The sequence below is a fragment of the Dromiciops gliroides genome, chromosome 5, assembly GCF_019393635.1.
Source record: "Dromiciops gliroides isolate mDroGli1 chromosome 5, mDroGli1.pri, whole genome shotgun sequence".
Lineage (NCBI taxonomy): Eukaryota > Metazoa > Chordata > Mammalia > Microbiotheria > Microbiotheriidae > Dromiciops > Dromiciops gliroides.
In genome coordinates this window covers 54,210,318-54,354,496 of record NC_057865.1, presented here as the reverse complement: position 1 = coordinate 54,354,496, position 144,179 = coordinate 54,210,318, and the positions used below count along the sequence as shown (strand labels likewise).

The window sequence follows — 144,179 nt, the reverse complement described above, 5'->3', positions numbered from 1 at the left end:
AGAATCACAGAAAGTGAATAATCGGGAATCATTGATTCATTGAGTTTGGTGGTGGGAGGGATCTTCAAGATCATCTTTGTTCAATCACCCCATTATACAGATGAGACTCAAAGAAGTTAAGACACTAGGCAAGACACAGTGACATAGACTGGGCTGGAATCCTAGTCTTCTGAGTAATCTCACCTTCAACACTTACTAGAAGACAGGGGATTTTAGGAACTAATTCCTTACCATTCATGTCTCTCAGTTTCCTTATATTCAAAATAGGATACTATTATATATACCTTGCATAACAGTGTGGATGTAGAGTTGTAAGAGACTTTAGAGGCACTCTGGTCCAAATCCTTTAAAGATGAGGGAAATGAGGCCAATTAAGAAAGGTTAAGTAAGATGCCCAAGGCCACACAGGTAACAAGCTTCAGAGGTGAGATCTCGACTCAGGTCCTCTCTAGCGTCAGCATTCTTCCCACTATGCCACACTGCCTCTCTCATATAGCTCATAGAGTTCATATATCAAATTAGACAATTTAGGATAGAATAAAACCCATAGTTCATATTTATTAATAATGATGACAACAGTGAGAGTGAGAGGAATGGCATAGTAGTTAGAGTACCATCTTCAGAGTCAGGACAACCTGGGTTTAAGTCCTACTTCTGACACAAACTGGCTATGGGATCCTCAGCAGTCCCAGCCTCAGTGCTCCTGGTAGCTATAAAGCCTAAAATTCTAGCTGTGATGTTTAAAAAATCTAATGTGTGATTGCCTCACCTGACCCCAGTGTGGGGGAGAAATTAGCTAAGATTTACTGATCAATTCAGCAAGAGTTTAGGCTTTTAAGTATTTATTAAAGTGTATTAGAAGTTAGTGAAGAGGGGCAGCTAGATGACACAGTGGATAGAGCACCGGCCCTGGAGTCAGGAGTACTTGAGTTCAAATCCAGCCTCAGACACTTAACACTTACTAGCTGTGTGACCCTGGGCAAGTCACTTAACCCTAATTGCCTCACCAAAAAAAAAAAAAAAAGAAGACGAAGTTAGTGAAGAGAGAGAAGACAGGGGCCAAGCCACATTCACCTAGCTATCTAAGAGTGAGAATATCTCCTGCCACCAAGCCAAAGTCCGGAACCAAAAAAGTGCACTTCTCAGTGGCTTCTCCTAGAAGCCCTCTGTCAACAGGAAGCAGAGCCGTCTACACACACAGCTCCAAGCTAATTGGCTGGTAGCTTTGATTGAAACAACCCACAGGCATTAGACACAACTTCCTGGAGGCCAATCTGACCTTCAAAACCCCAGAAAGGTCACTTCCGGACGCCAATTGACATGGTTTCTTTTCAGGCCTGATTCTCACCATGTCCCCCTCAGCAGGGGGTGGTGTTTCAATTCTCACATAGCTCTAAAACTAGAAGCTTAGTACATAGTAGGTGCTACCACATAGTAGGTACTTAATGGCATATAGTAGTGCTTAATAAATGCTTGTTGAATGTCTGTCTGATAACCTTCAGAAAAAGTGTCAACCTCTCATGGTGGAAGGAGTTTCCTTCCTGAACAGTTCCCTATAGCAGTGATTCAGTTCCTGTCCCTACTGGCCATACTAATAACTCACATTTATATAACACTTAAAAGCTTTCAAAGCACTTTCCTCACAACAAACACAAGAAATAGGTAGTTGAAGGACATTGATCCCCATTTGACAGATGAGGGAACTTTGATTCAGACCAAAGGTCAAGTAACCTGTCCAGGGTCACATAGCTTTAGAGTCAACATTGGAGAGCAGATTTTTTTGAATCCAGGCACCATGTTCTTTCTAATACATGATGCAGCTTCTACTGTTATGTAGTATGTGAAAATAAAGCATTTCTTCTTTCTAATTCTTTCATGAGTATAGGAAACAATACTAATCAGCGGCTTCTTTATAAAATCCCTCTTCATACATGGTACAGTAAAGCTTCTTTCTCTTTTTATTCTCTAAAGAACCCCAATTAATAAAGATGAAAATTTTTTTGTTTCTGTTTTTATTTTTTTATTTTTGGGGGATGGGGGGGCAATGAGGGTTAAGTGCCCAGGGTCACACAGCTAGTAAGTGTCAAGTGTCTGAGGCTGGATTTGAACTCAGGTCCTCCTGACTCCAGGGCCAGTGCTTTATCCACTGCACCACCTAGCTGCCCCCAAGATTAATGTTTAACTAATAAATAGATTAATAATGTTAATAAATGTTAAATAATAAATCCATTAATAATGAACTAGGTCATAAAACTTAGTTCCCAACACACCAAATTTTTTTTTAAATCACTTTCCTTTGCACTTTTTCCAAAAGTTTCTCCATATTTGTTTTCATGTATAATGATAAAACCAGATCACAATATCGTAGTAATGACTAGTTAGTGCTCTGAAGAGCAGAAAATCATGGAAAGAGTATTTCCCCAACTTTGCAAACTATATTTATTTTATAATAAATCCTAGTATTAGGTTTTTTTTTCTCAGTGACGAACCTCTTGGGTTCCCTCTCTGTCTCTTTTGATGGCTCCACTTCCTGCTTTTTCCTTCAAATCTTGGTATAACTGAAAGTCCTCTGGTTTTCTTACTTCACATGCTCTCACTGGGAGACCTCATTCACTCTTGTTCATTCACTTGTTTGATCAGTCTTTTAAAAATACTGTTACTACTTGTCAGACTCTGTGTTGGTATTGATGATATAAACATGAAACAGTCTCTGCCTTCAGTGACCTTATAATCTATTGGCAGATAGGAATCACCATGTATATAACATGGGGTAACAAATGACAAAAATATACAAAGATGTACTAATAATTTTTTTTTGTTTTTGTTTTTTTGTTTTTTTGTTTGTTTTGTGAGGCAATTGGGGTTAAGTGACTTGCCCAGAGTCACACAGCTAGTATTAAGTGTCTGAGGCTGGATTTGAACTCAGGTCCTCCTGACTCCAGGGCCGGTTCTCTATCCACCACACCACCTAGCTGCTCCACAATTTTGGGAATCATAATGGGTTTCCTATAGGAGGTGACACAATTTGAACTTCAAAGGAAGATGGGGACATTATGAGATGGAGGTGAGGAAGGAGAGCAATCTAGGTTTAACAGCTACAAGCACTACTAATGCCAAGGAGCTGAGGTACTATTTTGTCCTTCACTGGGGGACCATCTGTCTGGCACGTATGCCATTTGGCCTCTAGAAGAAATGTTAGCCTCTTTCTCACATACTTTTTGAAATATTACATCCCCACCTACCCTGATACCATAGGGGGAAAAACATATGTTTATCCTTCTTCCTCTCTTCTCTCTTTTTCTTTTCTTTTTGCTTTTGTTTTGTTTTCTCCCTCTCTCCCTCCCTCTCCCTTTTCAATATATGTATGTATAAACACATGTGTGCATAACACACACCCACATACATACACGCATGTGTATATATATATATACCTTTCTAATCCAAGACATGAACTAAACATAAACTATATATATAGTATATATAATATAGTATAGTGTATATATAGCACATATAAACAATATATATAGTTTACATATACTATATATAAACTATATACAAGCTTTATATAGTTATATGTATATAAATTATATATAGTTACATAAATAACTATACATATATAAACTATATATATATGTGTGTATATATATATTCTCTCTCTCTCTCTCTCTATATATATATATAGTTTATGTTTAGTTCATGTCTTAGATTAGAAAGGTATTCAAAGTACAATTTAAATCAGGCATAGGATGAGTATTTCCTACATGAACATTCTTAATATACTTGATACAAAAGACTCCCACAAGCATACATTAATGGAAAGACTTTAAACAGGATATGATGACTTAACAACTGCTCCTGTATTTTGCCCAGAGGTAGAGACGTTAGCATCAGGACATGAAAGTATTTGCTGCATTTCTGAATAGACGTTTTACAGTTGCCCTGACCCAGGATCTCCAGCCTTTCAAACTAACAAGGTTGCTTTAGAGATCAGAAAGCCTTCTCTGACTTTGCTAGGCTTCTGTGGTCACCCTTATACCTGAAATACCATAGAACTCAGTATCTTTAATGGTCAAATTTTGCTTTTCACATGCTACCCTGTACAATTGTGTATCTTTTTTACATGTACGCCCTAGCTGGTGTAGTGGGGCAGCTAGGTGGCACCACAGTGTATAGATCTCTAGACCTGGAGTCAGGAGGACTCATCTTGAGTTCACATTTGGCCTCAGACACTAGCTGTGTGACCCTAGACAAGTCACTTAACCTCCCTCTGCATCAGTTTCTTCAACTACAAAATGGGGATAATAGTAGTATCTACCTCCCAGGAATGTTATGGGGATCAAGTGAGATAAAAATCCGTAAAGTACCTGACACATAGTAGGTACTTAATGAATGCTTGCTTCTTCCCTACCCCACAGAGAAATTTTGAATGTCAAATTAGATAATGCATGTGCAAAAACACAAAATCCCAAAAGCTATTCAAATATAAGGGAGCAAGCGTTTATATAGTGCATGATGATGCCTTATATAGAAATATTCACTTCATGAACTTATATATAAGCATGATGCTAACATACAATATACACATATATGTGTATATCTATTGTGGTAAAATATGAAAGTTTTTAACAGTCGGTTAGGATACTGAAAGACGCCAGTTTTTCAAGGACCACCCTTTTGGGGAGGAGATGAACAGTCCGCCTGCTGCGCATGTCAGACTGCCTGCCGGGTTTTTAAAGAAAAGCAAAAGAAACAAAAGTAAAAAAAAACAAAGCAAAACCAAAAACCAAAAATAAAAGGCAAAAGATTCGCTAAGCACCCTTTTGTGCTCTTTTATATGAGAGCAATGAATCCATGAGTCTTTTTCACCAATTTTAATGGCAGTAGGAGTTGTCAATAATACCTGAAAAGGTCCTTCCCAGGCAGGTTGAGTTCCACTGGTTCTCTGAAAATTCTTTACAAATCGCCCCTCTGGACAAAGCTTTCCTCTCTTCCTTTTCTGTATTGTTGTTCGCATATTATTAGTCAGCAAAAGTTATTATATTCTTTTTACTGTTCCATCAAGGAAACATTCCATTTCTTGAGGAAGCAAAGGGGGGAAATGTGGTAAAATATGAAAGTTTTTAACAGTCGGTTAGGATACTGAAAGACGCCAGTTTTTCAAGGACCACCCTTTTGGGGAGGAGATGAACAGTCCGCCTGCTGCGCATGTCAGACTGCCTGCCGGGTTTTTTGACTTCCGGGGTGGAGAGAACGAGAGTAGGCCTTTTTTGCCTGCTTGGCGGGACTCCTGGCGGCGCGGCACAGACGGTCTCCCTCACTCCAAAGGTGGCCTTTTTGGTTTGGTGAGTTTTTATAAGGAATATAGACTAAGCCTAGATTTAAGACGATTTGTACTGTATTTCTATTTTCCTATCCTTCTAATCAACAACACCTTATATACAATAAAGGCTCTATCTAGAAAACCAGAAGCTTCTTCCATTTACTAGTCTGGGAGATAAATTAAGGGAAAAGTTAAGTAGGGGAGATTTATGATCTAATATCCAATTTTAAATCTCACACTATAAATATACACATACACATATACATCTATGCATACACACACACACACACACACACACACACACACACACACATTTGAGATCTTATACCTTCCTGGATCTCTGTGCCCAGCACAATGCCCTACACTTGCTCTATACTCAAGAAGTATTTGCAGTTATCGATGATGATGAATCATGTTCACCTTGCAGACAAATAGGATGCCCAGATCTTTTTCAATTATTCTATTGAAATTCTATTCTACTCTATCCACCCTTTCTCAATTCTGAGTTTCAGGTGCTGGGGTTTTTTATCCTTAAATGTACTCTCTTACATTCATCTTTATTGAATTTTAACCTGTTTTTGTTGGACAAGCTTTTCAAAGCTATCAAGGTTGTTTCAACGGCGATTCCTGTCTTCCTAAGTATTGGCAACCTTAGCTGAAAATGTTATAAATATCTTCCTTATGCCTTTGTTCCTGGTCATAAATAAATACATCATCAGAGATTGTTGAAAGACCTCAGTAACCCTTGAGGACCAGAGAGTAGTGGATAAGGAACAAATCTTAGAAACAAGACATTGTTCAGTCGTGTCTGACTGTAACCCCATTTGGGGTTTCCTTGGTAAAGATACTGGAGTGGTTTGCTATTTCCTTCTCCAGCTCATTTTACAGATGAGGAAATTGAGGCAAATGGGGTTAAGTGACTTGCTCAGGGCCATACAGCTTGTGTTTGAAGCCAGATTTGAACTCAAGTCCTCCTACTTCCAGGCTGAACAGGAAGAGCTAAGTTCAAATGCTGCCTCTGCTACTTACTAATGGTATGACCCTGGGCAAATCACTTAACCACTCTCTTCCTTAGTTTCCTGATCTGTCAAATGAAGAGATTATATTTGGTGGTGCTTAAGGTGTCGTTCAGGTCTTAATCTATGATCCTACGATGTACCCTGAAGGATTTGCTATTTGATTCCAGTGTGCATCTAATTTTGTACTTGATGTTTTCACCTTTCTCTTCTCCTTAGTGATATAGAAATAGACACAGAGAATTCATTCCAAATGAAAGGCCAAACCACTTACAATGGCATGTATTCGCCACTGCAGAATTCAGATCTTGGAACTGTGAGACCCCACTCAAAGGGCATGGCTGTGAAAGGTGATCAGGAAGGTGGCCAGATTTTATGTAGTAATATAGAAAAAATATGCATATATCTTAAAGAACATTGAGTTTCCAAAGTTGATTTGGGAACACAGGTGTAGCATATTCTGAAAGTCATTGCCAGAGAATATATCTTGATGTTGTGCACTAGCCTGAAGTGTTTGTGTGGTTCTTAGAATGCATCCTAGCAAATGGCAATAGATGGATCCTATTGAAAGTAAGATGGTGGTGGTGGTGGCCGAGGGGGTGGGGAGTTGTAGCTTTGCTTCTTTTTTCCCATTCATTTCAGTTTCGTTTGATTTAATAATTCAATTGTGATATAGTAAGCTTTTGCCTAAGTGCCTGCTAGGAGTCAGGTGTGTGCTAGTCCATGAGGAAAAAACAAAACAAAACAGCTCCTTCCCTCAAGGAGCTTATATTCTCTTGAGTGGGGTGGGGATTGGGGGGGGTGGTTAGGGAAGGAAATGCTTTTGTGGGAATCAACATGTAATCAGATGGAAATGCAATATATATATATTTAGGCAATGGGGGTTAAGTGACTTGCCCAGGGTCACACAGCTAGTACGTGTCAAGTGTCTGAGGCCGGATTTGAACTCAGGTACTCCTAAATCCAGGGCCGGTGCTTTAACCACTGGGCCACCTAGCTGCCCCAATGCAAAATATATTAAAAAAAAAAAAAAACAAATAATTTTGGAGAAGGCAAGGAACATACCATTGGTCAGTTTGGTTGGGACAAAGAGCTTGAAGGAAGGCTGGAGAAAGATTTATCGCAGAAATACTGTTTTAACCATAAACCAAAGGCTATTTACTCTAGGGAAATCTTTGTAAGTATCTTATAATCAAATGATGCTATTATTCTATTAAAGGTTTATTCCAAGAAAAATAAGAGGGAATCAATAATTTCTAAATAGAAAAGTTCCTTATCTTCTCACTTATTTTGTAGGAACAATAAGCACTATTAATACTCTTAAGACCAAGATATGAAACATGTCTAAAGCTCCTCAATAATGCCACAGAAATAAGTATGACATTTAGAAGGCTTAAATCTTTCCAGTAAATAGCATTTGTATTAGTAACTGCAGCGTTTCAACATCTAGTGTTTCATATCATTAGCCAGCCAAGAAATATTTGTTTTCTTGTTTTGTTAAGGGATAGGGAAAGATTAAGAAAGGGATGGGGGATTGGCGGCAGTGCCATATTTTCTTTATAGTTCAGTGTCTTACTGTAATGGTTCTCGAACGTTTTGGCCTCAGGACCTCTTTACCCTCTTAAAGTTATTGAGGACCCTAAAAACCTTTTATGAGGGTTGTGGAGGTTTATGGAGGTGGATAAAGTGCCCTTCTGAAATCAGGAGACCTGAGTTCAAGTGCAACCCCAGATACTTACTAGCTGCATGACCCTGGGCCAGTCACTTAACCTTTGTTTGCCTCAGTTTCCTCATTTGGGTAGGTGTCACCTATCATACTTGTTGTGAAGATGAGAGAAGATAAAAACTATAAACTGCTTAGGGTAGTAACTGGCAGAGAGTAAGCACTATATAAATGTGAACTATTATTGATATTTATTTTTATTAGAAATAAAAAAGAAAAAAATTTAATTTAATTTTTAAACAACAAAGATAATTCCATTGCATCTTAACAAATATCATATTTCTATGAAAATAACTCTGTTTTCTAAAATAAAAACAGTGTCAAGAATGGCATTGTTTTACATATTTTTACAAATCTCTTTCGTGTCTGGCTTGATAGAAGAAAGCTGCATTCTCATATCTGTTTCTGTATTCAATCTGTTGTGATACATTATTTTGGTTGAAATACATGAAGAAAGGAGGCAGATAGGTGGCACAGTGGATAAAGCACCAGCCCTGGATTCAGGAGGACCTGAGTTCAAATCTAGCCTCAGACATTTGACACTTACTAGCTGTGTGACCTTGGGCAAATCACTTAACCCTCATTGCCCTGCAAAATAAAAAAAAGAAAGAAAAGAAATAAATGAAGAAAAACTGTCCTCTCACAGATAGGTAGTTAGAAAAGAGAAGAGCTTTTCAGTAGGCAAAGAATATCTTAATATAATTATGAAAATATTTGCAACCTCACCCACCCACCAAAAAAAAGGGTCTTGGGGATTTCTAGGGGTCCTTGGATCACACTTTGAGAAACACTGAGTAAATGGAATGGTTAGCTCATCAGTATGAGCATTCCTTCCAACAATATAGGAGCATATTCACGCCTTCTCACATTTTTATTTTTCCCGTTGTCTCATAAATTCACCATAGTTTGTTTGCCTAACATCCTAGGAGCCTTCTAGCTTTTGTTCACATTACATGCATACCAGAACTGCTTTTGGGATATCCATCTTTCATCCCTCACTCACTGCATGACTGGCCCACTTCCCTTTTTTTAATCATATTTCCTAGGGGTTGACTTTTAGATCATTTCCTGTGTGCAAGTTATCACTGGTAACATGCCTATTTATGTCCACCATACATCTCTCTGTTGCTCTTAGGCTCACCCACCTTCTTTTAAAATTGCCTTCGAATCTGAAAAAAAATCAAAACCATTTTCATCTGTATCTGGAATCTGAGTGTTGTTTTAGCTTTAATATCATGACTCATCATCTCCAGGATTTGGAGCAGTGCTGAGAAAAACCCTAATATGGTCATACAACTTCTGATTTTCACAGAGGAAGGATTTATTTCCAGGTACAGTTTATTAACCACAAAACCAGGATCATTCATTTAAGATGTATTTGTTGAATGCCTATTATGGTATAGCACTGTTCTAGGCACTCAGGAGAAAATAACAAAACAAAATATCACACATGGTCCTCGCCTTCCAGAAGCTTGTAATCGGATTGGTGAGTATGCATGAAATACTTAAGTGGAAACACCAGTGAGTTATTAAATGTCAAACCAAGTGCCGCATTGGAGATCAGAGAGGAAGGCTTTGAGTGTGGGCTGGAACAGGTATAAACATTCCTGAGTGAGTTGGACCTTGAATTTGACCCTGCAAGATGGAAGGGAAAGGGAAGAGTATTCCAAGTGGGATAACAGCGTGTGGACAAAGATTTGGAGTACTTAAAGAGATGGGAAGAGTGTTGGACCTAGAGTTAAGAGAATGGAGTTTCAAATCTTGTCTCTGACACTTACTAGTAGTAGTATACACTCACTATGCCACTTTTTGTGGTTCAGTCTTTTCAGTCATGTCTGACTCTTTGTGACCCCATTTGTGGTTTTCCTGGCAAAGATCCTGGAGTGGCTTGCCATTTCCTTCTCTAGCTCATTTTACAGATGAGGAAATTGAGACCAACTGGGTTAAGTGACTTGCCCAGGGTCACACAGCTAGTAAGTGTCTGAAACGAGCTTTGAACTGAGGTCTTCCTGAATCTAGGCCCACTGATCTATCCCCTGCACCACCTGGCTGTCCCCTTACTATGCCACTATGGGTGAGTAATTGAATCTCTCTGATTTTAGGTTTTCTCATCTGTAATCTGGGGATAAGAGGGCCTGTATTAGTTACCTCAAAGGATTCTTGGGAGGATCCAATAAGGTAATAATAGAAATGCTTCATAAATTTTAAAACACTATAAAAATGCCAGCTATTGATACATAGCCTGTTCAGGAGGCAGTGAAGTTATAGGAGTGGATAGATTGGATAGGTTCTGTTGGGGGAATAGTGAGAAACAAATTTGAGTAGAAAAGATGATGCTAGATTAAAGAGAGCCTTGAATGCCAAGCTAAGGAGTTCAATTTTTATACTATAAGCTATCTTTCAAAATGTAAAGGACCCTCTTTTAACATAAAAAATTATGGACCTCCCTCCTCTTCTTATGAGATAGTGTATGTTAACCATCCAATGGAAGCTACATAGCAATAGGGCAGCATCCTGGCATCAGATCCTTTGATAAGGGGCATGTAAAACCATGGTTCCCATGTTCACCCCCATCACTATGTTGGAAAGGTGGTCAGATCTGTGTTGCAAGAGTTTGGACAATAAGCAGGAAAAGTCCACTCAGTAGAGTGGAGAGCCAATTTTCATTCTCATAATCTCCTTCCTCTCTTTTAAATATATAACCTGGAACGCTGATAGTCTTTTCCTTAGACTTCCTGTGACAAAGAGAAGAGTATCCTCCTCTTCCCCAAGCAGCTGTATCTGCTTCTTGGACATGGTAGCAAAGAATGTGCCCTCATCAGAGTGAGACTGAGCCTTCATCTTGCCACCCTTCCTGTCTCTCCCTCTTTGCATGTCATTCAGAAAGCATAAGTGACCAAGGAGAGATCCTGAGATGGATGGGTTCAGCCTTGATAGCAACCTCATAATTCAAGAGTTTGGAAGCCTGGACCTGAGTTCTAGCTGCTTATCAAGAGATGCCCCCTGAAATAACTTATTGGATGAGATGATAACTTCCATGAGACCATGCCCTGTCTTGCGAGAAGATATCGAACTTGAGGGAGTTGTTTGGACAATACAGAGTTAAGATGTTTCATGTTTTAAATATCAGTCTCCTGGGAGAATATAATGTGCGGTGGGTTACTACTGTATGGTGTTTTAAGTATTTGTCAATAAATATTTGAGGCTTTCTTGTTTTAAGAACTTCTTTTGTGATAGAGGAAATAATTAGCTGTCCTATACATATTCTACACTGTCCATTGAATATATTTTTAGAAGGGACCTATTAGAAAAACCCTAGAGAGGAGACAAACCTAAGCTTTGTTTAAGAGATTTTTCCCAGGGCTCCAGGGTGGGAATATAATGAACCAGAGAGTTTGAAGAGAGCCTGAGGCTTTAAGGTTAGGCTCCCTTAGTACTGCACAAAGTTTACTTGAGGCCAGAGGTTATCCCTCCCCAGCCATGGATTTTGTAACATCATTAAATCACTTTGTATCATTAATGTCAATTGATTAAGAAACTGCACAATGTCAAAAAGGTATTGTTTGTTTAGTAATATTTATAAATTTAAATGATTTTTATTTTATTAATCACTAGATCAATGGCCTCCTTACTGTTCCTCAATGTAGATATCCCCCCTCCTAACTGCAGGCATTTTCACTGGATGTCTTCCATGCCTGGAACTCTGTTCTTCCTCATCTCTGCCTCCTAATTTCCCTAATTTTTCCTAATTTCATTCAAATCTCAAATAAAATCCTGCCTTCTGCCAGAAGCCTTTTAATGTTAGCGCCTTCTTTCTGTTGATCATCCTCAATTTATCTCATATATATCCAGTTTGTACACAGCTGTTTGAATGTTGTCTACCCTATCAGACTGTAAGCTCCTTGAGAGCAGAGACTGTCTTTTGCCATTCTTTGTATCTGGATCACTTAGCACAGTGCCTGGCACATAGTAGGTGTTTAATAAATGCTTGTTAACTTGATGTACATACCTTTAAAAACTAGTAGTGTGGGTATATATGTAAGACATCAATCATTCATTCTACAGAAAGTGAAGTGAATTAAAAAAATATATATTTTTCTAAGTCATTTAGTGAGATAGCTTAGTCTACATATGAGCCTGTGGGCTTCTTGCAATGAATCTGTAGGTGCTCTAGGGAATGGTGGTCAACAGGTTGGGAACTCCTGCTGTATGTTGGCAATGGGAAAGTTTTAAAGGCTCATAAGAGCAGTTGCATAATGTGACCAAATTCATATTTTAGGAAGATTAATCTGGGCACAATGTGCTGGATGATTAGAGCCAGAGGGAACAAGTAGGAGACCATTGTACATCATGCAACCATGATGTGATGAGGATATAAATGATGATGATAGCAAGGGGAGTGAAGAGGAAGGAACCGATTAGAGACTTTTCAAAGTAAGGATTGGCAGTTCCATAACAAAGATTCAGAAGCTCTTTGCTACATGAGTCATGCTCATTAAAACTCATGGACATGGTAACCTGCGGTAGCAGAACATTCTTATTAGGATTTATCGAGAGCTGCGACTGAAATGCATGAGGTATAGCATGGCATCAACTGTGCTTTATTTCGCTGTGGCATTGTGGGAAACGCACTAGATTTGGAGTCAGAGGACCTGGGTTTGAACCTCAGTTACACTCCTTGCTACCTGTATGACATCAGACAAGTAGCTTCACCTCTCTAGACCTCAGTTTCCTCATTTGTAAAATGAGATGGGTGAACTAAATCATCTATAAGGTCCCTTGCAGATATAAATCTTATGTGCTCATTAAGTACTTGCTATAAGCAAGGCATTGCTTTTTTGGGGGGTGGGGTACGGCAGAGATTAGGCCATTTTTTCTGGGGGCTTTTTAATGCCAGTACATATCACAATACTTCCTTGCACTGAGTAGGTACTGACTTCATTAAAGTCAGAATCACGTTTATATAGGTATTCCTTCTAATGGTACAGAAAGCAACTTATCGAAACCCTCCCTTCCCACACCCCTTCCCCACGGCTCTTGTTCAGGTCCTCCTACAAATCCTCCATTGGGGTTCACCTACCATCTTCCTCTTGATGTATCATCATTAAGTGGATATTAGGGCAGCACACAGGCTGACTGTAGGTTGTCTCTTTTTCTTTCCATGTGACCAGCCCACCACCTTTTCCAAACCTTTGTCTCTTTCATGATATCTATTATAAGATCTTAGATTTAAAAGGGACCTTAGAGGTCATTGAGTCCCATCATTACGAGCCTCATTTAGACAAGTCATCATTCATATAGTTCAACTCATTTAGTCTCACCCTTTCATTCTACAGTCAAGGACACTGAAGCCCAGTAAGATGTAAGAGACTTTGCCAACATCACACAACAAATTAGGGATTGAATCAGGACTAGAACTATAAGGTTTGTGTTTCTGTTATACATGAGCATTGGATCCAAGCATTTACAGATGAGGAAAACTAAGACCAACAGGGTTGAGTGACTTGCCTAGGGTCACATAGCTAGTAAGTGTCTGAGGCCAGATTTAGACTAATGAAGATGAGTTTTCCTGATTCAAACCTCAGTGCTCTATCTACTGTGCCACCTAGCTTCCCCTTAAATGTATAAAGGACTACAAAAATAGAGACTGCATATCATAAAGCCACAAGGAGGCTAACTAGTATATTTTTCTTCTCTAGAGTATAACTACGTCCGTAAATTCTTTTGCTGCTCGTATCATTTTGAGTCAAAACAACTCCTAGACTTAAAAGCCACACTCTGCTTTGTTCTGACCAAGTGTTATTTTAATGTCAGGATTTGTTATGAGCAAGGTAAACCCAGTAATATCCTTTTTCTATGAATAGGACATCTATTCTTCAGAGAACAAAATGTATCTTTCACCTGTGTTCCTGTATACTTTATCTTTAATGCCTCAACACTCCACCCCCAACATATATACACTCTTTCATCATAACTATATTCTACTTATTCTAAGACCTGAAATCTATATTAAAATATGCTATCTTTGACAAAGAGGCCACTTAGTGTGTTATTGGTACCTCTTCATTTTTGAGAACTCTGTTTAGATTAAATTCTTCCCTACTCTGAATTAAAAAACACACACACACAAAGTTACACAAATGAATAATTAAAATAATTGCAATTTGTGAAACAAATTACATCACTAATGACTCTAAAATTAATAATCAGGGAACAAAGGGAAGAGTGTACTGAGAGGGTGACAGCAAAAAATGAATCTCTGGACCAACACTCCACTCTTGGGATTTTAATTTGGAGTGCCCCCCACTCCCAGCCATCTATTCTCATTGCACATCCATCAGGATCCTGATGAATATAGAAGACCTCAGTATATCACTCCACCAGATCCCTGGGTTGGGATAACAATGGGATGAGAGTTTTGTAGCGTTTGAGAAGGTAGAAGGAAATGGCATATGACAGTATGGAAAAGCTAGTTGTTCTTTTCATTCTTCTTGATTGTTTGCCTCTAATTATACTCACCAGTGTTGTAATCACCATTTCATACAAATATGAGTTCTTACTCATGTTCATATGACCATATATAAATTTAAATGCAGCACTTAATGTTGCATTAAGGTATCATGTAATGAAATACTAACAATTTTTTTTCTATCATTCAGGTCCTCTTCTATCAACTTGTAAGACCTGCATTTATTCTTACATTTTTATCTAGCTCCCTAATCCCATCCCCTTTTGTGCAATTGAAGAATATTTCCTCTTTCCTATTATGTACTGTTTATATCTTTGTAAGAATGGTTTGCTTTTATCTTTGCCTGATAGGAAAGTGTTACCACTTGAATGGTTTCTGGTCTTGAGTAAATAATACACCCATCACAGGGATGAAATTACCATTCATTGAAACCATTTCAAGTTCATTTGCATTGTAAGATACATAGTTCTGTATCTAGGTATAGATTTAAAGGGGGTTAACAAATTATTAAAATTGGTGCTGTATTATCTTTTCAAAAATTTCCAGAGGCTTCATGAGCTATCTCTTGAGTACTATCATAGCTTTATATTTTTTAGACTTTTATAGTCTATATCTTGAGATAACAAGGGGAATATACCTGACTGACTTGTTTTAGGGTAACATAAGGAATTACTTGCATTAAAATGAATCCAGTAATTATAAATAACCATTTAAATGGGGGGTAAGGGGTACAATTCAATGACTTTATGTTTTCAGCATGCATATTAGTGTTTGCAATACATGGGAGCTCATGAAGATATTAATCTTTTATATGTGTAGTTACTGGTATTTATGCACATCATTATCGAATATTATATGCAATCATTTTATGGCTTTGAAATTGCCCATTCAGATGTGTTTTGGTTAAGCTCCTATTTGTTTAAGATTGTGACTTTATATATGCAGCAATGCTTTTAAAAAAAATCTGTAATAATTCACAGGTCAAAACCCTATAGTCATGACTTGGATACAAATATTCCAAATAGTTAAAAAAAATTCTGGTCTGTAACTAGTCACATTCGACTGGTCTTTTCAGATTAAAAAACAAAAGGAACAAATATATGGAATTTATTTGTAAATACCTCTTGTTAAGCTTAATCATATCAGTGGTCATCCTTATTGCTATCTTTCCTGATTTTTATTTGAACATGAATTGTAACACTTCATGGTTTTCATCTTACTCTCTGCAGTTCAATCTAAAATCTGATTCATTTTGTTCTTGGAAGTGGGATTTACAGGCATTTGGTTCCCATGTCCTACTATTTTTTTCAAAGTGCATTTCAAGATGATCTGATGACTTGTAAGCTGTGTCCTGACCTTACTCCAATACTTCCAACTCCCACTTCTGCCCTTCCTCAAGGAGAAATAATTTCAACTCTGTTGGTCCTTATTTCTGCATCTGCAAAATAGGGTGAAGGTAAAGTAGGTAAATTACCAGTTTCAGGAATATTATGTGAAAAATGATGATGACATCAAAATCAAGATGAATTGATGATGGAAGATATATATTTTAATTTCAATCAGAAGTCCAAGGGAGCATGTTCCAGGGGTTTAAAGACAAAAACAAAACATTCTCCACCCTTAAGTAAATTGCATTCTATTGAACAAATATATTACATAAGTAAGTAAATACCAAGTATATTCCAAGTAATACAAAATTATTTTAAGAGGGAGAGGGTGTTAATAAATGGGGAATCAGGAAAGGTTTCCTGTTATAATTGGCACATGAGGTATGCTTCGAAGGAACCTAGGGATTCAATATGAAGAAGTTGAAGAAGGCATGTATTATAGATCGGGGGAGGGGAATATGGACCATACCCTTTTAAATAAGGGACTGCATATAGCTTGTCTGACCTTTAGTTAATAAAGTTTGATCATAGGTCCATTCTCATTGACCTCTTCCAAGCCTCAATTCTTCAATGTTTGCATCTTCGTCTTTCAATCAATTTCATAAAGAGATGATACAGAACTATTTTTTGTCCTGAGATTTTTTGCCAGAGTAGTTTTTACCAGTTTAAAGATATAGTTCAGTCCTTTAGAAGTTTCCAAATTTTACCATTTCTGCTCATCTTCTACTTCAGGTTTTCTTTCAGCTTAAAACTTATTCTGACTGCCTTGCTCTCGATTCTCCCAAGACTTTCAAATACTTAATAAAAATAAATGTATTTAATCACAGTCATGGAAAGGCAACAATACTGAATTAACAGACTATTGATTCCCATTTTTATTTCCCTATAACAAGGTAGTGGTATTTCAGTTGGGTTTTAAAAGATAAGCAGGGATTTGAGAGAGGACAAGAGGGAGGGTGAGCATTCCAAAGGTAGATAATAGCCTAGGCAAAGAAAGAGATGGAGATGTGAAAGCATAGTTCATATCTGGAGGACTTATCTAGTTTTTTTGAAGCATAGAATATATAGAGAAGACTTGTGATTGTTCATCCTTCATTTCTGAAGAGGACCAATGATATCACAAAGTGATGTCTTAACTTGCTCATGATATTGGATTAAAGTGAGGCAGAGTTACACAAATTTGTCAGCCTTATTCTCTCTTCCAGAGTCACTGAAGTTCACTGGCAAGACAAAAGTCAAGAGAACTGGCAATGGCCTGGAATACAATGAATGCCCTGGTGTCTTTGATGTCTGACCAATCTCTAAGAACTACTCAACATACTTTAAATGCTCACTGCCCTCTCTCTTCCTTCTTAAATTGTTCCCCATCTTTTGCAATACAACTAAAGTCCACCTTCTCCATGGAAACTTTTCTTCCCCTGGTTGGTAATGACCTATCCCTTCAAACATTAAATAACACTGTTTTGTACTCAGACAGCTAGGTGGTGCAGTGGATAGAGTGCCAAGCTTGGAGTCAGGAAAACCCATCTTCATGAGTTCAAATCCAGCCTCAGATACTATCTGTGTGATCCTGGGCAATTCAGTTAACCTTGCTTGTCTCAGTTTCCTCTTCTGTAAAATAATCTGGAGAAGGAAATGCCAAACCACTCCAGAAAATGCCAAATGGGGGTCGTAAAGAATTGGACACACAAAAAATGACTGAAAGTCAACAATGTACTTAATATCAACCCCTTAATAAGCATTTACTAAGTACCTCCTATTTGCCAGGCACTGTGCTAAGTACTGAGGAGACAAAAAGATGAAAAAGACAGTCTCTCCCCCACAAGGAATTTATAAGCTATTGGAACCATAAAATTGTGTTTATTTTAACTATCTACATTACTTTCATATTCCCCTACTGGACTAGTAGCTCCTTGAGGTCAGGGATTGTGTCTTGGCTTAAAGTGTATATTTCCTACAGTGCCTAGACCATAACCTAGCTCAAGTGCTTACTAAGTGTTTGTTGTGTTTTGTATGCCTCAGAGATTTCTTCTTTTCCCTTAAGATTCAGCTCAGGCACCATTTTCTACATGAAGTCTTTCCTAATCCCTGCTACTTTGATCACCCCCTAAACTACCTTGTATTTAACTACTTTATGAACATATTGATATTTATTCACTTTATACTGATGTTGCATATATTTCATATGTATTTGTTATTTATTCCAATAAAATACAATTATACTCATTGCAAGTAAGGATTGTTTCATTCTTTGTCCTTGTGTCCCTAATACCTAGTGCAGAACCTGGCACACATTAAGTGCTTAAAAGCTGATTGATTGATTGATATTATGTTTTAAGATTTTAGGGGCAGCTAGGTGGGGCAGTGGATAGAGCACCGGCTCTTGAGTCAGGAGTACCTGAGTTCAAATCTGGCCTCAGATACTTGACACTTACTAGCTATGTGACCCTGGGCAAGTCACTTAACCCCAATTGCCTCGCTAAAAAAAAAAAAAAAGATTTTAAAGTGTAGTTGAAGAACTGGCTTGAGAAAATTTTACTTTTTGGATGCATGTTATCATTTGCTTGATGACAATACGAAGTTGCATATTTCCAAAAGCACTGGGAAAGAAACTGGACTTCAGACAAATAAAATTCAGGCAAAACAAACAAACAAACCCTGTATTCAAGAAACTCACAGTCTAATGGGAGAGACTATATACAAACAAGATATACACAGAATTAATTGGAGACAGTCTTAGAGGGAAGACTATAGTATTGGGGGGGGGATTGGGAAAGGCTAATTGAAGAAAGTGGGATTTTTAGCTAGGTCCTGAAAGAAGCCAGGGAAGTCAGGAAGTAGAGATGAGGATGGAAGGAATTCCAGGCATGGGGAATAGTCAGTAAAATTCAGTCAGAAGATGGAGTATAGGTGTATTCAAGGAACTACAAGGAAGTCAGCATCACTGGATTATAGTGTTGGTCGGTTACTGTCTTTCATCCTCAAAGAGGACCAAAATGACTTCATTATGTCAGGACTAAGGTATGATGTGTGTGTGGCTGACCAGACCAATACAAGCTCAGAAGGCTCTACCACAGTTGGGGCACAAATAGTCCTCAGATCCTAGGGTATGTGTAGGGGACTAAGGGGTAAGAAGACTGTAAAGATAGGAAGGAGATAGGTTATAAAGGACATTAAAAGCCTAAACAGGATTTTATATTTGCTCCTGGAAGTACTAGGGAGCCACCGTGTATTTGTACTTCAAGTGATTTTGAATATACTTAACTAGTTTTCTGTATTGGGGAAGAGTCTATATGCTTATAGATACAGATGGCTATAATATGCACTTGGACCATTGGTGTTACTATTCAAATGATGTTGCTGACATAGTTATTATTCATGTGCATGAATGTGACTCCATAAACTTCAGAATGACCTGCACTGATTCCCCTCCCAATCCCATTCATAATATGCCCTTGGGTTGCCAGTTGCTCTTGTTTTTGGCAGGGCTTGCCTATTCATGATTCTGTGTCTTCACCTCCCAGACCACACAATACTTTTGACTTACAAGGAAAAAAACTCCAAACTCAACCTACCACAATTTTGATGGTTGCCTGCCAAGTTGATCTATTTGCTGCTGGGCTTCCCAACAGTGTCCTTATAAATGTTTCTCTGGCTTGGAATTTTCCCACAGTCAAATAGCAGCTGGTTTGGTACTCTGCCTTTATCTATCCATCTTCATATGGCTGACTTGTCAAGATCATGGGTTAATTCCTAGAGGACCTGTCTGTACTCTAGGACCTCTTTGCTGGTATCTTTTTCTCCTCTGTTTTCTTTTGGGTGTTTCCAGATATTAGATTTGGTGGTGATGGCAAATCCAGGTATCATGTTCACTTTGAAGGTTATGATACTGTTAATCTAAATACATTTAATTTTCATATAAGAATTTAATTTGAAACTGAATTTCTGCCATGATCTATCAGTTCAAGTCAGTAAGCAATTATAATGTGCCTACTATGTGCAAAATTGCCTTCTCCAGCTCATTTTACAGATGAGGAAACTGAGGTAAACAGGGTTAAGTGATTTGCCCAGGGTAACACAGCTACTAAATGTCCTTGGCCAGATCTGAACTCAGGAAGATTAATCTTCCTGACTCCAGGCCAGGTACTCTATCCACTGCACAACCTAGCTTCCCTTTTTGTCTATTTTATTTTGATAGTCTGGATGACTATCAAAGAACTCTTTGACTATTTGTGGCTCATTATACTTCTTTCTTTCTTTCTTTCTTTCTTCCTTCCTTCCTTCCTTCCTTCCTTCCTTCCTTCCTTCCTTCCTTCCTTCCTTCCTTCCTTCCTTCCTTCCTTCCTTCCTTCCTTCCTTCCTTCCTTCCTTCCTTTCTTTCTTTCTTTCTTTCTTTCTTTCTTTCTTTCTTTCTTTCTTTCTTTCTTTCTTTCTTTCTTTCTTTCTTTCTTTCGTGGGCTAATGAGGGTTAAGTGACTTGCCCAGGGTCACACAGCTAGTTAAGTGTTAAGTGCCTGAGGTCGGATTTGAACTCAGGTCCTCCTGAATCCAAGGCTGGTGCTTTATCCACTGCACCACCGAGCTGCCTCATCATTAGTTTTCTAAAATTAAGAAACTACCCAAGGGGTATTGCATATACCCAATCTGTTCACCACTAAGAGGATCCTCTACTCTGCCTGAGGGACTTCAATATTAGGAAAAATAGACTTTTTTTTATACCCTTTGGTTCATTGAACTCCCATCCCAGTGCCTCAGGGAAAAATAGTTTACAACTTGGATTTTAGATCTTGTTCAGGTGTTCCCAAAGGTGGAAGGGGCATAAAAAGTTACTTAGTATATGATGCAAATAAGGTATCGGACAGGTATTTATTTTCTAAGGAAAAAATGCTAAAGGATCCAAAAGATTCAGAGTGTGTCACTGACAGAAAAATTTAAAGTAGAATTCAGTAGCATGGTTTACAATTACAGTGACACTCTCCCTGAGGCTAATATTTAAATCTCAATAGAATATAAAGCATTTTTCAGAACTTCAGATTAATTAATCAATCAATAAACATTTACTAAGTGCTTATGATGTGCCAGGTACTGTGATAAGCCCTAGGTATAAAAAAAGAGGCAAAAGACAGTCTCTGTCCTCAAGGAGCTCATAGTCTAATGGAGAAAACAATGTTCAAAATATAGAGAGAGAAGGGGCAGCTAGGTGGCGCAGTGGATAGAGCACCGGCCCTGGAGTTAGGAGTACCTGGGTTCAAATCCGGCCTCAGACACTTAACACTTACTAGCTGTGTGACCCTGGGCAAGTCACTTAACCCCAATTGCCTCACTAAAAAACAAAACAAAACAAAAAAATATATATAGAGAGAGCAAGCTAGATGATGATGGTGGTGGTGGTGGTGGTGGTGATAACTAGCATTCATATAGCACTTACTATGTCCCAAGCATTGTGCTAAGCACTTTACAATTACTCTTTCATTTGATTCTTACAACAACCCTGGGAGGTAGGGTCTATTATTATCCTGATTTTACAATTGAGGGAACTGAATCAAACAGAGGTTAAGTGACTTTCCCAGGGTTTCTCATCTATTAAGTGTCTGAGGATGGATTTGAATTCAAATCTTGACCTCACTCCTTGACCAGCACTCTATTTACTTCACTGCCTAGAATAAGTAGGAAGTGATTAACAGAGGGAAGGCACTGACTTTAGTCAGGACTTAAAGGAAACCCAGAGGTTAGTAGCTGGAACAAAGGAAGGAGAGCACTCCAGGCATAGGGGACAGCCAGAAAGAATGCCCAGGGCTGAGAGCTAGAATGTCTTGTTCATGGAACAGCCAGGAGGCCAGGGTCACTGGATCAAGATTTTACATATCAACTTAGTTCTGCATTGTCTCCCTCAAAGTTCAGGTCTTCTGGCAAGTCAAACTAAGCTTGGGCCCATTATCTCATTGGCATCATGTTCCCTAAGGTTAAAGGAGACATTGCTGCAGGTTTCTCCCTGGGCTGACAGCCAGTTCTGACAAAAAAAGATTCAGGACCTCCAGACATCTTGGAGGTCACCTCTGAGACTGGACATAGTCATCTCAGGACAGTTTTTCATTCACCTAGGAACAAGAAAGAACTAACGCAAATGAGGTAGCCCTCAAACACAAGTTCAGTCTTGTTTAGGCAGGATGTATGCTTTAACTATCATGGACATGATAACAAGAATGGTGGTGTGGTTGGTGGGGGTGGGCCTAGCTAACTCTCAACCCCCCCCCTGCTCCCCCCCCCCACTGCTGTCTTTGAGGAAGCTGGAAATGGTCTTCGTACTATTATCATGCCAAATGGAAGAAAGCACTGATGGTGGGGTCACTTATTCCTTGATATCCATTAAGTCATCAACTCTTCCTGCTGTCTTGCCAAATAGGGCAATCTCTCGACATCTAAAATGACCAGCTCCTCTCAGCATCAAACCAGATACCTGTAGAAGCTGGCTGCAAAGCCCCTCCCTTTAGGTAGATAGACCCAGATATGTTTCATGGGATCAGTCAGTCAAGCATTTAAGTACCTACTATGTGCCAGGTGGGCAACTAGGTGGTGCATTAGTGAAAAGAGGGTGAGCCTGGAGTTACAAAGACTCATCTTCCTCAGTTCAAATATGGCCTCAGGCACTTACTAGATTTGTGACCCTGGGGAAGTCACTTAACTGTGTTTGTCTCAGTTTCCTCTTCTGTAAAATAAGCTGGAGAAAGGAAATAGAAAATACTCCAGCATCTTTGCCAAGAAACCCCAAATGGAATCATGAAGAGTAGGACACAACTCAAATGACTAAACCACAACATGTGCCAGATACTTTGTTAAGTGAAAAGGATACAGAAAGAGGCAAAAGATAGTACCTGCCCTCAAAGAGTTTACAATCTAATGGATGGTCTCTTCGATCAATTCAATCTTTATTATGTTTTCTCTGGAGACCTTTGGCTATGTCTCAGGGTTGCTGGAGAAGGCCGTTTTGTTATTCATTTTCTTCAATAAAATTGAACAAACATTTATAAAGCACCAACCAAGTTAAAGGTATTTTGTTAGGCTCTGGGGAGACAAAAACAAAAATGAGACATTTTGCATGTTGTTGTTCAGTCACTCAGTTGTGTCTGACTCTTCATGACCCTGTGGACCATAGCACACCAATACCATCCATGGGGTTTTCTTGGCAAAGATACTGCAGTGGTCTGCCTTTTTCTTCTCCTGTGAATTAAGACAAACAGAGGTTAAGTGACTTGCCCAGGTTCACATAGCTAAGTGAGTATCTGAGGCTAGATGTTGTATCATTTGAAATTATATGGGAGTGCTTGTCTGTATTCTTGGTTTTAGGGAACTTATGTGGCGCTTCTAATATATTGTTACTTAGAAATTAGAGACTATTGCACCATTTTGATCCAAGTTAATTAGCCAGTAATATTCAAGTCCATTGATTGACATGACTTGAAGGTGGTCGCCTAGGTGAGTTAACTTCCTTTAGGTAGTCAGGAAGGTCAATCTACATTTCCTTTGCAGCTCTCTTGACTCTGGGCAGGTTAAAAGAGGTTAGGCAAGGCTCCCTGGTGAGGCCCTCAAGTAGGGGGCCTCTGGGTCCCCCCAAAACACATTATTTTCTCACAATATGAACTCAAGTCTTCCTGACTCTAGGCCCACTTCTCTATCTACTGAGCCACCTAGCTATCTCTGACATTTTGCATACACAAATAAATGCAAGGTAACTTGAGAAAGGGGATAGCACTAATAATGGAGGGAAGGTGGATTAAGTTAAGAAAGGCCTGGGAAGGACATGGAACCAAAGGTGAACTTTGAAGGAAGAGGAGGATTCAAGGAAGAGGAGGTGAAGAGGAAGTGCCTTCCAGGTATAAGAAATGAAGATGAAATTATATAGATGCAAACCAAGGGTTTGGGGTTGTTATTGTGTTTTTTTTTTAATTAGCTTTGGGTCCTTGTTTCTGATTCATGGTCTAATCCCAGTTACTTCCATTATTTTCTTTCCTGATTTGATAAAAATGCTATTTCTGGTTAACTGCTGCAAGATGTGGCAATCACTCTCGTGACTAAATATTTATTTGCCTACCAAGAGCCTTGAGTAGTGCCATGTTGCCAGTGGGTGCTCAGTAAATATTAATTGATGGCAGCGCATGCCTGAGTGGGAGTTATGCACTTAGGATTGGCTGAACTTTCAGAAAGTGGCAGAGAACAAAAGAAGTGCAGAGGAAATGAGACAAGGTGGACGTTTGGCTTTGATTAGGCCAGACAACCACTACAAGGTTAAGTGATGGAAAATGCTAAAGAACCAAGCAAAAAAAGAAAAGAAGAAGAAGGCAGAGTGAAATAGCCTACTGGCTAAAGGCCAGACCCCCTTATAAAGCATGAATACCAATGCCCATTTCCCAGATTAACTCCAAGAAGGAGGGGGTGGGGAATGTACTCTGAGGAGGCCTGGAGCAAACCAAATATTGTTTTAATGGATATGTTTTCTATTATTATATGCATATAAAGAGGATGAGTAATATGTCATATCAGATGGGTTACTCAAACTGTCAGAATAAGAGCTAAAGCGTGAGTACTTTCTAAGTGAAACTTCTGGGGCCTCAGAGCCACCAAAAATGTTCCAGAGGGAACTAGGAATAAGCTTAACCCACAAGACTGCCCACGAAGTGCTTGGGGGATAACAAAGGGAGCTGATTCCAGGCTACTAGATGAGGATATTTCTGGATGGAAGCTTTGGGGTTGGGGGAGGAACCATCATTTAAATAGACAGTATATCAATGGAACCTATCATTCCTAAGACAAGTTTCATGTCTTATTTCTCCCAGTTGGTGTTTTTGTTGTTCAGGCCATTTCTCAGTTGCAGTCAACTCTTTGCAACTGGAGTGGTTTGCGAGTTCTTTTCCAGCTCATTTTACAGGTGAGGAGACTGAGGCAAATGGGGTTAAGTGACTTGCCTAAGGTCACACAGCTAGTAAGTGTCTGAAGCCAGGTTTGAATTCAGGAAGATGTGTCTTCCAGACTCCAAGCCCAGCACTCTGTCCACTGCGCCATCTAGCTGCCCACTTCTCCCAGTAGAGTCCATCTTTAGATACTGATGGCAATGGTAGGTTGAAAACAGTTTTGTTGAAAATTGCAATCGTGGTGATCTTCCCTTCCTACTGTCTTTCCCATCACCAGTTGACCCTTCACCCTGATGCCAGAATATGCCTATATTTGATCATGTCACTTCTCTACGCTTCTATCTCATCTAATGGACAAAGTTCTTTTGTCCAGCTCATTAAAGGCTGTCTACAATCTGGCTCCACTTTATGTTTCCAGCATTATGTTATTTTCCCTACAAATACTTAATATTCTGGCCAAACCAATGTACTCAGTGCCCCTGGAACATTACCTACATTCTCTCATTCTAATGTCCCCAATGCCTTAAAGGTCCTTCTCTCCCTCCCCTTCTTCCCCCCATCTTCCTTCATTACTTGTTGAATTCCTACCCATCCTTTGAGCTCAACTCAAAGGTTCTCTCTTCCATGAAGCCTTCTATGATCACCTGCACAGTAATAACCTTGAGTGAAAAAGGATTTAAGCAGCAAAAGGGCTCAGAGGCAAATCAGTGAGCTATGTTAGGAAATGGGGATACAAATACAAGATGATACAGTACCTTCCCTCAAGAAACATGTTCTAGTTAGGGAAATATGACATGTAGGGCAGTAGTGGCCAGGAGAAAGGGTATTGGTATGGAGTATCACTGCTGTAGTGAGTGGAACCATAGTGCAGTCAATTGGCACACCCTTTCATGGTAGTCTTGATTTGATTACCATTACCTGACCAATAGGTATTTCTATGTCTATGTCTATGTCTATGTCTGTGTCTATGTCTATGTCTGTGTCTATGTCTGTGTCTGTGTCTATGTCTGTGTCTGTGTCTATGTCTATGTCTGTGTCTATGTCTATGTCTGTGTCTGTGTCTATGTCTGTGTCTATGTCTGTGTCTGTGTCTGTGTCTGTGTCTGTGTCTGTGTCTGTGTCTGTGTCTGTGTCTGTGTCTGTGTCTGTGTCTATGTCTGTGTCTGTGTCTGTGTCTGTGTCTGTGTCTGTGTCTGTGTCTGTGTCTGTGTCTGTGTCTATGTCTATGTCTATGTCTATGTTTATGTCTTTGTCTATGTCTGTCTGTCTGTCTCTCTCTATATATATATGTACATGTATATGTATATACGTATGTATATGTATATGAATATGTGGGGAGGTCTTGGAGGAGTGGGAAAGGTGGTACCTTAACAGTAACAGGGCACATGGCCATTTGTCCCTGGGTGGATGGGATGTCAGGCATGATCTGGGGCCAGTTAGATATAGTGAGTCAGATGAGTTTGTAATTACTCACTCAGCCTTCCCCCCTTTATCTTGCCTCTCTCTGATACAGGTATTATTTATCTGTGATGGTGTCTTTATTAGACTGTAAGTTTTATGAGGGCAGGGACTTTTGTTTCATCTGAGTTTTGTATCTCTCCCTTCCCACTACCTCAAGGATGGTATAGGATGGTAGATGTACATTAATGCTTCCCGAATGAATGATACCTCAGAGTCCTTTGCATAATCTTAAGCCAGTTTTAAGATGTGACAATACTAAATTGGTAAACAAAAACTGAGATTGGTATCAAGGAAAGAGGGGAGACAGAAGAGTTAGCCACCCAGGTCAGTTTGGCTCATAGGGCAATGAAGCTTTAAAGTACTCCACTCTCCCTGGAGGAGCCTTGAATAATTTGAAGACCTTTTGTATGGATCTAGTTTTAAATATTCGGTTTCCATCTGCACCCCTTTTATCCTTTAGTACCCCTCCCCTCCTTTTTTTTTACCACCTGTATAGTCTTGGCAATGCTCAGGCTTTGTAGATTTATTTTCATTGATTTTTTTTAAAGGGCAAAGTACAGTCCTTGTTTTTGTTGTTGTTGTTGTTGTTGTTTTTTTTTTTGTGGGGCAGTGAGGGTTAAGTGATTTGCCCAAGGTCACACAACTAGTAAGTGTCAAGTGTCTGAAGCCAGATTTGAATTCAGGTCCTCCTGAATCCAGGGCCAGTGCTTTATCCACTGTTGCACCTAGCTGCCCTTGGTTGATGCTTTAAAGAATAGCCTCTTTGTGTACTCCCTCCCACTTCTTCTTCTTTTTTTTTTTTTAAAGAGGGGTATTCTCCAGGAAAGTATTCATGAGGAAATATATTGGGGCCAAGAGTAACATAAGTATCTTGTATCTGTTCAAAAGACCATGCACACAGAAATTATTTTTGCATGCATGCATGAATCCACAAAAGTAAAACCACCATTGGAAAAGAGACTAGAGTGTTAGGAGATAAGGAGGAATATTTCTAAGTTGTAAGAACAGTGGTTTTATCAGCAGCTAGGCAGGAAGATAAGGTGACCCACCCTACCCCAGTGCCTACTGGTCTTACTCTTTAGCTTTGATTCTCCCAGGAAAGAGGAAAAGGAGCTGCTGACATTTCTGCTTAAAAGAATCAATGAATCTTTGTTTCCCTGTCTGTTCATTTGACCTTATTGTGTTATGGAACGGGGAGGGGGGGGGGAGAAGCTCCCAAATAAAAGTGGTCAGGGTGAGGGAGGCAAGGTGCAAAGCAGAAGGAACAGGGTTTTTCGTGCTAGAAATCATAGGTAAGATCACATACTTCTAATCATTACCAGGATGTTATTATTTGGTGGTGGTTATTGTATTTGTTCCTGATTCTCATTTGGGATTCTTGTTCTGCTGTAATAAGTCACCATCTTCTCAGCCATCATTCCGGTATTGACAAGCAAATGTCATCCACATTTGATTGACGTCCATTGCTCCTGAATGCAGAAGTACAATTTAGGAATCAATGCTGCTTATTTATTTAAAGCTGCTCTAGTGTGTCTTGTGTATTCGTTGGTGGAATAACTTGCTTAATATCCACTCTAGGGACCTTTCCATTAATATTATACATTCAGACTATTCTTTGACCTCACACTTAAAGCTGCCCATTCTTCCCCATCCCTTTTCTCATTTCCCTTTCTCCTCCCCCACCCTAACACACATGGGAAATCTGCTATGGAAACTACATATCTGTATCCATATCAGAGCAGAGACCTTTCCTAGAGCTCTGTGATATACTGCTTTGTCTGAGACTTTTGAATGCAGTTTGCCAAATAGCCACTTTCTGAGGGATTGGAATTCTTTTAAGAAATGAAGTCTATGGACAAAAGAAACACTCAGTAGTCTGACTCGAATGCATGTACATGTATGTTACACTCTCTCTAGAAGCAATGGTAGGCTTGATTTGGTCACTGTTCCCAGAGCATGGGGAAAGACAAACACCCACGTGTGTAAAATATTTGGTCTTTATGGAACGTGTGACTTAACTCTCAACCAGGTGAGTTACTTCAACTGTCTTTAGTAAGTTTAATATGCTCACTTTCTTGCCAGAAGCAAAGTTCCTTCATTTTAAGAAGCCTGTCAGGGAAACAAGGTGGCTTTCAAAAGAACTTTCACTTGTGCCATTTAAAAATTCTAAAGGGTTGTGCATCTCTCTCTCTCTAATATGCATATGTAGGATGTATATGTGTGTGTGTGTGTGTGTGTATATATATATATATATATATATATATATATATATATATATATATATATATATATATATATATATATATGGCATTTCATATAACCCTTGAAGGGCTAATGGGCTTCAGGCCTTGGTGAAATACTGTTGGTCCAAGCCCTTCCACTTCCATTATTCAAGCCCTTCCACTTCCATTATTCAGATGCTGCTCATGGTAGAAGAAAAGGAGGGCAGAAACAAGGATGGTGCTTTAGTCCAGGTTCAGTGACTTGGAAAGCTGTTGTGAACCTCCCTCCCAGTGCCCCCCCCCCCGCCCGCCCCCCTCCAACCGGGTAAGCGAGATGTCATCACTCAAGTCCAGCAAGGGGACTGTTTGGGATTTCACTGTTCATCCTTTTGCAGAGAAAGGGGAAGAAAAAAAGGGAAAAAAAATCCCCACATTGTCAGAGTAATGCCAAACTCCCTATGAGTGGGATGAGTAGAGCAGATGCTGGAATGTGATGCCAAAGCGGCTCCCCTTCCTCTGAGCCTTGGGTGCCTATAAATTGCTCGGGCGCGTTTGTCAGCCCCCTCTTCTCCTGGCAGGTGGTATCGGAGCAGAATCCTGCTCTCAGTCTCTCCGTGTGCCCGGCCGAGAAGCGCTCCTCTCCTGGCTCGTGCTGGCTCTTTGCTTCCACGTCGCCGCTTTCTAGTGCCTCGAAGGGCAGTGGGAGCGGGAGGCAAGGGGTCGCCGCTTCTGCTCGCGGCTCCGGCGCTGCGGCTGCTGCGGCGGCGGCGGCTGCTGCTGCTCCTTCCGGGCAATTGGCTTTGCACGCTCCAGGAGTCGCACGGCTGAGCTCGCGCTCCCAACCCCGCGTGCGCCTGTCTCAGAGTTGTGCTTGGGGGAAGAAGCGGGAGGGGTGGCTTGGAAAGAAGGATCTCCGGGAGAAGACAACGCGACAGGCAAAGGGGGGGGGGGCAAAAGCAACTTCAGGCGGAAAGTTGATTCGAACTGGCATAGTATGCAAAAAAGGGGAGAAGTCGATGACTAGCAGCAGCATAAAAGTGTGAGAGGCTCCGGTGGTCCCCAGGAGGCGGGCGGTTCCTCTCTGCCCCGCGATCCCTCTCCCTCGGCTGCTGCGGCGGCTGCAGCGGCGGCACAGGCTTCACTAGCAGCGGCGGTAGCGGCGGCGGCAGCAGCGGCGGCGGAGCAGTAGCAGCAGCAGCAGCAGCCACAGGTGCGAAGGGGCGAAGGGGTGCAGAGGAGGCGAGAGGGCGCCCTCGTCACCCTTCCCCCTCCCCCAAGCTCTCCCACCCCTCCCCATACAGCTTGGGACTTCAACTCAAGTCACCTTTCTCCCGCCCTCTCGCCCTCCCTCCCCAGCGGTAGCCACAGCAGGGAGGAGGAAGAAGAGGAGGAGGAGAAGAGCCGCCGGACGCTCGGTGGCCCAAGGGAGTTGGGGGTTCGTAGGGGGTCGTTTTCGGCTCTGAGGAGGTCCCCGCCCAGCCTTCAAAATTTTGTCCAAAAGCAGACAAGAGGATCGCCCCGCGCTGAGCCGGTTGGTGGGCAGCAGGAGGCGCCTGATCGCCGCCGGGGCCCTGGGGGTGGTGATGGTCCTGCTGCTGGTCATCCTGATCCCGGTGCTGGTGAGCTCGGCGGGCACGTCGGCGCACTACGAGATGCTGGGCACCTGCCGCATGGTGTGCGACCCCTACGGGGGCACCAAAGCGCCCAGCACTGCAGCGACCCCCGACCGGGGCCTCATGCAATCGCTGCCCACCTTCATTCAGGGACCCAAAGGCGAAGCCGGCCGGCCGGGCAAAGCCGGCCCCCGCGGACCACCCGGAGAGCCCGGGCCGCCGGGCCCCGTGGGGCCTCCCGGAGAGAAGGGGGAGCCGGGCCGTCAGGGCCTGCCGGGGCCCCCCGGGGCTCCGGGGCTCAACGCGGCCGGGGCCATCAGCGCCGCCACCTACAGCACCGTGCCCAAGATCGCCTTCTACGCGGGCCTTAAGCGCCAACACGAAGGCTACGAGGTCCTCAAGTTCGACGACGTAGTCACCAATCTGGGCAACCACTACGACCCGACCACGGGCAAGTTTACCTGCTCCATCCCAGGCATCTACTTCTTCACCTACCACGTCCTGATGCGCGGAGGGGATGGCACCAGCATGTGGGCTGATCTCTGCAAAAACAACCAGGTGAGAAAAGAAAGCGTGGCGGGAGAGAGGGGGGACATTGAGGGAGAAGGGAGCAGGGTGAAGGTAGAGGAGATCTGGGGAAAACAATTGGGGGTGGGGTAACGGGAAAGGAAGTGGGGAAGGGGAGAAGTAACCAGGACTCAGGACTGAGACTCTGTCGCACTGAGGGCTCCCACGATTGGGGCAGGGGTGGAATTTTTCCGACGGCCGGTGGAACTGCGGGTCAGCTTAGAGAGGGCTATCCCAGACTTCTTCGAGATAGCTCAACTCCTCCGCTTCCAACCTCCAAACCCAGGAGAGGTCAGATCTAGGAGCAATCCGAGGGGCGGCAGTGCGCAGGGGGGAGTTGCCCAAGGCTGAAAAAGTTGGGACCTTTATCATCTGGAAGAGAGGGGACGAATGGGGTCAGAAACGCCAAGACAGCAAGCTCTCCCGAGAACCGGAGGCTATCAACGGTAGAGGAAAAAGCCAAGTCCCCAGAAGATGCTCAGAGCAGGGGCGCAAAGAAGCTTAACGGGTTTCTGACCCGGTGGCCAAAGGGACCCAAGCTGCTTCTTAGGACAAAAGATGGGAGCGTGAAAAATTAAACCCCTATTCCAGGGAGAGGGAGGAGAAAGACCGAGGCCGGGGATGTTTCTAGGAAGAGGAAAATTAGAAAGGCCAGAAAGTCGATGGGGGTCTCCTCTGGCCAACACCACACCGCACCTCGCGGGCCTGCGGGGACGCGCGCAGAGTAGCGCAGGTTGCGCTAAGCTACTCTGCCGGCCTGAAGCCCTTGTCATCCGAGGAGGAACTCCGTAGCCTCCCCGTCTCCGGCCCGGGGCCCAGGACTGAGGCCAGCTGAGCGCAGGGCTTCCTTCCTCCCACGCGCGGCTGCGTTAAGGGTGGGAGTAGAAGAGCCCAGGAAGACGTAGCGGCCTTACCCACGCACAGAGGCAGAAGAGCCTTGGGTGAATTGGGCTCACACTTGACTTGGACGAACTAATGGTGTTCCTAGCGCCTTTCGCTCTTTCTCCAGTCGAGAGCTGCTGCTGTAAATGGAGATCGTGCGCAGCGGCTGGAGACAGAAAACAATACTGTAATCCTCTTTTCAAAGACGCTCTGAGGAAAGCATCCACTACAGTTTTTAAAAAACGCGCCTACCTCCCTCCCAGTCAACTCATTCAGAGACCTTGCAACACCCCGCTAGGTGTCTTGGTCTTGAGAAGAGTCACGATGTTAATCGGGTGGCAATTAATGGGGACCCTCTGCTTCCCCTAGGTTAACTGCTCTGGCATCAGCTGGAACCTCCATTTACTCAACCAAGTAGGGCTTCAGGTCACCCTTACTCCTCTTTCCCCCAACCACTAGAGGCCTTTCTTTGATTAATTCACATTTCAGTTTTTTGAAAACAAAAGCCAGATGACAGATATCTGGGTCTCGATCCCTTCCAAAAGGGAAGGGGGCTTGGATGCTCAACAAAAAGGACAAAGGCCCCTTTCTTTAAAGGGCCTTCAGGGCCCAAGGAATAGAAAAAGAGGCAAACTGCCACCAGCAGGCACTGGCAGGGATGTGTATTATAATTATTATGAATGAAGATGATATTAAAATAAATAGAATTTTTCTCGCATTCTCTGGATAGTCATAGGTCGATTGCTGAAGGCAATATGACTCAATGTAAGAAAGTAGGTCCTTTGGAGCGTCATGATACTCTGAGAGGTATATTTACATTGGTAGACTATCAATCAGTATGCCTTTTAAAAAAGCACTTATCTCCTAAATGGAGATGTGATAGGTAGCATCAGTGGAGGCAACAGTGGGGAAAAAAGCACATCAAAACATTATTGCATTTGTAGTTTAATTTTTTTTCTTTTTTTTTTTCTTTTGCCTTTCAGAATCCACTTAATCCATAGAACTTAACACTGACAGGAATGCACAAGTTTCAGTTCTATGGACACAAATTAAGTTTTAAGAAAGTATATGTAATGAATTCTTCATTGATATCATAAGATTCAGCTTTTATTAAAAACAAAAACAACATTCACTTTTTAGACATCAGGCGATAGAACAGAAAGCAGAAGAATAATCCATTTAAAACAGTTGAAATTTGATCTTTAACCTAATGAGCTTGTGTATGTTATAGTGGCTCCATTAAAACCTTTATTTTATTTTTTCCTTCCAAAGGCTAATTACTTTGGTGTTTTTAATCCTTACATTGGTGGAGTTTCACACACACACAGGCCTCTTTTATACAGTCAGAAAGAGAAGGCAAAATAGATAGCCAAGCTTTATTTATGTCGATGTGTAGAAAATGTAATGCTTTAACTCATTTAGATAAGTTAATTCTGCAAGATGTATGCAACAGGTAATTCTTTTTTTTAAAAAATCCATATAGTAGTAAGATTACTGTAGGTTTAGAGATAAGACTATCCTGGTTGTGAAATAATGCATTCTGTTATACAGTCCAGGCTGCTGGCAGAAAATGTGATGGGAATTCCACAAAAGTACTGTTCCTTCTTCCCCCGCCCCAACTTCGAAATTATATAGCATTCTGATAATTTCTTAAAACCATTTTCCATCCTACCCCCTTTTCTTGTCTAACCTAATTTATGTCCATAGAACTCAAACCTGTGCACCCCTGTCAGTGTTATATTCTATAGATTAAGAGGATTTTGAGAGGAAAAATAAAATAAAATAAACAAAAAAATGCAATATGATCCAGGAAAGAGAGGAATGCTACTGTGCCAGAATCATGTTAGAACCATTTCATTTATGATCTGTGTTGAAGGCAGGATCACAGATGGAAACATCAAAGGCCAGTAAATTAATCTGATATGCCACTTAACCTTTTGTTTATGGTTCCTCAGAAGTACTATGAAAATGAAATTATGAGGACTTCAGTAGCAATTGATTAAATTAGCAAATGCCTGCCATAAATATTGTTCTCTAATGATAAACCTTTAATAATAAGATAATTATAAAACAACTCATTCTGTCTTACTTTGATAAACTTACCACTGAGAGGGATATAGCTAGGTTTTTGTTTGTTTTTGGTCTCACCAAATAAGCTTACATTTATCTTTATATTTTTGTCTCTTTTGTTGTTTAGAATAGGCTAAGAACAAAATTATTCAAGTTAGAAGTAAAAAAAAAAACAGAAAGAAATTCTTGTATACCTTCAATTAGGCAGGAAATCTTAAGAATAAAAGATTGTTTTTCCATTGAAAGTACTACTGCTGCTTTTTAAACCACAATAAACTAACCAATGAAAGCAGAAAAAGATCAGAAATGGCTAATTTAATCATACAGATGTTTTTCTTTCTTTAGAATTTAACTTCAGTTGCTGATCTTATCTTCAAGATGACTCTTTTAGTGGGTAGATAGTTACTGGTGTGATTGCTGTAGTATATTTATCTTTTTATGGACTTTGGGAAATACTGGAAGATAAAAGCAAATTTTTAGGTAACATGTAATACAGAAAAGATGGTGGATTACATAGTGATACACTCATGATAGTGGGATGAACATGCAGAAAGCATCACATTCCCAAGAAAACATCCCAATCAGTGTAAATTTAGGAATTCAAAATCATCTCCAGGGTGAATATATTACCCTTAATAGTCTGAGAGCTTAAAGAATTGCTGAAGCCACAGAGCTGACTCCTATGTGTTTGCAGTTTCCAGGTCCCATTATACCTTTGCAATATGATGAGGTGGGCAGGCATATTAAATGGTATCAAGTATACTAGAGAATGATAATTGTTTAATTTGGAAGGTCTTGTAGCAGAGTCTTTTACAGTCTTATGGGATTCTTCTCAGACATTAAAAAGAAATTACACTGGTTTTTCCAAACAAAGGAAGGGAAAACTGCAAGGGGTAAAATGCCGGAATGAGGGATCAAACTAATGCATTTACAGGATTTTGTGGGGATACACAACTGAATAGAAATTGGTTTATATATTAAGGACTATCACATATAAATCATATGATTTTAATAGACAGAATGATTCTTAGCCCTGACAGGCCTTCTGGAGGATGTACTTAATATTTAAACCATTAAACTGCAAAATATACTTAAGTCTATTATCCCAAATATAAAATGTTATGTAAATCCTATTAACAGCTATTAATTATATACTGGATTGCTAAACACATGAATGGATTTTTTTCTACCCAGTGGTACAAAGAATTATTATAGGATTTCTTTTTCACCACCCATTAAAACCTCATCATTTTTTTTGTTTGTTTTTAATGTCTGTTGCAAATAGTAACATCATATGGGTAGGGGGTTTTCTGGGGAATAACAACTAGATGGAGTCAATGACTCAAGGTGATTAACTCTTCCAAATGGTAATTAATTCCCAGGAAATTTTTTGTGGTTCAATTATTATTATTTAATAGTCAAAACAGATCATTTCACCCAACTGGTATATATATACATATATATATATATATATATATATATATATATATATATATATATATTTGTGTGAATATTCCTAAGTATAATCACGTGGTATATTGGCATCATCATACAAAATATAAGTACAAGTTTGTATAGTGTTAAACTGTTCTACTGTCTTTGAGCTCTTCTTACCCTTTGGTATGTGATACCTAAAAAGATTTCTACCCTCCACCCCCTTCCTTACTCAAATTACTTTTTGAGTTCAGCAATGTCAAAGAGGTTTCTCCTCTTTTAACATTTCAGCATTAATGTGATATTATTCTACATGAAAATTTAAATCTGAAAACCTATCATTTGAAATTCTAAGGGAAGGCAAGGAAATTCTTGACTTATGGGTCATTTTCTGCCCCTCCCTCTCCAATTTGTGAAATGATAAAATTCAGTATATTGTTCACTGTCATCTATTATTACTTAGTTGAGGCTTGCAAAGGCATTTTATCCTCAGCTCCTTTACTTGGGGAGGTGTGACTATTATAGTTTATACTAACTAGTCACAAAGAGGAAGAAGTTTTACTCAAATAAATCACCTACAAATATGCTTACTGAAATGCTTTACGAGGCAGAACCAAAACAGAACTAAATGAATCTGAAGCCTAATTTGAGTTGTAGATGTGACAGAATGTTCATATCCGTTGATATGATGGGCAATTTGACTGTTTGCAAATGCCTATCAACTCACTAATGAGATCACAGACCCGATTCATGAGCAGCTTACATACAGAAAACCAAAAGGAAACGACACGTTTACAGCCATCAAATGATAAAAGTACATTCAATTAGAGAATTCACATTCTAAGCAACGTAGAGCCCTTAAATAATGGGAATTTAGTTCTTTTTATATCTGTTAGGTTATGCTCAGGTTAGTTCATTGATTTAGGGGGACATGCTAGCATTGCCTGGCTAAACTATGGTGCTCAGAAAGATCAATATAGAGAAAAAGGAACTCCAAACAAACTTAGATCGCCTAACCAAAGATGTTAGATGAGGTCAGTTACTAAAGTGGCATGATATCAGGACTTCTCTTGTCTGGGTGGTACAATAGAATGCTGGTCTTGGAGTAAGGAAGACCCAAGGTCAAATCCTACCTCAGACACTTAATAGTTGTATGACCCTGACCAGGCCACAGAGTCTTATTTGAGTTATCCATAAAATAAGGATAATGATAGCACGTACCTAACAGGGTTGTTTGTAGGATCAAGTGATATAGTGATATACCATATGTCAAGTACTTTGACAAACTTAATATGCTCTCTCTCATATATATGTGTGTGTATGTGTGTGTGGGGGTGTGCTGGCCACCACCACCACCACCACCACCATCGCCTTCATCTCAGGTTTTTGTAAACTATAAGCCCATACTACAGATTTCTTTTCTTTTATATTTATAAGGTTCCTAGGATCCAACAGATCTGTTGATTTAAAAAGAATCTTCTCTAGAATCTGCTCAGTTCTTTCAGAATATATTTTTGCTATGAGGTTTGCTTATATATAGCATTTTAAAAAATTATTTTTAATTCCAAGAAGTAGTTCCTTGGGTCCTTTTCTACCATAAATCTTACAGAATTTTCCACTAAGGCCCTAAGGCAATAGGCATTTATTAAGTGCTTACAATCTACCAAGCACTGTGCTAAGTTCCAAAAGTGAAGACTAATGCAATGCAGTCACAAATTGTCTCATATTCTTCTGGTCTCTCATCAGACTGTTAATGGTGGTTTAAATTAAAATACAAGAAACTTAAGTGATTTTTTTTCTTACTTGAGGAAGAGACATTGGATGGGTGAGTGGAATTGGGACAGGAGAGAAATTTTTCAAAGAGGAGGAAAATTTTTTTTTTAATTATTTCAAGTCACAATGTCACAATGGTGATGATAGCTAGTAGTCAAAACTGATGAGGAAGCTGAATGGAGCCTCGACACTGTGCTGTCCTCAAGATTTGTGCAACAGGACTGTGAGGGAGTGGAAACCATGGTATGATGACATCATTCTTTTCCAGTAAGGGCTTTAGACTAAATATATAAATTTCTGTGCTGTATAGGGTCATATTAAAGGAAGTGTAGAAAAATCCACAACCCTCATTTAAGTGTAGGACTTTGAGTACTAGAAGGAAGTATTCTAACTTTTTAACAATCATTTTAACTGCATGTCTGTTTTACATAGGTCCGTGCTAGCGCAATTGCTCAGGACGCTGATCAGAATTACGACTATGCCAGTAACAGTGTGGTTCTCCATTTGGAGCCAGGAGATGAAGTCTACATAAAATTAGATGGAGGAAAAGCACATGGAGGGAATAACAACAAATACAGCACGTTTTCTGGATTTATTATTTATGCGGACTGATAATTCGGAAACTAAACTTATTTCTTCTGAATCTGAGCACTGGATCCATAACAGCTCACGCCTGTGAATCAAGAATCCCAGTGGATACCAACAGTGGGGCACCTCAATAGTGTGTGTGTGTGTGTGTTGGGGGGAGGGGGGAAATCAAATGCTACCTGACACATCTGTACAACTCAGAAAAAAAAAAACAAACACAAAACCTTATGTTAAAAAAAAAAATTAAAAGCAAGATACGCAGATGTGTGATCCACTACCGCCGCCAAAGCAAATACTCCTTAATGTTAGTGTCCATGTGAATGAAGTCCTATAGAGATCACAACTTTTTATAGAAAAATCTACTAGACTGAATTATTTCTTCAATATATATGATACTTTGGTGTATTATGATATTGCTGCTTTTATCCATATGTCAGCTTTGGTTCTTGTGAGTTTACCTGCTAATTATGATACCTGGAGGCCACTTAGAGTGTGGTGAGGGATGATTTTAATCTAAAAGGAAGGTTTGAAGGAAATCATATTGTTTCTTTCCAAAGAAATTGTTTGCCTTGTATTTTTGTTACTTTTACATGTAAACTTAGGAATGATTCAGCTTTAAGCCTTAACCTGGAATGTTCTAGATTTGGGGGGAAGTATTTCTCAAACCTTGTATTATTGCCACATCATTTAATTTTTGTTAATTTGGTTTCCCCCTCTCTCTAATGATGATTTTTAGAAACAGATCTAGAATGTGAGATTGAATTGTCTTGTAAATGTGCTAAGAAACCTGTGTAAGTATCTACAGTGTTTAGATAGCTTCATAATTGTTCATCTTGTCAATATAGATATTGAGTCCATATAAAAAATCTACACTTCCTTCAAAAGGCAAAAGCATTTCTTTTTCAGTCTAAATCCAGATTACAGTCCTCTTCCTCATTCCCACCTCTCATGCCCTGGGATGGAACAAAAGGTTATTGATGCACAAAGGCTTAATTTGAGCCTCTGCATGAATTACCAAGGGGACAGTTTGTGATGCCTTCAAACCCTTACTGAGGTTATTTCAAAATTAACAGATAGATGTATTATCAATATAACAAGATGTATATATTTTATACACAATATATATTATATATAATATGTACATTATATATAATGTATATATATATATTATATGTGGCTTAGGCACAGTGGATATAGAGTCTAGAGAACTACATTTTTAAAAAGTAAACTATATATGGTATTTGAATTATTTTGAATGTCAAAAACACATGGAGTACCAAAACAATAGTTCTTAGTGAAAATGGCTCCTGTTAACAATTTCAAAAGAGAATATTATTTTGCATAGGTTAAAGATGGTCTGGAGCACATTTTCCTTTCTATTGGACCACTCCTCTCTTATTCTGACCAAGAGTTTATCCCAGAGTCTGTGGTAGGCTATTAACATTAGGCTTGCAGTAACAAAGTGGCTTCTCCTTCAATGTTGATGTATTACATGTATTTGAGCTATCAATTTGTTCTTGTTTCAGAGGTGGACTGAAACTGACACTAATGTAGATTTTGAGAGCAGTTAGAGGCCAAAATCCAGCCTTTCTGGTTAATATGTACCGCCAAAAGCCATCTCTTTAATCTACCAAGTGAAAGATATAAAGTACGTGTTGTCATACTCTGACCTGTCAAACAACTTCCCCCATAATGATGAAAAATCTATTCCTTGCTATTTGCCTTTGAAGATCCCTTGACAAATATCTTCCAGGAACAGAAATTTTAAAAATATTTAACCCACTTGTTTCATTGCCGAGGGAATCATATATGTCCTTTCTGCTTTTTTCAGGAAACTAGTTTGTCCCTTTGGTTTGTCCCTCTTGGGACAGTTCCATCCCAAGTCTGTGGGTTATCCCCATGCTCAGCTATGCTTATTTTTCAGTAAACCTCTAAGGTAGCCTCACCAAGATCTCAAAAAAGCATTATTGTTGTTCATCAATATATTTATTTATAGTTCCTGTTTTCCCCAGTAACGTGTCTGTCTGGTCAAATACCACGATTTACCAGATGAAAAGCATGAAGATACTGACCAAGTGGAATGGTTAATACTCTTTGGTCTTTCTAATGTTGAGATATTTCATAAAAAAGATTAAAATGAACTTCCCTTCCACTTGAGGGACCTTGACAATTGTGGATGTGTATGTTTACTACAGAGGAAACTGGAAGCAAGGTGTGAGGAAACTGTGTATATCAATTATAAAAGTAAGCATTCAAGCAAAAGATTTATTTTAGGAGCAGAGTACACCAAGGAGTTAATAAAGGACTTCATTCCACAGGAAAACAAACAAACAAACAAACAAACAAACAAAAAACCCAACCAACAACCCAGAGCTGGATACCAAGCTCTAAAAATCAAGATTATCATTTCTAATAGATATGACCTTTTCTTCAGATAAATAAGCATTGCTTACCCCTGTTTAGGCTTGGAGAAAAAGACTCAAAAAGTATACAAAAGAAATGGGAAAACATATAAGGCAAACATTTCTTTTATTTATTTATTCATTTATTTAGCATCATATCTTACAAACCAATTAAATTGTGGCCTTTGTTATACATGTAATGATGATGATTCATTAAACTCTATTATGTAATAGATTTCAACTTTTATTATTGCATTTTTATAATTCAGAGCAAGTATCCATGTGGTTCATGCTTACACATTTCCAAAAGCATGAGAACAAAATTTAGAACAAAACAGACATGGAAGTCTGAATGCAGTGAGGAAAGGGGCCTGGTTTTATTGTTTGTGTATGTGTACGAGAGAGAAAATGCACATTGGATATGTCATTTAAAATATTCTTCAGCATTTGTGGATTGGTAGCTATGTGATAGTATCTCTTAAAGAGGAAACAGAATCTCAAGTTCAGTTGCTACAGAAGCTACTTTATAGTGCCATATTATTCATTAAGCATTAATTAAAGAACAGCAGGATAATTAGTAGGATCATCAATATTACAAGAAACCTCAAATTGCTCCAGAGGGGGGTAATTTAACTGGAAACAGTTTAAATTTTCTCAAGTAGTGCAGCTGATGAATCTTCAAAAGAGTCTAATGATTCTGCAGGTATAGGATTAAAATCACTATTTGGGAATAGATATTTCTCTATTTTTTTTTAAGGGAAACAGGTATTAGATGTAGCCAGATTCAGAGATATGGCAAACCTCTCATTATTCTAATAAAAAGAAAGCTGATTAGCCCTGGGGGGGGGGGCTCTCTGGACAACTTCCCATAGATTTACCCCAGTCCTCCCCAATTTTGGGGAGCTTAGTTTCAAATAGTTGGAATTTCTCTGTTAGTTTCATGTACAAAATGATATTACTATTTGAAAGTTAGCCATTGTTTAGGGTTCTCTACTAGTATCTTCTCAATTGCATCCTCAGATATGCCTCTAATTAACATCTTAGGAACTACATCAGTGAGGATATGTGAGTAGCCATGACCTCCATATTTCATTAACCGATGTTTAGTATGTATGTCATGAGCAACCAGAAGTTTGTCTTCATAGCCTTCATCCACCAGGAGCCGTACCCTGCAAAAATGTTAACATATTACTTGGCATCTGTCTAGCATTTTATATTTTCTAAATATAACTATTTTTAGTCATGAATCTTATTTTGCTTATGGTAAAGGATGGTGGCTACTTGCTGTCACTTGTGTAGTGAGAAACCCTTAATAAATATTTTGCAGTGAGGATGCTATTGCTGAATTCTGGTAAAGGCAACCTCTGGATTCAGGGCACATAAATCGATCACTCTTGCCTCAGCTATTTATGGCATAATGTCCCGAAACCTGCCTGAGGGGTTGCCTCTGATAGGTGTCGCTGTCTTGAGTGACCACTTTAGCATACCACCGGTGATATTGTGATCTGGCTTTACATTCAGGTCACCTCTCTCCAAGGTCTGCTCCTTCCCAAATTTCAGTGATCTCTCTGTTCCCTCGATCTTTCTTCTGCATTTAAAATCAGAGCATGTTAAGAGGGGTAGAGGACCAGACTGTTCATGTTTCACAGACAGAACAAGAGAAATGTTTATTAAAGTAAAAATTGGGTAGCACCATGAGAAAGCTTTAAAGTAAACAGGACAGGCAAGTTAGTAGCTTTAAAAATGAAGGGCAGATCTATCTTTCCCCAGTGTGCACAGGAAGCCTGAGTATTGAACACTCTTTGAAGTTGATGAGAATTCTGATTTAGTGGTAGTCTTTGGGGGTCGGGCTAAATTGGCCCAGAAAAATTTATGATATCTTCCCTCTGCCTCAACAAGATTTCTGAAATAATTAATAGGTTCTTTAATATTTTATAGATGGATGAATGAACAATAGCTTCCCAACTATATAGCTCTAAAAATGATCTGAGAGAGTCTTTCCACTCTGCTTATTAGGGTTGCCACTTTTTGAATGGGTTGACCTCAGACAACTGCTGAGTGACCGTGTGTCTGGAGGTTGGACAATTCCTGCCTTGACTGAAAGAGTATATTTGATGTAAAAAGACATCAATTTGGAGACAATGGATATTTGGTGGAATACCTTGTGATTGCCTACTTAGCAGAAGTGAACAATAGATGACTGCAACTTTATTTCAGGGTGATAACTTGACGGTCTTTAACTCTGGCTGGAAGATTAGTTGGTATTCTAGCACATTAATCATAATTAATAACTACTCTGGTGCAAAATAAGGTGTGGGGCACCATTACCAGCAATTCATAAAGATATGATCTGTGAACTTTGGGAATGTGATTTAAAAGATAAAATGGCACTTGTAGGTAAAATTCTTCACTTGCAGGCCAACCAAATGCTCAGGCAAATCCCAGATAGTCTAAGAAAACCTGGAAGGCATGCCTAGCAAGTGATTGACAATGAATATATGAAAAGAATTTATCATAGGACCATAGGTGTATAGCTGGATGGGACATTAGTGGTAATCTCATTCAACTCCCTCATTTGCATATTAGGAAACAGACCCACAAAAGTTAAGTGAATATTCTAAGGTCATAAAGGTAGTAAGTGGCAGACCCGAGATTTGAACCTAGAATCGATAGCTCCAAGTTCAGCTTCCTTTCCTTTGCAAGATGCAGTCAAATAATGCTTATTTCATATATGTCCTAGTTAACCCGTTGAAACCTTTTCCCAAGTACCTTGGTCTTCCAGAAGTTCTAGGGGTAATAACCTTTAAAGGGATTTCTGTCTGGATAATTTATAGGGCTTTATGAAAAAAAGTGAATTTGGTGTCCTCTCTCTCTTTGTCTCTCTCTCTCTCCTTTTTCTCTCTGCACAGATCTATATACACATATACACAATTCATATCAATGGAAGGCATTCCCATACCAAAATAGATTGGAGGTCTTTCCCTTATTGATATATTAACATATATAACTATAGCTCTATTTAATGGCCAGAGTCTCAGTATGACTAGCTCACTAAATAAATGAACAATTGTGATCATGAGGTCATATTCCTTTTTTGCCTCAGGCTTTTTTGGGTCTCTCATTCTTCTTTGCCATGTCTTTTTTGTTATCTGAGAAATGGGGGAAATAATATCCTTCTACTCTACAAGGCTGTTATAAGGCTAGTTAATGATGGCAAAGTGACTTGGGTCACTCCTTGAAAGTACAAAAAAGCTTTGGAAATAACAAAATTGTGAAGTAAAAGAGAATATGGAAATATCTCATGTAAGGTGAGGTATTTTTCTAAATAGATGCAGGGCTCAATTTGTACTCAGTCCGATTTATTAAGTCAAGATTCTAGAGGCTACTAATCTCAGAGGATACTTCCATGTGAAAGATAACAGTGTAGCTTTCCTAGAACAACCCTTTTCCTAACTGAAGGCAGCAGACTGGTCTTTTGTCACATAAGAAAGAACTTCCCACACCCTAGGCCATTTTGTGGAATGAACAGGACTGGCAGAGATGCCACCAGGAGGGAGGAACTACTACAAATGAGGCTAAAAAAATTACAGTAATTATAGAGAGACAAATTAGTTAGTAATTTGCAAACAAATATTAGAGAGAGACTCCAAGTGTGAAAAGCCAGCAATATAATAAGATTTGAGAAATGGAGCATAAGATTGAAAACAGGTGTTAGGCATAGCACATTTCTGGTGATGGAAGCCAAAGTCCAAGTCCACTGGTGCCCAGGCTTTAAAATTAATTTGGACCAGACCAATAACTGTGGGGTAGTGATGGAAATCAGGAACCCAAAGGACTGAAAATTCAGGGATAAAAGATAGTTATATAATGGACACAGGTTAACATGCCCAAAAGAAGTCATTCTAATGATTTAACCAAGAGCTTCAATTGGAGAGGGCAACCCAAAGCAGGGCTTCAATTTTAGTTAAATATAATGGGGAAAAGATGAATTCTTCAAAAGATGTGGTGGTGATTCTTGTCGCATCTCAGGTACATTTGAGTTACTTTCCTTAACTTCTTGGCATCAACAATTTTTTTTATCATGTTTAATGTCTTGAACCCATTGGCTTAGAAAAGCCCTCATGGGGGAACACTGGCTCATTTCCTACTACCTTCAAATACATTCCCTCTAGGAATCACCTCCTGTCCACACTGGAAGCTTTGAGAGTGCTTCCTTAAAGGTGCAAGTTAGAAGAGAATACACAGAGCTACAAATAAGTCTTGGGAAAAGAGAAGCTGGTTGACAAGAAATTAACTATCTTAAAAGTCAATGTTCAGGTCAACTTAGGCATCCCTTACAATACTGACAATCTTAGACTACTCACAACATAGACTAAAGTATTCAATGTGTGAGAACACAATTATTAGTAATGAATTTGTTGAGGGGACCCAGAAATGACTTTCAGTCCCCCCCACACACACACACACTCCAGAAAATGTTTTGTCTAGCTCGGTGAACTGATGGAATTAAGCCACATCTAGAAACTGGACTTCACCTTTGTCCTTCAGTGAGGGTATATTTGTATACTCTTCCCTTATGTCAACCTGTAGAGTTCATTTTAATTTGGACCACCCTCAAGTAATGTCAACCAGTGGAATTGAATGATGCTAACCAATTAGCTTTGTCTATGTACAATGACCCGCCTCTATCAAAAGAGGATAAAACCCATAGCCATGGAAGCTTCCTCTTCTTGGCTCCCTGGACTCATTCTCTTGGCTCAGAATGCTGTTCCTTGCTGTGTGCTCTTCCTCTTAGGACAGTGTAGGTATTGTAGGGCTTTTGAACTCTCCTTGAGACCACATGATGTCTCTCTGAGAGACAGCATGGGTCTTTTGGGGTTTTTCTCCTGCTTGTGCTAACTGCCACATGGTCAATTATTTCCTGGTATATATGATATTAATTAATTATAATAAATGCTTACTGCCAAAATGGGTGCAATAGCAATTCATATACAAATAGCCACAATAATTAAAAAACAGTTTAGCAAACAATTTTATAAAAACACAAAGGCTTTAGAATGTTTGAAGGGAAGACTTGTAGAAATAAAATGTTCATCTTTGCCTACAACACATTTGTGATAGATTTGACTGATTTGAAGAGTCATCAATTAAAACCCAACCAGCAGAAATAACCCAAGACAAACTCAGTAAAGTGAGACAATTAATTTGATATTTTATACTATCAATTTCACTAGACAAGGCAAACAAACTATTTTCTTTGGTGGATAAAACCTAATTCTTTTTTTTTTTTTTTTTTGGCGGGGCAATGGGGGTTAAGTGACTTGCCCAGGGTCACACAGCTAGTAAGTGTCAAGTGTCTGAGGCCGGATTTGAACTCAGGTCCTCCTGAATCCAGGGCCGGTGCTCTATCCACTGCAGCGCCACCTAGCGGCCCCAGAACCTAATTCTTGCTAAAACATTAGGAGAGGGTCTAGACTTGTTGGTTTATAACTACAAAATACAAACGGAATAGACTGTGAACAAATTAAGCTTAAATCAGTTTTTTGTCTGTTTGCAACAGAGACAAAACCCAGATTAAGAATTCTGCCCAGCTGTGGTCCCTCCATGTTCCAATGCAATGGAAGTTTCCTGCCCTACAGAAAGACTAATGCCTCCAGATCCAAGTAGTTCAGTTGGAACAAGGGCAACATTGAGTGGGCAGACTTGTGGAAGTGATGTCCACCCCCCCCACCTCAGAAAGCATTGTGGTACCCTGGAAAGACTAGGATTTGGAATCAGAGGACCTGTGTTCAAATCCCACCTGTCATTCACTATCTGGTAACTGTGGTCAAGTCACTTACCTCTCAGAACCTCAGTTTCCTCATTTGTAAAATGACATTTTGACTATATGTCCTCTAAATCTCTGATTTTATAAGATATTCCAATTGCCAACCAACACACACACTTTATAGCCTTATCTCCTTTTTTTGTCTCTGCATTTAAGGCAGAAATATAAAAAGACTTTGGTCCAAGACCCACCCACTCTCTTTTCCTTTTCATAGTGAGAATGTTAGCAAGAACTAGGTCTCTGTTCACCCCTGTGCGAGGCTTGAAAACATGTAAATCGTTTCTTTTCAGTTCATACTGGGGGATGTATGAGTTTGCAGTGTCATTCTTCTAGGCAACTAGGTATGACCCTCAGCTCTTTATTATCTCTCACCTCCCCATATCCAATATGTTGCCAAGTCCTCTCCATTCTACAATGGAAACATTTCTCTTATGGGCCTTCACTTTTTTGACACTGCTACCACTGAGATGCAGGCCCTTATCTGCCCCCTCCCCCCCAGGACCAGTGCAACAGTTTGCTGGTTGGTCTCCCTTTCTCAAGCCTCTTATTAATCTAGTCCATCTTCTACTCAGTTATCAAAGTGATCTTCTGAAAGCCCTGGCCTGAATATGTCACTTCTCCTATTCAGTAAACTTCAATGGCTCCCTGTTATCTCCAGCATCAGATATAAGATAAAAATGGATATTAAAGCCCTTCTTAACCTGGCCCATTCCTGCCCTTCAATTTTCCTACACCTTAAATATTCCTATACTCCACATATTCTTTGATCTATTGACACTCTCCTCTTTGCCGTTCCTCATAGGACTTTTTCTTGACTCCATACTTTTTTTTAAAATGGGGCAATGGGGGTTAAGTGATTTGCCCAGGGTCACACAACTAGTAAGTGTCGAGTGTTTGAGGCTGGATTTGAACTCAGGTCCTTCTGAATCCAGGGTTGGTGCTTTATCCACTGGGCCATCTAGCTGCCCCAACTCCATACATTTTTATTGGCTGTTATACATGCTCCCAATGCTCTCCCTCCTTATTTCCATGTCCCACCTTCCCTGACTTCTTTCAAGTCTCAATTAAAATTTCACATTCTTTTTTTTTTTTTTTTGGTGAGGCAATTGGGGTTAAGTGACTTGCCCAGGGTCACACAGCTAGTAAGTGTTAAGTGTCTGAGGTTGGATTTGAACTCAGGTCCTCCAGAATCCAGGGCCTGTGCTTTATCCACTGCGCCACTTAGCTGCCCCTTCCCCAAGCCTCTTAATGCTAATGCCTTCATTCTGAGATTATCTTCAATTTATCCTGTTCGTATCTTAATTGTCCATAATTCTAGAGTGTTGTTCCTCCTTCCCTTAGATTGTAAGCTCCTTCAGGGCAAGGACTATTTTTTGTATTTCTTTAAATCATTAACACTTTTTACAGTGTCTGGCACACAGTAGATGCTTTGTAAGTGCTTGTTGGCTTGTCTTGACCTGACTTGACTTATTTTTATTGCTTTTTGGAAAATGTTTGGAGGGAGGATTTTGAACCCTCATCTAAATTGTATCTCATCTTGGTGAATGCTCTTAGGGAATCACTAAAAGCTTGTCTCATGGTGAATTATGAGACTGAATTTATTCCAGAAAAAAAGATTAAAAATCTAGTTCAATCTCAGTGGTAAAGATTAGAAGTGCCATTTGGATGAACCAAGAGAAGAAGATCCATTTTGATCTCTTTCTCCACTGTGTTCATGGGAAGTTCTCTCCATCAATCAATTAACAAAATACCAACTATTAGTCAGGCACTGTGTGAGGTGCTAGGGATACAAGTACAAAAAATGAAATAAAATAATCTCAGCTTTCAAGAAGCATGCATTCTATCAGAGGAGATAATATGTCCATATTTAAGTATACACAGAATAAATGTAAGCTAAGTACAAAGCAGTTAAATAAAAGGTAGCTTGGAAGTTCACTAGCATTTGGGGGTATCAAGAAAGGTTTCCTGTAGAAGGTAGTGATTGAAACATGTATTATGAGAAGGGAGGAAGGAATTCATTTCAGGCCTAGGGGACAGGCATTGCAAAGACAAAGAGATGAAGTGTTGTGTATGGGAAAGAGAGAATAATAGTTTACCTGCCCTATAGAGAGTAGAATGGAGAGTTATATACAATAAGGATGGATAAGTTAGGGCCAGGTGACAGCTTTAAAAGCCAATCAGAGTAATTTATATTTTGTTCTAGAAGCATTAGGAAGCCACTGGATTTTATTGAGTAGAGGAGTCATATGGACAGATCAGCACTTAATGAAAAAACATTTGACTGCTGGATGAAGAATAGGTCTGGAGTAGGGAAAGACCTAAGACAAAGAAACTAATCAGGAGGCTACTGCAGTCATTTAGGTGAGAAGTGATAATGGCCTGAATGAAATAATGATTATATGAGTAAAAAGAAGGGGTCAGATGCAAGAGATGATAGTGGTAAAAACAGTAATATTTGGCAACTGACTGGACTGTGTGGTGAGTGATTGTAAGGACTCAAGGATAATACCAAGGTTATAAGGTGGAGATTAGAAAAATGGTGGTGGCTTTGACATAAATAGAAACATTTGGAAAAATGGATTTTCTGCTTTCAAGTAATTACCTACTTTCAATGATATAAAAGGAATTATTTTAAGAAACTGTTCATACAATGAGAAGTAATCTGTTGCTGTTGAGTCTTCTGATAGCCTTCTTACCTTGGGGATGCCACTTTTGTTGAATGCAAATGTTTAGCTTGGAGAGGATAAGTCTTTGATTGGTCCAGTACTTTGTATTACACATCACCTTCATCACTCTTACATTTTGTCTGTCTCTTCTCCTTATAGTAACATAGTATATTAAATGCCAATGTTTGCTGCAAGGGTATGTCCATGAAGTTTCATTGCATTTAGGTAAATGGAAGACAATGTTGGTGATGAGGTTATGAGATGCACAAGTCTTCAGTAATAAATGACTGTTGCTATTGCTGACTTAGAGAGAAAGTTGAGCCAACCCATGGATGGCAACAGTGGAGCAGAAAAGGAGTAGGCAGCTTTCAGATATTTGGTATACAGCACATCATTTGCTCATCTGGTCCTGAACACTCACAGATATCAGGATTAATCTGATGAAAATGATGGGAAAATTCAGAATCTACTAAATGAAAAATAGAACTTCACAGGGTTTACTGTCAGAATGGTTTTTCCATCTCTAAGAAGGCAGCATTTGACTCCATCAAAAGTAAAGTGCAAGCAGAGCTTACAGAGATGTAGGATTCTTGGCTCAATAAGAAGGCAAATGAAATTCAGTTTTGTGCTGATAGTAACAATTCAAAGTGCTTTTATGATTCCCTGAACGCTGTTTGTGGGCCAAAGACCTTTGGTGCATCTCAACTACTCAATGCTGATGAAGCCACACTGATCAGTGATAAGGACATGATCCTGAGAGATAGACTGAACATTTCCATAGAATTCTCAACAGACCATCATCGACCAATACTGAAGCCACTGACCATAGACCTCAGTTCGATGTCAATTCCTCTTCAGCTGAATTTCCAACTGAAGAACATATTTTTTAAAAAATTGACTTTTGAACTTAAATACAAAAAGACCAAAAAAGAATACATTTCCATTTCCATGTATATAGCACAGCATAAGAAGAGGATTCACTATGAAACCATAAATTTCCATTTCACCTTATTTCTTTTTGGGGGCAGGGCAATGAGGGTTAAGTGACTTGCCCAGGGTCACTCAGCTAGTGTCAAGTGTCTGAGGTCAGATTTGAACTCAGGTACTTCTGAATCCAGGGCCGGTGCTTTATCCACTGCACCACCTAGCTGCCCCCCACCTTATTTAGTGTCCCAATTTTTCCACATCCCCTCCAACATTTGGTGCTTTCCCCTTTAGCCAATCTGATAGGTATACAGTGATATCTCAAAGTTGTTTTAATTTGCATTTCTCTAATCAATAGTGATTTAGAGCAGTTTTTCATATAACTATAGTTTTGAGTTCTAAAAAAAATCTGCCTATTCATATCCTTTGACTATCAACTGGGCAATGACTTGTATTCTTATAAATTTTGTCAGATTCTTTATATATTTAAGATATGAAATTTTTATCTGATAAACGGTTTATAAATTTTATCCCAATTTTCTGTTTTCCTCATAATATTGGCCACATTGGTTTTATTTGCACATCTTTTTAATGTAATCAAAATTGTCCATTTTATACCTCACAATGTTCTATATCTTTTGTTTATTCAGAAATTGTTCTCCCATCCATGAGTCTGATAGATAATATGTTCCATGTTCTAATTTTCTTATGATATCTACCTTTATATTGAGGTCACATATCCATTTTGACCTTTTTTTAAAATAAATAGTGTAAGATATTGATCTATGTCCAATTTCTGTCAGATTGCTTTCCAGCTTTCATAACATTTAAAAAATCAAATAATGAACGTTTACCCTAAAAGCTTAAATCTTTAAATTTGTCAAACACAAGGTTACTATACTCATTTGCTACTGTGTATTGTATGTCTACTCTGTTCCACTGATCTATCTTTTTATTTCTTAGCCAATACTAGATAGTTTAAGCTCTGGTACTGCTAAACCTCCTTCTTTTACTTTTTTTTTCATTAATTCCTTTGATATTCTTGACCTTTTGTTCTTCCAAATGAATTTTTTAAATTATTTTTTCTAGCTCAGTAAAATATTTTTTTAAATTTAATTGAGATGGCACTGAATAGATAGATTAGTTAAAATAGATTAAGTAAAATTATTATTTTTATTATATTGGCTTTGCCTACCTGTGAACAATTATTCTTTTTCCAATTGTTTAAACCTGACTTTATATTTATGAAAGTGTTTTATAATATATTCATATAGTTTTGAGTTTGAGTTTGTTTTTGGTAGGTATACTCCCAGGTATTTTATATTGTCTGCAATTATTTTAAATGGGGTATCTTTTTACTGTCTTTTCTTATAGGGTTTTGTTGGTGACATATAGAAATACTGATGTTTTCTGAGTTTATTTTATATCCTGCTACCTTGCTAAAATTATTATTTTCACTAACTTTTTAGTTGACTATTTAGGATTGTCCAAGTATATCATAATATCATCTGCAAAAAGAGATAGTTTTACTATTTCATTACTCATTTTGATTCCTTCAAATTCTTTTTCTTCTCTTATTGCTATTGCTAGCATTTCTAATACAATATTGGATAATATTGATGATGATGGGTACCCTTGTTTCACTCCTGATGTTATTGGGAAGGCTTGTAGTTTATCTTCATTACAAATAATGTTAGCTTTTAGGTAGATGATTCTTATCATTTTATTTTGTTTTGTTTTGTTTTTTCAGGGCAATGAGGGTTAAGTGACTTGCCCAGGATCACACAGCTAGTTAAGTGTCAAGTGTCTGAGGCTGGATTTGAACTCAGGTCCTCCTGAATCCAAGGCCAGTGCTTTATCCACTGCGCCACCTAGCTATCCCCTGATTCTTATCGAAAAAAATCCCTTCATATCTATGTTTTCAAGTGCTTTTAAAAATAGGAATGAGTGCTGTGTTTTATTAGAAGGTTTTTCTGCATCTTTGATACAGTCATATGATTTTTGTTACTTTTGTTTTAATATAATCAATTATGTTAATAGTTTTCTTTATTTCAAACCATACCTGCATTCCTGGTATAAATCTCACTCGGTCACAACACATAATCTTTGTAATATATTGCCGTAGTCTCCTAGCAAGTATTTTATTTAGGATTCTTGCATTTTTTGTTCATTAAGAAAATTGGTCTATAATTTTCTTTCTCTGTTTTTGCTCTTCCTGCTTAAGGTATCAGTACCATATTTGTTTCATAAAAGAAATTTGGAAGGACTCCTTTGCCTATTACTAAAAATAATATATTTAATATCAGAATTAGCTGATTTATATGTTTGGTAGAATTTGCTTATAAATCCATCTGGTTCTGATGCTTTTTTCTTAGAAAGCCCATTTATGGCCTGTTCAATTTATTTTTCTAAAATAGATGTATTTAGATATTCTCTTTCCTCTTCCATTAATCTAGGCAGTTTATATTTTTGTAAGTATTCTTCTATTTCACTTAAATTATTAAATTTATTGGCATAAAATTGGGCAAAATAACTCCTAATAATTACTTTGATTTCATCTTCATTGGTGGTATATTCATTTTTAATAGTAGCGACTTGGTTTTCTTCTCTCTTTTAATCACACTAACCAATTGCTTGTCTGTTTTAATGTTTTCCCCATAAAACTCTTAGTTTTATTTATTAATTCAATGGTTTCATTACATTCAGTTTTATTAATCTCACCTTTAATTTTTAAGATTTCCAGTTTTGCCGTTCAATAGGGTTTTTAATTTGTTTTTCCTTAACTTTTAAAATTGTATACCCAGTTCATCGGTCTGCCCTTTCTCTATTTTATTGATATAAAACTTTTCTCTGATTACTGCTTTTGCTGTACCCCATAGGTTTTGATGTGTTGTCTCATTATTATTCTCTTTAATGAAATTATAGATTGTTTCTTTAATGTGCTCTTTAACCCACTCATTCTTTAAGATTAGGTTGTTTAGTTTCCAATTAGTTTTTAATTTTTTTTATCCCATGGTACCTTACTGAATACAATTTTTGTTGCATTATGATCTGAAAATTATGCATTTAATATTTCTGCTTTTCTGCATTTAACTATTTTTATGCCCTAACATATGGTCAATTTTTTGATAAGGATACCATGTACTACTGAGAAAAAGGTGTATTCTTTTTATTTTTTTTTTGGTGAGGCAACTGGGGTTAAGTGACTTGCCCAGGGTCACACAACTAGTAAGTGTTAAGTGTCTGAGGCTGGATTTGAACTCAGGTTCTCCTGAATCCAGGGCCGATGCTCTATTCACTGCACCACCTAGCTGCCCCTGTGTATTCCTTTTTAATCCCATTCAATTCTTTTCAGATATCTATACCTAGCTTATCTAAGATTCTATTTGCCCCCTTGACTTCTTTCTTTTCTTTTTGTTAGATTTATCTAACTCTGAGATTTATCTAAGTCACTACTACAGTATAACTGTCTATTTCCACCTGTAATTATGTAACTTTTCCTTTAAAAATTTAGATGGTATAGTTTTTGGTGCAAATGGATTTAGTATTAATATTGCTTCATTTCCTATGGTGCCTTTTATCATAACGTAGTTTTCCTGTTTATATCTTTTAATTAAATATATTTTAGCTTTAACTTTGAGATCATGACTGCTAGACCTGCTTTTTTTTACTTCAGCAGAAGCATAATAAATGCTACTCCAGCCCTTTATTTTAATGGTATATGTATCTCTCATTTTTAAATATGGTTCTAGTAAACAACATATTGTTAGGTTCTGATTTTTAATCCATTGCTCTACCTGTTTTCATTTTGTGGGTGTTCATCCCATTCACATTCAAAGTTATAATTACTAGTTGTGTATTTCCCTCCATCCTATTTTTATTTTCTATTATCCTTCTCATCCTTTTTTATCCTAACCCTCCTCAGTGTAATTTCCTTTTGACCACCACCTCCCTAATCTACATCCTTTTAAAGAATCCCTCCCTTATCCTCTCTTCTTAAATTTCTATTCCTTAATCTATTCACTCCTCTAATAAGCCCTCCCTTATTCTGTCTCCCATTCTCCTGCTTCTTGCTCTATACACCTTTCTAAAAGTCCCCTCTTACCCTTTCCCATCACTCTTATTTCTTTATAAATTGAGGAGACCTTTATACTTTTCTAGATTTATGTTGTTGTAAATCAGGTTACAATGAGAATAGTTCCAGCACTACAAGCCCTCTTCCTCCACATGCTTCCATTGTAACAGTTCTTCCATCCATGCTCTCTTTGTATGAGGTAATTGCCCCATTTTACCTCTTTCTACCCAATTTTACTTTTTAGAATCATCTCATTATACTTAACTCAACCCTAAGTTTTCTATGCTATGCTCTATGTATACTCTGTCATACTACCCAAGAAATGATAACATTCTTAAGAGTACAGATAACTCTTTCCCTTATAAGAGTAAACAGATTGACCTTATTGAGTCCCTTATAATTGGTCCTTAATGTTTACTTTATATTTGTCCTGGATCATATATGTCAAATTTTCCATTGAGTTATGATCTTTTTGTCACAAATACCAAAAAGTCTTTCAATTCATTAAGAATCTATTTCTTGGGGCAGCTAGGTAGCGCAGTGGATAGAGCACGGGCCCTGGAGTCAGGAGTATCTGAGTTCAAATCTGGCCTCAGACACTTAACACTTACTAGCTGTATGACCTTGGGCAAGTCACTTAACCCCAATTGCCTCACTTTAAAAAAAAAAAAGAACATTGATAAATAATAAAAATCCCTAGCTTTAAAAAAAAAAAGAATCTATTTCTTTTCATTCAGGAGTATACTCAACTTTGCTGGGTAAGTTATTCTTGATTGGAAACCCACTGCCTTTGCTCTTCAAAATAAAATGTTCCAAGACCTTCAGTATTTTAATGTAGAAGCTGCTAGATCTTACATTATACTGACTATAGTTCTACTGCATTTAAATTATTTTTGTTTTTGTTGTTCATAGTATTTTCTCCTTAACCTGAGAGCTTTGAAACCTGGCTAGATATTCCTGTGAATTTTCATCTTGGGATCTCTTTCAGGTGGTAATTAACAATTTTTTTCTATTTCTATTTTACCCTCTCATTCTAGAACTTCAAGGCAATTTTCTTTAATGACATCTTATAATATTATATTTAGACTCTTTTTTAAAAATCATAACTTTCAGGTAGTCCAACAATTCTTATATTTTTTTCTCCTACATCTATTCTCTAGAACAGTTGTTTTTCTACTGTGAGATTTCACATTCTCTTATTTTTCATTCTTCTGATTTTGTTTTATTATTTCTTGGTGTCTTATATCATTAGCCTTCCCTTGTCTGATTTTTTTTAATGCTTATTAATAGTTTAATATATGAAGGAAACATCCAGATTTCTGAATATGAAGGGACATGTGTCACATTAATTTAAGTCTACCTGATTTTGGTTTATAATGAGTTATTTTCTTCCTTAAATTTTTGGATCTCTTTTTTCCAATTGGTTGACTTTCTTTTCACAATTTTCCTGATTTTCTTGGATTGTTCTTATTTTTCTCCTTGTTTTGCCTCAATCTCTCTTCTTTGATTTTTAAAGTCCTTTTGAGCTCTTCAAAGAACTCTTTTTGGTTTTGTGACCATTTGACATTTTTCTTTGAAGTAGGAGTGGCTTTTTAAACTTCATTATCTTCTTCTGAGTATGAACCCAGATCTTTTCTATCCCCATAGTAGCTACCTATAGTTAGGTTCTTTCTCCTGTACTCATTTTGTTTTGTTTTGTTTTGTTTTGTTTTGTTTTTGCGGGGCAAAGGGGGTTAAGTGACTTGCCCAGGGTCACACAGCTAGTATTAAGTGTCTGAGGCCGGATTTGAACTCAGGTCCTCCTGAATCCAGGGCCGGTGCTTTATCCACTGTGCCACCTAGCTGCCCCTGCTTACTCATTTTTAATGGCTTATTATTACAACCAGGTTCTAGTCCCAAAGTGTGGGGAGTGATGCCTCAGGCTTCAAGTTTTTCATACTATTGTTTTCTAAGCATTGTCTTGGAACCCTACCTTGGGTTCCCCTCTGCCTCTGAGCCACAGGTAGGGCCCCCAGTCTTGCTGTCACCACAAATGCTTTTGCTTCTTGTGGTTCCTCTTAGGGCTGCAAACTTCAGCTTTCTCCTCTGCCCTGGAATCAAAACCAGGGAATCTGTTTTCCTGCAAGTGCTCACAGCAAGCAGAGTACCTGCCCTTCTGCTATGGTATTCATTGAGTGTGTGTTCACTCTTCCTCATGCACAGCTGCAGCTTGGAACTGTGTCTGGTCAGCATAACTGGGCCTGGCATCCTGAGACAGCAGAGGGTCCTTCAATTTTCCCCTACTTAGTTGTTGTACCTTTACACTGTGAAGTGACAGTTCCTGAAGCTGAAGCTGCCTCCAGGGTTTGTTGTTTGTTGATTCAGCAAAATCACCTGGAAATGTTTGCACTCTAGGAGCCAAAATTCTGTCCTTGAAGGTCAGGTCTTTTCTAAGGTCTTCTTAAGTTGTCTTAGTAGGACAACTGCTGTACCTTGACTTTTAGACTTTTAATTATTTTTGTTGCTCTAAGTTCACTTTGGGATGATGTTTTGTCTTGTTTGTGGGGGGAATATGGGGAGCTCAGTATTTTCTGTCCTACTCCACCATCTTCCCATAATCCTCTCTAAGAACAGGTTTGGGATGCCATTAGACTCCTGTCTTGTGGCAAAGTGCCAAGTGTTGATTCCATTCCAGCAGAGATCTATAAGGTAGGGGTTTCGCTGCTCATATAAAAGCTGATTGAAAACTTCTAGGTTATATGGCAAGAAAAGGTTATCCCCTAGGAGATCAAGGATGCCTCCATTGTCCATTTTTATGAAGGAAAAGGAAATAGGTTGTTTTATGACTATTAAAGCAAGAGGGGGGCCCTCCCTTAATCATTGCTGACAAGATTCTAGACAGTTCTTAATTGGCTGATCCTTCACCTGTAAGATGGTCATCTACCTGAGAGATTATTTGACTTTGGAAAGGTTTGAGGAACTGGTGACATGTTGTTTGTTGTCTGACAACTTCAGGAGAATGGTCAGGAGTGGAACAGAGGTCTGTATACAATGTTTATTGATTACATCTTTGATATTATCAGTTGTGAGGGTTTGGTGAAATCTGTTTGCCCAGACAAATTCAGCAGTATTATACTCCAGTTTTATGATGACATGCTTGTGTGGATTCTGGATAGCAGATAACACTTTATTGCTTTCCTAGTCACCAGTGGAGTAAAACAGGACTGGGTGCTTACTCCCATGATTTTTAGCATGATGTTTTCAGCAATGTTGTCAGACGCCTTCAATGAGGATGAAAACAGCATTAAGGTTGGCTCCTGCACTGATGGTAGATTATTTAACTTGAAAACACTACAAGCCAAGACTAATTTCAAGAAGTAATTTTGGGAGAAGGGAGTCCAAACTTGTGATATCATTGGTATGAGGAACTCTATGTGTTTCATCCCAAATAAGCAACTCTTCTATAATTTCCATGCTTAATGAGTTGGCTGGTGGCAAGGAGAAGTTAAGTAACTTGTCCTCAGTTACGTAGCTTGTATGTGTCAGAGATTTGAACCAAAGTATTTCTGACTCGAATTCACTATAACATAGTACCTCTTTTATAAAACACTAGAAAAATTGTTCTCTAAAAGTCAGTGGTTCAGTGTGCCTATGCTTTGATGAACCTGGATCCCATAATGAGATATAGCAAATGAGACAGTAGTAACTGATTATATTTTACCTTTTTATTCGTTTGTTGTCATCAGGCATGTCAATTTCTGGTTGAAACCGGTAGTGCAGCACAACGGTACCAAAGAGGTCATACTCTAAGTAACATCCAAGTTGGGCAAATTCCAATAGCTCTTTTTTATCCAATATAGTCCTAAAGGCAATGAGACAGAAATGTTATTATTATCAAGACTTTTTTTCATTCATAAGAAGTATTCAATAGGTAGTTGGAGATGTGAGTCTGGAAGTTAGGAGAGATTTTAGGGCTAAATAAGTAAATCTGAGAATCAACTGCATAGAGATGATGAGATCACAAAGTGAGATAGTATAGAGGGAGAAGGGAAGAGGGCCCAGGAACAAGCTTTGGGAGGCATCCACCAATGGCAGACATGACCGAGATGAGGGTAGCTGAGTATCCTCTAACTTGTGAATCAGAACTATAGAAGGCATGACCATAGAGAAAAAGACTCACTGGTAAACGTAATAACTCATACCCTGATATTACTCTATCAAAGTGGGAAATATAGGAAAGCATATGTTTATTATAATGTTAAAAAAATTTCAAAAGTCTTGTTTTGAGTTGGTTTCAGCCTGCTCATGCTTTTTAATATCATGGAAACTATTCATCTTATGATATCTTTCCTCTTTGCATAGTATGTCACCCATATCTAGAATGCATCTTCCCTCACCTATACCTTTTAGAATGCTTAGCTTCCTTTACTTTTCTTTTCTTTTTCTTTTTCTTTTTTTTTTTGCGGGGCAATGGGGGTTAAGTGACTTGCCCAGGGTCACACAGCCAGTAAGTGTTAAGTGTCTGAGGCCGGATTTGAACTCAGGTACTCCTGAATCCAGGGCCGTGCTCTATCCACTGCGCCATCTAGCTGCCCCAGCTTCCTTTACTTTTCAACCCCAATTCCACTTCTTACAGAAAGCATTACCTACAATGAAAAATGTTGACAACTTTTCTAATAAAATCATAGATGAACCTAGGACATACCTATCCCCACTACTATTTGACATGGTATAAGTAACACTAGTTCTATCAGTAGGAAAGAACAATAAAGAGAGTAAATGAGTTTTGATAGAGAGGAAACAGAATTATAGACATGTGCAGACAATATACTAAGAACCCTACCCCACAAAATCAATGAAAAATATAACTGATATGATTTAGAATAGCATCAAGATACAAATTTAATGCATAAAATCATCAAATTTTCTTGATATTGCCAACAAAGCCCAGGAGGAAGAAATAGAAAAATAATAGTTAAAATGCATGTGTCTTAGATATAGCCTGCCAACACACACACAAACACATACACACAGAGTAAGAAGATTTAGAGGTAGGCACCATGACATAATGGAAATAGCACTTCATTTGGAATCAGAGGATGCAACTTCAAATCCTGCCCCAGTCCCTTGGGCAAGCAAATTCACCTCTCTGAACCTGAGTGTCTTCTTAAAAATTTTTTTTCCTCATAAAGACCTACCTTTTCTCTCTCCCACTTTCCTTCCTCTTTGTAACCCCCTCATTGAGAAAGGGAAAAATGCAAACCCCCCCAATTCTTATTAAAAACATGTATAGTCGGGGCAGCTAGGTGACATAGTGGATAAAGCACCAGCCCTGGATTCAGGAGGACCTGAGTTCTAATCCGGGCCCAGACACTTGACACTTACTAGCTGTGTGTACCTGGGCAAGTCACTTAACCCTGATTGCCCCACAAATGAATGAACTAATGAATGAATGGATAGATAGGTAGATAAATAGATAAATAAAGTACAAAATATCTAGGGAGAAGAAATGAACACAGAAGCCTAATGTTCTCTAATCCAACCATCATATTTCTTCAAAAAAAGGATATTTTTGTTTCTTCTTTGCCTATTCTTATTCTCTCAATTTTTTTCTTATCTTATTGTTATGGCTTGTATTTCTAGCACTATGTTGAATAGGTGGGGTAATAAAAGACATCCTTGCTTTACTCCTAACCTTATTGGAAGGTCCTCTAATTTAGCCCCTTTAGAGATAATGCTGACTCTTGGTTTTTAGATAAGATTTCGATTCAACCATTTTTCAGTTATGTAAGACTTTTTGTAACCCCATTTGGGGTTTTGTTGGCAAGACATTGGAGTGATTTGTAATTTCCTTCTTCAGCTCATTTTACAGATGAAACTGAGACAAACAGGGTTAAATGACTTGCTCAGGTTCACCCAGATAGATAGTGTTTGTGACCAGATTTGAACTCTGGAAAATAAGTCTTACTTACTCCAGGCCCTACACTCTCTCTACTGTACTTCTTAACTGTCCCTTTTGATAAGATAAGATTATATCAAGGAAAGATCCATTCTTTCCTATGCTTTCTTGGATATATATTTTTAAACAAGAATGGATGTTATATCTTGTCAAATGTTTTTTTCTGCATCTAATTATAAAATGAGATTTTTGTTGTTTTATTAATATGATCAATAATGTTTATAGTTTTCCTAATATTAAACTAGCCCTGAAAATCCTAGTATAAATTAAGTCCCAAAATAGTGTCTAATCTTTGTGATATGTTGCTGTAGCCTCATTGTTAACATAATGAAAAATTTTTCAATAGTTTTCATTAGGGATATTAGTCTATAATTTCCTTTTTTTGTTTTTTATTTTTACTCTCCCACATTTAAGTACCAAGACTATATTTGGTATTTGGCAGAACCTTTTTTCCTAAAAGAATCATTATTATTATTATTATTTTTAAGCATTCTTTTGTTTTAAAATTTTGAGTTTTGGGGCAGCTAGGTGGCACAGTGGATAGAGCACCAGCCCTGGATTCATGAGGATCTGAGTTCAAATTGGACCTCAGACACTTTACACTTACTAGCTGTGTGACCTTGGGAAAGTCACTTAACTCTCATTGCCCTGAAAAAAAGAATAAAAAAATTTGAGTTTCAAATTTTATCCCTTCCTCTCAACCCTTCTTACACCCACTGAGAAGACAAGCAATATATCAATTACATATGTGAAATCATGCAAAACATTTCCATAATAGACATATTTCAAAATAAAAGTAATACAAAGAAAGTGGGAAAATCAATTATACTTCAATTTGCACTCAGAGTTCATCAGTTCTCTAGAGTTGGCCAGCATTTTTTTATCATAAGTCCTTTGGAATGGTCTTGAATCATTGTACTAATCAAAGTAGCCAAGACTTTCACAGGTGATCATCATTACAACATTGCTGTTACTGTGCACAATGATTTCCCAGTTCTTCTAACTTCACTTTTCATCAGTTCAGATAATTCTTGCCATGTTTTTCTGAAATCACTCCCCATCATTTCCCATAGCACATCTGTAAGCCATCACAATCATATACCACAACTTATTCAGCCATTTCCTAATTGATGAGCATTCCTTTTTTTCTATTTCTTTGTCACCACAAAAAAGAGCTGTCATAATTATTTTTGTATATATAGGATCTTTTCCTTTTTCTTTGATCTCCTTGGGATACAGACCCAGCAGTGGGATTGATGGGTCAGCATCCCATAAATTTTAGTATGTTGTCTCATTTTTGTCATTGTCTTTAATGAAATTGATTGTTTCTATCATTTGTTCTTTGACTTATTCATTCTTTAGAATTATATTTTTTTAGTTTCAAATTAATTTTTAATCTATGTTTCCATGGCCTTTCATTGAATGGAATTTTTATTGCACATCTGAAAAAGATGCATTTAATATTTCTGTTTTCCTGTATTTGGTTGTGAGGTTTTATGCCCACATACAAGGTCAATTTTTGTGTAGATGCCATGTATCTCTGAGTAAAAGGTATATTTCTTTCTATTCCTATTCCATTTTGTCCAGAGGTTTACCATATCTAACTTTTCTAAAATTTGATTCATCTCCTTAACTTCTTTCTTATTTCTTATTTGGTTGGATTTATCTTGTTCTGAGAGGGAAAAGTTGAGGTCCCTCGCTAGGATACTTTTATTGTCTATTTCCTCCTAGAACTCATTGAACTTTTGCCTTAAGAATTTGGATGCTATACCATTTGATGCACATATGTTTAGTATTCAAATTACTTCATTTTCTATGGCATCTTTTAATAAAATGTAGTTTTTCTGCTTATTTCTCTTAAAACTATTTTTGCTTTTTGATTTGTCTGAGATTGTGATTGCTACTGTAATGGCCAAATTTTAGTATTGGAAGAGTTAATTGGGCAGCTCACCGTAGTATCTGGGTAAGAAAAGAAACAGCTTCTTTAAAAAACAAAATAGGTTTATTAATGGGAACAAATTTAAAACAAAAGTGAGATAAATAGAGACAGGGACAATGAGAAATAATTTAAATCTCGGGTAAAAAGGCCCCAGGCACCCCGAACCTACCTCCAGCCCAGCTAGCTCCTTTGCCTCAAAAATACAAACTCACCACCACCCGAAATCTGTAGCTCTAATGAGAATTAGCTTGCAGTCTCTTCTGTTTTTGTCAAAAGGTCAAACACCAACAGATCCTCTAACTGTCCACCTTCCTTCCCTGTTTCTTTCAAAACACTCTCCTCAGAAAAACTTACCTTTCCCTCTTCCTCTAACTGCCTCCAACTGTCTCTCCCATGGGAAAGGGAGGCGGTTCTTCATCATACTGAGTTCCTATTGGTTCAGCACACCCACATGGGCTGTCCCCATTATAATCTGGCCAGGCCCATGTGGGCATGGGAGAGCCACTAGGGGAGGCCTAGTTACCTAGTTTCAATAAATGTTCCCTGTGGTCAGAGCTCCTTCCATTTGTTCAATTATCTCAATTATCTCCCAAAGTACATACCCATCCTCTCTTAGACCTTTCAAGCCTACGTTCTTTTTTAGTCTGACCATAATGAATCAAAGATAGGGCTATGAAAACCCCAAATCACAATCAACTCCTTACATTACCCCTGCTTTTTAAAAATTTTAGATGAAGCATAATAGATTCTCTTCCAACTCCTTACCTTTATTCTATCTCTGTGTCTACTTCAAGTGTATTCTTGTAAACAACATATTGTAGGATTTTGGTTTTAATCCACTCTGATATCTGCTTCCATATTATGGGTGAGTTCTTCCCATTCCCATTCACAGTTATGATTACTGTGTATTTCCCTCTATCCTATTTTTCCCCATTTAACCTTCTCTCTTTCTCTTTCACCCTGTCCCTCCTCAAAATTTTGTTTTGCTTTTGACCACCACCTCCCCCAATCTGCTTTCTTTCCCATTAGCCCCCACCCCCTTGCTTATCCCCTTCTCTTCCTACTTTCCTATAGGGTGAAATAGACTTCTATATCCAACTAAGTGTGTATTTTCTTCTTTGTTTGAGTCACTTTTGATGAGAGTAAGGTTAAAGTTTTGCTCCCCCCATCTTCCCTTCAACTGTAAAAGCTCTTTTGTACCTCTTTTATATGAGATAATTCACCCCATTTTATCTCTCCCTTCCTCCTTCTTGTGGTGCATCCCTTTATCATAGTCAACTCATACCTATGCCCTCTGTCTAAGTCTATTTTTTCTAACTACCCTAATAATGATATCATTATTACAAGTATCATCTTCCCACATAAAAATGTAAAGTTTTACCTTACTGAATCACTTATGACTTTTTTTTTCCTGTTTACATTTTTGTATTCTTCTCTTGGATTTTATACTTTAAAGTCAGATTTTCTATTAATCTCTGGTCTTCTTACCAGGAATGCCTGGAAGTCCTCTATTTCATTGAATATCCATTTCCCCCTGAATATTATACCCAGTTTTGCTGGGTAGGTTATTCTTATTTGTAATCATAGCTCTTTTTCCTCTATAGAATATCATATTCCAAGCCCTCTGCTATTTTAATGTAGAAGATGCTAAATCTTGTGTCATCCTGACTGGCTCCATGATCTTTGAATTATTTCTTCCTGGCAGTTTGTAATATGTTCTCCTTGTCCTGAAAGCTCTGGAATTTGTCTCTAATATTGCTTGGAGTTATAATTTTGGGATATCTTTCAGGAGGTGATTAGTGGAGTCTTTCAATTTTTATTTTGCCTTCTGGTTCTAGGATATCAGGGCAGTTTTTCTTGATGATTTCTTGAAATATGATGGCTAAGCTCTTTCTTTTTATCATGGGTTTCAGATATTTCAATAATTCTTAAATTACCTATCCTTAATCTATTTTTTCATTCTTTTGAATTGATTTTTACTATTTCTTCATGTGTCATGGAGTCATTAGCTTCCACTTGCCCATTTCTAATTTTTAAGGAATTATTTTCTCCAGTGACCTTTTGTACCTTGTTTTCTATTCGGCTTATTCTGCTTTTTAAGGATATCTCTTCCTCAGTAGTTTTTCTGCCTCTTTTACCATTTGACCGATTTTGATTTTTAAGGTGTTATTTTCTTCAGTATTTTTTATGCCTCCTTTACCAAGCTGTTGACTCTATTTTCATTATTTTCTTGTATCATTCTCATTTCTTTCCCCAAATTTTCCTATGCCTCTCTTATTTGATTTTTAAAATCCTTTTTGAGTTCTAGGACTTCTTTCTGTGCCTGAAACCAATCCATTTTTTCTGAGGCTTGGCATATAGCTGCTTTGACATTATTGCCTTCTGAGTTTGTGTTTTGATCTTCTCTGTCACCATAGCAACTTTCTATGGTCAGATTTATTTATTGTTGTTTGTTTGTTTTTCTAGACAATTTCTGACTTATAGTTGAGCTCTGCTTTCAGGGTGGAAGGACACTGTCCAAAGCTCCAGGTTTTTCCTGCTACTGTTTTCAGAGTTAGTTCTGTGGGTCTGTAACCATTCACATTTTCCAAGGTGGTATGATCTAAGGAAAGGTGTTGTTACTGCTCTCCTGGCCTGTTCTCTGGTCCATGATTGACCACAAGTACTCTTTTCCACCCTGGAACTATGACCAGGATCCCTGCTCCTGCTTGTGCTCCTCTTCACCTGGGAAATGCAAAAGGCCTCCTGTAATTTCCTTTTTTTTTTTTTTTTAAGTGAGGCAATTGGGGTTAAGTGACTTGCCCAGGGTCACACAGCTATTAAGTGTTAAGTGTCTGAGGCTGGATTTGAACTCAGGTACTCCTGACTCCAAGGCCAGTGCTCTATCCACTGCGCCACCTAGCTGCCCCCTGTAATTTCCTTTTGACCAACCTCTTTACTGTCTCTGGGTTGAGAGCTCTAGAAGCCATTATTATCAGCTTTCCAAGGCATGCCCTGTGCTGCACTGTACTTCACTCTCACCCCAGTGAGACAGACCCTTTATACCAATCTTCTAAGTTATCTTGGACTGAAAAATTGTTTCACACTGATCTTTTGTTCATTATATCACTCCAGAATTTGTTTTGAGGTATTATTTTAAACATGTTTTCAGGGAAATTTGGGAAAGCTCCAGGGGTCACTACTTTTACTCTGACATCTAGGAGCTCTTTTTCAGTTGGAATTAATTATTCTTTAAAAGTCTGATAGAACTTGATAGAATTCATTTGTCAATCCATCTGGTTGTTATTATTATTATTATACATTTTATTTATATTGCCCATTTTATTAACATATAATTGGGGAAAGTATTTCCTAATGCTTCCTTTTATCTCCTCTTTACAGTTGTGAATACACAGTTTCCATTTTTTGATGCTACTGCTAATTTGGTTTTCTTCCTTTTGAAATCAAGTTAGCATGGGGCAGCTAGGTGGCACAGTGGATAAAGCACTGGCCCTGGATTCAGGAGTACCTGAGTTCAAATCCAGCCTTGGACACTTGATGTTTGCTAGCTGTGTGACCCTGGGCAAGTCACTTAACCCCCATTGCCCCACCAAAACAAACAAACAAACAAATAAATAAATAAAATCAAGTTAGCTAAGAGTTTATCAATTTAATTGTTTTTATGAGCTCTTAATTTTATTTATTAATGCAATGTTTTTTTCTTTCAATTTTGTTAATCTCTTCTTTGATTTAATTGGGTTATAAAATTTGTTAGTTTTCAAGTGCTTTTAGTTGTATGTCCTATTCATTCATCTGCTTTTTCATCTATTGATAAAAATGCTTAAAAACCATAAAATTTCCCTTACATATTCCTTTGGCTGCATCCTTAAAAGGTATGTTGCCTCATTGCTGTTAATGAAATAATCATTTTTATGATTTGTTCTTAGATACACTCATTCCTTGGGATTGAGTTTGGTGTATGATTAATTTTAACAGTTTCATTAGGGGTCCTTTATTAACATAATCTTTACTATTGTGGAACGCAAAAATGTTTAGTATTTTTTTCTTTTCTGCATTTTTGGTGAGGTTTCTTAAACTCCTTTATTTGTAGTATGAGGGAGTTGATTCCCATGATCTGGACAAGAGTATAAATTATTGGAATGACAGGCCCTGGTCAGGAATGGAGTTAGCATGGGTTGTTAAGGATTATTTTCCCCCTTGAGTCTTTTAAATCTAACAAAAAAAGGTTTTAAACTGAAAAGGAACAGGGAAGGAGAAATCTGACTATGTAGATCTGTCAAATTATGTACCATATGGAGAAGTGATAATGTAGGAAGAACAGTAGTAGAGGCACTCAGATGTTCACATGAAACAAAATCCAAGAAACTAACCAGTAATTAAACCTATAGCAGCGTATTTGTATGCATCTATATATGCAGAAATGTAAAAAGTATGGGGAACAAGCAATATTCATTAGAGTCCAATGTAATGAAGCACATTTGACTTCAAGGTACCACCGAGGCTTGATGGAAAAGTATCCAAGACTGGAATGTGACTCTGGAAATATAAACTGTACTTTATTAAAAGGTACCCCCCAAATACACATATAGACATATATACATATACTATCTATATCTACATTTATATCTATCTATCTACACACACTAATGAGATGAAATTGGAGTAGCAGTGGATATTGAAAAGATATAGTTGAGGGGCAGCTAGGTGGTGCAGTGGATAAAGCACCGGCCCTGGATTCAGGAGGACCTGAGTTCAAATTCGGCCACAGACATGACACTTACTAGCTGTGTGACACTGGGCAAGTCACTTAACCCTCATTGCCTCACTAAAAAAAAAAAAGATATAGTTACAGTAGAAAATTCAGTAGCCAGGTGGGGAAGCATGGTGGAGAGAATATGAGCAAAGACGGGAGAATGATGAGACTCCAATGAGATAATGAATGTAAAGCACTTGGTAAAGCTTAAAGCACTTTATTAATGTCAGTTATTATCATCGTTGTCGTCATCATCATTATCATCTTCTTGTCACTAGATCCCTAGTCTTGTGATTACTTTATTCCTTGAGATTGTCTTCTCTGCATTCCTACTGAGCTAGAGCATACAAGGGTCTGCTGATAACTATTTAACAACCAGAACAAAAAGTATGCATACATCTTTTAAATTTCATTTTCATTGTTTATACTTTAAGTATAGACCAATGCTGTCAAATTTGGGCTAATAAACTATATGTAAGGATACTTGGCAGGTTGATTTAGAAAGTCACATAGTAAGCATGTTTTATTGTATTTTATTTATTTTGTTAAACATTTCTCAATTATATTTTAATATGAATGGGTTTCATTGGGAGTACTGGGTCCCATTGTGTTTGATAGACAATCAAGAAAACAATAAATCCAGCCTTGATTTTTAGTACTGCTGATTTCTAAGGCATAAATGCTCACAAAAAATTTAACCATTGATCTTGATCTGGTTAGTGACGCATCTAGCACACCCCTGCATAAAGGTTAATGGGAAAATAGTGTCACTGAGGTATAATTCATACCAAAAAGACAGAAAAAGGAATGAGATACAACTGAGAAACATCATAAGGAAGGCGCAGATTCACAAAACTGTAGTGATTGGGGTCTTCAGTTGTCCATGCTTTTGCTAGAATTCTCTCTCTGACAAAAGCAGAGCATCTAGTAATGTATTGTCTCTGATCATTTCATCCTGCAAAAAGGAGAGAAATCAACATAAGGCAATTCTCTCTGAAGCTGCTTTTCAACCGTAAGAAGGACTTTGTTTCTAAGACAGAACAATGTGAACCTTGAAGGAAAGACACCACTCCATCCTAGTATTTGTGATAAAGGAGAGGAAAGCCAGGCAGAGTCTTCAAAAAGCCCAGAATTTTTTTATTTTGATTAGTTCAGCAAAAGGATAGGTAGTTTTCTATGAACTAAAATCCCCAATAGAAGGGGAGTTAGCCTGGGAGGGATGGGAAGCTCTCGAGAATGAAATTCTAAGAAAAAAAGAAATAGAAATAATTCCATTGAGGAGAAAAAATGGAAGCTGGCTTAAAGAAACTGATGTGGCTACACAAAGAACTCACCAAAAAAGTTAGTTTTTAAAAAGACGTATAGAAAATGGAAGCAATAAGAGGTAATGGAGGAGAAATACAAAAGCATGAGTTGGTCCTGTGAGAATAATGTCAGATGCCACTTCTTAGAATGAGCTAAAGCTGGTAAGGCAAGTTAAAGAAAACTTTCCTTAACTAAATTGAGAAAAGAGGAAGATCAAAGAAGGGCTAAAATCATGGCTTGAAGGTCGAGGAGACAATGACAACTGGCAATAGAAGGAAGGCAGATCTGCTCAGTTCTTACTTTGTTTCTGTTCTCTCTGACAAGGGAAATGATCTTGGAATTTGAAAGGACAAAATGGTCAACAGGAAGTTGACAGTCAAAATAAGTCAGGAGATCATAAATGAGAATTCTGTGGAGTTTGATGAATTCAAGTTAGATGAACTGCATTCCTTGGAAGCAGAATGAAGAAATGGAAAGTATGTTTAACTTGTAATGCTAAATTTGGAGTCATGGGATGCCATTAGACAATTTGTATGTCAGAGCTGCTACCTATTACCTGTTTGTCCTTGTAAAAATCATCTGACCTTAATTGCCTCAAAATGAGGGATGCGGCTAGATGATCTCTAAGGCCCCTCCAGCTCTAATATCCATGGGCTTCTATGAACTGAGAGGTATGATTGAGGAGTTGATGTCAGTGATCTCTGGTCATGAAGACCTGACTAGTCACTTCAGGAAGAGAAGAACAAATACTGCCCTGTTTTCCCAAGAGGAACAGAATGCAGTCTATAAACTCATGGTTAGTGGGATTGAATTTAATTTTGGTCAAATTAAAGATGGTATCATCAGAGAGCTTGTTAGTAAACATCTATAAAAGGAAGTGCTAGCCACTAAGAACCACCATAGCTTTATTTGTTTGGTTTTTGTTTGTTTGTTTTGTTTTTCAGGCAATTGGGGTTAAGTGACTTGCCCAGGGTCACACAGCTAGTAAGTGTTAAGTGTCTGAGGCTGGATTTGAACTCAGGTCCTCCTAACTCCAAGGCTGGTGCTCTATCCACTGTGCCACCTAGCTGCCCCCATAGCTTTATTAAAAATGTATAATATCAGACTAACTGTATTTCCTTTATTGACAAGGCTTCTAGACTAGTAGATTCAGAGTTTCCATAAATAGATTACCTAGATTTTTGGCAAAACATTTACAGTCATGTTATACTTGTAACAATTATATATAAATGTGGACCAGATGATAGTACAATTGGGTGGAATTGAAATGAAAAGAGTAGTCTTTCATGGTTAATATCAACTTGGAAAGAAGGGGATGTCTAGTGGAAGGTCTCATGAGTCTGTGCTCAGGCCTCTGTTGAGATTTTATCAATGATTTGTGTGATGGAATGTTCTGGTAAATGAATTATGCAGATAATTGCTGCCTAGTTTCAGTCCTTGAAATATGGGTAGATACTCATTGTTTTCTTCTTGCTTCTAATCCAAGCACTTGGAAACTTTGGGGAACCAGTTTCAAGAATTGGCACTGTGTAATGGGAAAAAAAATCTTCTAATTGACTGTGGAGCCAGAAGAACTCACGAGTTTAGTGCTGAGATGGAACTAAGTTTCCATACACCCCAGGATCTTTATCTTTGGAGGTTTAGAGTAAGGATTACTTTGAGCTCATCCAGGCTGCCAAAGGGGGCAGTTGACAACATTCCCTCACTTGTTTGCCATATGTACATGAGCAAGTGGTGCCTCTGTTTTTTTCTTTGTGTGTTTATTTTTATTTTTTATCTTTTGGTGTGTGTGTGTGTGTGTGTTTTTTCCCTGATTTTAGGTGAACGTATATTCCAGGATGGCAGTGCTTAGGCAACCTGGTAAATTTGGGAGATGTAGAGGTCCCATATAAGTTCTTAACTTCTCTACAAAGAGGGAAAAGGACTCCTATGGCCAAGATTTGAGAGATATTGCTTTGATACATGTTGGAGACTAGTAGAAGGCTGTACAAAAGGGGAACTTTATGAGATTTCTATGAAGGGAGAAAAAAAGTGTTTCCAGGGCCAAGAGTCAAAAGTACTCCTTTGACACATAAATAGTCTAGAAATGTAACTTATTACCCTTGTATTTTATGTTTGAGCTCACCCTCCCCAGGTGCACTCACATATGCCAGGGGAAAGTATACCCCCTGTTTGGGGTGAAATATTTTGAATCAACCATTCTTGCTAGGTCTTATCAATAAATCTCTTTTCCACATGTCAACTGAGTCTGCATGACTGACTAATAATAATGGGGAAAAGAACAGTGGGGGTTTGTGTTAGAGATCAGACTCTTCAGGGTGATTCCTAAAACTATTAACAGCTATATTCTTTGAGGATGCCAAATCACAGGCATTAATGTAGCTTAGAGAAGTAGCCTCATAGAGGGAACTACAAATAGATAAAGCATGTAGGATATGTTTATCAAATTTGTATATTAAACAAAGTTAGGATTAAAAAAGACTTTGACAAACTAGAACTTTGGACCAAATTTTTATGTAAGATGAAATTTAATAAAAATATATTTAGGTTAGAAAAATCAACTTCAAAGTATGAGATAGTAGTGGAGGGAGAAGGTGGCTAGTTAGCATTTAATCTGAAAAAGATCCCGGGGTTTTAATGGATTGCAAATAGAATGTGAGTCAATAGTGTGATATTTCGGCTAAGAAATACAATGAATCTATGACCATATAACACCTAAGACTAGAAGGTGACAAACTATGGGAAGACAGCTACTCACCCTAGGCAGAACATCTATAGAGTACTAAGTTTAGTACTGGGTGCCTAGGAGTTTTCCTCAACCCTTGACAATGGCCACTATCCTAATTTAGGCTTTCATTGTTTATGGCCATAACCTCTTGAATGATATGATGAGCTTAATAATAAAATTGCTTGGAGAGAGACTTTTTATTAGAGAGGAGAGGAAAACTGAAAAGCGATTTGGTGGAAAATAGGTTTGGAGCAGCAATTTGCACCATATATCACAATAAATCCCGAACTTATAAATGATCTAAATATTAAAAAGTTATAATATAAAAAAATAGAGAAAAACCAAGGTAATAAGATTTACAAGTAAGGTCAGGGGAAGAATTCAAAATACAACACAGAACAGAGGAAGTTATAAAAGAAAACATATTCTCAATTTAAAAAAAATAAAGATTTTACAAAAATAAACTGGAATTAATAATAATAATATTGGTTTAAAATTTTGTTTGTTTTTTTTTTGTCTTGTTTTTTTTTTTTTGTTTGTCTTGTTTTGGTTTTTAGTGAGGCAATTGGGGTTAAGTGATTTGCCCAGGGTCACACAGCTAGTAAGTGTCAAGTGTCTGAGGCCTGATTTGAACTCAGGTACTCCTGACTCCAGGGCCGGTGCTCTATTCACTGCGCCACCTAGCTGCCCCTTGGTTTAAAATTTTGACCTATTATTTAATTGATATAGGAACTTCCTAAATGAAGAAACTGCTTCTATCAATGCAGTTCAGCAACTTCCCTATCATAAGAAGATAAGAATTGATGGAACTAGATTAGACAAAATAATAGTATTAAAAAATAAAGAAGAGTGGGTTGAGGGAAATTCAACACTTCAAAGTTTAAAGGCTTAGATATATAAAGAAAAATGATAATGAAAATTCTATCAAAACACCTGGGAAAAAATAGAAAGAGAAAAAAAATGTGCCCCATTTTACATTGTTCAGGGCAGGGTTAAGAGTAAGAAAGGAAATGATTGAGATCCAAACTTTGCCACTAGCAGTGCTGGAAATTGAACTCTATCCCTATTGTCTTCTGCTTTAACCACGGTAATATCTTATTACCAGGGTAGCTCCAGGATACAAGGATTAATGTAGTATTAGATTTCTACATAGCACAGTGGGGAATTACGCTTCCAAGAGGTCAGAAATATCTTCAAAAGAATATCCTAAAAACTATAGGACTATAATTATTCAATAATCCTTCTCACACAAAAGGGCTAAGGATTGGATGATTTCCTGGGATACTTTTTAGGGCCTGACGTTGCTTTTATCCTTATTAATCATTTCTGAAGAATGACTGAATCCTCCCCTTTCCCTATTCCCTAATCAAACATAGTTCATACTGTGGCTTAAAAAAAAAGTCTTTGAGCCTGGAAAAAAAAAAAAAAACTTTCCCTTGGCTATAAAATGTAGATTAGTCCTGGACCCATTTTTAATTAATGCCATTCTTTCTTGTGTTTCACACCATTAACATAGGATCAGAAATTTACAGCTGGAAGGGACCTTAAAGCTATTCTAGTCTAACCCTTTCATTTTATAGATGAGGAAACTGAGACCCAGGCAGGATAAGTGGCTTATCCAAGGTTATATAAGTAGTGAGTTGCAGATATGGGATGCAAATCCAGGTCATTCAATTCCAAATTCAACACTCTTTTCCCTTAATCAAAAGCATAAAATATATACAAGGTGTCCCAAAAGTCACAGTGCAGTTTTAAGGGGTAATAGCATTTTTAAAATTAAACTTTAGTGGCTTAAAGATGCCATGAGACTTTTGGAACACCTCATATTATCAAAGAAGTGTAGGAGCAGAAAAGAAGGTGGTTCCAACAGGAAACATGAACTATCTAAATGATGGTCAATCTGGGAACTCCACTGTCAGTCAATTAACCTCAGGAGATCTAGAGGAAGGCTCCCCAGTAGATTGGATGGATCCCTTCCACTTAAGAAAGAATATAAACAAGAGACAACTAGGATGAAGCCACTATGGATGTGCTTCCACAAAAAAAGTGATGCTATGAATATTTTGAGTCTGCTTCTGATTTCTTTGGAATATACACCCAGTGAGGGTCAAGGAAAGGCTTCATGTGATGTGAAGTGGGATATTGGGGACAAAAGAAGTGGGGAGGGTGGCTCTGTTATCCCACATCCCTAGGGACTCCTTGTGCCCAAGAAGATGATGGAAAAGAAATTTAGGGCCACAGGGGATATTGGGTAAATGTAGCATGCAGGGGTGTTGAGAATACAGAGTTGGGGTCCTGGGGTGGGACTTCAGAGATAGGCAGACCAGTAGGAGATGCTGAGACATGGAGGGGTCCCAGGAGATACTGGGGAGAGATGCAGGGATGAGGTGGTTAATGGGAAGATAACTCATTTTTGCTGTGTATTCACATAGATTTAACTACTGAGAAGGATGGGGAAGGAAGAGGAAAAGGGACTGGACTTGTGATTTATTGGTATAGGAAATTCCTGGATATGGAAATTTCCTTTACGAATGCACGTCAGAACTTCTTGCAGCTTAGAATTTAAGACAGTTGCCTAGAGTATTGAGAGTTTAAGTGATTTGCCCAGGGTCACATTGACAATAAGTATCAGACAGAATTTGAACCTGGGTCCTCCTGAGTGGTCAAGGCTTCACTATCCACTAAGCAATGACAGTAACTAAGTTATCAAATTGTCTAGGCTACAGATATTATCCTGAGAACTTGTTCAGGGAGGAAATTTCTCTCTAGGAAGAGAATTAACATGACTCAAGAGGATTTGGCTTCAGATACAAACACACAGGAGTTTATGGAGGAGGTAAGAGAGGCGATCCCATGGGGATGCTTATCTACAAAGAGGGATGTGTGTGGTCTCAGTGGGATTACTCCTTTGGTGGTAAACATTTATAAATGGAGCGAGGCATGCATAGCCACATGCATACTGAAGCAAAGGATTTTTGAGGTAAGGAAGCGATTAAGTTGAGGAAGAGGCAATGATCCTTACTCAGACCTGTAGTTGTAGAGATATGTTATGGATCATGAAGTCGATTTGATGTCAAAAGAAGACATTTCCTGGCCAGATGTTGCACGTTAACTACATATGATTGTTCACAAGAGTAGTTTACATGTCATCCAGTGTATTTCATTATTTGTTTCCCTGACAAATGAATTTTGATGGGACCATCTTGGGATAACTGAGTATTAGTGTGCAGGCAATTGAATGACTAATTCATGCAATTATTCTTATCAGAAGTGGTACAAAAATACGGCTCGGAAGTCCAAGGGGAGAAAATCTTAAAAGTCAGAGTTATTCATCAAAGAGAAGGCTTAGAAAGGAAGAGCTGTGTACTTGCTGGATAGATGCTGTGTGGTGAGAGTGCCTATTTACTATTTACAGTTCTAGCTTTTTTCCTCTTCTGGCATTTCCCAGGGCAATTCATCCTATGGAGAAAGAAGTTATATGACAGCAAGACATGTGAACATACTTGTGGCATGGAATTAGCACCTTGCACTGTAATACTGTCACACCTTCTCAGGTGAGAAGGACCAGGATGAGTCAACATTTAATTGGATGACTTCCCAGTAGAGCCAAGCTGTTGAAACAGTATTTATGTAAGTAACTTTCCTTTTAATGTGTAGCCAAGATTAACCCCCCACAAGAAGTTATGACATTAAAAGATCATCTACCACGGCTAGAGAATAATCAAATGAAATATGCAACAGATAACTTAACTGGTCAATGTCACCTATAATTTTAAGACATCCACCATTAATATTATCTCTTGTTTTAATTTTCCCTATTCTTTCATTTAGAGTATTTTTCACTTCTTGCTTTAAACTCTTTATAATATAGTTAAGAAGTGTGACAAGAGTTGCTCCATTTTACTCTGAAAAAAGATCCTTTCTTCAAGGCAAATATGATAATCTCTACGTCATTAAAATATCTTGTTTTTTTTTTTTTTTTTAGGATTGAAGATAGGATCTGGGAATCAGATATTTATCATTGTAACCTAGTTAACATTTTAACATTATTTTTTCCAGTTGTAGGATTTATATTTTTGTTCCACAGCTAATCAATACATTCTCTGTTTATAAGTCACTGGGGTAATTTTATGACAAAGCTCATTGCCATCAGCTGAAGGAAATGGCATCTCCGGCTATTAGTCTATCTTTGTAGGGAGGGTACAAAGTGATCACTCACCTGGTCTCTTGAGGCTTTTGCTATAACACTGGACAGCTGGCCCTGACTTCTGAACCCTTTTATAAGCTTGAGCTCATTTAATGCAGAGTTCTCTTTCCTGGGAAATGGACTTTTGGAAGTGAAGCAGGAAGAAATACAAGGGAAAATTGAGACAAAGCAGGAAACTGGACTATAAGGTAAGTATCTAGGTAGATAGTAGAAATGATATCTCAGCATCATGGCTGAAATAAAAATTAAAGGACATTTTGGCCAAAGCAAAATCTAAAAGGCATTTATGGATTATATATATTTATGGATATTTATATTATATATATTTATATATATTATATATATTTATGGATGCCATCCAAAAACTTAGGCACTTGACTTAAAACGAAAAAAAACAACAACATTTCAAAAACTCAATTAAACTTTAGGGCTGTGTTTATACACAGAAGCTAAATAGTCACTGTTGAATCCAAATAATTTCCAGCTGGCATAATAGATAAAAGTGTTGAACTTGAAGTCAGGAAGACCCAAGTTCAAATTTTACTTCAGATACTTACTAGCTATGTGACCCTGGTCAAGTCAACTTAACTTCTCTCAGCCCCAGTTTCCTCATCTCTAAAATGTGAATGATAATCACACTTTCCTCATTTAGTTATTGTGAAGAAAATTAGACACCCTCTATTTAGCATCATAGAAACCTTAAAGCACTACGTTAACTATTTTGACTACTATTGTTTTAGACATAAATGATTTTAAATTTCACTATAATAAGGAAGGATTTGGTCTGTAATGAAATAATATATGATGTTTATTTACTTTAAGATGAATCAAGGACTTGATATAGACTAGATAATTTGAGCCTCACAGTCAAATTCCTTTCCAGGGTCACACTATTAATATGTCAGAGGTGAGATTTGAATTCACATCATTGTGACTTGTCCAAGGCCAATCAATGTTCTATCCAAGATGCTATTGAAAAATCTACTCTTTTCTATTCATTCATTCATTCATTCATTCATTTATATTTATTTATTTATCCACTTATTTACTCATTTATTTATTCATTCATTCACTTATTTATTTACTTATTTATTCATCTATCTATCTTTATCTATCATCTATTTATCATCTATCTATCTATTTATTTTTGTGGGGCAATGAGGGTTAAGTGACTTGCCCAGGGTCACACAGCTAGTAAGTGTCAAGTATCTAAGGCCGGATTTGAACTCAGGTCCTCCTGAATCCAGGGCCAGTGCTTTATCCACTGTGACACCCAGCTGCCCCCAAAAAATCAACTCTTGATTAAATAGTTCTAAGATCTTTTCAAGGAATTGCCTAAATGCATTATTAAAATTGTCTTTTCCCTGTTGTTGTTCCCTTGTAGATGACTTTTGTGACCCTATTTGGGATCTTCTTGGGAAAGAGACTGGAGTGGTTTGCTATTTCCTTCTCCAGGTCATTTTACAGATGAGGAAACTGAAGTAAACAAAGATAAGTGACTTGCCCAAAGTCACATAGCTAGCAAGTGTCTGACATCAGATTTGAACTCTTGAAGATGGGTCTTCCTGACTCCTGGCCCAGCTCTCTACCCACTGTACCACCTAACTGCCCATTAAAATGACTCAGCTCTTTTCATTAAGTACCCTTAAAATGAGACAAAGCAGCAGTTTTACCCCAAGTCTCATCTATCTCAACTTCATTTTTCTCTTTTACAGAATGAGAGGAGGCCAACCCCTCTATATGATCTGCAAGATCTCTCCCAACTCAAGAATTCTATGACTCTGAGGTCAGTCTTTAAAATGCAATGTAAAAGTTGAAGAAAAATTAAATCTATTAAAATATAGTTCCATTTTGTCCATTAAATATTAATAATCACTAACATTTAAACAGCATTTTATTATTTAAAACAGAGATTCTTAACCTTTTTTTGTGTCATGGACCCCTTTAACAGTCTGTTGAAGTATATAGGTCCCCTACTCGGAATAATATTTTAAAATTCATAAAATGCATAGGATTTCAACAGAAATCAATTATATTTAAATACAGCTATCAAAATATTGAAAAAATTAATTCATGGAACCCAGGTAGAGAACACATTTCCCCTCAAAGCCACTGGGGATATTATTATTTATAATATGATATGATACGATATGACATGATTCAATCCAATGAATATAATATAATGTAATATAATATAAATATCCCTGAAGAAAGGCTCATTTTTTCTCTCTCACAGGATCTTGCCCATAGGCACTTAATAATTGTGTGTTGGGTTAGAATGAATCCCTATTCCACAGGTCAAGAAGTTGTGGCTCAGGGAGGTTAGCTAGAATCATGTGGGTAATAAGTATTAGAGCTAAAGTTCACACTTAGGTCTTCTGATGTTATATCATATATAGTTCCAATACCATTACAAAATTTTACACTCAATTCGAAAACCATAAGTTTATTTTCAATTGGTCAATTTCCATTTTTCCTTTAATTTTTTTTATTGTTGAAAACATAGTAACAATAATGTTAAAGAACATATAGTAATGATATAGGGTCAGATCCCTAAAAGTATTAGCTAAAATGATCTCTGGTCTGATAATTTTTTTAGTTCAAATAAGCCCTTAGTAGGGTCCTTTATTTCATGTATATACGGTACAAAATCAGCAGTTAAAGGAGTTCAAAGACGTGAGCACACCAAACCATTCAAATATTTCTCTACTGTTCATCACATTCAGTTCATTGCAAATCATTAATTTTGTGGATATGTACAACAAGATATAACCCTAGAAATAAAGAAAATAAACATATAAACAAATAAATAGTTAAACTTTGGAAAACAGAGAACTAGGAGTAATTCAGATTGTCCTGTACTTGTATTCCTATGCAATTTGTATTTGAAAGGGAGTCTTTGCTCCCACCCCATCTAGTCCACTGCTTAAGTCTGCAAGTCATTATCTCCTGTTTAATGACATCATAGTCTGTTACCATGGCAAGGGCTGATGTCACCCTTTCAATATTATGACTTAAGTGCAGGCTCAAGCACTAGGAACAGATGGGCTGCAAGGGAGAAAAACCCTTGTTTAAATACGATTGTTGCCAGAAGTAGGCTCAGAATTGCCAAGTGTAATTAAATTTTTATTTTAAAATACATTTCACAGTTTATACATGATAGGAAGTTTTTTTTTTTTAAACCATGTGAACTTTCCCACTGCCACACAGCACAAAAGAGGCTCTGCTTTTCCTGTAGGGCTATGTGTGCATAGTTCAAGGAAGTATGATATCTAGGAGAAAGATAAATCTCATGGACATGGCAACCCTATTTGTTAAAGTGTCACATTTCATGGGAGTGGTGTCACTGGCATGAAAAATTGCTTTTGAAAAAGAAAATTACTAGTGAAAGGTTTAGGTGGGTATAACGTACTAGCTAGAATGCATGAACCACCAATTTCTCTTGGGCAAAATGTCAGGTTAGTTCAAGTATCTGTATAAAGATAGCAGCAACTTTGGTGAATGGTTGATAAATACTCAACATCACCATTTGTCATCACCTCCCCATGGTCTACTGAAAAGATTCCTGTGCTTCTTGTGGTTCATGGATGTTACTCTAACATGCAGAAGGACAGTGGCCATTTTTATAAGGGAAGGCCTTCGAGTGATAAGAGAAGGTTAAAAGAGTTATGTTGCTTTCTTGCTTAGAGTGGCTACTGCCTATGCTGTTGAGTCGTTTTTCAGTCATGTCTAACACTTTTTGACCCCTTTTGAGGTTTTCTTGGCAAAGATATTACAGTGGTTTGCCTTTCCCTCTTCAGCTCATTTTATAGATGAGGAAACTGAGGCAAACAGGATTAAGTGACTTGCCCTGGAGTCAGAGAACTAGCAAGTGCCTGAGGAAGGATTTGAACTCAGGTTTTCCGAGCTCCAGGCCCAGGGCTCACTGTGCCACCTAGCTCTCCCTATAAAGAACACCATTTTATTGTTTTATTTCTTTTTATTTTTTTAATTAAAAAATTATATCATAAAAGTATTTTATTATTTTACAGTTACATGTAAAGATAGTTTTCAACATTTGTTTTCCCAAGATTTTTAGTTCCAATTTTAAGAACACCATTTTGACCTGGAATTTGTTACACACACACACACACACACATACAATCTGTGCCTAGTTTCCTAGTAATATACATTATAAATACAGGTATATACATATATACATCTATAAATGCATGCATACATATGTATATATCTATAGACATATGTGTGTATATCTATCCAATATCAGGTCAAAATGGTATGGGTATATATATATATATATATATATATATATATATATATATATATATATATATATATATATGCACACAATTGTATAAACACACAGATGTATTTTATATATTACTAGGCACAGACTGTACAGCAATGAGTCTATTTGCACACTTACCTAAGGGTCCATGCATGTCTATGCTGTTGTGTTTATAAAGAACAGGTGTTTCTGGTACTTTCTAAGGTCATACCAATGACACAAGTAAAGACAGCCAGCAATAGAAAGAGGAAAAAATCAAGCGTTCTGAGTATTTTCTCTTTTATGGATTACTTTCCTATTCATTTATTTTTCATCCCTAGGCTGATTTATTTTAATTCCTCATAGTGCAGAAGGCCTTGGTCCATTTTTTCACTTTTTTCTTGGTGATAATATTAATTCTAACCAGCCATTATACTAATGTAATACAGCATTCTAAATGCTTGAAACCATGTTAGTTAATAAAATTTACAGTATTTGTGCATTTAAATACTTTTAAACATATACTTTAATACTTAAAAATTAATTTTATTTAATTTAAAATAATTGAGATTATTTTAGATCTATTTAATACTAAAATTAATTTAATTTAAAATAATTTAAATTATCTAAAATCTATATTTTGATAGTTAAATTTTTACATTTGACTTAAAATAACCTGTTATCTTAAAGTATATACTTTAATACTTTAAAAATACCCTTTTGTGCTATAAAAATGTAACTGTACTACTTTCTTCTCTGGAGAGATTTTTTTGAGGGAGAGAATGGATTCTGAATATATGCTTGAAATTTGTTCGTGAATGGCATTAGTTTGATTCACAAGCATTGAAAATCTTGGGCTGACGGGAGTTGAAAGATTCCCGTTTTAAGCAAGTCTTTTAGAATGTTGGTCCTTGTGGGAGACTCACACAGGACCACTCAGTCAATCTGGCTTTCCAGAAGAAAACCTTCGGCAGTGGAACTTTTGAAGAGGAGTGGCTGATAATTCATCATCTTTCTTCTAATTAGGAAAGTGAGAGATTGTGTTAAAGCACCACTTTCCTCCGAAGAGCTGTGTGAATGTGGTTTGAATGACTATAAGCAAATGAGACTGAGATTGGCATTCTCAACCAATCCTCCGTCTCAGCTTGCCTGTTTCCTTTTCTGTCTACCTCAGCTTTCTTTAACTCCTTTTCAAACCCTGCCATTCCCAAGCAGGGATTTGTAAAAGGGGTGATGTTCTATTTTCCTGTACAGTTCATCTACCTTGCCAAAGTCTGGGCACTCTGCTGGAAAATCCTTTGGGGTTATTATGATAGATAACCAAGCAGTGAATAGATCAACACATAGCAGCTGTTTATTGCCCTCCAGGGTGAACGGAAAATTCCCTTCAACTTACTGATCAAGAGCTTCAGAAAAGTGAAATGACTGTAATTTGAACTCGGGTCCTTTGACTCTAAATGCAATGAACCATATTGTCTACCTGAGTCTAGATAACACCCTAAGGCTTTCCAGTTATTTTTGTTTTACACCCACTAATGAGAGAGTATAGGTGTACTGTAAAAGAACAGGCACATAGTTACCTTAAATAACATGTCAAACTGAGGTCTCGCCCCATGTTAGGAACTGGGTATATGACATCATCGTGGCATTATCTTCAAATACAAATAGTCTGTAGTAATTTGGGACAGGGGTAGACGGGTAGGGTGCAGAGCCACTTGGATGCATGGTAAATGAGGTTAAGTCACCATAATAATTACTTTGAAAAATTATAAAGACTTAAGATTCATTGTGAATTACACAAATTTACAGCAATTCCCTAAGCACTGCCATGACTTTGTAAATATGGCATTTGGGCATTTTCAATGGTCAAAGAGTAATGTTGTTTTCTAGGGTTAATTTCTAATGTTTAAGGAGTGCTTTCAACAAGCTCACATTTCTCCAACCATTTATTAAGGGAACAGATGGTAATAGAAGCACTGTTATCCACAGAAGCAGATTTATCTTGTCTGTCTGATATCTCTAGGTAAATGACCTTAAGCTGGTCACAAATAGTCACATGACAACAATGTGGTCCAGAGGTCTCCCAGGAAGCCAGTCATTTATTAACTCTTTTGTGCTCAGGGGACACAATGTCCCCTCTAGACAGTGAGATAACATCTTTGAAGTAAATCATGCTATGGAAGAATCCTATTAAATTGATATTTATGTGCCTTAAGAAAAACAATCCTAAGCTCTTGTATGCTTTTGGATATATTAGAATATTTTATTTTAGTACCTCTAATTATCATAATTTTTTAAAAAGTTTTTTTTAAGGAAAAGAAAAAAAAAGATGATTTCTCCTAAAGACTGTGAAGGCTGGATTTTTACTCTGCTGCACAACCCTCGCTATCCTAAAAAGGACCAGCAGAGCCAAGCCACCACCTTGATTCGTTGCCATGCAACGGTAACAGCCTGTGGGCTCAAATTCTTCTCCATTATGCCGAAAGAGAATGATGGGGGGAAACAAAATTATTTTCTGCTTCCTTGCTGGATGCCTTGTTTTCCGTCCCCCCTTCTCTTTTAGTATTTCTATGTGCATTTTGTTGCATAAAGTATGTGCTCTCTGTGATTTATCTTCTATTATGAAAAACTGAGATTCACACTCGGTGTGGACCGGATCGTACATACTGTCCGGCAGATCTGAGACTGGCTGTGAAAGGCTGACCTCATCAGACTCCATCCTGGAAACTGCCTTCCTGTGAATATTCACCTGCAGGAACTACAGCTGCCTGCTTGCTTCCAGCCAGGGTTTTTTTTCCCTCTGTCTACATTATGCTTTTTTGAATGTACTGCTTCTTTGAAAGCCATCTTACCCAGCTGCCTTCCCACTAAATGCACCTACATCCTCTCTTCTCTCTTTTAAGTATGGAGAACACACAAAATAGAAATAGAATAGGTGGAGGCACTAGAAATGTCCTTTCTGTAATGCTTAGTACTTTTCTGAACTTGGTTCTCCCACCATTCCATCCTAGATCATATTGAAGACTCCAACTGATGGTGCAGCTACTGAAGATCAATTATGATGAGTCTCTAGCCTTTCTTTCTTTACTTTCTCCCTCTCCTTCTCACTCTTTCTCTCTCCCTCTTTCTTTCTCCCTTTCTCTTTTTCTCTTTCTTTCTCTCTCCCTCCTTCTTTCTGTCATTCCTTCCTTCATTCCTCCCTTTGTTCCTCCCTACCCTCTCCTCCTTCCTTCCTTCCTTCCTTCCTTCCTTCCTTCCTTCCTTCCTTCCTTCCTTCCTTCCTTCCTTCCTTCCTTCCTTCCTTCCTTCCTTCCTTCCTTCCTTCCTTCCTTCCTTCCTTCCTTCCCTGCACTTATGATGGATGCTATCCCATGGAAAAGGCAGCATAGAATTGTGGAAAGAGAGCTGATTAGAATCAGAAGACCTGGCTTCAGGTCCTGGTTCTGATGATGCTACTTGGGTAGACTTGGGAAAGTCATTGAAATGCTCAGGCCTTTGTTTAATGAGGGTGGACTAATGACCTCACTGGTTCCTTCCAGCTCTAGGTTTATAGTCTACGATGTCTATGAAAGTTCTACTATAAAGGGAGATGTTTTTCAAAACCCCTTATAAATATCTCTCTCCCAGGCTTTGTCAGGTAACATTTTGTGCTCCATCTCATTATACAGTGAGAGCGAGAACTGTTTTATGCCTTGTTGTAGCCCTCATAGCACCTAGCATGGTGCTTTGTGGGTAGGAGGCATTCAACAAATGTTCATTGAAGTGAATTGAATTTGAATTTCTTGTCTGTCAACCCTCAAAGCTTTTTACTCAGGGCTGGCCACGTAGATGCAAGAAATGGAAGAATCCCTGTTGAACCATCATCTCTAAATGTGAAAGAATTTCAGAATAAAACAGTTTTACAGGGCATTGTTATTTTCAAGTGAGATGAATCTGCTATAAATTAGTAACAATGGTCAGAGATATTATATAAAATCATTTGTTGGGATACAAATCTCCTGGTGATGATGTCATATCAAAAAATTACTAGAAGTTTCCTGAGATGCCTGAGGAGTGAACATGAAACCGTCTCAGCTGCAGAGATAACTAGCTTTATTTTGATGGTACACAGCTTCCTCATTTTGGGGACACACTGTTAGAGTGATTTATTTTTTCTGCATAGGATTCTACAATATTTCTATTAAGGGGAGCAGCTATATCCATAAATTCTACTGCATTATTAGTTAATCAAATAGCAGAATGTCTGGTCTGTTCATCAGGATTTGGCAATCTGTTGGGATGGCATTATTCCAGTGTGCATGATAACAGCTATTTTCCAAAATATTCTTAGCCTCATCCTTAGAGAACTGCATTAATTCTTGTATCAATTACATTTAAGGGCTATTACTCATAGAAAATCTTAGCCAAACTGTTATGGCTCTTTATAAAAGCCATAGCTGCAAATGTCAGATACTCTCTGCTCCCCAGTGTATATGTTCTATGTCTCTCACAGCCTTGGTAACAGCCTTGGCACTGGAAGAACCTCTGCCAAAGAGCCTGGGTTTCCTGATTGGTGACTGACTCTTCCAAGACCATTACTTTAGGAAAGCCCCAGTGACCCTGTTTCCCTTACTCCCTACCCTCTGGCCATCTCTTATATAAAGAATTATATAATTATATATATAAAGAATTTTGTTGCTACAATGTGCAACTATACAGCCTCTCTTTTCGCCATCTTCCCCCCACTCCAACCCCAATTATGGAGTCAATCATCTCTGCCATTGTTACTGTATGGGCTAGGCCAATCTGTGGTCTCACTCATTATCCCTGTAACTCTCTGGACCAATGTGTCCCTCCTTGATCACCACTCTCCTCTGAGTCTTGTTTTACCAATTATGAAAGAAACTCCTTGAGCACAGGGATTATCTTTGATTTTGTGTTTGATAATCCCTAGCACTTAACACAGTGTGTGGCACATAGTAACTGCTTAATACTTAGTCATTCATTCAAGAACTACCAGGAAGCTGCTGCTGGTATAGTAGATAGAGTTCTGGGCTTGGAGTCAGAAAGACCTGAGTTCAAATGCAGCCTCAGACACTTACTAGCTGTTTTTCCCTGAGCAACCTCTGTTTACCTTAATGTCCTCAACTGTTAGCACCTAGCTCATGTGTCATTATGAGGATCAAAAGAAATGATATTTATAAAAGAAGAACAAAACCTAAAAAACCACTAAGCACATTTCCTGGCACATAGTAGGTGCTATATAAATGCTTATTATCTTCTCCCTCCCCTCTTATTCACTACCTTACTTTAATATGGATCGGTAATTTCATTGATCTTGGCTCACTCCACTGATGAGAGGACTTTTTATAACCTTTTCAGTTATGGTCATTCCTGCCAGGGCCTAAGCTCCAGGAATAGCAGTCATGTACCCTGGTCAGGCCAGATGTCTAGGCCAAAATGAGGCATCAGAGAACTTTACTGAAAATCTATGCTATTGCCTTACAATTTTTAAAATTCTTCTTGTTTTAAATTCTCATAGGCTTTTAAAAATGATAAACATTTTTATTTATAGTTTGGGGTTCCAATTTTTATCCTTCTTTCCTTCCCTCCCCTATCCCCTCTCTGAGGTGGCAAACAATCAGATGTGGGTTATACATGTATGATTATGCAAAAAATTACCATATTTGTCATTTTGTACAAGGGAACTTGATTAAAAGAAAAAAATGAAAGTGGAAAATAGCGTGCTTCAGTCTGTTCCATTAATATCAGTTTCTTTGGAGGTGGATAGTATGTTTCATCAATAATCCTTTGGGATTGTTTTGGATCATTGTATTGTTGTGAATACTCAAGTCATTCATAGTTCTTCATCAAACAATATTGCTGTCTTTGTGTACAATGTTCTCTTGGTTCTGCTCACTTCACTATACATCAGTTCATACAAGTCTTTCCAGGTCTTTCTGAAATCATCCTGCTTGTCATTTCTTATAGCACAATAATATTCCATCACCATCATATACCACAGCTTGTTCAGCCATTCCCCAATTGATGGGCATTCCTTTGATTTCTAATTCTTAGCCACCACAAAAAGAGCTGCTATAAGTATTTTTGTACAAATAGGTATTTTTCTCTTTTTGCGGATGTCTTTGGCATATAAACCTAGTGGTAGTATTGCTAGATCAAAGGGTATCTCATAGGCTTTTTAAAGAACTACCAAGTGCAAAGTGACCTTCTCAATTCCAACATGATAACATGGGTATGGAAGGCTACATATGCAATGGTCACATTTGGTATAACCCTCCCATTTACCCTGTTTGTTAATATAAGTGACTCATTACAACTCAGCACAGTTACTTACTATGGTAAATTGGCCATGGTTGATGAGTAAAATCTTGCAGAGACTGTTTGCTCTGACAACACCTAGCTTCCCCCTTAATTTCTATGACCATTTCAGATTGAATTGATTTGCTCATCTCACATTAGGCTATTAAAAGAAACACCAAAACCTATAGGCTGGTTTGATTTGGCTATACATACATATCGGGCTTTTTAGTGGTACTCTGGACAAAACATACAGCCTCCTTACCTGTCAAGGTGACTCATGACCGTCTTGGAGATGTCTGCCCCAGCTTCTTGCAAGATTCGTATAATCGTAAAGGGTGAGTTTGGATTCCTACCAGGGTGGATGATAACTGGGCATCCAAGCTGAGACTGTGCATGGGCTGTTGCCTGAAGTACCTTTTTCTCACTTTCAGTGAGAGGCCAAGAGCAGCCGATTTCTCCGATGACTCCACATTTGATGTTGGTACTATCAGCTCCATGTAGTATTTCATTAATAAAAATATCAGTAAGCTAAGGAAGAATAAGAATACCTTATAAATAAGAGTATGCAAAAGCATTTGGGATAGAAATCTATTCAGCAAATATTGGATTCAACACCTAAGAACTATTAAGGACAAAACAAGTACATAATTCTTAAAATTCAAAGACTTAAGGCAGATTTACTATAATTTTGGGGGGGGTGGGAGTGGGGGGAGGGCAGGAGATGGGATTCCAGACTGGTGATTTCATTGGTTTATGTAAATTTCCTTCATTAATATAAAGAGGTAATTCAACTCCTTTGTAGGTTACAGAGTCAGATGGTTACTTGGAGGCACTGGGAGGTTAAACAACTTGCTCCTGTCCCTCCTCAAAGAGGAGCAGTGACATCACCAGGGTGATGTCCTGACTTGCAAGTGAATTGGATTTCAGTGAGGCACAGCTGTGTAACATCATCAACCTCATTCTCTCCTTCAGAGTCATCAAAGTCCAGTGGCAAGACAAAAGTTAGGATCACTGGTGAAGGCCTAGGATATTGTTGGTCCTTCTAAATTAACATCTTTCTGAGGCAATGCCCATTCAATGACTAAGGGCTAGGTAAGAACTCAGACAAAAGATGGCCTAGTTTAGCATTGCAAAAATATCTTTTTTCTAAATTTCATGGTCAGTCAGTATGTGTCAGAGGCAGAATTTGAACCGGGGTTTTCTTGATTTCAAGACTAGCATTATAATGTGCTGTTTCTCCCCTCCTATAAATATTTAACTTAAAACCCATGAATTTAAGATAAATTAGCTAAATGACAGAAAGAGCAATTAGTTAATGCATGGATTGAGAAAGTAGTCTATTGCCCAAACTAGACTATCTGGCAGACAAAGAGACAGCTATGGAATAAATTAAGCCTACAGTGAGCAAATTTGTTATTCCACCTTCTTTATTCAATCCTTCACCCCATACAAACAGAAAATACCATACACAATACATCTGTCCTATAACATTATACCTTTTGGTTCATGCATTTAAGATGGTTGTTAAAAGTAATTGGGAATATGTGCAAGCATTGCTGGGAGAATATAATGCAAAGAATATAATCCATTCAATTTTACCTATATATTTTGGAAAAGTAAAGTCCTCATGACTGAAGAAATGGGGAATTACAATTTTGAAAATGAACCCTCTGTCAAACAAATTTCAGAGATTAATTGTTCCTTGCAAAAATTACTGCTGCTCTGCTATTACCATTAGTGGATGATGGTGAGTATATGCTTTGGGGATTGTTTCACTATCCGCTCCTGACACATCCCTTAAAGAGTTGCTCTTCTCTGAGCTCACCTTTTTACTCAATATCATGAAATAGATAACATCAGATGAGTGGATTTTCTTCCACAATCCCTCCAACCCCCAACTTTGTAAAGGGAGAGGTAAAAAAAAAATCACAAACTTGCCAAGTCTCTGCCTGCCAAGTTTCGCCCTACAGTGAATTTTTACTGCTGGGTTATTATAAAATCGTGAAGGAAAATTGAGCTTGTATAATTGCAGTTTATAATGGAAAACTAAGGTTTATAAACAGGCCATGGCAACACCACTGAGTACTGATACAATACATAGGAAATATAATTATCACTATTTTAAATCTTTCAATATAGAGTACATCAAGATTTTCTTCATCCAAAGTTTTCTTTATGAAGTATTAATGATCCAGCAATCAATCTCCATCTCTTTCTGTACCCCTGTGACTCCAGAACACGCACCACTAGCCCTGAGCTGATGAGATTTTCATTTGTGGCTGAACAAGGAGGAAAGGAGAAGACTACTCTAAGCTCATGTTTAGATATTTTTTGTGTGTGGGGCAATGAGGGTTAAATGACTTGCCCAGGGTCACACAGCTAGTAAGTGTTAAGTGTCTGAGGTCGGATTTGAACTCAGGTCCTCCTGAATCCAGGGCCGGTGCTTTATCCACTGCACCACCTAGCTGCCCCCTCATGTGGAGATATTGACTAAGAATTGTTTACCTGCTCAATTGACATGGCACGGGTCTCTGCAGAGTGTGTGGCACCCACATAAAATCCAGTCCCAGAGATGATATGGACCCCAGTCTCTTCTGCAAACCACTTCAAGGTCTTCACATCTCGACTAAGTCCGCTGATTGTGTTTTCCACCAAAGCCCCACCGCCATTGGCTTTGTAATATAGGAGCTCCTCCTTGATGGCTTCAGTCTCCTGATTTAGTTGAAGGTTTTCCTTGTGGGAATATGGGTTCTTCTGAATCCAGAACAAGTTCTTCATTACCATGGGTTGCTTAGACAAAGCTTCTTGGCCTGAAGGAGGAGGGGTGTAGCTACAGTCAAAGGTCATAGATAAGTGTTCATGGGTTAGTGTCCGGCCAAGTTGACCTGGTTCCACGAGGCCCAAAACTGTCTGCACTTTGCCACTTAAGGAAGCCATTTTCAAAGACAGGATTTTAGCAACAGTTTTCTTCTGAAAATGAGAGAAGAAAAGGAGTCAGGTAAAATCTAACAGAAACACTAAACCCCTCCCATCCACAGGAAGATGTGTGATTAGGAGCAGACGCTTGAGAAGAAATCAATGAAATTAGAGATGTCATCTCACTTATCATCCTGCCAAAGTTAGGCTCTTTCTTACTGTGTATTTTTTGGAACATTTAAAGCCCAGTCCAGTATGAAGTGACAGGGGTGATATAGAAAGCTCCTACCACTTCCATTGGGATATTATTGCAAGATCTAATCACAACCCCATCTGGAGGAAATATTTCTTGATATTCAGTCCACATTTTTCTTTCACTTAATTTCATCTCATTAGTCTTAGCTCTGCCCTTTTGGATCACCCTACCACAATCCTCATTTTTCTTGCCCTCTCTAACCTTCAAGGTTTATCCCAAGTTAAGAAGGCTCTTCCATTAGTCATTATGCAGGTAAGGCCTGCTTCTCACTTTACATCTCACTCTTAAAAAAAAAAAAAGGCTGGGAAAGGGAATCACATCCCACTTGACACAGATTTTTCAGAATTTAGAGCTGATAAGGAGAGTCCTTAGGAAAAAAAATTTAGTACAACCCTTTCATCACACATACTAAAATTGAAGTCTGGTGAGATTATAGATCATGCCCATGTCATTCAGGTAGCAAGAAACAGCTGAATTAGAACTCAGGCCCACCGACTCCAAACCCATTTCATGTCAACTGTTCTCTGTTATAGATATTATGGTGGCTGTAGGGTGCATGAGAAAGGCTCTCTGCAAACCTCAAAAGGTGTTTTATAAATAACAATTCGCAAGTACATGTGAAAATCTTATTTTCAATGACAGGAACCTAATGACTCCATTGATAACAATGATTGAAGTGTGTATCAGATCTCTGTTTTCTTACCATATGGATAACTAGGCATTCTTGTTAGTGGACAGAAGGGTGAACTCCCATTGAGGAAGACCTGGGTTTGAATTCCGCCTCAGATACTTAGTAGTTTTGTGACTGGGTGGGGGGGGGGAATCAATTACTCTATGAGCCTCAGTTTCTTCACCTGGAAAGCAGGAATGATGACAGAACCAAATGCACAAGGTGGTAGTGAGGCTTTAGTGAACTAATGTATGCAAAACACTTTGTAAACATTGGAGTGTTACATAAATGCCAGCTGTTATTTTTTTCAACCTTAATAGAATTTTATTTTTTTTAGTTACATGTAAAGATAGTTTTCAACATTCATTTTTATAAGATTTTGAGTTCCAAATTTCTCTCTCTCTTTTCCCTCCTCCCTCCCCAAGAGAGCATGCAAGCTGATATAGATTATATATGTACAATCACATTAAATATATTTCCACATTAGTCATGTTGTTAAAGGAGAATTAGAACAAAAGGGAAAAACCTCAAGAAAGAAAGAAAGAAAAAAAACAACAAAAGTAAAAATAGCATGGTTCAATCCGCATTCAGATCCACAGGTTTTTTGTTTTTTCTGGATGTGGAGAGAATTTTCCATCACGAGTCTTTTGGATTTGTCTTGGATCATTATATTGTTGAGAAGAGCTAAGTCTATCACTGCTGATCATTGCACAATGTTGCTGTTATTGTGTATGATGTTCTTCTGGTTCTGCGCACTTCACTTAGCATCAGTTCACTTAAGTTTTTCCAGCTTTTTCTGAAATCTGCTTGTTCATCATTTCTTATATCAGCTGTTATTTTTATTTTTATTTTATTTTATTTTATTTTTTTTTTAGTGAGGCAATTGGGGTTAAGTGACTTGCCCAGGGTCACACAGCTAGTAAGTGTTAAGTGTCTGAGGCTGGATTTGAACTCAAGTACTCCTGACTCCAGGGCCAGTGCTCTATCCACTGCGCCACCTAGCTGCCCCAGCTGTTATTTTTAAAAAGGAAACAGGTCGCCAGATTTAGAGCTGAAAGGGATCATTTGGTCCAGGGGCTACTAACTTTTTCATATGTCATAGACCCATTTGAAGTCCATGAACCCCTTCTCAGAGTAATGCATAAAATAAAACACATGGGATTCCAAAGGAAACTAATTACATTGAGATGGTTCTCTCTCTCTCTCTCTCTCTCTCTCTCTCTCTCTCTCTCTCTCTCTATATATATATATATATATATATATATATATATATATATAAAGTTCATGGATCTTAGCTTAAGAAACCCTCATGTGAGGTTGAAAAAACCTTGTCCTACAATCTATTAGAAATTTGTTGATCAGTTTTTAATTATGTTTGACTCTTCGTGACCCCATTTGGGGTTTTCTTGGCAAAAATATCAGAGTGGTTTGCCATTTCTTTCTTCATCTCATTTTACAGATGAAGAAACTGAGGCAAACAGGGTTAAGTGACTTGCCCAGGATCACACAGCTACTAAGTGTCTGAGGCTGGATTTGAACTCAGGAAGAGGAATGTTTCTGATTCCAGATCTGGCACTCTAACCACTGTGCCACCTAACAATTAGAAAATCTATTAGAAAACTTAGATTTAAAAAAAACCCAACCAACTCTGAACTTCAGGAATACAGTAAGTGGGTTGCTATTAATAGGAATACATCAAAACATTTTTAAAAATTAGGGCTATTTTAGAATCCAGGTTTATAAGATTTTAACAGCTAAAATGTGTGGATATGACTGAGTTTAAGAAAGGTGATAGCATCAATTCAGAATTACCAATGAGTTGCCAGTCATTAAAGTATCATGGAGACCTCAAAAATATAGGTCTTGAGGAAATCCCATGAATTTGCCTGATTGGAGGTAAACTTAAAACATCATTTAGTAATTTATTTTTCCTCAATTACATGTAGAAACAATTTTTAACTTTCAAAATGAATATTAAAAATTCTCTCCCTTCCCCCCCTCACTGAGAAGACAAGCAATTTGATATAGGTTATATAATATGTAGTCATGCTAAACATTTCCACATTAGTCAGGTTGTGAAAGAAAACAGACAAAAACACTCAAGAAAAATAAAGAAATTTTTAAAAGGATGCTTCAACTTGCATTCAGACACCATCAGTTCTTTCTCTGGACATGAATAGCATTTTTCACCATAAGCCCTTCAGAGTTCTCGTATCATTTTATTACTGAGACTAGCTAAATATTTCACATCTTACAACATGGTTGTTATTTTGTACACAGTACATTCCACTTTACATCAGCTCATGTAAGTCTTTCCAGGTTTTTCTGAGGGCATCCTGCTCATCATTTCTTATAGCACAATAGTATTCCATTATAATCACATAACACAATCCGTTCAGCCATTCCCCAATGGATGGGCATCCCCTCAATTTCCAGTTCTTTACCACCAGAAAAGAATTGCTATAAATATTTTTGTACATATAGGTGTTTTTCCTTTTTGTTTTTATCCCTTTTTGAATGCAGACCTAGTAGTGGTATTGCTAGGTCAATGGTTTTATAGTCCTTTGGGCATAGTACCATATTGCTACACACAATATTTGAATCAATTTACAACTCCACCAATAGTGCATTAATGTCTTATTTCCACCATATTTCCTTAAATATTTGTCATTTTCTTCTTCTGTTCTATTAGCCAATCTAATGGGTATGAAGTAGTACTCCAGAATTGTTTTGATTTGCAACTCTCCAATTAATAGTGAGTTAAAGCATTTTTCCCATATGGCTTTGGACTTTGATTACTTCATCTGAAAACTGTTCATTCATATCTCTTGATCATTTATCGGTTGGGGAATGTCTCTTATTTTTTTATAAATTTGACTCAGTTCTCTATATGTTTGAGAAATGAGTCCTTTATAAGAGAAACTTGCGTCAAAAGTTTTTTACAGTTACTATTGCTAACTATATTTCCTTCCATTCTATTCCCTCCCCATGCTATTTACTCTATTCTCTATCTCCTTTCACCCTGGCCCTCCTCAAAAGTGTTTTGTTTCTGACTGCCCCCTCCCCAAATCTGCCATCCCTTCTATCAACCCCTCCCCTTCCCCTCCTACTTTCCTTCAGGGTAAGAAAAATTTGTATCCCCAATTGAGTGTATATGTTATTCCCTCATTGAGCCAATTCTTTTTTAAAATTTTTTTTTGGGGGTGAGGCAATTGGGGTTGACTTGCCCAGGGTCACACAGCTAGTAAGTGTTAAGTGTCTGAGGCCAACTTTGAACTCAGGTCCTTCTGACTCCAGGGTTGGTTCTCTATTCACTGTGCCATCTAGGTGTCCCTCATTGAGCCAATTCTGATAAGAGTAAGGCTTACTCATTCCCCCTCACCCCCTCCAACTTCCCCTCCACTATAAAAGTTTCTTCTTCCCTTATTTATGTGAAATATTTACCCCATCCTACCTCTTTCTTTCTCTTTCTCCCAGTGCATTCCTCTCTCACCCCTTATTTTTATTTTTTAGCTATCATTCCTTCATATTCCACTCACACCTGTGCCCTCTGTCTATATATACTCCTTCCACATGCCCTAATAATGAGAAAGTTTTTAGGAATTACAAGTATCATCTTCCCATGCAGAAATATAAACAGTTTAACTGTATTAAATCCCTTATGATTTCCTTTCCTGTTTACTTTTTTACGCTTCTTTTGATTCTTGTATTTGAAAATCAAATAGTCAATTTGGCTCAGGTCTTTTCATCAAAAATTCCTGAAAGTCCTCTCATTGAATGTCCATTTCTCCCCCCTCCCCCAAAAGATTATACTGAGTTTTACTGGGTAGGTGATTCTTGGTCGTAAACCCAGTTCCTTTGCCCTCCAGAATATCATATTCCAAGCCCTCCAATACTTTAATGTAGAAGCTGCTAGATCTTGTGTTGTCCTGACTGTGGATCTACAATACTTGAATTGTTTTTTTTTTCCGGTTGTTTGACATATTTTCTCCTTGACTAGGGGTGCTCTGGAATTTATTATTAATATTCCTGGGAGTTTCCATTTTGGGGTCTCTTTCAGGAAGTGATCAGTGGATTGTTTCAATTTCTATTTTACCCTCTGGTTCTAGAATATCAGGGAAGTTTTCCTTGACAATTTCTTGAAAGGTAATGTCTAGGCTCTTTTTTGATCATGGATTCAGGTAGACCAATGATTTTTAAATTATCTCTCCTGGATCTATTTTCCAGGTCGGTTGTTTTTTCCAATGAGATACTTCACATTGTCTTCTATTTTTTTTCATTCTTTTGTTTTTTTTTGATTGTCTCTTGATTTTTCATAAAATAATTAACTTTAATTTGTTCAATTATAATTTTAAGGAATTATTTTCTTAAGTGAGTTTTTGTGCCTCCTTCTCCATTCGAACAATTTTTTTCAAGGCATTTTTCACTTCATTGTTTTTTTTGTACCTCTTTTACCATTTGACCCAGTCTGTTTTTTAAGGTGTTATTTTCTTCAGTATTTTTTTTGTCTCCTTTACCAAGCTGTTGACTCTTTTTTCATGATTTTTTAACATTATTCTCATTTCCCTTCCCAATTTTTCTCTACTTCTCTTACTTGATTTTCAAAATTCTTTTTGAGCTCTTTCATGGGCTGACACGAATTCCTATTCTTTTTTTTTGGAGGCTTTGGATATAGGGGCTTTGACTTTGTTATCTTCTGAGAGTATGTTTCCATCTTCCTTGTCACCATAGTAACTATCTATGGTCAAAATTTTTTTCTGTTGTTTGTTCATTTTCCCAGCTTATTCCTTGACTTTTAACTCTTTGTTAAAGTAGGGCTCTACTTCCAGAGTGGAGGGCACACTGTCCCAAGCTTCAGGGTTTTGAGCATCTGTTTTCAGAGATACTTCTAGGGACTCTTAAGTTTTCAGTTCTTCCAAGATGGCATGATTTAAGGAGAAGTGTGCTTACTACTCTGTTGGCCTGTGCTCTGGTCTGTGAGAGGCCACAAGCTCTCTTTTCTGCCCCACATCTGTGAGGAGGGTCCCCATTCCACTGTGGCTATAAGCTCTGGTGTGCTAGTGCTCTTCCTCACCCTGGGTGTACCACCCAGGATTGTGACTGGGATATGAGTATGGGCAAAACAAGAGTCCTTCTAGTGTTAGCAGAGACACTTGTAATCTCCTTCTGACTAGTTGTTCAACCCCCTTACCATCTGTGGTCTGAGAGGTCTGGAAACAGTCACTACAGCTGCTGATTCAGTGGCTCCCTAGGTTCACTCCTGGTTTGTTTGGGTCTGGTCTGTGTTGGCATGGCCTGCTGGATTGGGCTCTACTGTCACCTGGGTGCAATTGATGTCTCTTGCTGACCTTCTAAGTTGTGTTTGTCTGTAAAATTACCCATACTTTTGTGGCTTCTGCTGCTCCAGGAATTGTCTTATGGCATTATTTCAAGGGGTTTTGGGGGAGTGCTCAGGGGAGTCACTGTCTTTCCTCTGCCATCTTGGCCTGGAGGTAAGCTTTGGTTGAAACTGCCCAATATAGTTTATTGTGATCTGGGACTGTAATAACAAGTTCAAGAGAAGCAAGGATAAAGTTGATGGGTGACACTCTATTTCTGAAGGGAAGGTAACAGAATATCCTGCTTTGGCTCAAAGGAACATAACATTATATTCTCTCAATGATTGCTCATTACAAAAATTTACCACTTTAATGGCACACTTTTTGTTGCTAGGATTCTGTAGCTGGTTGGAGTGTCTGGCTAATTCATAGTGCCCACCACACACCCAAGTTACTGGGTTCGATCTTCTATATGGACAGTTAGTTTTTTTATATTCCCTCTTCGTTTTTGCCTCGTGGCTTCCCTTGTTTCTTTCTAGTCCCAGGTACAATCCCACTGTCCAGAGGAAGCCTTTCCTTATCCCTTTTAATTCTAGTCCCTTCCTTCTATTGATTATGTCCAATTTAATCTGTCTATAGCTTATTTGTACATAGGTATTTGCATGTTGTCTCCCCTATTAGATTGTGATCTCCTAAAAAATAGGGACTGCATTTTACCTTTTTTTCATAGCCATGACATTTAGCACAGTGCCTAGCACATAGTAGGTGCTTAACAAATGTTTATTCCCTGGCTATTCCATGTGTAATACTAATAAGAGTAAGAAAAACAATGACAGTAAGAGCTAGTGTTTTAAGGTCTGCAAATGAACTTGTCCATGATCATACATCTAGGCAGAATTTGAACTCAGTCCCCTCTATCTTCAAATCTAGAACTCTCTATCTACTATATAGTCAATTGTTTTGTAAACATGTGTTATAAGGTCACAGGAAGAATCAAAGGCGAAAATGTAGATGGACTGCCCTAAGTCCCTCATCAGTACTAGGAAGAATTATTTAAACTTCTTATTTAATTGAAAGTGGGTTAAATAAAGGGCAGCTAGGTGGCACAATGGTTAGAGCACTGGCCCTGGAGTTAGGAAGACCTGAGTTCAAATCCAGCCTCAGAGACCTGTGTGACTGTGGGCAAGTTATATAATCCTTTTAGCCTAAAAAATAGTGGGTTAAATTATCTTATCTACAATATGATACTACTAAAACTTTCCCACTGATATTTCATTACTTTTTTGTCTAATTTCAGGATAATTCATTTAATGTTTTTCTGGTGCTCACAATCTTATCTTTCTATGTTTTCTGGGATACCCATAATCCTGAAAGTGTTGCATCCTGATTTATCCTCTTGTTCTGTCACATGAGTCCTCAAGGATCCCAATTTGGGGCTGCATTTGTATGATATTTTTATATTCCAAATTTCTAGCAACTATACATTGTGTACAATTCAGTTTGTTTTCTGGTGGTGCTGGTTGCTTTTAGGAGTCTTTTGAGATTTTCTATTACATTTTCCATTTTGGCTTCTTTCTTTATTATTTCTTCTAGATCCTTCTTTAAGCCTTAACAATTTTAACTTGAATTCTATCCATTAATTTGTCACTCTATCCAAGCTCTTCTTTAATTTGGTTTTCGAATTTTCTGACCATGGTTATTCTTGTTTAATTTCTTTAGAGATTCCATTTGTCCATTTAAGGCCATCTCAATGCTATCTGACATTGGCTCCCCCCCACCCCCAAATTGTGGCATTTGAAATTTAAGTTGATTCAGTTGTTCTGTTGTATTTTTAAATTATGTTAGCATTTCCTTCACTTTGGTAATTATCCATTTTGGTTGTTTGCTGTACTTTAACATAGTTTTTGAAGCACTCTCCCCTCTTTTTGGAGAATTTCTATTTCCAACTCTTCTTTGGATTCTAGGTCCCTCTAATACATTTTTTCCACCATCTTGTCTGGAGAGACCTTAGACAAAGTTTCCAGCATCAGTAATATAGTCAATCATCTTTATTTCTTACAATATTACCAATATACAAAATTAGAAAATTCCATACCAAGGTATAAAATTTTTGGATACAATAAAGTACAATAGTTTTTAAACTTTCTCAGAATGAGGTTCCTACAAACAGCACCACTAAAATGGCCCAGTTTGGCTTCCATTGTTTCAAAGTTCCCATGTTGGATTGGTCTACAAATCTAATGTGGACCATGTACACAGCCTGCAATGCTATAGTGCTCTATAAAAACACAATATTTATTATTTCAATTTGATTCATAACAGCAGTGTATTTATAACATGGCACTGTATTTTAAGACATTTCTGTCAGACTCCTCAACTTTTAAATCTTTCAGTACAATAAATGTCCACATCCCAAGTATCCCAGCTGGCAGCTCATGTTCTCAAAAACAGCAGATTTCTTCCTTAGAACAATGGAGGGAAGGGAGTTTTCTCTATGTAAAAGTACTTAAGTTATTTCTACCTTTTCTGTTGTACATGGATTTATAACTTTTAATGTTGAATAGTATTTAAAAACAATAAGGATCCCTGTCTAAAGACAAGGGAATCCAACCATTTCCATGCAGGTAATAATAATATCCGTCAAGTTGCCAAATAACATAAACAAACAAGACTAAGCTCCTTGAAATCACCAATGAACCGTTGCTATACTCAATGGAAAGTACTCCAGTATAATCAAAGGCAAATCTTGGTCTTGGAGAAATGTATTTTTGTTTGTTTTCTTGGGGTCCTTAATTTTTTTGCTTAAGGAAGGAGATGGATACAGCATCACAGAATTTGAGAGTTGAAAGTGACCTTTGTGACCATTGAGGTATTGACAAGTGATCATCCAGCCTCTGTCTAAAGAGTTTCAATGAGGGTGTAATCCCCTCTCTCAAAGTAGCAAATTCTGCTTTTTGATTTTTTTTTGACATGAAATCTAAAATTTCCACTCTGTGGCTTCTTGCATTCATTATAATTCTGCCCTTTTGGTCAAACAGATCAAATCTAAACTCCCTTCCACATGGCAATCCTTCAAATATTTGAAGACAACTCTCCCACTCTTCCTTAGTCCTCTCTTCTTTTGGCAAAACATTCTCAGTTTCATCAACTGATCCTCATATAACAGAAGTGATGGTATTTCTAAACTAAGCATCAGGGAAATAAAAATCATGGCAGATATAGAACATCTAGAAAAGATGGATAGTGGCCTCCACAGAGTAAGTCCCACTTGACAAATGACTCCTCCATTCCAGGTATCTTGGGCCATTTTTCCATATAATATTTTTGATCTATATATTTTGATCTATTTTTGTTTGGTTTTGTTTTTTGCTTGAGCAAAAATTGACAACATTTCAAATACCTGTTAGTTGATTCAGTGAAAAATGGAAACTAATGGAAAAATGAATTGATGAGTTGTTTGATTTAACTGAAAGGTAGAATGGCGTGGATAGAGTGCCAGTCTTGGAATCAGGAAGGCCAACATTCAAGTCATGCCTCTGATTTATACTAGTTTTTAAACCCAAGATGTAAGTTATTTAACTTTTTAGTGCCTCAGGCAACTCAAAGATTCATTTAGAGATGTTGCAAATTTACATCAGTGGAGAGAATTTATGCACTGGGAATTTTTTTTATATAGGAAATCACAAATCCAAAGCCAACAACAACAAGAACAACAACAACAACAAACCCAGACTTAAATTGACTGATGAATCTAGTCAAAACATTTGATCTTGTAGTCTCATACACTCATAGCCAGTCACAAAAGTTTCCTCAAAAGGCATAGCTTCCCCAAATGAGTAGATAATAACAAGAGTCAAATAATTTGGGTTTCTTTAATTGGTTATCCATTTACTCAACAAAAATAAAAATATTCTAACCAAAATACAAGAAAATATTATCTCTATTCAGGTCAAATACAATATTACTCACTAACTACTCATTAGCCTAACATCCTAAAGCTACAGCAAGTGTAATTTCCTTGTTGCCAAAACACTTTCTATGTTACTAACCTTTATACATTGCTAAATTTGAAATACTGATATCTCAGCCTGTCTCCATGTCACAATGAGCATAAAACTCAGTTTCAATAACTGCTATGAGATGGTTGCCTGTAATTTTTTACTTTCACCAGGAAGATACTTCTCCTGGGATTGAAAAATACAGTGCTGCTGGGTACAACAGTTTTGATCTTCTTTCTTTTTCTTTATTTCTTTATCTTTCTTTCTCTCTCTTGCTTCCTTCCTTGTTTCCCTCTTTTCTTTCTTTTTCCTTCCCTTTTTCTTTTTTCTCCTTCAGTTTTTCTTTCTTTTTCTTTCCCTTTCTTTCCTTTCCTTTCCTTTCCTTTTTTCCTTCCTTCCTTCCTTCTTTCCTTCCTTCCTTTGTTTCTTTATTTTTCTTTCCCTCTTTCATTTTCTTGCTTTCTTTCCTCCTTCCTTTTACCCTTCTTTCCTTTCTTTCTTCCTAATAAATGAGAAAGTTCTTCCAAAAGATTAAGGTTGTTATAGAAGTAATGACAGGTTAAATGATTCCCAGCAATATATACTGATTTTCCAAACTAGCAATAATTTGGATAAAAGGTAAGGTTGGTTCTTATTTTCTTTGGTCATAAGTGCCCTTGGAAATTCTTTGCTTGATTTCAATTCCTGGCCAAATCACAAATATGATAATTACTTTTAAATTACCTCTGTCCTTTATGCAGTTTCATTTGGATGACTGCTTATTGAAGAATCATGGGAGATGGGATGAGCACTTGGCCCAAGAAACCTGGAGAAATAGAATCTTTTGCCAAGTAATAGGAAGAATTATTTGCCAAGAATATATATCAGAAGATATCAGGCTGAGTCCTACTTGAATTACTAATGTTTTTTCCTCTTGAATAAATGACATCCTCCATAAGTTGCAGGGAAAGTACACATCTGCCATGTGAAAGGAAGCTTTTCATTGGGAGATGCCTACACTGATGAAATCACAGGTCCAGTAAGAAATACATTTGGAACTTATGTTATATGGTGTAGGATGCTGGTTTAAACCCATTTTTCTTTGACAAATTGCTTTTCAATTTTCCCAGTGGTTCACAATTTCAACTTTTTAGGAAGGGCACCAACAAATTAGAATATATTCAGAAGAGGTTAAGCAGAATCCTGAAACTGGCAAGGAACTGGCTGCAGTAGATAAAAGTAGTAGAGAAGAAAGTTTTGGGTTAAGATATCAACCCCCCCCCCCCAAAAAAAAAACCAACAACAACAACAACAAAAAACACCTTTGTAGTATTTGATTTTTTTTTTGCAGGGCAATGAGGGTTAAGTGACTTGCCCAGGGTCACACAGCTAGTAAATGTCAAGTGTCTGAGGGCAGATTTGAACTCAGGTCCTCCTGAATCCAAGGCCAGTGCTCTATCCACTGTGCCACCTAGCTGCCCTCAACTTTGTAGTATTTGAACAGCAAAGGTGGCGTGGAGAGTGTTGGGCCTGAAGTCAGAAAGACTCATCTTCCAAAGTTCAAATCTAGCCTTAGACACTTCCTGTCTATGTGACCCTGCGCAAGTCACTTAAACCTGTTTGCCTCAGTTTCCTCATCTGTAAAAAGATCTGGGGAAGGATGTGGCAAACCCCTTTAATATCTTTGCCAAAAAAACTCCAAATAGACTCATTAAGGGTTAGAAATGACTGAAAAATGACTAAGCATTTAGAGCTATAGAAAAAGTGAAACGGGCTGCCTTGGGAAGTAGTGAATCCTTAATTACTGGAATTTTCCCATTGGAGTCTGGGTGACTATATGTTCCAGATGCTCAGATACAAAATTCTGGTGTCACCCCTGACTCCCCACTCTCAGCTATCCCACATATTTAATTAATTGCTAAATTTTATAGTTTCTATCATCATAACATCTCTCACAACTGATCTCTTGTCTCTACTCACACAGGCACCATCACAGTTCAAGCCCTTATTATCTCTCACCCAGGCTACTGAAACATCCTCTTCACTGGTCTCCCTGCTTAAAGTCACTCCTCACGTGGAACTATCCCCTAAACAGCTGCCAAAGTAATTTTCCTAAATTGTCTGACCAAGTTACTCCCCTACTCAATAAACCCCAATTGCTCCCTATTGCCATTAGGATCAAATAGAAATTCCTTGGTTTGGCATTAAAAGCTCTTTAGAAGCTGCCCCCAACCTACCTTTCCAGTATTATTACTCACTTCTCCCCTTCATTCACATTACAGTCTAACCAAACTGATCTTACAGTTCCTCTCACCTAGCATTATATCTCCCATCTTTGTCTTTCCATATTGCTCCTTCCCCATGCCACACAATCCCTCTTCACCTTTGCCTCTCAGTCTCCCTAGTTTTCTTCAAAGTTTAGTTCAATCAGCACCTCCTGAAACAAGATGTCTTTCCTGCTGCTCCCAATGCTAGTGCCATTTCTGGCAAGATTTTGTTGTTGTTCAGTCACTCTTTGTTACCCCATTTAGTGTATTCTTGGCAAAGATACTGGAGTGGTTTGCCATTTCCTTCCCTACCTCATTTTACAGATGAGGAAACTGAGGTAAACAGGGTTAAGTGACTTGCCCAGGGTCACATAGCTAATAAGTATCTGATGATACTTAGCACTCTATCTACTGCACCTCCTAGCTCCCCCTCTGATAAGATAATCTTATATTTATTTTGTATTTACATGTACACACATATATGTCACTTCTCCGAGCAAGATTATAAGCTTCTAGAGAACAGGGACTATTTCACAGTGCTTTTCACAGAGTAGGCAGTGATTAAACGACTGTTGATTGATTGAATGTTTATGGAGGGGGTTCTTGCCCAGATGGGTTGGAATGAATAATATGTAGGGTCTTGGCCTTCTCTAAGATTTTGTGAATTTAGAAGCTAATAAGTGATCGATCCGGGCCTTGAGCCTTGGTCTTCAGGCTATCAGGCTGAGTCCACGTTATCCTCCTTTGAAAGAAAAAAGAACTCATACATTAGAACACAAAGTGTTTGATAAATATTTGCTGGTTATCTCAGATAAATATAAACTTTTTCTTTCTTTCGGGTGACAAATTGCAGGGGACTGGAGTTTATGAATCAAGTAGAAGAACTCTGAATTGCCTATAAATAAGTCATGTATTAAAGCTTCACATTAACTTTCGTTGCTTTTATTAACATATTCCTTCACTTCTGGCACATGGTTGTTAAAAGTAAATTGATTTGGAAATGACCTGTTGATTTATGATTAAATCCATATCCTGCAAGGGAAGGAAGAGTAACCATATGATGTCCAAGATAAAAAATACCCTAAAGAGGAAGGAGCTTAATTACAAACTGAAGGGAAATTTTAAAATAAAGGGAAAATAAAACTTTTCAAACTCTTGTTTAATCTCAAGAAATATTTATGGAATACCACCTGTGGGTACAACACTGTGTTTTTCTCTCTGAATTCTTACAAGTGTTTAAAAGTTCTTTTGTAAATAGGTCATTTAAAAGTGGTGTTTTTTTTAAAACTATTGTTTTAATGCTGAAACTCTGGTGCCTTTCTCATTCCATAAGGGATCCTTCTGTTTTTTGTTTGTTTGTTCGCTTTGAGGCAATGGGGTTAAGCGATTTGCCTAGGGTTACACAGCTAGTAAGTGTCTGAGGCTGATTTGAACTCAGGTCTTCCTAATTCAAGGGCTAGTGCTCTATCCACTATGCCATGTAGGTGCCCCTGTTTTATCAGAAGTTTGACCTTACTTATTCATCTACCAAATGAGTTTATGTTTTGGGGAGTATCACTTTCTAATACATACACATTTTCTAGTGACTCTCCATAGCAAAGTGTTATCCTTGTAAAGAAGAGCTATTCCCCATGGCTGACAGGAATACTATTTTCCTTTGGCACTTGAGGAGAATTAGAGGATTGAGACCACATAGACATAAATCATATCCTACTAAGATGTAAACTAAGCAGGGAGATGGAACAGGGGATAGAGTACTAGACTCAGAAGTTAGAAGACCTGGATTCAAATCCTGCCTCAGACACTTCCTAGCTCTGTGACCCTGGGCAAGTTACTTAACCCCGTTTGCCTCAGTTTCCTCACCCATAAAATGAGCTGGAGAAGGAAATGGCAAACCCCTCCAGTATCTTTGCCAAGAAAATACCCCCAAACAGGGTCGCAAAGAGTTGGACATGACTATATAACAACAAATACTACGCTGTATCTTTTCTCATATATGAAATGTAACTTTCACATCAATACAAAATATAACCATCTGTTTAATTAAACTGCTAGATTATGGCTACAAAAGCGTAAGGATTTATGCTTAAAGTTTTTCTTCAACTCAGCACATGAAATAGGAAGCATACTGTATGTTCAATGATGTCGAGAGGACAAAAATTGTTGGAACATACTGCTCTCATTTTAGGGATGACACCCAATTCTATTTCTTTTTCCTTTAGTGGAAAGAACACTAGATTTAGAATCAGATGACCTGTGTTCAAATCCCAGATGTGCCACTTATACCTGTGTGACCTTAGGAAAGTCACTTAGACCTTTAGGACCTCAATATTCTCATCTGTTAAATGAAAGGCTTAGAGTAGATGGCCCCTAAAGCCCCTTCAAATTCTCAATATATATGATCTATGTCTAAAACCACAAGCCTTTATTGGAACTCTCTGATGCCAATGAAAGCCCCAAGTACACCAGCGACATGAGTTCTCAACTTTGTTTCAGGAGAGAAAAACAAGTCCTTTTTTTTTTTTTTGGTTTGGGATTTTGTTGTCAGTATACTTCATCACTGAATTTTTTGCAAAGCTTTTTTGTGTAACATGTTATAATGTGAAAGGACACTTTGTAGATTTTGATTCTATAATGGTAAGACCTTGACCCTTACAATGAAACCACTGGAAAAAACAATTAAATAGTTGAGATTTTTAGTGGATGGGAATTCTGCTTTGTATTTAAAAAAAGCCCACTAAAATAACTACTGTGTGTTTTAGTTGGAATGACCCAATGTTAGAGAGATTACTATTTTACTTAATGATACTTTCTCCCGCCCCAAAACAAACACTGTATATGGCTATGGTCAATTTTAATGGCCAATGTTGTCCTTAAATGTTAGCAGAAGTAGTGGTAATGTGAGCTCCTCATAAAAAAATACCACATAGAGGATATTTCTTAAATATAACTTTAAACACTAATGGTTTAAAACCAGGTCAGTGGGTTGACTGGTTTTCAAAGTATAAACAAGGAAGGAGAAAAGTAAGAGCCTATTAGCTATAACAAACTCCTCTTTATTATCATAATGAGTTGCTGCTCACCAAATGAAACCCAGAATGTGAGATGTGCTTTTGTTTGAATCTTTAAAGCCAAATTATCCTTCCTATTCCATAGCTGTGGTTTGTTTTGATTACATTCAAGCTGTCTGACCCAGCCACTAATTGAATGTTCTTAGCTCTAGTTGGAGTTCTGGGGACAACCCACAGTTTTGGAAAAGGTTCAGCGATCTGTGTCATGCTCATCACAGTCAAGACTGGCAGAAAGAATGAGATGACAGTATAAAATTATTGCTCCTTTGTGGGTTTGTGGGCGGGGGCATAGGTTGTGCAGAAAAAATAGCTCTCTGATATTAAGAAGAAGCAAGGATCACAGAATATCCTTTTTTTTATAAAGGGGGTAAGCAAAAGTGAAATGTCAGGGGTGGAAGGCTGTGACCCTACAAAATAGACAATTGCTTTTCTTTGAGAGGTTAACAACCTGGGTAGGACAGGGTAAGAGGAGGCAGATTCCACCTTTTATAGTCACTATCTAGCACAGATTTGCAGAATGGATAGACAAGGTAGCAGAGAGGTAGATATGAGTTCTGCATTTGTGATTACCATTATAGTAGATGCTTAACAAAATAAGTTGAATTTAATTGCATTGAATTAACATAACTAAATACGATTGATGGTTGATAAGATTCCTCACTCAGCTTGTAATGAGCCATGAATTCAAAACTAAAAGCAGTAGCTGGAATTGCACATTCATCCCATTTTCTAGAATTTGTTTTGACGCTTTTGTGGACCTGTGACAATATGGGTATTCCTTCCATCAGTACAGATTACAATCCATTCACACTTTGCTGTTCTATATGACTCTTGTCCATGCGCTCTCACCTATCCAACACAGGAGATTTATTAGATGTAACAGGAGCTTTTCTTGAGTTCTCTTGAAATTGTGTGGACACTACTGAAGTATGTGGGCTATCCATCCTGTGTGTGTATGTGTATGTGTATGTGTATGTGTATGTGTATGTGTATGTGTATGTGTATGTGTATGTGTATGTGTATGTGTATGTGTATGTGTATGTGTATGTAAGTTAGGGGGCACAGTAGATAAACCACCAGCCTGGAGTCAGGAGCTGAGTTTGCCAACCACATATACTTACCAGCTTTGTGACCCTAGGCAAGTCCAATAACCCTGTTTGCCTCAGTTCCTCATCTATAAAATGAGCTGGAGAAGGAAATGGCAAACCATGCCAGAATGACTGCCAAAAATTCTAAATGGGGTCATGGAGAGTTGGATATGACAGAAACAATTCAACAACAACAAAATACATGCATAGGAGACACCTTTGCTGGACATAAGTCTTTGAGGTGATATTTTGCTCCACCAAATCAAAAGTCTCTATACTTTTTATTCAACTATGTATCTTCTATAAAATATAATTTGTGAAAGCTTGCCCATTCCTTTCTCAAAACTTCATCAAGTTTGCTCTCAATATCAGTATAATTGATTTTCATAAAGATTGTGTAAATAATGGAAAGTTGGCATGTGGTTCAACAGTTATTTAAATTTTCTTGTTTCTTTTTTTATTGTAAATAAGGTCTGTAATTCTGCTCACCTGAGCATTTGGTGTCCTCTCTTTTTTCAAATATCTTGATAATTATTCCTTCAATGCCTTCAACGTTCTAATAGCAGCAGCACAGACCTCCTCTCTCTGTATTACTTGATCTAATACAGCCACTTGTCCCTTCTTTGTTTTGTTTAGCATCATTTTTTACCTTTTGAAGAATATTAGAGACTATAATATTGGAGGCCAAATGTGGTATCTCTAGTGTCATTTATGGAGAACAGAGTTTTTTTTTAATAGAAATCTTAAAAGATACTGTTGTCTTCCTTCTAGTTTGATCCTCCAGTGCCCTCTGGATGATCTGGCTTAGTAGAGACTCTTGCTAAGCTTTCTGTAAATATGTTTTATCCTCTACTGCTTCTTGTTGTCTTATGAAGCAATCGTGTTCATAATCTCCCAGAATCCGCCTTTAAAATTTTTACAAACAAGTTTATGTTCCAAGCTAGCATTATCCCTGACCACCACATCTCTCTTTTTGACAAGGAGATCAAGTGTTTTCTATATGGACTTGGTTTGTAGGCTCTTTTGGTCTCCTTGTTATAGTGATTGATTTATATCATTGAAACTTCTTTAAGAAATGGCGACATAACTATAGTCTAATCAATTTCAACAAACATTTACTAAGTACCTAGCATGTACAAGGCATTGTTCTCAGCCTTGAATGAAGCTGGACATTTTAAGGGACAGAGGAGAGAAGAGAATGCATTACCACCAGGAGGAGACAGCCTATGCCAAAGTACAGGGGCAGAAGATGAAACATCAAACTCAGAGAAGAACAAAGAGGCCATTTTGTCTGGAATACAGGGTGAGTGAAGAAGCATAATGTGAAATATGCCTGGACAAAACTTTTCTTACTATACGATTTTAATGGATACTTTTGTTTGGACTAATTGTGCCCTCTTATTATTAAAACCAAGCACAATGACAGTGTCTCATGAACTATGATTTTGAATGGATAAGTATCCTTGTCTGGAGGGATCCACTCTGCAAGTTGGGAAGTGCATCTCCAGATGCTGCTGCGGATCTGATATAAGCAGGGATTTACCAGTGCTTATTTACTTAAGCCTTGTAGAATCTGTGCTGGAAAGCTCAGCCCTTCCTCTCCCTAAGAAAGAAGAGAAGAGCAAATGATATCCACTAAGAGGAGGTGATGATATCATAGCAAATGGAAAAAGTGGAGAGGAGTTGTTGTGAGAGGACCCTGGGAGTATGTTGCCACAGTAAAGGAGAAAGATCACAGCCAGGATGGTGTGGGGAGTCAGGGGACTGCTTCTTAGCACCCAACACAGCCTGCATGCCCAAGCTATGGGAACTGCATGGGAGGAGAGGAGACTGAGCCACCAAAATTAGAAAAATTGTGGATGAGTGCTGAAGGATTTCAGACAGAATTGATCTAAGGAGCTGTTCCTGCCAAAGTCCTGAGCACAGAGCTGGTGATCTGTGTTCTAGTTTTGTTTCCCTTCTGTTCCTCCTCAAGGGAAATATGAACCTGACCTGGTCCTTCTCCCTACTCCCATCCTTGTTTCCACTAAGAGATTATTTTCTTTCTATACTTGGCATGTGTTTTCAAAATAAAATGCTTTCTCTAAGATATTGTTTGCATGCATTTTTGTGTCTATGTACATATGTATGTATGTATGTATGTGGTCCCTTAGAGGAATGTAAATGGGACAATAGCTGCCTTGGGACATGGGAAAAAACGGGGAAACCTCAACTTCTGGAATTGCCAGTTGAAAGTTCAAAAGGAACCAAATAGCTTTTATTGAAAGTATAGAATTAAACTCCCCCAAAGTAGAAGTCAAAATGAATCTGGACCATTCCTGAATTTCCTTCTTCACAAATAAGTTAAACAGTGATGTTAGGGGAAAGAGGCTTAGGTGGTAGAAGCAGGGGGGAATTTCTCCCAGAGGAAGTTACTTATGTTACTTCAGATATCCCTTAGTTCTTCCCAGGCAAGTTAAAATAAATTCTTCTTCTTTAAAAGGGGTAGGGCACTGACTATGGAAAAAATCATATAAAAAGTCTAAAGGGAGGAGCCTAAAAAATGTTCCTGTTCACAAAAGGGTGGGGACCATCTAAGAGGGAAAAGTACCACCCTGTTAAACCAGATTTACATATACAATATATATGTATAAAATTTCTATTTTCCTATTCTCTCAATAAAGCTAACCACAAACTAAATCATGTTAAAAGTCAGGAAAAAAATATATCTAGGTCCCAATTAGTGTGAATAATGAATCCCATAAAGTGGTCACATATATTTGAATTCATACTATTCAAAGTTATAATTATGTAAAATGTGATAATTGGTAAAAATTGTAATTGTAAAATATGATAATTAGTTCAAGGGAAGTTTGTTGTTTTTCAGTCATGTTTGACTCTTCATGACTGCATTTGGAGTTTTCTTGGCAAAGATACTGGAGTGGTTTGCCATTTCTTTCTCCAGCTCATTTTACAGGTAAGGAACTGAGGTCAACAGGGTTAAGTGACTTGTCCCTAGTCACACAACTAGCATATGTCTGAGGCCAGATTTGAATTCAGGAAGATGAGTCTTCCCTACTCCAGGCCCAGCACTCTATCCACTGCGCCGCCCAGCACTCTATCCACTGCGCCACCTAGCAGACTAATGGAAATATACAACATGAATTAAAATGATGCCTACCTCATGGGATTCATTATTCGCAATAAACAAGATCTAGCTGTAAAAGGTGAAAAAAAAATGTTTTCTTGTTAAGTTTTATGGCTATGATTCTTATTCCATAGTTTTTCTGTGTTGTCTGAAACTTTAAATTGCAAGCAGGAAGTTTGTTTGCTTTTTGGCTGATTCTCTTAGCACACAAACCAAGTATGAAAATGTGTGTGTGTGTTTCAATTTTACGTTGAAAAATAAGGGCAAGAAACTTAGAACATGTAAAACAAATATGCTGGTGATTTTCTTTTCTTTCTTTCTTTCTTTCTTTCTTTCTTTCTTTCTTTCTTTCTTTCTTTCTTTCTTTCTTTCTTTCTTTCTTTCTTTCTTTCTTTCTTTCTTATTTTTTTGGCAAGGCAATTGGGGTTAAGTGACTTGCCCAGGGTCACACAGCTAGTAAGTGTCAAGTGTCTGAGGCCAGATTTGAACTCAGGTCCTCCAGAATCCAGGGCCGATGCTCTATCCATTGTGCCACCTAGCTGCCCCCTGGTGATTTTCTTTTAAGGACATTTCCTTTCTAATGGGTGTAGGTTGATAACTTTACACTCTGTCATTTAGAAGACTATCTCTTCTTAGTTACAGTTATTATAGTTTACTAATGAACAATCACGTTCTGGTCTTCCCTTCTTTTTCTTGTGCACACCTTATCATTTTTAACATAAGTAAAAGAATCAAAACAGGACATTGACTTTCAGAGCGATAGTTTACATGTGCCTGAAATTTCTACTGATTTCTTCTTTGCCACAGTCAAACTCGAATCATCTCAAAACACTCCCCTTTGAAGCTCAGCAGCTTTCCAGCACAGGCTTTGCAAGGCTTTATGATTTTGGTGGATTTAGCAAGTGATTTCCATCAGAGAAAACCTGTCTTCTCATAAGGTATATTTTTAAAAAAATCTACAAATTAAACTGTCTCATAAGACATCAAGTTTCACAACTCCTCATATAGTATTTGGTAAGTCAGAAAGAACTATTATCTTGTGGTTTTTTGGAGTTTTAACCCCTGTCTATGCTATGCCAAATAAATGACTGGTGAACTAAAAAGAATGGCTCATCTTGTGTCACTGGGAATCTTGATGGTTCTAGCCTTTACTCTAAGTGCTGATTGAGGGAATAGAGGGATTCCCCCCTCCCCCATGCCCTGCACTGTACTGACATTTGATCTCTGTGCATCAAGAGAGACCGATCTATTCAACCTATAGGTTAACTTAAAAAATTGCCATCTCTGTGTGGAAAGTATCATAGCACCTTTTCCTTTGATGCAGGCTAATTCCTTTTTTTTTTTTAAAGAGCTTTTCTGTACAGGGTTGTCTGCTCTTTTTAAATATACAGTTTTCTTTCTTTTTAAATAGAGGTAAGATACAAATTGTGTGGTCAGAGAATCGGACAAATACAGGGATCAACCAAGAGACTCAGTAGATACTGCAGGAAAGGGACACAACTCTAATATTGATGGTGTCATTTAGGCAATGAAGAAGGAAATAAAATTACTAAATTCATACTAGGTGCCAGGCGGGGGTGAGGAGTCTCTGGTGGCGCTCAAGCTCTGGGGGTTGACTTAGTCGTGGTGGCACATCTAGGGACCTGGCAGAGCACGTGTTTCACACTCTGTTTCGGACTACTACTGAATTACTGCAGATTGAATGAGTTGGCCTGAGACTCGAAAATGGTGGAGGAAAGGCAGTGAGCTCTCGAACTCATACTAGGTGCCAGGCACTGTGCTAAGAGCTTTACAAATATTAGCTTACTTCATCCTCCTAACGACTCAATGAGGTAGCTGCTATTATTTAAAGTTGCAGAAACTGAGGCAGAGAGGTCAAATAGCTTGCCCAGGGTCCCACAGCTAGATAGTATCTGAAGCCAGATTTGAACTTGCTGGCTGCAAGCTCAGCGTTCTAGCTACTGTGCCACTTAGCATAATAGAACACAGCAGAACAACAAGACTCAATGCACAGCATTGTGGAATGTTAGAATTGTAAACAATAGCAATTCCTACCCAAACAGAATTTCTTCTTTGATATTTTAGCACATTATCATTGAAGTGTTATTGGAAGAAAATAGTAACAGGGAACTTGCTACCTCCTATGACAGCCTATTTCACATTTGATCAACTGCTATTTAAGTCATATCAAATTTGTACCGCATACAGCATATTATGTCAAAAATCGGTCTGTCTACGACTTTTACCCTACTGCACCCAGTATCAGCCTACAGCCAGACTTTCCTTCATTATAGATTATAGCTTGTTCTAAGATGGAATCATCACTTCCTTCCAACATTGCCAACATTCTACTTTGACAACCGGTTCCTCTTATAGGCCCAAATTGGGCCTAGTTTGGGGGAAAGAAGGGGAGGGAAAGTGGAGGGGAGAGAATAAGCACTTACATAGCACCTGCTAGGCACTCTGCTGAGCTCTTTAGAAACATTACCTCATTTGATCCTCACAACTTCCTCCTGTGTTTTTTGAAGGATGAGAGCATCATTGATGACAAGGTTAGCTCCTCAGCTTTTAGGAGAGTATTCCAGCAGATAGATGGATGGACAGACAGACAGACAGATAGTAAAAGACCTTCAGTGCTATGATATAATGCCTTCATGCAAAAGTGTGCTAGTCAATGCTCTCTGAAAAAAATGGATGCCGAATATAGTTTTAACAGACAGACAGATAGTAAAAGACCTTTAGTGCTGTGATATAATGCCTTCATGCAAAAGTGTGCTAGTCAATGCTCTCTGAAAAAAATGGATGCCGAATATAGTTTTAATTTATTATTCATTAATAACATTTTTTGTTGTTGAGGCAATTGGAGTTAAATGACTTGCCCAGGGTCACACAGCTAGTAAGTGTTAAGTGTCTGAGGCCGAATCAGGTCCTCCTGAGTCCAGGGCCGGTACTCTATCCACTGCGCTACCTAGCTGCCCCCAAACATTATATTGATCATCTTTTTTTTTTTTTCCCCTGGGGCAATGAGGGTTAAGTGACTTGCCCAGGGTCACACAGCTAGTAAGTGTCAAGTATCTGAGGCCAGGTTTGAACTCAGGTCCTCCTGAATTCAGGGCCAGTGCTTTATCCACTGTGCCACCCAGCTGCCCCTTCATCATCTTATGAAGTCCTGATAGTTAACAAAATAATGTAATTCACCCTGAATATCACTTTTGATTCTTCATCTATTGCTTCTTACTCGACTTCTCTCTAGGCTTCCCCCAGCCCCAATTCTGGTCTATAGATCTCACATAAATATTGATGTAAAATTCTTTATATATATATATGTGCATGTATATATGTTTATATATATGCATGTATATATGTATACACACACACACACACACACACATATATATATATATATATATATTTTTTTATGATACACAATGCTATCCTCCTGTAACATCTAATCTTTTCTTTTGCCCTTCCATGGCCATAAACCATTCATGAATCTGTAAATGGTCATAAAAATACTTGTCGCTAAGGATCAAGTGCAATAATGTATGTGAAAGACTATACGAAACTTCAAGTCCAATAAAATGTCTATTATTATTATTATAAATACACTTATGATTAGTCACTTATCACCAAGTCTTTATGATTCTTAAGAAGAGTTAGATTTATTTCCTTTCATTAAGATCCCTAGGTCACCTTATTTATTGCTTATTCCCTACACATTTGCATGTAGACAGCTAAAGCTATGGATAATTATACTTAGATATTTGCTTCTGTGAATTATTGGTCCTTTCTGCTGAGGTTTTTCTTTCTATGTCATGTCTGTTGTGTTCAGTGGCATCTGTTTGGGTGCATACGTGTGGGCAGTTTTTTACCTTCTTCCTCCCTTTTCTATTTAAATCCCTTTGGCCTTGTGGACAAGTTTCCATGCAAGCATATCTTACAGCTTTTGCTGGATGTGAGAGGCAGTGTGACACAGGGGACAGAGAGCTGGTCTTAAGTGATTTGGTTTCAAGTTTCACCTCTGACACATATTGGCTGACACTAGAGAAGTGACAACTTCCTAGTGCTCTGAGCAACTCACTAAGTTATCTCCTCCCCTCTTCTCCATATATATGTATGTATGTATGTATGTATGTATGTATGTATGTATGTATGTATGTATGTATGTATGTATGTATGTGTGTGTATATGTGTGTATATATGTATATATACATATATACACACATATACATATGTTGTACATAACACTATTTAATTATATATTTTATATAATACATAGCCTATTATGAGATATATATGGTTATATAATATATAGATATATTATGAGAGATATATTATACTGACATATAATAGAATGGTATCTATAATTATATTTTCCATAATACAAAATTATATATTACAATATCTGAAATCATATGGCTTATTCTGCACCTCTAGTCCATCACATTTAGGAGGCTCTTATGTTCCACCAAAATAACCAGAAAATCAAAAATATTCGGTCTCCTGTTCTAGAGAGAGAATGTAGAGGAGAAAGAACATTGGACTTAGTTCAAAACCATTGCTCAGATACCTGGTTTCCAGTTTTGGTTCATCAGCAAAGGGCCACAAAGTAGTTGGGTGAACTCAGCCCTCAGTTTCCTCATCTGTGTAATGATGGGATTGAACTGGATCATTTCTCAGATCCCTTGTAGCTCTAACCATTCAATGGTTCTATGAATCTTAACAAGACCTCAATGTCCAATACAAATCGCTGGGGGCCCTTTATTTTATTACTCATGCTCTTGCTCTGCTCACTTTTCAAGGACACTGCAGTTGAATCTTAGAGGAGAGCAATAAGTTTGCCTTTTAATTATTAATGGAAATTTAGTTAAACTGGTTTCATTCCTTAAATGACTTCAAAATAGTTTTATTTGGTTGTGGATACTCCAAATATTGAAAAATAAACAATGTTACATTTAAATGATTCCTGAGAATGATGTTAGGATTTCTAGATGACTGATCTAGGAATGATAGGCTTGGGGCCAGGGACTTCTAACAATGAGACAAAGATAGGGAATGGACCTGGGATTTCACTGGTATAGAGAACCCTCACAAGTTGCTCTCTAGCAGTGCAGGTGAGCCCCTTCTCTGCTCATTCTTTCTCTCTCTCTCTCTCTCTCTCTCTCTCTCTCTCTCTCTCTCTCTCCCTCCCTCCCTCCCTCCTTCCCTTCCTCTCTCTCTCTCTGCCCAAAGTAAAAAATATATATAGTCAAAATTACTATTTAAAATTTGTTAATATTCCAATAAAGAATATTACAGTATCTTTAAACAGTTGTATCAGGAAAGGGGGATTTTTTTTTCTTTTAAAGTCTGGGTCAGAGAGCAGAAGGCTCGAAGATGGTTGCTATGGAAACTATTGGATGCAAATTTTGTTTTTTTCATGCACCAGGATAAGTTATTAATCAAGAGAAAGGTAGGAACCAGACCTTAGAAAACAGTTCAAGATTCAGCTAGCAGGAAAACTTTTATTTAGGAAAAAAAAGACTTTCAAGAAAATTTCACACATAACAATAGCTATAGTTAACATTTACATAGCACTTAAAGGTTTGCAAAGCACTTTCATTTTATATTCAATATCCCATTGCAAGGCTTCCTCAGGGGCATAGGCTCATTGAGTATTATGGGTAAACCACGAGCATCATTTAAATGCTCTCATTTTCTCTTCTTCATTTTGCCTGGTCCCTATAAATTGAATTTGTGTACATTAAATGCAGGTATGATGCAACTCCACTGTATAAGCTTTTGGATATCTGGACATAAGTACAACATCTGTTCTTGGGGCATCTTTAAAACCATCTATTCACTGTGAGCATGTGCTTATCCCCTCATAACTCTCCCTTCTTTTCATTTCTCATCCTCTTTTCCTTCTTTCCCTTTCCCTCCAATGATCAAATGGTGGGGAGTTTAATGTGGTTGCAGTTGAGGCAATTCTAACTCCTTCTATTTATGCTCTTGGCCCTACCCTCTACCTTCCATTTGTCTTTCATTTGTTGGATTCAGGGTCATTCCATTTTCCCTAATGCTGTCATTTTCTTTTTCTCCCTCTTTTGTCCCCCTCTCTCTTTCCCGTGAGTCAGCCCAGCTCTTTAGTTAACATGCTGAATCACAGAACCACCATGTTACAATCAAAGGATCATAAGATCATAGATATAGAGTTAGAAGGGACCTGAGCCATCATTTTGTGTAATCTATGTTCTTAAAATACAGTTCAATTTTTTTTAAACTTTGGGACAAGATGAGTTTTCTTTTTGTGTTTTGTAGGATCATTAAGGATCATGTTGTTGAGTATTTGAACACATCTGAAGAATGAAAAAAGACTATTTAAGAGGCAGTGGAGAATACTGAGAATTGATGAATATGTAATCAAGAGTACCTGGATTTGGGGCAGCTAGGTGGCGCAGTGGATAAAGCACCAGCCCTAGATTCAGGAGGACCTGAGTTCAAATTTGGCCTCAGACACTTGACACTTACTAGCTGTGTGACCCTGGGCAAGTCACTTAACCCTCATTGCCCTGCTCAAAAACAAAACAAAACAAGAGAGTACCTGGATTCAAATTCTGACTTGGCTTTCTACCTGTGTGACCTTGATTAAGCCAACTAACTTCCCTTTGTCTCAGTTTTCTCATCTATAAAGTGAAATGTGTGTAATATCTGATTTCTATGGTCCCTTCCAGCACTAATTATGATTCTATGAACATCAAGGAAAATGGTCTTAGTATTCAGAAGAATAAAACATTATGACATGATTGTAGTGAGGTCAACTGGTCTGACATATCTGAACAAAAAGCCCTTCTACAACATACCTGGTGCAGCTAGGTGGTGCAGTGGATTGAGCAACAGGTCTAGGGTCAAGAAAACTCAGCTTTCTGAGTTCAAATCCAACTTCAGACACTTACTAGCTATGTGATCCATGTCAAGTCACTTAACTCTGTTCACCTCAGTTTCCTCATCTTAAAATGAGCTGGAGAAGGCAATGGCAAACCACTCCAATGTCTGCCAAGAAAACCCCAAATTTGGTCATAAAAAGTGAAACACAACTAAAATGACTGAACAATAGCAACAAACAACATCCCTGGTAAGTGGTCATCTGCTTATGGCTAGAAAACCTGCTATGGAGGGAAACACTGCTTCCTAGATAATTCCTCTTCTTTATAGTTCGATTAGAAAGTTTTCACCTTCTTTTAAACCAAAGTCATACTCTCCATCACTCTTATTCATTGATTACTTTATTAGCAGAATACTATTTATTAAAAGTTTGTTCATGCATTTATAGCAACTCTTTTTGTGGTGGCTAAGAATTGGAAATCAGAAGAATTCCTATCAATTAGGGAATGGCTAAACAAGCTGTGGTGATGGAATATTATTGTGCTATAAGAAATGACAAGCAGTATGATTTCAGAAAGGCCTGGAAAGACTTGTATGAACTGATGTATAGTGAAGTGAGCAGAACCAGGAGAACATTGTGCACAGACATTAATATTGTTTGATGAAGAACTGTGAATGACTTAACTATTCTCAGCAATGCAATGATCCAAGACAATCCCATAGGACTAATGATGAATCATATTAACCACTTCCAAAGAAAGAGTTGATATTGATGGAACACAGACTGAAGCATGCTATTTTCACTTTTTTTCATTCTTTTTCTTTTATTCAAGTTTTCTTATACAAAGTAAGTAATATGGTAATGTTTTACATAACTGCACATGTATAACCTATATCTGATTGCTTACCACCTCAGGGAGGGGGGAGGCAAGGGAGGGAAGGAGGAATAAAAATTGCAACCCAAAACTATAAATAAAAATGTTTATTACTTTAAAAAAAGTTTGCTCATGAAAAAATGGGGAAAAGATGAAGAATAAAGTGACCTGGGTTCTAGACTCAGATGTCCCACTGGTCATTTAACTATGTGACCTTACACAAGTCCCATAACCTTTTTTTGGCTTCAGTTTACTCATCTATAAAATAAGGGAGTTAGACCAGTGCTTTATGAGAGTCAGTGTTGCACAATGGAGAGTCTCAACTCAATTTATCAAATATTTACTTGGTGCTTACTGTATGAAAAACATGTTAGGCATAGAGGGATACAGAAGGAAAAAAAACATTTTCAAGGTACTTATGTTCTTCTTCTTCTTCTTCTTCTTTTTGGATGGGGCAATGAGGTTCAAGTGACTTGCCCAAGGTCAGTCACACAGCTAGTGTCAAGTGTCTGAGTCCAAATTTGAACCCAGGTTCTCCTGAATCCAGGGCTTGTGCTTTACCCACTGTGCTACTTAGCTGCCCCAAGGTACTTATATTCTACTGATGTTGAATATGACACCAACTCAGAAAAGTTAATAATTTGAGGAGGGAGGGGCAGCTAGGTGGCGCAGTGGATAGAGCACCGGCCCTGGAATCAGGAGTACCTGAGTTCAAATCCGGCCTCAGACACTTAACACTTACTAGCTGTGTGACCTTGGGCAAGTCACTTAACCCCAATTGCCTCACTAAAAAAACAAAACAAAACAAAATAATTTGAGGAGGGAGAGAATGTTTGTGGGGGAGGTCAGATAAACTTTACAAGGGAAGTAGTATTTGAACTGAGTTTTGAATGAAGATAAGAATTTTTAAAGATGGAGATGAGGAGGGAGTGCATTTCAGTCAGTCAATCAATAAACATTTATTAAGTATCTACTATGTGTCAGGCAGTGTGCTAAGTGCTAGGGATAAAAAAAGGGGCAAAAACCTGTCCCTGCTCTCAAAGAAAGACCTCATAATCTAATGGACAGTCAAGGGGTGGGGGTGGGGAGAGAAGCTTATACAAATGCAGTTTCATGTGTAATCAGTTTTTTTTTAATTTTACTATGTTATGGAAATGCTTGTTTTATTTCATAAATTAAAAGTAAAAGAAATAATGTTTAAAAAAGAAACAAAAATTTCTAGTGAGTGGAGGTAGGAAATGGAATTTCTTGTGTCTAAGTGGCACAGTAGATAGAGTGTTGGACTTGGAGGCTGAATAGTCTGGGTTGAAATATGGCCTCAAACCTTTATTGGCTGTGTGACCCTGAATGAGTCACTTAATCTCCATCTGCCTCAGTTTTATCATCTGTAAAATAGAGATAATAGCCCCAATCTTCAAGGGTTATTGTGAGGATAACATAAGATATTGACAAATTACTTAAAATAAAATACTTATAAAGTGCTTTGCAAATGTTAAAACACTTTATTAGAGTAGGAAAGTAGTGTAGGTACTAGTAGGCCAATTTGGCTGAAATGTAGAGTCTGGGAAGGGGAATGATGTGCAATAAGGCTGAAGAAGGTCGATCAAAGCCAGATTGTAGAGAGCCTTAAACTCTAGACATCTTATCCTTAAGAGCCACATGACATTTATGTTCAGGGGAGTGTTATGGTCAGACTTTGGCCCTAGGAGGATTATTTTGGCAAAAGAGCTAAAGATGAGGGATGGATTGAGAGGGAGATAGAGCCTAAGACAAGGATGGAGCCTGGAGGTCAGAATTCAAATTCCAACCATTTTGTGATCATGAGTCAATGACTTTACCTCCCTCAAGGCTCCATTTCCTCTCTGCAGAAAAAAGAAATGAGGATAATAAAACTTGTATTTCCTACCCCAGAGGTATGTTGTGAGGAAAGCAATTTGTAAGCTTGAAATCCTCCTATAAATGAGAGCTGTAACCATTGATTCTGCGAATATTTAAAACTATTAAAAACCTGGTAATTTCTTACCCTGGAGTACAAAATAAGACAAGTTTCTATGAGGAAAGCCTCATCAAATTCAAACTCAGTTTAAGCCACAGTCTTCAGAGTCTTCAAGGAGATCATAGCATACCAAAATTATTCTGTACAATAATAACAACATACATTATGTCATATCTTTTTTTTTTCTGAAGAGCTCAAAGCACTCTATACACTTTAATTAAACCTCCTAATGTCTCTGTGAAGTAGGCAGGGGACTAGACACAAAATGAGTCAGCTTACAGTATCCAACAGTGGAAAGACTAGACTTAAAGGGTGGACTCTTAGATGAAATTCACTTTTATTATTATTGCTCCCATTTTGTCAATGAGAAAACAGGGTTATTATTCAGAGAACGATAATCAGAGGTTCTCCATTTTCACTGAGGATAGAACATATTACAGCAGGAGGGACCCAGGTTAGATAAAAGAAAAACTTTCTGACTGGGAAATGTGTTAAAGCACTGCAGTTGGTAACTGAAGGAAGCTATGTAATTCTCTCCTGGGAGATCTTTAAAAATAGTATAGGAACACTTCTGTCTTAGATAACCCCTGGTACTCTCTCGGAGTCTTATGATTCTACATACATCACCAGTTAAAAAAGAACATAGTTATTCTTTGTTCTGTCCTGACCATCCAAAGAAAATGTATATATCACAATGCCTTCCTATTTGTTTACCTTCAAAAAGGACAAGAGAAGAAAAAAACCAAACCTTAATTTTAAAAAAAATTGGAATTCCTCTCTTCGTTTTAGCTAATTAGCTCATCAGTGGATTGGCTGGATCCCATCCTTTCTCTCTGTAAGTACTTGATGGGTGAGTCATCTCTTCTAGTTGCCATGCTATGGAAATGATGAGTGTTAGCAGCACAGAAACGGACACACTTCTAAGGATGGCAAAATTGAGAAGGCTATAGCAGAATTGGAAATATCATTGCTTCTGGTCTCTCTGTTCTAGTGTTAGGATCAATCTGCTGAGATGTTCAGTTATACTCTCACAAATGAGCACCTGCAGGTTCAATAGATGATCCACATTAATAAGTTGATTTCCCTTTTTGGCTTGTGAGAATATAAATACTAGATGAATGTTTTGGGTGAAAATATCTGTTCTGTGGCACGAAAAGTCACCTCAGGGTTTGTTCATGCTTCCTAAATTGCATTAGGGAAGATAATTTGTATTGAGGCTGAGTTATATTTTTCCTTGGTTATACAAAATTGGATATCTTTAAACTCTTCATTGTTTCTATTGACAATTTCTTCCCTATTATAGCATTTAATAGACTACAGAGAGGATATTTCAACTCAGCATGAAAGTTAAAGCCAAGTTATTGTTTATATGGAGGAACAGTTTCCCTACCTACTTCTCAAGCTAATTTTGGATGAAGTGTGATCAGGTGCTTTTGGAACAGATAACTGTAAAAATAGTTTTTATATAATTTGAGTGATTGCTCATGAAGGTTTAAGTAAATCGAGAGGACTACTACAAATTCTAGACCCTAAATCAGTAGAGAGTCTTCCCTTGGAAAAGAGATGCTTTATAGTCATTTTGACATCAAGGTTGGGCTGAGGTTTCAGTGTCCTTCTATTAAAATTGGTTTAGTTCTACCAGTATTCATTCATTCATTTCACAAATATTTAGTAAGTATTTAGTGTGTACCATGTATGAGGCAATGTGTTAAATAGGAGAGTTATGGACTTGGAATCAAAAAGATATAGTTCAAATCTCATCTCTAAAGTCTCCTAGCTGTGTCACTCTGGGGAAGTCACTTAACTGCTTATGCCTCAAGGAACTTGCTACAATTTATTATTTTTTTCTTTTTTGGCAGGACATTGAGGGTTAAGTGACTTGTCCAGGGTCACACAGCTAGGATGTGTCAAATGCCTGAGGCTGGATTTGAATTCAGGTCCTCCTGAATCCAGGGCCAGTACTTTATCCACTGCACCACCTAGCTGTCCCCTTTCTACAACTACAATTTATCTACAAAAATCATAGACACCTTGGTATTTGTAGAGAACCTACAGAGTACTTGTAGAGTCCTCATACCAACAACATCACAGATATTTAATACATTTATGAATGCACGGGTGCTGAGGAGACACAAATACAAATAAAACATGGTCCCTAATCTCAAGGTATTTACAAACTGGTAGGTCCCTGTGTGTGTGTGTGTGTGTGTGTGTGTGTGTGTGTGTGTAGTGATGGGGACTAGAATGAGGAGGAGAGCACAGAAAGAGCCTTGAGGAAGGTGGATGTGCTCTTTTCCTGCATAAGTATCTTGTGTATACAAGAGCTGTGAGCTGCAGACAGGGGATCTGCCTCAGTGATAGGAAAACCCTGGGCAGGAAATTCATTTTTAGGGCTATGTATGCTGCAAGAAAGTGCCACAGTGGCCAGTGAAACTAAGAAAGGAACTCTGAGGCTTTCTCTATTAGTTTCCAGTGTATTCAGGAAAAGCTGTGTGTCTAACAAGGGTCACTGGCTAGGATAATAAGCTGACTGAGAATAGACCAAAGAATATTAGTGAAAGGGGACAGTGGAATATGGCTGAATTCAAGGATGTGTCTAAGCCTATCTCTCCTTCATCTCCCCAAGGCAAACCAGAGCTTAGATGACTTGCCCAAGGTCACATGACTAGGAATATCTGAGGTCAAATATGAATTTGGGTTTTCCTGATTCCAAGCCTAGCTTTTTACCCACTGTACCACCCAATTACCTTATTCCATTTGGGTCTATGTATCTTTGTGAGGTATCTTTTTTTTTTCAGCTATGATAGCCATTAAAACCAAATATCTAAATTGAACTTAGAATCAGACCTTTGAATCACTGTATCACAAAGCCAAGATTTTCAAAATAATGAAGACTATTTAATGACATTGCTCTGACTAAAAATACCATTGTTGATAATATTTTGGTGAAAGCAAAAAGGGGTTTGTACCATTAAAAACAAAATATTATTTTCAAAATATTACTTTATTTTTGATTTCTATTGTCAGCTTTATAATGTACCATCTAGCAGACAAGAATATGTATATAATTTAACAAAAAGTAAATATTTATACACACACACACACACACACACATATATATATATAAAATATACATCTATACATGGGGGGGGGGACAACTAAGTGGTATCTGGAGTTAGGAAGACCTGAGTTCAAATTTGACCTCTCTTTTTGCTTTTCTTCAGTTTCTCTGTCAATAAAATGGGGTTAATAATGGCACTTACCTGTCTGGATTCTTGTGAAGATCAAAAGAGATAGTAATTATAAGGTGCTTAGCACAGTACCTGGCACATAGTAAGCACTATATAAATGTTAGCTATCATCATCATTATATTGGAGGGTGATCAAACTTTTTTTGTGGATAGGAGTGTGTGCAATTAAAGTATTTTTCAGCAATATTTTCAAGCTCAAATAAAAATGGGGCCATGCAGAAGAATCCCTGTGGGGTTTATAGTGATTTAGTTTTAAAATGTGGTGTTATCCATGTTTTGTTATGGTTTTATTTATTTTGTTAATTTTCCAATTCCATTTTAATCTGGCTCTGATGGCTCTCTGGCAGACCATGGGCTGTGGTTATGACATTTCTGGTTTAGAGATTATTGTCTGAATAAAGGAAAAGGAGTGAAGAGGGTTGGATTGGAAGAGACAGTTGTTTTTTTAAAAAATAATAGTAGCCCAGGTAGTCAAGCAAAAAGAGGTAAAAGGATAAGGATAATGAACCATACTTTTATCTAGGCCAGACTAGGCAAATGTAAAAAAAAAAAAAAGATGATTGTAGTAAAAGCAGAATAAAATAGACTAGAGAACTGGCTGGACAAGGGAAGATGAACAGGCATCTTTGAAGTCTGATGTTGGAATTAGGAATTTCCCTGAGTAAAACTGTTCCTAGCTACCTATGAGATCATTCCAAAAGACAAAGACGTAATGAGCACTAGCATCTGTTTAGCATTTAAGGTTTGCAAAGTGCTGGACATACATTATCTCATTTGATAAAGAAAGATATGATCAGGGTCTGGCCTGGAAGGGATGACTCAGACTGGTTCAAGAAACTAAACTGTAGGGACATAGTGTAGCGATAGATGGATGGATGGAGGGATGGATGGATGGATGGACAGACAGACAGATATGGGTCAGTGAAGTGATGAAGTGGACCCAGAGTCCAAAAGACTAAACTTCCTGAATTCAAATCCAGTCTCGGATACTTAGTACCTGTGTGACCCTGGGCAAATCACTTAACTCTGCCTAAGTTTCTTTATCTGTAAATGAGCTGGAGAAGGAAATGGCAAACCACTGCAGTATCCTTGCCAAGAAAACCCCAATAGGATCATGAAGAGTAAGACATGACTGAAAAAGACTGAACAACATATATATGTGTGTATATGTATGTATACACACATGTATGTATGTATGTATGTATGTATAAGTATAGGTATGACTACAGGTATAGGCATGTATATATACACACACACATTTATATACATAGACACATATGTAATTTGATAGTTTGATATTAAAGTTAACAATTTAACTATTAACATTTATTCATAATCTATACTAACTGGTAAAGCAGAAGGTCACAGAATAGAACAGAATGAAACAAAAACAACTCCGATACTCTGTTTTATGCAGGGAATACACTTGAAACACAAAGAATCCTACAGAATTAAAATGAGGGGTTAGGGTAGAATTTATTATGCTCGGGGTGAATCCAAAAAAGCAGGAGTGATAATCATGACTTCAGACAAGACAACAGTAAAAATAGATCCTCTTGCAAAAGGCAGACAGGAAGACTACATCATGCTTAAAGGCAATGCACAAACTGAAAAGATCACAAAATTAAACATATACACCCTTATGTGCTTGTTTGTGGAATGGTATCTAAAAGAAAAGCTAAATGAGCTTCAGAAAGGTTTAGAGAGTAAGACAATGACTTTGATACGCTTCTTGATTGACTTCAATCTAAAGAAAACCATAAAACAAGAAGAAAATGACATCTCTGATTAAAGTTTGGATAAATAATGACAGACCTTTGGTGATTATTCATAAACTCAGGCACACTGAGCTATTCAATATACTGCCCCCCCCCCACAGCATGATACTATTTGTTTAGAAAACCTGATCACATTCTAAGATATGCTGTCATCTAAGCCATCTAATATTCTCGATATTTTCCAAAGGATTTTTAGCATTTGGTTGGATTCTATAAAGTATATTTCTTTGCTAACATAATTGACATCATTTCATATGTAATTTGGGTGATCTGGTTATGTTTCCTTTTTTGGTGTAACCCAGCCATGAATACAGAATATTCCTTCCTTTTTGTTAACAATCAGTAACTTACAAGAGGAAAATGAATTATCCCATCATTTGCAAAGACAGTATTTTTGTTGGACTATTCTGAGGAATGCGATTTGAAAAGAGATTTGTTTGGAAGGGGGTGTTGGAAAGTATCTATTGTGTCAAAGCAAAATCTACTTGTCTGTCTGTCTGTCTCCTATTATCTCACAGGAGGAAAAGGTATGCATAAGGGCAGCATAAGAGAACTTGATGGGGGTATAAATGCCGTACAATGAAAAACTCATGTTGAGGTGGGGTGGGGTGCATTGCTGTATCTTCTTTTCATAGCTTATATCCTTTTGTTAATTTTTCTATTTTGTCTGATACACTTTGGTCATTGTTCTTGGAAATGACTAAAGTAAGTAGAATAGTGGAATACAAGTTCCTTGATGGCAGGGACCATCTATCTAATTTTTGTATTTGTATTCCCAGATTCTGGCACAATTCCTGGCACATGGTACAAGCCTAATAAAGTCTTGTTTCTAGGTGGAGGGTTTAGACAAAAGAACTGTTAAGTCACTTTCATGCAGACACCCTGGCACCAAACCATAAGGAGAGCAACTGACTCAACTCTTTGAGTCTTCCTCCTCTTCCTCTTCCACTTCTTCTCCTCCTCTTCCTCCTCATTGTTCTTCTTCCAGGGAAGAAGAATTGCATGTATACAGGGAGACAGGGGGAGTGAGATCAAGGAGAGGATGCCCATGAAAGAACATGTGAGGGGCAGCTAGGTGGCACAGTGGATAAAGCACCGGCCCTGGATTCAGGAGGACCTGAGTTCAAATCTGGCCTCAGACACCTGACACTTACTAGCTGTGTGACCCTGGACAAGTCACTTAACCCCCATTGCCCTGCAAAAACAACAAAAAACAAACCAACAAAAAAAAGAAAGAAAGAACATGTGAGGAGAAAGGCCAGACTTGCTCACTGGGGAGCTAGGCCCTTGGGGTCTAGGAGGTATTAGAGTGTCACAATTGGGGGCTGATCCTAAAAGACTAAGGTCCCTGACATAGCTTTTGGAAAGGCTGGTATTTGATGGACTCAAAGTGACACGAGGGACCAACATTTCCTTTCTGCCTTTGAAAACAGACTTAATGAGACCATAGGCAAATCGCCAGCCTTTTGGTACTTTGTTGCCTGTATCTCTTAAGCAGCAATAATAACACTTTCTACATCTTTGAGGATGTTAAAAAATAGACTTTGAGGATGCTAAAAAAAAGACTTATAAGGAATTCAAAACTCTTTAAAAAAAACCCCAGCATTGCATAATTGAAAATATAATTCAGGAAGGAAATTATTTTTCCCCTGGAATGAGGGACAAATTTTGGACTTTTAAAATAAACCATGTTTAGGAAATGATAAAAAAATTGTTACCCCCCCACAGCCAGATGTATCAACACACATATACAGACACAAATATACATATCTATATCTATCTATCTATCTATATATATATCTGTGTTTGAAAGGTCTACCTGTATATATGTATGCTTATATATACATATACATGTACATATACACACACACACATATATATATACACACACACATATATATACACACATACTCTACCCATCCATCCAATTTATATCTATGTGTGTCTTGAAATGTCTGCATATATATATATATATATGCACATACACACATGCACTTTGTGTGTGTGTAATTTAGCTCCTCAGACAATTAGCCAAATCCTAATTTTAATAGAAGACAATTTTAGTGGAAAGGACTGGCAGACTTTTGAAAAGATTTGCTTCCTTAGGGTTTCAATGTTTTATAATATTTCAGTTACAGAAAGCGGTGGCCTTGTGAGGTGGTGGCTTTCTCCTTCTTCAACGTCTTTAAGAAGAGTCAGGTGATGCCTTGTCTACTCTGTAACTGTAAGAAAGGGAATGAGAACTTATATAGTGCCTCTATGTCAGGCACTGGGCTAAGTGCTTTACAAAATGTATCTCATATGATCCTCACAACAACTCTGTGAGGAAGTCATTATGGTTATTCCCATTTTACAGTGGAGGAAAGTGAGCAGGCAAAGGATAAGTGACTTTCCCAGGGTCATATAGTACTCCTAACTGTCCAAGGCCAGATTTGAACTTGGGTCTTCCTGACTTTGGGCCTAACACACACTCCCTTATACAACGTTAGGGTTTCCTTTCATGAATGGATTGTATTAGAATGCTACCGGTTAAGGGCTAAAATTCTAGCTAAACTGTCTAAAATATCTAATGAGTGGTCGCCAATAAATTATAAGCTTTAGCAAGAGTTAGACTTTTAAGCATTTATTAAGGAGAATAAGAATTTGGTAAAGAGAGAGAGAAAGGCCTAGATTCCTACCTATTAAAGGGAGAGCACATTTCTAGCTCTGCTCTCCACCAGAGTACAGAGGAAAGAGCGCCAGACAGAGCGCTAGTCTCTTTCTTCTTCCTCCCACTACCCAACGTCACTTCCTCACACCAAAGAAAAGACTCCTGGTCTTGCCCTCAAAGACCTTCGCTTCATGGGCGGAACGCTTCTACAGTAAGTCTCCAGCAGGTGGCATCATTGCAATCGTTACATACCAATGTCCCTTCTGACTCTGAAGTTCTGTGATACAATCTGCTTCCCTGATCATTTCTCTTGTTTGTTCATTAAAGATATCTGTCTGGGGCAGCTAGTTGGTGAAGTGGATAAAGCACCTGCCCTGGATTCAGGAGGACCTGAGTTTAAATCTGGCCTCAGACACTTGGCACGTACTAGCTGTGTGACCCTGGGCAAGTCACTTAACCCTCATTGCCCTGAAAAACAATTTAAAAAAAGATATATGTTTTAAATTTTGTCACATATATTCAATACTACTTTATAGCAGATTCACTCATAGAATTGTAGAGTTCCTTCTACTGTATCTTGATTTTTGTAAGTATTAAACACAACTTTATAACAGGATTTTGTGGGCAGAAGGTATTTGGGATCTCATTGAGTCCTGCCTCCTCATTTTTACAGATGAGGAAATTAAGATGAAGAATAAGTGAGCTGGGGGCGGCTAGGTGGTGCAGTGGATAGAGCACCGGCCCTGGATTCAGGAGGACCTGAGTTCAAATCTGGCCTCAGACACTTAACACTTACTAGCTATGTGACCCTGGGCAAGTCACTTAACCCCAATTGCCTCACTTAAAAAAAAAAAGAGAATAAGTGAGCTGACTTCCCTGATGTTATCTATTTAGTTAGTGGCAGAACTAGAAGATCAAATGAGATCATATGGGTAAGATGCTGTATACAACTGAAAAGTACTCTAGACATGCTGTTATGCTTACTGGCCAGCTAGGTGGTACAGTAGATAGACTTCCATGCCTAGAGTCAGGAAGACTCATCTTTGTGAGTTGAAATCTGGTCTCAGATGCTTACTAGCTGTGTTGACCCAGGGCAAGTCACTTAACCCTGTTTGCCTCAGTTTCCTCATCTGTAAAATGGGACAGAGGAGGAAATGGTGAACCACTCCAGTATCTTTGCCAAGAAAACCCCAAATGTAGTCATGAAGAGTCAGACACTACTGAACAACAAAGATTATGATTATTATGATTATTATAAATATTATTATTATCCTAGCTTTCCTCACTCCTATCTAGTCTACTTTCCTCTCCATCACACGGATAATCACTACAGAATTTATACTAACGTGTCTAGTTCTTCCACAATATGTCTTCCAGAAAGACCATTTTATGGAGAGCTTGAACAAGGCAAGTGCTCACCTGGTGGTCAGAAGAAATGATATGAGGACGCTCTCAAGGTCTCTCTGAATAACTTTTTAATCGATGATGTGACATGGGAGATGCTGGCAAAGGACCACCTTGCATGGCAGGCCCTCATCACAGAAGGTGCTGTGCTCTATGACTAAAGCAAAATTGAAGTAGCTCAAAAGAAATGCAAGATATGCAAATTTAGAGACTCCACCCCAAATGTTCACATGAACTATTTGTGCCCGACCTAGGGTAGAGCATTCTGAGCTCATATTGGTCTGATCAGCTACAGTTGGACACACTGTAACTTAACTTTAACATAGTGATGTCATTTTGGTCCTTTTAGAGAATGAAGGACAACAACCAACCAACCATCCATAATTGCTTCAGAGCAAGGCAACATCATTGCTACCACCACCACCACCATTAGCATTTCTATAGAAATGTGTCAGGAGCTGTGCTAAGCATCTTACAATTATTATCTCACTTAATCCTCACAGCAATCCTGGGAAGTAGGTGCTATTATGATTTCCACTGTACAGATGAGAAAACTGAGGCAGATGAAAGCTAAGTGACTTGTTCAGAGTCGTACATCTAGTATGACTAATAATAATAATAAAACAACAACAACAACAACAACAATAATAATAATGTCTGAGACCCTATTAGAATCCAGGTCTTCCTGACCCCAAACTGGGCTCTCTAGCCACGGCACTATGTAGCTGCATCTTTGCACCTACCACGTGTAAAGGTATAGGGAAGCAGAATCAGAAGCAAAAATGACACAGTTACTGATTTCACGCAGCTTTATTGCCAGGGAGCAGCAATATCACTAATTGGGCTAAAGAAGCAGCTACAAAAATCAAGGGAATATGAGTTCTAATCCCAGCTCCGCTCCTGCCTGGCTGACATGAGACAAGTAGTGTAATTGCACTGTGCTTTGGCTCTCCAAACTTTAAAAACAGGGACAGTAATACTGACTCATAGGGTTGTTACAAGAAGTGGCGATAAAAATGGCTATAAAGTACGGTGCATATATGAGTGCTGGAGAAATGCTTAATAATACAAAAGTAACTTGGCCAAGCTATATTTAGAATAAGAAGTTATAACCATTTCTGGTCATAATTAGGAGCACAATGCTATTGATGGCAGGCTTCTGATTACTACACAGGCTAATGAAGCCTTCTCCTCTGTTGTAGACTTTTCTTTAGTTGTCACAATTAGTAGCATTTTCGAATATGCCATTATTTTTTATTTTATTTTATTTTTGTGGGGCAATGGGGATTAAGTGACTTGCCCAGGGTCACACAGCTAGTAAATGTCAAGTGTCTGGGACTGAATTTGAACTCAGGTCCTCCTGAATCCAGGGCCGGTGCTTTAATTACTTCACTACCTAGCTGCCCTCTATGCCTTTTTGTTTGTTTGTTTGTTTGTTTGTTTTTTTTAGTGAGGCAATTGGGGTTAAGTGATTTGCCCAGGGTCACACAGCTAGTAAGTGTTAAGTGTCTGAGGCCGGATTTGAACTCAGGTACTCCTGAATCCAGGGCCAGTGCTCTATCCACTGCGCCACCTAGCTGCCCCTATGCCTTTATTTTTAACTGAGCTATGTAACAATATCAACAGAGATGAAACTGGACTGTGAAGAGTGCTGTTTGTCTCTTCAGCAAAACAGTCATTTAAAAAGCAATTGTGTTTTAAAGGATTTGTGATGCCTTTTGGGTTTTTTACACCAAGATCTTTCCCAACAACTCGTCACTCCATCCCCCACAACACAGAAACATTGAACCCTCCTTTAGGACACAGAAAAATAGTTAAACAAAACTGGCTAACCAAAAGGCCACATCTGGGGATCATATGCAATATTTTGCTCCTGTAGTTCCCCACCTCCTAAAAAGAAGGAAATCAGGAACCTGTAAGTCCAAATCTCATTGCTGATGCTTACTACCTGTGTTACCATGGGCAAAATGCTTAATTTTCTTGAGCCTTAATTTCCTCATTAGTGAAATGAGTCAGTTGGGTTAGATGGCTTCTGAAGTTCCTTCTAGCTAAAGGGATTTGAACCTTGGAGCTAAAAGGTGCCCCAGTTAAAAGGTAAAACGGCACTAAGACTTTTGGGATACCTTGTAGGATCTTTCAAGACCTAAACCTTTTATTTTTTTGGTAAACAGGCTGAAATGGTACCAATTCAATTTGTAATCCAATGAGAAGTGATTATTAAGCATATGTAATAAAAACTGGCATTAATCTCTCTCTTTCGATTTTGCAAATTGCTTTATGCATATTGTCTTATTTAAGTCTCACAATATCCCTGTGAAGAAGGACATGTGGTCTCATGATATACAATTTATACAGGAGAAAAGCAAGCCTCAGAGAAGCTAAGAGATTTGCCCAGGGTTCCACAGAATTTGAATCCAGATCTTTCTGACTCTAGGGACGGCAGTTTCTACCAGTTTCTTACCACTCTACCAGTTTCTACTGACTCAAATCTAAAGTAAAATATCGAAATACTGAATTTCCTTTAGACCTAACACACAAAGTCCTCCTATTTATATTTAATCACTAGTGGCTAAAACTGTCTGACTGGTCCAGTAAAGTTGCCTGACTTGAAGCGACCCTCTGAATAAAGCAACTCATTAGGTGAAATCCTCACCTTAGAGCGCAAAGGGATTCTGAGAGACCTTTGCCTTGAGAAAAGTAAACAATTATTATTCCCATCCCACACATAGAGGAACTGAGGTACATAGAGGTGATCATTCTACCTTGGCCTTTTGATTTCTCAACCTCTTTATCACCAACCTCCATCCTTAGGTCCCGACAGCAAATGAAATTGACACTGAACTCAGCAATTTCCCCACTGACCATAGGATCGTTGATTTAGAATTAAAAGGGACCTACCAGGAGGTCATCTAGCCCACTCCTGCCCTATCTGCTTTTGTTATTTAGTCATTTCAGTTGTATATCTGACTTCCTGTGACCCCATTTGGGGTTTTCTTGGTTTGCCACCAAACTGCTCCCAAGTAAGTAACTTAATTCTATTAAATTCTGATAGAACATAAAGTCCTAGAGAGAAGGGACTGTTTCATTGTTGTCATTGTCAAGCAAAATGCCTTGTACATAGTAGCTGCTTAATATACACATGTTGTAGTCATCAAACATTTATTAAACTCCCACTATATGCCATCTAGGTGGCACAGTGGATAGTGTGGCCAGTTTAGAGTCAGGAAGATTCATCTTCCTGAGTTCAAATCCGGCCTCAGGCACTTACTGGTTGTGTGACCCTAGGCAAGTCACTTAACCCTGTTTGCCTCAGTTTCCTCATCTGTACAATGAGCTGGAAAAGGTAATGGCAAACCACTCCAGTATCTTTGCCAAGTAAAATTCTTATGGGGTCACAAAGAGTCAGACATGACTGAAACTGAACAACAACAAAAACTTACCTCGGAACCAGTATGGCACAGAGGCTAGAGAGCAAGGAATGAAGAAGACCTAGGTCTCAAAAAATACTAGCTTTGTGACCCTGGAACATTCACTTATCCTCTCATTACCCCAGGCAACTCATGAAGATGATACATTTCAGAGCAGGTGATGATTTATATTGGTAGAGGACGTTTGGGTATCTGGATCTTTACATACCAATGAAATCATGTCTAGTCTAAAAGGTAACTTGCTTAAGATTCCACCAACAGCTAATAACTTCTAATGGAGGACCAGACAAAGACATCCTGCTTCCTAGTACAATAAGGCCTTCCTGCCTCTCCACCATCCTCTTTGTACTTCCAACCCCAAGGAACATCAAAGTTGGAAGTAGTTGGGCAGTGTTTTTCTTAAAGTGGTCTTAGTTTCAGTTTTGGATTCTACATTTCTGCCTCAAATTTAACAAGGACTGCTTTCTGTGTTTAATTACTTTTTAATGGAAATACCATTTGCATTCAAATGAGCTCTTGGTTTTCACATCACGAGCATGCATGGAAGTTATTGTGTCGTTATAATCTCATGCTATAATGGCTTCATAATGCAAGTCTCTATGGAGTTGAATTAGTTGTTTCCTATGGTAATCGCGCATCAGTATAATATCATAATCACATAAGCACAGTCCCCACACGCTTCCACTGCAATCATTTTGACATTGTAAGAGCACTTTAATAGTATTAGCATAGATTCTCTGGAGAAATCATCTCATTGTCACAGCGTTACTGTATAAGATTAATTGCATGTGAGGTTGAAACTGTTGTGAATGAAAGCATCAGAAAATGTTCAACATCTACCTGGCCTGTCTGCCTTTCATACCTCAAAGAGACAGCACATTCGCAATCATGGTGTGTCAATACCTCCTTCACCAGAGCATGTGTATCCTCATAAGAAACAGTTTCTTTCACTCAAGAATCATAAAGCTTGAGTAAATTAGATTGGTCACAGAACATGGGGGTACACAAAAGAAAGTTACTCCTTCAGGAAGCTTATAATCTACCTAGGTAATCAACATTTATGGACACAAGACAAATGAGTGTAGACTTATCCTGTCCTTGGGCACAGAAGATATAGGACACAGAAGTGTGTAAATGCTCTAGGGAGTGTGGGAGTTAGAGGTGGGTAATTAAAGGGAGGTATCATAAAGGACACGGATTTCTTGTATAAATATTCTATAATTAATTATTTAAAAAATTCATTAAGCACAGCACTTCATTTGGCACCAAAGGCTATGCCAGCAGAGAGCAAATTTTGGCAGATTCTACCAAGCTGGAAAGATTTTGAGCATGAGCTTGGTGACAGCCTGTTGTCTGTTTTCCAAAGACTATCCTTGTCAATACATCAAGGCTTATCACCAAAAAGCTGGCTACCAGGTAATGACTTTTTTTATTTGCCCATGGCAGTGAATGAAGGATGAAAGCATAGCAACATCAAAATACGTAAAAAACATAAAACAAACATCAGTCACATACAGATTATCAGTTACTAGGAGGTCATCATAGCCTCTCCTTAGACTCATACGCTCAGGAAGCTTGGTATAGTGGAAAGAATACTGGTTTGGAGGACATGGATTTAATTCATGATTGCTCTTCTACATGATATTAGGCACTTGGCCTTTCTGAGCCTTGGTTTCCTTATCTGAAAAAAGAAAGGGTTGGACTAGGTCACTTCTAGCTCTAAATCATGTGAACTTATTGTGAAAGTTGGAATCATCTGAAGCAACCAAAAAAAAAAAATTACTCTACCCCACTTAAACTAACAACCTAAATCATGTGACAATACCTCTGTTGACTCAACCAATCAATTAAAGGTATAAAAACAGGTGGAACAAGTCTTTAATCAATTTGGAAAGAGTAAAAGTCATTGGATGAAATTAAGTGATGCAAAAAAGAAAGATTATTGGGATAGGGTAGAAGGACTTACTGAGAGCCCACAGGTCTTAGAATAGAAAGCCACAGAAGATTCCAGCACTTGAGTGGCAGAATGCCCTAGAGGTTAGTGCAGAAACTGGCTGAGGAATTGCCTGAGAGAAGAGGAGAAGAGTTTTAACTTCCCAACTCCTTTACCAGTGGATGATTTTGTCAACTTTAAAAGGTTAGAGATTTTGGACTTTCCATAGATATCCCAGCAGTGTTTCAAAAATAGCTATGACTGATGACAGTGTCTGCATTGGGAAGGAAATGGTGGGGGTAGAGGAAGGACCATCTACCAAGTACCTACTATGTGCTAGGCATTATGCTAAATGCTTTAAAGATATCTCATTTGATCTTTCCCTCTCCTGGCCTCCTCTTCCATTTCCCTTTCTCTCTCTCCTTCTTCCTCCCTCCCTTTCTCTTTCCCTCTCACCCTCTCTTTCACCCTCTCCCCTCTCCCTCTCTCTTTCCCCCTCCTTGTCTTTCTTCTTCCCTTCCTTCCCAAACTGTTTCCCTATCTCTCCCAGGCTGCAAATGCAGCAGCCTCTCATAGACCCAATCCCATTACAGACTGACATGTAAATTTTGACCTGCCCCATTTCCAAATGGGACAGTTTCTCCTCTCCTTAGGCTGCTTGGTTGTCCCTTGCTCCAAGGCTAACCATCTTGGTGCCAGACTTACTGGGGATACCGAGTTGGCTCTAGCTGTAGTGCAGCTCAGAACTCTGGATCTTGAGAAGCCAATCAACCTTGATCTTCCCAATATAAGAGATTACAGGTACTCCATCATACTTGGTAATAAATGTTTGTTGATTGATTTACTGATTGATACTAAGAAAAGGGAAGACAGCCAAAAATGCCAGGACAGGGAAGGGTTAATCAGGGGTAACCCCTTCCCACAGACAGAATACTGGAAACAAGAGTTAGAGTCTATGACCAAGGAAAGTATGAAAAGGATGGCTTCTTGTGGCCTCCTTTCTGTTCTGATCTGCTCCCCTCTCCCCCTTTCTTTAAAGAAAAGTCAGCAGAAGAAGAGCTGCATTTTTTGTTATTATACCTTTGGAAGAGCCATGCTCTAACCAAGTCATTGTTACACTGGCTTGTTGCATTGGAATGCAGACATTACAAGTATCCTCTATATTTCTCGGTTTAAGCCACAACACACAACCTTCTCATGTTTAATCAATGATGAATTTCATGTATAGCCCATGGGGAAGAGTAGGGAATTCCCTCCACCTGAGACATCCTTCATTTTCCTGATACTACCCTGGGAAAATTAACCCTGAATTTCACATTATCATACTTTTCTCTAAGAATAATCAGCAGTGCTTCTTGTAAAATGAGAGCTGTGCTGCACCTAGATTTAAATCTGACAAGCATTCAGGATGTTAGATTTGCTTTGCTTAGGTGACTGGGAAGTGAGGAGGAAGGAGAAGGGCTGGGTAACCGTGAAAAGGGTTTGAGACGTGCCTTAGAGAGCAGATGGCAACCTTTCTTTTACTATTAAATATCTGAAAACATTTCTAGTTTGGGTAAATCATACCATTATGAAGTGTAATGAGACATAATGGCTGCTTATTTTTGCTTTCTGAACAGTGAATGAGAACAACTTAGAAAATTCTTTTATAGTTCAAATCCCCTTTCTGTAGAATAGGCAATAAAGCTTCTTTCAATGGCTTAATTGGAACATAAGAAAGATAAGACATTCCCTCTCAGTGGTGGGAGTTGCTTTTAGAAACTGGATGGAAAGCAGTACCCCATCCCATAAACACTATAAACTGTTCTTACTTCAATAGTTATTCTTAATTTTCCAGGTATAATAGTCTGTGATAGCTGTTGTCAAGAATTTCCTGGTTCCCTCATTGGGTTCTTTATAAAATTAAATTCCCCATTACTGAATTTGTTTAATTGTCAGGATCACTTAAAGGTAGCCTCTTCTATAATGATTTGAGATTAATGCATGTTATTTATTTCATTTAGGCTTGGCAGTTTTTATCATCATTAGCTAGACCCCTAAATGTAGTCCCAAGTTGGACATTAAAGCTTTAGAATATTGGTGTTTATCAGTATTCATCATAATTCTATTTCTTGTGTAAAGTGCATGTTGAATTAATTTAGGAAAACCTTAGTCTTTCTTCTACCTCCTATTCAGGTTTTTTAATGTCAATGAAAAGCTGTCCTGATTAGTATTCATTTAGTAAAGTAGGAGAGTTAATATGGAGTCCATGAACTTTAAAAATATATATTCTGATAATTGCATTTCAAAAGAATTTGTTTGCTTTGTAATCCTATATATTTTGTTATGCATTTTAGAACATGATTCTGAGAAAGGGTTTGTAGGCTTCATCAGATTGCCATTAGGGTCCACAACACATAAAAGAGGTTAAGAACCCCTGCAAAATAGAGATCATGGTCTATTTACACAGTGTATGCAATACACAGTAGGCATTTACTAAATATTTGTTTGACGAATCAAAGTCCTCAATACAGTTCCCACATGAACAATTATCATCAATTTTTCATTAATAATCAACATTTTATGAATAAGATTTAATGATAACAAAGTAGTTTACCTATATTATCTCATCTAATCCTCACAACAACCCTGGGTGGTAGAGGGTATTACAGGCATACCTAGCTTTATTGCACTTTCTATTTATCCCAGTTTTTGTTGTAGTTTTGTGTGCCTGTGGGTGGGGCATTTATTTTTGTTTGTACAAATTTAAGGTTTCTGGCCACCCTGGTGGAACAAATCTATTGGTGCCATTCTTCATATAGCATGTACTCATATCATTTCTCTATGTCACACTTTGGTAATTCTCACGATATTTCAAACTCATTCATTATTATATCTGTTGTGGCGATCTATGATCATTGATCATTGATTTTACTATTGGAATTGTTTTGGGGCATCATGAACCACACCCATATAAGAGGGACAACTTAATAGACAAATGTTGCATGTGTTCTGGCTGTTCCCCCATCTCTCTCCCTCCCCTTCAGCCTCCCTAGTCCTTGAGACACAACAATATTGAAGACTATTACATAAATTTAATCGACAAAGCAGCAGCAAGGTTTGAGAGGATTGACTCCAATTTTGAAAGAAGTGCTACTGTGGGTAAACTGCTATGGAATAGCATTGCATGCCCTTAAGTGAAAGGGCAAGTTGATCAATATGGAAAGTGTCATTGTTTTATTTTAAGAAGTTGCCACAACCACCCCAAACTTCAGCAACTATCCCCCTGCTAAGTGAGCAGCCATCAACAAGGCAAGACCCTCTACCAGGCAAAATATTACAACTCACTGAAGGCTCAGGTGATGATTAGAATTTTTAGGGTTAAAGTGTTTTTAAATGAAAGTATGTACCCTTTTTTTAGACATAATGCTATTGCACAGTATATTGTAATCATAATAATCATAATAATAAGCATAATGTTTATATGCCCTGGAAAACCAAAACATTTGTGTGACTTGCTCTATTGCAATATTTGCCTTATTATGGTGATCTGGAACCAAACCCACAATGAGTTAAATCTGCATTATCCCCACTTTGAGGAAACTAAGGTAGGTAGGGGTTAAGTGATTTATCCAGGGTCACACAGCTAATATATGGCTGAGGCTGAGGCTGAAGTTGAAGTTGGGTGTTCCCTGACCTCCCTGTCCAGTACTCTAGCCACTGATCTACCTGCTTGTCCCAAGGAAGAGATGCTAGATCTTCACTAACTACAGATGTATATGAATATGGACAATGGAACAGTCTTGAATGACCTCTACTGCTTCTTAATTCACTTTGTTTTGATGTCAGTGAGATCTCTGCAAACACATGGGGAGGTGAGAGGAGAAAAACAAGATAGAGCATTGGATGGATACACACACATATGTATATATACACACACACACACGCACACGCACACGCACACGCACACGCACGCACGCAAGCAAAGTGAAACATTACTGAAATAATACTGGCTACCTCAACTGTTCCTCCTACATTGGAGAATTTTAGTTAATTCTTTTCCTGATTCTCCTTTTTCCTCCCCACCTCTGACCTGTAGTACCTACCTCAAAGAGTTGTTGTGAGGTTCAAGTAACAAACAAAGCACTTTAACTTTTCAGGTGAGATATAGAGACGTAAGTTATTTCTTTTACAAATAGTAAAGCTCTATATTGCATGTATAGAAAATGTATTTTGAAAGTTGTTTTGAGGCACTTATCAATTTACTCTGAAATAATTTGATGGACATTGATTTATCATGTTTTATTAACCTGGAATCTGTGAACTTTAAAAAATATTCCAATTATATTTCAATATAATTTTTTTTAATTCTCTGTATTTTATGCATTTAAAAGAGTATCCCAAGCAGGGGTCTATAGGCCTCACCAGGTACTGCCAAAGGGATCCAGGACACACAAAAAGGTTGATTCCCTGAACTAGAATAAGAAAGTCCTACAAGAATAACTACAATTCCCTAACCTGATCTGCATTATAATATAGGTTCATGATTATAATATCTACTTTATAATAATGTAATTGTATATTTTATAAATTTTAAATTCTCTATAAATATGAATCATTATGTTTTATAATTTGAGTAAGTATGGAATAGAATGCTTTGGTTTTTATGTATTATATACAGTAAATATATTTTGAAAACTCTTTGTGTATAACGGGATTTTATCAGCAATGGAAAGGTGCACTGTATAATGCAAGTCCAATCAATTTTTTCCCTTCAATTTGTACTTTTTCAGAAGTAAAAGTGAACTCAGGAAAAATGGCTTCATAGAATACTACATTATGGATTATAGGCATAACATATAAACACCCTCAGTTCTCATCAGGCCCTGACCAAGCCTTGTCAAAAAGGAAAGATGTCCTGAAATTAATCCTTTTGCCTCCTGTGGAACCTTAATAAATAAGTAAGACTCAAAAAGTGCAGATTAAGCCAAAAGCCAGATTGCTTTCTTCAATATAGTTAGATAAGTCTGAGATTCAATAGACTCAATAAGAGATTCTAAAATTAGTGACACTTTGAAATCCTCCAAGGAATACATTTTTTTAAACTCAAAACATCTGGTTTGGAATATAGAGACACAGAATAGTTGGTGGGTAGTAAACAGTCAACTAGGTGACATAATGGATAGAGTGTTGGATTTTACAGTGAGGGTAACCTGAATTGAAATCTTGCATTGGCCACTTACTAGCAGAGTGATCTCAAGAAGGTCACTAAACTGAGCAATTTCCTCATCTGGGACAATAGTAGCAACTACCTCACTAGGCTGCTGTGAGGTTCAAATGAGCTAATACATGTAAAGCTCTTTGCAAACCTTAAAGAGCTCAATAAATGACAGCTAGGAACAAAATCACATTTTTGTTTATATATTTTATATGTTAAGATGGCATTTTGTTAATGATGAACAAAGATACTTTTGTTTTGCTTTTAATGGGCTTTCCGTCAACACCTGATGGAAAAACGAACTTTCCTCATTGTGTGATGCCCATTCAAGCAAAAATTTGAAAGCCCTAATTAAGAAGCTAACAACTAGCATTTATATGCTTTAAAATATGCAAAGTAGTTTACATGTTATCTTATTTGATCCTTATGGCTATTCTGACATAGGCAATATTTTTATTCCCATTTTATAGATGATGAAAATAAGGCTGATCAGGGTTATATGACTTAGCCCAATGTCACACCCCTAGGCTGAGGCAGATCTTGGGTGTTCTTAACTCCAAGTCTAGCAGTGTTAGCCACTGTACTACATTCAATGTAAGAATGCGTTCTCAGGAGACAGAATGGTATAGAAGGAAGGATGTTGGATCTGTACAGAGAGAATCTTGCTTCTGATTGAGCCTTGCCACCTGCTATCCATGAGGAGCTGGGAAGCCACTTAAATTCTCTGAACTTCAGCTTCCTCATCAGTAAATGCCCTTATGTGGCCCATAAAAGTGTCAACTAGAAATTGGGGGGCAGTGGGGCACTAATCCATACAAAAGGATCCCTTCAGGCAGCATATTTATCTGTGTTTTATTGTATTTTGGAAATGGTGGTGGTTCAGTCATTTTTAGTCATGCTCACTTCTTTGTAACCCACTTAGGGTTTTCTTGGCACAGTCAACATGGGATCACCAAGAGTTGGCTATGACTGAAAACAATGGAACAAAAATTTCATTTTCGTTTATCCATTTATTACTATTTCTGTTTTCCTTTTTATGTATTTATTTTGTTGAATATTTCCAAATTACATTTAAATGTGGTTGGGGCCTCACTGGGGAGTGTTGCAGGCAGTAGGTTTGACACCTCTGGTCTACAAGGTCCCTTCCAGCTTTAAGCCTACCAGTTGTGAAATCCAGCAAGAAGAGAAGCGGAATGATATTGCTACAAAGTCTCTGCCTATCCTCCTAAAATGCACACAATTTAACAATAACAGGAAGGTCTTGGCAGTTAAAGGACTGAGCGAGTTTCTTCTATTTTTACTGTTGAATGCCCCCTAAATGGATACATAATATGGTGTAGTAGGAAGAGGAAGACTTAAGTTTAAATCCCGCCTCAGAGACTTACCTGTGTGACCTTGGACAAGACTCTTCTCTTGGGAACTTAGCTCCCTTAGCTGTAAAATGACAGGCATTAGATGAGACTATCCCTAAGATCCCGCCCAGCTTTAAATCCTATATTATGCACTGATATGCACAAGAGGCACAGGGGAATCACATCTCATTTCCTCGAGTCCCTATTTTCTGTTTTTACTACTGAAACAGGATGGCCTCAATGGAATGAATGAATGAATGAATGAATGAATGAATGAGGAGGAGGGGCACAGTTGGCAGAGGAGAAGCTAGCAATTAAGGTCCATAAGCAGCCCTGTGGTGGAGGGCTTAGAGAGCTATCAAAAAGGGCCTTTAATCCTAATTATGGAAACAATCCTTTAATCCCTTTGGGAGGTACCAGATTTGTGCTGAGAGATGCCCTACGAAATGCTGAAAGGGCCTGCTGTGAAACTTTGGCCCAAAGAGACCTCGGGGGGAACAAATTTGTTGTGGACCGGTTGAAAACTCTTATTACTCACTGAAACTATGGAAAGCACAATTTTCCTTTTCATCCATATATATGTGTACATATGTATGTATATATACAATACACATATGCTGTATATATACATATATTATGTATATGTGCAAACACATATGTGTATGCACATATGCATATAACACCAGAATATAATATGATAGTACACATATACATGTGTTTGTGTGTGTGCATATGATGTGTATAAATGCACATATAATGCCCATATGTGTGTCTTCTATAGTCGAGCTAGTTTAAGTGTCCCAGAAATGATCTTTGCCAGGTTGGTCAGTCTCCAGCTCAGTCTCTACTTCATCACGCTGTCTCTCAGTCACAGAAAATAAAGACAGAGGACTATTGGGGGAAGCATCAGAAGCTTTAGACAGGAAAGGGTTCCTATAAGAGGCGGCTGCCAAGCTGAATTTCGACAAGAATTAGGTCTTTCTGAATCTAAGACCAGTCCTCTCCTCACTACAGTGGGTGGCAATGTACTTGAATAAATGCTTTCCTAAATGCAAATGATTCCGTTCTGAAAAAGCAGACTATGAAAAGGGACCAAGAAAGCAAAGTTGGTTAGAAAACAGTAATAGAGAGGACTTGGTGGTAGTGGATTGTAAATTATAGAGAATAACATTATTAACCACAATATTTACCAGCATTCTATTCGGAGTGGTGCAAAACAGTAAATAATTATCCAATTAAGCTGTTGCAAGATAAGCAGTTATTATTCTGTATTTTGTAAAAGGAGATGGTAATTACTATTTCAACAGTCTTGGTAAAAAGCTGGCTAAATGCTTGGCTATATAGAACTCAGAAAAACAAACTCTATAAATTTGAGAGGAGTAAGGAAAGAGGGAAAAAAAAAACATCTGTTAAGGAGTGTTCCATGGATCACAGGGAGAAAGAAGAACCAGCAAGCATGGTCTGTGACAAGTGACTATCAGAATTTAATATTCAGACATTCAAGATGGGGGGAAAGGGGCAGCTAGGTGGCACAGTGGATAAAGTACCAGTCCTGGATTCAGGAGGACCTGAGTTCAAATCTGGCCTCAGACACTTGACACTTACTAGCTGTGTGACCCTGAGCAAGCCACTTAACCCTAACCCTCATTGCCCTGAAAAACAAAAACAAAAACAAGATGGGGGGGGGGGGAATGGCAGGTCATAGCTACAAAAACAAAAATCTTTTTTTTTAGTGTTACAGATCAACCCTTTGGTTCTCAATTACCCTAAAAACAAGCAAAGTCATCACAGCAGTGCTGAATGCAGTAGCAGTCATGTCAAAATGTCCAGACAATTTTGCCCTCCACACATAGGAAAAAAAAAATCCCTCACAATCCAAAGGATTTAACATCATCCTACTAGTAATCAGACTAAAAGAAAGTGAAACCTCTGTACACCAGCCTGGAGGGAGTCTGTTTTTTACTGTCAGCTTCCCCTAGGAGTCAACATGATTTTGCCCAAAGCAGAGCTTGCCTCATTGCATTCCTGTTTAAGTCACAATAAAAGAATTAATATGGTGTCCCCAGGATGTAGAGATACCCTAGGGTCCCACCAGGATACCCAGGAAACTGGATTTTAAATCATTCTTTGCTAGATACCATATGAAAACTGCAATAAGCATGTGTAACTGCCTTCAAATATTCCTTGAAGACAAATTATATTTGAAAAGCAGTTATTAAAAAATATCTGAGATGAATAACCTCTCAATAACTCACCCATGAGCACCCATCTACAGTGGATAACTTGGGAAAGGGGAAAGTGACATTATGATTTGGGATCTGTAAAATAAAACCCCAAGTCCTAATTGTTGTTAGTTCTGGGTACCGAGCCTTCATTCCTCCCATTCACTAACAGTGCCTACCCTTTCAACAGGTAATTAAACAACTGAGTGCCTTTATTGCCACCTCTGATTAAAATAAGGAAGGGGATAGAATGGATGGCAATACCCTGCGAAACACTGCACCTGCTGAACCATCAACTGCAAATTAATAACAAAAACTGGCATTCCCAGACAGCCTTCCATCCAAAGTGTCTGATCAGCTTTGCAAGGTACGTGGGAATCCAAGGATCATTTCTCTACTTTGAAAATAAGAGGCTTGGGGGCAGCTAGGTGGCGCAGTAGATAAAGCACTGGATTCAGGAGGACCTGAGTTCAAATCCAACCTCAGACACTTGATACCTACTAGCTGTGTGATCCTGGGCAAGTCACTTAACCCTCATTGCCCGGTAGGAAAACAAAAAAAGAAAAAGAAAATTAAATTTTTTTAAAAAATTAAAAAATAGAAAAATAGAAAATAAGAGTCTCTAAACAGTGATGCTTAGCAGAAGGAGAGAGACAGAGACAGAGAGAGACACAGAGACACAGAGACACACAGAGAAAGACACACACAGAGAGACAGAGACAGACTCACCTTACCTAGCTGGGTATATAGACAAATTTATGCCAGGCAGACCCTTGAAAGGAATCCCCTATCTTTGTTACATGGTACCATTTGGGGATAACTATCAACAAGTCATTTCGATATTTACTATCATAGGGTTGCTGATTTGTAATCAGAAGGATCCTTAAGGTCATCCTTCATTTTACAGGTGAGAAAATAGCCCAGAATGATTGTGACCTGCCTAAGGTCTATTTATGTATCAAGCTGGGATTTGAACTTGGGTCCTCTAACTTCAAATTCAACATTTCCCAGAACCATGCTGCAATAAACAATTTATTTTCATATTTCATTAGCAATAAAACAAGGCAACATTTGGAACTCATAGTCAAGAACGTGTCTCTGAATTAAATACATATGTGTTCTTCCTTGATAATATCTATTTTTGAGGGATGTTTTCCTTTTGTATCTAGAGTGCCTATGGTCAGTACTTGATAAATGTTTCTTTTTTTTTTTTTTTTTTGTGAGGCAATTGGGGTTAAGTGACTTGCCCAGAGTCACACAGCTAGCAAGTGGTAAGTGTCTGGGGCTGGATTTGAACTCAGGTACTCCTGAATCCAGGGCCGGTGCTCTATCCACTGAGCCATCTAGCTGCCCCGATAAATGTTTCTTGATCGACTACTTAACTAGCTGGATTACCTTGCTCAAATCACCTGACCACTGTGAACCTTTAAGCAACCTCCTAAGTGTTCTCTTTGATGTCATAAAGGATTTTGGAGGGAGTCTCCACCAGGAGTTCTCTCTGTTGATGAAATGACAAGTCTTTTATTAATCTGGTATTGGAAAAGTACCTCCTCTAAAGTTCTACTTTGCTGATTCATTGTGTTGTGGAGGTGACCCTGAGGGTCTCAAAAACCATGCCAATGGAGCAAAAGACTTGGGCAGCACCTACCAAGCACCAAAGTTTCTAAGTACTAGCCCAGTGAGGAGTTATGACCAATATCTGTGTCCCAGACTTCTTAAAGTTTAATAGGATAATATCTTGAAGGTTGGATGATAAATCATAGAATTTAATGCTGGTGAGGACCTTAGAAATGATCAGGTTCAATTCCTTTCTTTTAAGGGATTTCAAGAGACTTGCTCAAGGTCACAAAGACTTAGGCAGGATTTGAACCCAGGTCTTCCTGATTCCAAGACCAGCACTTTATCTAATACAATTCTAAGGGAAGAAACTTTTGAAGGCACGCGCGCGCGGGCCTACTCACCCAGGTGAAATCATAGATTGCTTAAGTATTGCAGGTTAGAAAAGTAAGTGTCATTGGCAGCACACTAAGAAGAGGTGAGGTAAAGAATAGAAGGAACCTTTACAGTTAGGAATGCATAAACAAGGCATTACTTAACCAGCCTCAAGTTCTAAACATCCTTGCATCCAAACCCACTGACTGCTTGAATGTGTAAAGTTTAACAGAATTTTTAAAATGGAGAATCAATCAGTTACTCTAGTAACTTTTAAAAGTTACCAAAGCAAAGATGAATGTTTTCCTCAAGTCTAGATAAAGGTCAGCAGTTCTGAATCTAATACTCTCTTCCCAAGGCTGAGTCCAGTAGGTCAAATCAAATAATTGAATGCTCTCTGTATTCATAATAAAAACAATAACAGCTTCTGTTTCTTCAGCACTTGACAGTTTCAAAGTACTTCCACATACAGGAACTCATCTGAGTCTTAGGACAGTCACCCCTGAATAACAACAATGAAAGTTTAGTTATAACAATGAGCCTGCTGCCCAGGTTTGCCCAAGGAGTACCCTCAGGGGCAGGCAGATTTATATGAAGCTCAGATTCATATACCATTCCTTTCCTTAAATAAAGGCAATGCTCTCTAGTAGGAACAGAGGAAGACTGGAAGTCAAGAGGCCTATGCTTTACTCCTAGTCTGGTTAATAACCAGCTATAGGACTATGGGCAAGTCACTGCCTCCCAGGGCCTCAGTTTACTCCCCTTCGAAGTGAAGGGATTGAATTGATCTCCAAGGTTCTTTTGAGCTTTGCTTCATGACTGTCTACATATGAAGTCTATGATTGGAAGGGAAGATGGACTAGTAGTGTATGGGGGACAGGGAGGAAGGGAATGGCTCAGAAGAGGCAGAGACGGGGAGAGAGAGCCAGAGAGAGAAAACAGGAACCCATGGCTAACCTCTTTGTTTCTTGGGTATCTTCAGATGTCAAGAGAATTTGAGGAAGGTCTCTATCAGGTTGGTTGTGCCCCCAGTGGAGATCAGTGAGGAGAGTCCAAAAGATAGTGGGCATGTGATCGGATTGCAATGTGACAGTTTGGGGGAATGTACAGATAAGTAATACTTAGAGATCCCACTTCATTCTTTATTCTTCGAGTATCTCTTGACCTACTGATCCCTACCCTAGTACCCAATAATGACAACTATGATTGGATCCCTTTTATTTTGATTCTTTTCGCTTTCTCCTCTTCCCCCACAGAAGGGGATACCTTAGGAGGGCACAGTGTTTTGTCCCACCATCTTTCGGATAATTCACACCTAGATACACCTTGATAACCTTATTGTTAAATGGGACAAAAGTAGCCTTATCATCATAGGATTTAGAATTGGTGACAACCTTAAAGATCATGGAGTCCAGTTCCCCCATTTCACAGATGTGGAAATTAAGGCCCAGGGAAATTAAATGTATTTCTTAGTTATTCAGGTAACAATTAAGGAGAGATCATTTAGAATACAAGTCTTCTGACTTGTCCAAAGCTTCCCACTGTACCATGCTACTTCTGGTAAAAATCAGGGGCCTCTTTCTTTTCAGAGATTCTCCAGAATTTTAGAATTAAAAAGAACCCTTGAGATTCCACCCCCACCTCTCCATTTTACAACTACCTTCTTTATTTTATAGATGAAGAAATGGAGGCCTAGAAAGACTAGATGATCTTTGCAAGCAAAAGCAGGACTATAACTCAGAGCACTGACGCCTAATCCAAGGCTCTTTAAAATGAGAAATAATCTTGTTTATTTAAGGTAGAGGTAGGTAGGTGGTCAGCTGGATAGATCACTGGGCTTG

General features: G+C 38.1%; 2 protein-coding genes across 3 annotated transcripts; one reads left to right on the top strand and one right to left on the bottom strand.

Moving 5' to 3' along the window:
* The first annotated feature begins 29,955 nt into the window (after positions 1-29,955).
* Positions 29,956-40,069, top strand: C1QL3 (complement C1q like 3). The gene is made up of 2 exons (XM_043967679.1): positions 29,956-30,676; positions 37,277-40,069. Exons 1-2 carry the CDS (start codon positions 30,089-30,091, stop codon positions 37,454-37,456), a joined length of 768 nt encoding a protein of 255 aa, XP_043823614.1. The 5' UTR covers positions 29,956-30,088; the 3' UTR covers positions 37,457-40,069.
* Positions 40,070-40,193: 124 nt separating this feature from the next.
* On the bottom strand, positions 40,194-87,724 carry PTER (phosphotriesterase related). Of its 2 annotated transcripts, XM_043967678.1 has the most exons (4): positions 87,272-87,724; positions 85,029-85,294; positions 57,027-57,167; positions 40,194-41,003 (listed from the first exon to the last, which is right to left on the bottom strand). In XM_043967678.1, the coding sequence occupies exons 1-4, from the start codon at positions 87,701-87,703 to the stop codon at positions 40,793-40,795; spliced, it is 1,050 nt and encodes a 349-aa protein (XP_043823613.1). In that variant the 5' UTR covers positions 87,704-87,724; the 3' UTR covers positions 40,194-40,792. The 2 variants fall into 2 exon arrangements, with proteins under 2 accessions (XP_043823613.1, XP_043823612.1); XM_043967677.1 differs by lacking the exon at positions 57,027-57,167 and having other exon boundaries at positions 87,272-87,703.
* Positions 87,725-144,179: the final 56,455 nt, after the last annotated feature.

Bases quoted from the DNA above. Each gene is read 5' to 3' on its own strand.
- PTER (XM_043967678.1), bottom strand. From the start codon at position 87,703: ATGGCTTCCTTAAGTGGCAAAGTGCAGACAGTTTTGGGCCTCGTGGAA. The intron at 85,295-87,271 runs GTAAACAATTCT...ATTCTTCCTTAG, and splicing joins GTGCCATGTCAATTGAGCAG to CTTACTGATATTTTTATTAA. The intron at 41,004-57,026 runs GTAAAATATAAT...ACATTTTTGCAG, and splicing joins GACAACAAACGAATAAAAAG to GGTACGGCTCCTGGTGGATG.
- C1QL3 (XM_043967679.1), top strand. From the start codon at position 30,089: ATGGTCCTGCTGCTGGTCATCCTGATCCCGGTGCTGGTGAGCTCGGCG. The intron at 30,677-37,276 runs GTGAGAAAAGAA...TGTTTTACATAG, and splicing joins ATCTCTGCAAAAACAACCAG to GTCCGTGCTAGCGCAATTGC.